General features: G+C 42.2%; 5 protein-coding genes across 6 annotated transcripts in view; 3 read left to right on the forward strand and 2 right to left on the reverse strand.

The window, feature by feature from the left end:
- Nucleotides 1-28,750: 28,750 nt before the first annotated feature.
- zic2a (zic family member 2 (odd-paired homolog, Drosophila), a) lies at nt 28,751-32,108 on the reverse strand (the record flags this gene model as incomplete). The annotated part of the gene is made up of 4 exons (XM_083997235.1): nt 28,751-28,945; nt 29,152-29,315; nt 30,607-31,586; nt 31,933-32,108. 4 exons carry the CDS (start codon nt 32,106-32,108, stop codon nt 28,751-28,753), a joined length of 1,515 nt encoding a protein of 504 aa, XP_083853361.1.
- A 4,909-nt stretch (nt 32,109-37,017) lies between these two features.
- zic5 (zic family member 5 (odd-paired homolog, Drosophila)) lies at nt 37,018-40,126 on the forward strand (the record flags this gene model as incomplete). Its single annotated transcript, XM_083996162.1, has 2 exons — nt 37,018-38,092; nt 39,678-40,126. Exons 1-2 carry the CDS (start codon nt 37,048-37,050, stop codon nt 40,124-40,126), a joined length of 1,494 nt encoding a protein of 497 aa, XP_083852288.1. The 5' UTR covers nt 37,018-37,047.
- A 14,650-nt stretch (nt 40,127-54,776) lies between these two features.
- On the reverse strand, nt 54,777-115,309 carry clybl (citrate lyase beta like; the record flags this gene model as incomplete). Its single annotated transcript, XM_083996674.1, has 8 exons — nt 54,777-56,846; nt 58,217-58,341; nt 62,169-62,336; nt 62,843-62,936; nt 64,456-64,557; nt 69,177-69,365; nt 80,953-81,166; nt 115,266-115,309. 8 exons carry the CDS (start codon nt 115,307-115,309, stop codon nt 56,751-56,753), a joined length of 1,032 nt encoding a protein of 343 aa, XP_083852800.1. The 3' UTR covers nt 54,777-56,750.
- A 10,771-nt stretch (nt 115,310-126,080) lies between these two features.
- Nucleotides 126,081-131,953, forward strand: LOC311005148 (G-protein coupled receptor 183; the record flags this gene model as incomplete). The annotated part of the gene is given in 5 exon segments (XM_083997492.1): nt 126,081-126,144; nt 130,581-130,582; nt 130,585-130,942; nt 131,182-131,696; nt 131,789-131,953. Coding segments are annotated over 5 exon segments (1,104 nt in total).
- An 8,837-nt stretch (nt 131,954-140,790) lies between these two features.
- The window catches only part of gpr183a (G protein-coupled receptor 183a), a 6,203-nt gene continuing 2,814 nt past the window's right edge, over nt 140,791-144,179 (forward strand). Inside the window, exon 1 of one of the 2 annotated variants that reach the window (XM_083996302.1) lies at nt 140,791-140,831. The gene's annotated coding sequence lies outside the window, so the exon portion shown is untranslated. Of the gene's footprint in view, nt 140,832-142,307; nt 142,472-144,179 lie in introns of those variants that run through there. The other variant, XM_083996301.1, reaches the window with a different exon arrangement.

Below are 144,179 nucleotides of genomic sequence, written 5' to 3' on the forward strand. Positions count from 1 at the left end.
TCTCCCCTTCCCCTCACCTTTTCTGATGCCGCCCCCCTCTTTTCACTTCGACCCCACAACCCTAAATCCCCCTAGCACACGGCGACATGGCAGACAGGCCGCCACGCAGACAGGTGACCGTAAACAATTAATCAACATGGTGACACCTCTACATCTGCCAGGCCCAACATGGGGAGGGGAGCTGTCAGCTACCAAAACAAAGCAGCCCTCAACACACACACACTCAAACACACACACACACAATCACGGTGAGTGGCTGAGTAGCTCATAAAGAGTGTCACTCACACAATGTAGGAGCTTGTAGATATAAAATATTTACCCAAGACACTGGAGAGGCAGAGACAGCTTTAAACAAGTCATTTCTTTTATCGCCTCAGTTTCATGGCCATGTTGTCGGAAAATGTGCAGTTGGGAAAATGCTTGTGTTAAGCCACATGAGTGATTTCAGATCATTTTCCATTTACATCATTACACACATTTTCCATCCAGAGCAATCAAAGTCAGCAGAATCTTAAATAATTAAAATGAAAAAGAAAACCATATAATTGCAGGTGCAATGCACCCTTTGCCTTTTTATCCCAAAAAGTACTGATTTGGTTTTCAAAACATAAAAAATAAATAAATAAAAGAAACCGCATACATACGTAAGATGGTTCAACGCAAGGCAATTTAATTTGTATAGCCAATTTTTTACAAACAGTTTGTCTCAAAGGGCTTTACATATAACATCCTCTGCCCTTAGACCCTCACATTGACTGAGGAAAAACTCCCAGGAAAACCCTAGGGAAAAAACTGGAGAAACCTCAGAGTGAGCAGTATGGTTCATTTTAGTTTGTTGGAGCTAAAGGAGCTAGGCTAATTGTAAGTTTTGCAATTACAGCATTAAAATTAACAACTGCTTACATAACAGACAGATCAGAAGACAAGAGAAGAAATGTTGCTGTTTCTGTGTCAAACTACTCCCTGTAGGCTAGCCTACTCACCAAAAGCTTTTTCCAGCAATTACAAGCAACCCTCGTGTTACTTTTATTTCCATCACCACTTTTCTTTGGCCAAACTTAGCATGCTAACCAGCTAGCTTGTTTGTTTCTTATTAAAAGTAGCCTAACTGTGGGGTCCAGAAGCTCCATTATGTGTCAATACTAACATTTGATATGTAGCCTAGTAGGCTATTAGCAAATATATCCTACAGCTCCTTTGAATTTAATTTTCCTAATTGTAAGATAGGCTAAAGTGTCCTCACTGATAGCCTATTTGTGTTTTCTGCAAGTGACTTTAAGATTAAATCTAGATCTTAATTGATAAATTGTGAACTGTCTTGGGGCAAACATTTAATGGCATCATCAGCTTCAATCCTACACCCACTAAACAATTCCAAATTGTGTGAAAAAACATAAAATTGCATTTTTTTTCTTAGAAACTTTGCATCTTAATATTCCAGCCTCCTAGATCTGGCTTATCTGTGACAATGTTTCAATGAACCATCAGCATTAAAAAAAAAAAAAATGAATTCACTTTTTGTGAGAGTTTGAAAAGCCCAATTTTAGCAGCTCATGAGAAAATGCTTTCAGTTTTTAATTGATCCAACGGGTGGATGTGTCTGTTATCTCCTACAATTGCTTCTCAGTGTCGAGGATGTTTTTCTTGCTATGCCACCATTGTTTTAATCCACCCCCCACCTCCCCACCTCCCCACCCCCCATGCCCTGAAATCATCCTGCAGGCCAGGGAACAGAGCTGAGTGGCATATTCATATGAATGAGTGGAGCAAACAGGTGATGAATGTCAGAGCCGCTGGTGGCCTATTGTCACCAGGGACAAGGACAATATGAGGGGGAGATGGAGAGGTCAACACTGGGATGTGTGCTGCTAAAGTTTAAGCCATATGACTTGTGCCATCCATCAGCATTAGCACATTAAAATAGGGCAACAGCTCCCCAGGCTATGATGAATTCACTTATGTGCACATGTGCAAAACAGCTTTTTTACATTGACTTCTAAGACAGAACAACCCTGTAATGTAATTGTACAATACTTGTAGACCAAATGTGTATTGATGCCATTTCTGAGCAAAAGTTGGTGATATTTTTGTGAAATGTATTATTTTAGTTGGATGTTGTTTACATGAAGATGGAGCAGGGAAGAGTGTGCCTGTGCACAAACACTCCTGGGGATTCTAATAACAATGCTGCAGTCCTGGGGAGCCACAGAGCTGCTAGAGCTGTCAGGCCTTTTGTTTCAAGGGGCCACTCATTACATTACAATCCCAAAGATAAGGTTCCTTCAGGGGGTACAGAGAGCCATGAAGGAAGTGGGATTGTTCCTCACTCCATGCACACCTCTGTGTTTTCACAAACCTACTACACACTCTTCAGAGATGAACAGAGTTTTTAAAAAGGATTAATGCTTACAATAAGAAGATGTAGACAAATGGCAGTGCTCACCTGGTGTGGGGTGGAAGGGAGGAGAAAAGAAGAGGAGGAGAAGAGAAAGAGGGGGGGAAAAGTTGGGTTTAGATTAACCCTGGCATTTCCATAAAGGTAATCATTAAGCTACCAGTAGGAAACTTGTGGGATGAAGGCTGAAAGCAAAACACAAAGCTGTTATTTTATTTTGTTTGCTCTTTACAGAATGGCCATCAGTTTGAGGGGGAGGTGAAATGTACAGTGGGGGAGATGTTTACGATGGTTTTGGCTTTTTGGGGGGCTTGTTTGGTGTTCAGGTTTGACTGCTTCTCACACATCAAATTGAAGTAAAGTGTAACATGTGAATGTTGTGACAAATGAGACGCACATGACAGAGAGCAGAAGTAGGTGCGAATTGGGAAGTGTAAGGAAGGCATCCCTGGGGAAAGTGTGTGAGAGTGTATATATAAACACACACACACTCTCACACACAGACACTCACATATATAAGTCTCTATGCGACTCTCAGAATACATTCACTTTACGATCCGCCGTGGACACAATGGTACATAAAGTACATGAAAGGTTATCAGTGGCAGGTACCTCAGCTGTCAGAAGGGAAAAGCTAATGATTTTACCATGATATTAATGAATGGAAGGTGTCCTAGATAGATTTATGTTTTAATTTGTTTTTCAGCAAATAGATATGTTCAGTGGTATCATTTTTCAATTCAAGATGAGTTGATAGCTTCTCTGGTATTTTCATGTATTCATAAATGGTTTTCATGCCTTACTATCCCCTGAGTTTTCCTCTTTTTAAAAAAAAACTACCACCGCTACCTTTGCTTTTCGCAACTGTTTCCAAATTACTCTCTTTCTTTCCCCTTTCACCAAATTCAGTGGGCTTGTTCTGGGAATTTCAACATTATATTTTTTGTTGTTTGCCAATTTTACACTGCAAGTCAATCATTCTGGTAAACCAGTCACAGCGGTAAATGAGACCTGACTGTCCATGCACTGGAAAATTCTCTAGTAATGATTGATGCATGTTTTAAAGTGTTATATTGTATTTTTGTGTATTGTTTTTAATATATTTCATTCATAGGTTATGTATTTTCAAAATTTGGTTAGGCTGACTCAAAGTGATAGTTACAGGGTCATCAGAAAGGCCTAGAGCCACTGGAACCATCAAGTACACGTGGCGGCTGCCAAAAGTTTTGGTTTTCATTTTGCTGCACATTAACAGGTAAGAGCAGACACACTGCCTGCGTGACATGCATTTTACAGACAATGGCTGCTTCGCATGATCTATAAATTTAATTTCTTGCATATTTTTCACATATGCATTTCATGTTTCCAGGTAAAAGTAAATATACAATGGGGAAAATAAATATTTGATCCCCTTGATATGATGATATTACTTCTGGATGTTTTGTTGATATTCTGCCTCTCTCCGTTAAAATGAACTTACGATAAAACTATAGGCCGTCCATTTCTTTGTGGGGGAGCAAACTTACAAAATCAATCACCCCTGTACGTGCATCTCTGTAGTAGTTAAGCATCGTCAGCCGCTAGCATCAAAACTTGCACTATACAAACAGTATGTTTCATAAGTGTGCATTTGCATTGGAGTAAAGCAGTTCAGTGATTGAGAAAAAGGAAATGGCTATTTGTCAGTAAAATGTGGTAGTTCATATATTTGAAACAAAGCATGCACGACGTTTGAACAGCTTTTTCCAGAAAGCTCAGTGGTTTCTATACCGGTCGCTTCTGAGAGGGTGCTGGTTCAAATCTACTGCAGGTAAGACGTAATATATATTTTTTATCTTTTTTTTTGTAATCTAGGAAGCCACTAGAGTCCATCTAGGGAGCTGCAGGTCATGTGAATTCTATTTTTTCTAGGACACACTTATCTGTTACATCATAGTCGGCACCTATGCACACAGAAATATAATGAAGCTCAAGTTTAGCCTTGTACCGCCACACATCTTTACTCAACCTGTGCAAAAGGAATGATCACACCACGAGTGCAAACCGGTCTTGTGAAGTTATTTATCTGTTTGAACTAAACTGAGGTGCAGGGAAATGAATAAAACCAAAAAAACAAATCTGCATTTAAAACAACTGTGGTCATTAAGAGGTCCGGTCTGTAATGAAAGAGGTTGAAGAAACTAGCGTGGTGATCCCACTCCCTCAGAGAAACCTGACTACACTTTCATCACCTCGCTGTGCCTTTCTCTCTCTGGTCTTTTAATGTCACAAAAATGCTAGCAAGACCATATTTTAAGCAAAGATTAAAAGATGAACATGGATTTTAGAAATGTTTGATATCAGGTCTAGTCGGTTTTGCATCTGCTTGGGGCTCAGTATGTGAACTCTCTCTCTTAGCGGGGATAAAACTGTGCATACATATATTCAATGTTAAAAATATGAATAAAAACATAAAAAGGTTTTTTTTTCACAAGTATATTGGTAATTTCATTATTCTGGGATATATAATGATCCCTCGAATACTCATACTACAGCTTTTATTGCTTTGTTTTTCACATGCTCCATTCACTCCTACTAAAGCATTTGCCCACGGGAAAATGTTCTGACTCTATACGCAAATGTACAGTACATGGTTAAATTTGCCTCTTTCTGTCGGTCGTCACTCTCGAATTTTGTATGTCAAAAAAAAGTGCATGTTATTCAGTGATAAATGTGTGGGCCTGCCACTTTTTTCTGCACCTCAGCTCTACTTGTACGATCATATAAGTTGTCAAATTGCCCATACAAAAATAATTGGTCCTCCTCCATGTACAATGACCCTTGTGTTTTGTGCATGTGCGTGGGCAAGCACACACGTGAATGCATGTATGTGTGCAAATCAAGTTTTCACCCTGACAATCACAGCTTTAATTAAATTAAAGCAAAGGTGTTAAAGCTGTTGATTGTCAGTCTGAGCGGGCGAGGAGCACATAATACAATGCATATCAATGCAGCCATGAGTGACTGCAGTCCCCCAGGTGTCAGCCAAATGAGTGTGAATATTCAGCTTTTTCCCCTCCACTTAACTCTCATTTCACTCTGATGACATTTTATTAGCCTTCCCTTGGCAGTGCTGGCGGGTAAGCGATCCACGCAAAAACAGATTATTTGTACTGTTCATTCTATTCAAATACAAAAAGATGCAAATACAGAACAAAACCAACAAACTTAAAAAAAAAAATTTTAAAAAGGAAAAGAAACTGCTCTGGCTCATTTGGGTTTTCACTTTTTTGTGACAGTTAAAATCACATACAGTAGATGTAGTTGTAAATAACATGGATCTATTCTAATCAGCATAATTGTAGGGCTAAAATGAAGACATCCATGATGTGAGGAGATGAACTCTCCTCCCACCTCCTCCCGTCCATTATTTTTTTCCATGTCCGACCAGATCTGAATTCGCTCCTGATGGCCACTCCCCCCCTCAGTCGAACTATTCTTTCCTCTGAGCTGCATATCGATTCAAATGAAAACAAGTTGCCAATCCAAATAAACACCATGTCAAGGAGTCATCCAAGCAGACAGAAATATCTGCCCAGCATGATACCATAGGGCGGAAAAACCACAGGGGGACTGGTGCTCCTGACCTCACAGGGGGTCCACAGAGGCTTGAGAGGAGTAGCCTATGTGTGCGTGTGTGTGTGGACGTATTCGTACACTCATATGTGCATGGGTGCACATATGAGTGGCTAATCATGTGTGGGCGTGTGACTCTATTCAAGACATTTATCTGGTCAATAAGTGTGACCGCTGCCATTGCAGCCCCTGTATACTGTACTGCAAGCAAATCTGAAAATGCTCTAATAGAAGTAGAAATGACCATCTACCAACATCTATTTATAATATAACCTAATGTGATGATTTCTCTGTTGTTATGACATTGTGTTTAAAGCAGATTTATTAGCATGCACCAGTCAAAAGATCTAGTATTTTAGTATTTCGTTTCGAAAGTACTTAAAATCAACCTCCTAGAAATGACATATAGACAACTGATTTGCTTTGCCATTTACTCTTTTGGCCCAGATTATGTTCAGAGATAAAGTTCTTCTACCTTAGAGCTGTCATATTAATGTATTGTAATGGCATGCTGTTCGGTTTGCACTTTGTTTAGGGATTGGTAAAGGTCACGAGTCATGCCACAAAAGTGTCTTCAACCAAGACAATCTGTTGCCAGTGAACATTTGCTGGTATGTAGCTTTAGTTCAGTTTGTGAATTGGCAGATTTTATATTTGTAACATGCAACAGAGAAGTGTCACACAAGCAGCTTCTCAGAAAACATATTTGCATTCTTTGTTGCAGATCAGTAGCACAGAGTTGTGAGCTTTGGAAACTGCTTGTGTAACAAAATAATCCAAGCTCAAAAGGTCTGCTGAGCTCTCTGGAGCTTTGAGGTGAGATTATTATGTTACATGAGACGACTGTTATTTCTGTTCTACACTGAAGGCAAGGTGTAGGGCAAGATGCAAGCATTCATCGCTAACAAGTCATTTCAGGGACTTTGCAGCAGGCTGAGGGAACCCCCTCGGTGCATTGTAAAATAAAATTCAAAATGTCTTAGCATGCCTCAAAGTGGACCATCCTTGAAGGCAACAATTTGAATCCAACAGCAGCCGCTTCCTGTGCTCCCCACTTCAGTAATGATGATTTGGGGTTAGCGCACAAGGAAGCTCCCTTAAGGAACCTAGGGAACTTGTGACCTCTACTTGTGTCCTGATGTGGTCCCCCCCGGGCCCCGTGGAGCAGAAGGACCACAATAATCGGTTGGACCCCACTGAGTGTGAGCATAGCCACAGTGCACCAGGGTCAGGAAGAAGGACAGGCAGACCTAGCAGTCCACAGGGCAAAGGGGAATGTGCGGGGGGTGAGTGCCAAGGCCCTCATGGTGTTTTTAAGGTCATGCTAATTGCCACGGATGTACAGCATGCCTTCAGTTAGCCCTGACTCTGCTGAGGAGGAGGGGGCGGAGGATCGGGGGTTGAGAAGGTGGTGGTACAGGTGTGGACCTTTAATTAAATACCACTGCAAAGGTTAATGCATAGAACCGGGAACTCCAGCCACCGTTAAGTGGAGGACATTTAAACACAGCCGAGAATATGCCCCACACTGTGAAAGTGTGTGTGTGTGTGTGTGCATGAGGATATGAGTGAAATCAGAGATGGAAGAGAAGGTGAAAATTAAAAAAAAGTTCAAAGTTGAGTCGCTGATATAGCAAAATAATGGAAAAGTCGACAAATTACACGGAAATAGAATTCATTCAATCTATTAGGAGCTGAAGAGAAGATCCGGTGCAGGTGAAATTAATAGGACTGCAGCACGCATGCTCTCAGCAGCATCATCAACTAATTTCATCCCCTGTAAAGTGTGAACTCTGGCATCTGTAAGATTTTCACAAATATATTAGAAGCTATATTAAGAGGTATTGTCGCTCCATTAATATCCTTAAACACTTTGTGCGTGTGTGGGTGCATGCGTGTGTGTGTGTGTGTGACCCTTGATAATTAGTACCATCTGCCATATTGGAACACCTCTGGATAGACAGGTTATCTTCACACAAGCAAGACGGACAATCTGACGCGACTTTTCCTGCTACTGACGAACACAAGAGCGATGAGAATGAGAGGAATAAATGAGAGAGGAGGCGAGGAAGAGGTTGACTTAATTATTTTTCATACCTGCTCTTTGAATTCAAATTCTACGGTGCTTTATTGGCATGACAGTGCGAGATAAAAAAACAGCATTGCCAAAGCAGAAAAATAGAATTTCTAGTTTATTAAATGAAAAAAATGCAACATTAAGCACAAGAACACTGCATATACTCATTAATTACATATTTTGAGTATATTTCAGTGCCTGTGTTGCTCCTCACTGTCCCACAAGTTTCATCATTAGCTAGAAATTTGAGAATATAGAACTTGTGTTTCATTGAATGATTTATATTGTGGGAGAGAGTGCATCTGTCTCAGTCACCTGTGTTGAACAGTGCCCACATCTTTCGTTTGGTTTACCACGATTTTTTGTGATTTTGTGATTTTGCAGTTTGTGGTCACCGAGCCTCCAGGATCTGACTCGAGCTGGGTTTTCTGCAGAAGGGTTTACACTGCAGTTTTGCTCAGGATAGAGGCAATTTTTGGTCTGTGCATGTTTCCATTGAATCATGTGTAATGAATAAAACTGGGATTCTTATTTTTCCCCGCACAATATTGTTCCAATTAAACGTGCTAACAGATTTCTATCAGTCTGGAACTAGCTCCCTGGGGTACGATAGGACAGGTGGCGCAACTTGGATGCGAAAAAAGTGTTTCCATTTCCCGCTTTTTGCGCAATATTACTTCTCTTGCAAGCATATAGTTCTGACTGCTTTCAAATTTCTACTTGTTTTTAGGTTCAAATTGCACATTAACCAGGTTAATGGAAACACGTCTTCTGACAGTTCAGAGATATTCTGCCAATTCTTCGTCTCTGTTTAGAGGTAGATAACATCCTAATCTATTTCCTGGGCTTTTAGTTTCTTCTCTCCAGTGTTTACGTTGTGCTGTAATGTGGTTAACTCTGATTTGTGTTTGGACAGCAGTGTTGTTGTGAGACTGATCAGTGTGTTAGTCTCATCACCACCTGGCATAGGGGACTTTTCCTGGGTTGAGCTCTTTGGGTTTGATGGGCTGTGGAATGGAGGTTTTCTGGGGGATTTAAGGTGAGGGGAAAAAAGTGAGCGCTCTCTTGAATGTTACTTGTTTTCTCCATTTTCTCCTAAAGCATGTTGTCATTACATGCATGGCAAAGACGCACGCAAATACACACTCTGTAAGAGGTTCACAGCTGTGTGTGGTGCCCACCGAAATTAAAATTAGTCAAAAAAAGAAAAAGAATGTCAGACCCCCATTACAATTTTGGCTCCAAATCAGCAGCAGAATTAAGAAGAGTCGCTCGTACACAAACGCAGCCACACACATAACTTGCTCCTCAGAGTCGCCACCAGGAAACTGCAGACTGGAAAAAAAGAGCTTAGGGACCGTTGCAGCGAAGCAAAGATATACACAAAGCCAAAGAATACACACAGCCCAAATCCACCAATTCAAATATGTCCTCCTCAGAGAGAGAGAGAGAGAGAGAGAGAGAGCACTCTTTTTGATCTCACATCTCAAATTAGACAAAACACACACATCTTATTGTCTTGATATAACGGCTTTGCATGAAAAAGCCCAAACAAAAAACACTGTCCTTGCAAGAATTCCACGTGCAGCACTCGTCGCGGTTTGCGGAGCAGTGTCGAATCTCTGCAGTGCATAAGCCACAGTGCATGATGAACTGTGATGAGGCCGTGGAGAGCGGCCAACCGGTGGTTTTGGTTACTCCAAACTACCCAAACATGCCATTAGGCTTTCACTCAAAGCACTAATTGGGTATTCATGTGGCGTTTTGTTTGTTTATCACCATGTTACCACTGCAAGTCTTGGTTCAACACATCTCATTTTCATCCTCGACATGAAAGCCAGAGACAGTGGAATTTTTGCACTGTATTTCAGCCACGGAGCATAATCTCAGTTAACACAAGCCGGTCTCAGTTCGTTTTTTTTTTTTTTTTGCTTTGAATTACCACCCGCAGTGGTTTTGTTGTCCCCCCACTCCCTCCCCTCCTCTCCAACACCATCCCCCCTCTATGTTTTGTTAAATAATTTATTCTGCCTTTAAAATTCACTCAGAATATATACCTTTTTGCATGCAGAGGAGAGAGAGGGTGGGTGGGAAGGAGATGGCGAATGTGTGCTGGTGTGGTGAGAAGGTGGCAGTGGTGATGTGGTCACAGGATTGCAGCAGGGTTTTTAAAAAAATGAATGGAGAGACATGGATTACAATCTGCGTAGATTCTCTTGAGTCATCACTGTTGATAGCTCATTTTAAACCACAGTCATATTGTATCTTCCCTTTACACTGCCATGATGTCGGTCGCTCTCTCTCTCTCTCTCTCTATTACCTTCTATCCACTCTCAAGAAAAACCTTGCCCACTTTTCTTCCAACAGGAGAGTGCAGCTATATCACCGTGACCACTGATCGCGGATCAAGACTTTTTTTTTTTGAAAGCTTCCTTATTCTCGGTTTCAGTGTTGACAGTCCATATCCCATATTGCACATCTCCTTCCCCTTCACTTCTATCAGTCTCCTTCTCTCTCCCCACTGTTCCCTTTCTGCCACAGCCATGTTTCTTGACTGTTTCCAGGGTTTTGAGTTTGGGGTATGTCTAAGCCGCTGCCCGGCTGAGAGCTGAATCTGGCCTCTTTCAGACTCACAGCTTGTGCTCGCCTCTATACTCCTCCTCCACCTCCTCCTTCGCCTCCTCCTCCTCCCGTCGCCTCCTACTCCTCCTCAGCTTCCATGTTGTGGCAGCCACAAGAGGCTTTTGGGAGCGGGCCAATCCGAGCAACCATTGCCGCCATTTTCCCCTCCAACTACTGAACATAATGTCCATCGCACACCATGCACTTCTCAAATAAGGACTTCCAATGCTATTTTAAAAATTGATAGCTCTTGTTTTGAGCTTTGAGGGCTAAACCTGCAGCTGTTGCAAACATGAGACGGCACAGGGTAAAATAAAAGCTCTACTGTTATGATGACAAGTGCTTTTTTTCCCATGTATTTCAGTGAGTCTGTATTATTTTTGCTTTAACAGATATCAGTCTGTTATCAATGTAACAGAAATGTTATTCTATCTGTGTTATCTTCAAGAGACCCACAGGAAAGTTAATCTCATCTCTGCTTGAGTGATATTCTGGTAATAGATCTTTTCCTTGGAGAGGATGAACCAGTATTCTATTGATCCCTGCCAAAAAAGCTTGTTGACAATACGCAGACAAGCCCCTCTCAGACATTTGTGGTAATCTGATCAGTTTAGCAAGTGTTTATCTGACATGAATGCCGTCAGACAAACATAACTTATTGTCATTTAGTACTTGTGCTCTGTCAGCTGTTCTGTCTCTGAGAAGTCGTGTTTCTATACAACAAAACAGCGACAGAGAAAATATCTTGCTGGAGAAATAACCGTTGGCTTGGGTGGAGGGTGGATGTACAGAGTGCACGACCAGAGAACAGGGCTCTGGTCGTGGTTAGACAATAAATTATTTTGGTTAGGTTGGTTTGGAAAATACTGTGGTTTGGGTTAAAGCAACATGTTGTGGCTGACGCTCTGTCCACACTATTACATTTTCATTTGATTCACACCTAAAAATGCATACATTCATGAGCAATCATATACACTGGGTATGCATAAGCCAGTGGAGAGGAAGCAGACTGTCTACTCTGCAGTTGATCAGTTGTAAAAAATTATATAAACAAAGAAAAGCAAAGACAGCTGCAGTGTTAAAATACATTATTTAACTGCACAAAACAACAAGCTCCACCAACTTATGTAGCAAACTTATGTAGCAAGGAGTCACTGTGAATTCCCTATATTTATAAAAGAGCATAATATACCTTTTCCTAAGTGCCGAGTGCCTAAACATGACCACAAAACAGCATTTTGTCACCATAAATGGACATCATGCCACAAGTTTTGATCATTGGTGCAAACTGAACTGATGCAGTCTCATTTCTTAAACAACCAGGTCGGAAGACACATCCTATAGTCATGGAAAAGATGTTAAACTGTTTCAGAAGGGTCAAATTATTGGCATGCATCAAGCAAATTAAACATCTATGACTCTATAAGACAAAAATTATTTAGTAAAGTAGATCCAAATAATGAATTTGTGTGGTTGGACGATGCTGAGAAGCTAAAACTTCTTTTTTATTTGAATATTTTTGCATTTTCTTTATTTCTTGAAAAGGCTTGGGCAATGAGACGAAGAGCGATATATTGTTGAGTACTGAAAGTTATCTTAAATTGTTTATTTATGTCACACCTGTGTGACAGGTAACACCAACAGGAAGGACTGTCTAGTTTTTGTTTTTTTGTATTTGTTATTGTGTCTTGTAATCCCATATGGGATGGGCCACAGTGGTGGCATGACACGAAAATAAAACATTCATTCATTCATTCATTCATTCATTCATTCATTCATTCATTCTAAGGAGATTGCTGAGACTATGAAACCGCCCAACGCATTATTAAAAACTGGAGGGATAGTCGGGAACCATCATCTCCAAGGAAGAAATGTGGTCCAATGTGACCACAGAGTCCAGACCTTAACCCCATTGAGAATCTTTGAAAAATGAATGCAACTCTGGACGGAAATAAATGTTGTGACATTGCAGAAGCTTATCGAAGCAATGCCACAGTGAATACGTGCCGTAATCAAAGCTAAAGGCGGTCCAACGAAATATTAGAGTGTGTGACTTTTTTTTTGGATGGGCAGTGTATTTGTGACTTTGGCCAAATTAGTAAATTAACATTTTCTTATTATGCAAACAGATCACATAATCCAGTCTGAGTGAGAATTTGTGCAGAATTAAATTATTGCTGCAGTGTAGTCGTCTAGAATGTGCAGCGTTTCAGGAGACTGGTTTGCCGTCAGATATTAGAAAACATGCGGCAGAACTCATCCTCTAATGAGAATGATGAAATTGATGCAAAGGTATATGATCAGATTCACAATGAGGAGAGGGGGCGAACCTCCTTAAACCTCACAACGGCCACAAATTAGGTCTTTGACGACAAAAAGAAGTTAGAAAAATAAACTTGTAAAAGCAGAGAACAGTCTTCCTCCTTGCCATCATAACATTTTTAACCCCCTGCTGTTCCCTCTCTCTGCTCCCTGCTTCCTCTCGTGCACGAGGTGCCAAAACTTGCTCAAGCACACAGCTCTCTCCATAAATGTGCTGTCATGTCTGAATGAAGCCAAAGGAACGTTAATGTAGAAGTCACCTGTGTCGGAATGACAAAAGGCCTTCACTTCAACAGATGGATGCCAGCAATGTGAGAGTGTGAGGAGGACTCAGCTGACATTTGATGCGCTACTTGGCAGGAAGTAGGAAGTTTCACTCGCAGCTCAAGATCTGAGCTCCTGAACAGAAAAAGAACAGCTTTTTGAGTGAAAACCAAAAGATCTCTTGAATTCACTCATTTTCACTTCATTTAGCCACCCTTGCCTCACATTCTGGTTGCTGCTAGCTATTTGAAAAAATGAGTTTCCAGATTTATGTTGGATTTACAAGGGGAAAAAAATCATTCTGGAATTTAATTTGGTTTAAGCACATGCACGTGTGAAGTGAATTGAACAGCGGGACCACACAGATGTGCAACACAGTCAAGAGAGGGAAGAGGGGGAGGACGATGACTGTATGATCTCACATATGTCACAAAAGATGCTAACGTGAAAAAAAAATCTCGTCTCTGATAAGTGTGAAAGCAATGTGTTTTTTACTACATCTAGAAAGAACTAGGGGAGCCTTTTAATGGTTACACACTCATCTCCTCTCCACACTTATCTCAACTGCTGTTTCCTCCCAATTAACAGAGTTTGTGGAGCAGAGGAGGCCTCTTGCCATTTACACCACACATGGATCAGCTCCGACAAACTCAGCTGCCTCTCCTTGTAGTCACACAAAGTTCCCCCAGCAAGTATACATATCCAGTGCACCAGAGTGTGTCCATTGGTCATCTTAGCTCCTCCTGGCTGCTGATATTGTTTATACATGCAGATTGAAGAAGCAACATTCAGATGCTGCTCTGTGCTGGCACCCTGGGCAGATTCGTATAATTAAATGAATTGACTCAAAGGGATGTGATGAATATCCCAACACAGTGTCAGGTCAGGCTTGCTCACAAATTAAAGCCAGGGGCCAAAGAAGGTAAACATGAATTTATCTGAAGTAGAAAAGCAGAGGAATGCATTCAGGACCCAGTCTACGTTTCATTAATGATATTTATTCTTGCATGCTATGGAATAACTTGACTCGGTTTGTCTCTGTCAGAAAACAACTTGCCTCCCGTGTCTTTGTTCCAATTTCAGCTCTGAAATATGCATCTGTTATGTTTCACAGTGTTGTTTTTTTTACGGAAAATATCATTTTCAGAGTCATTTACACCTGAATTTATTTATTGTTTTTTTTTTTTTTTTCAACCCCAATATGTATGAAACATGTAACCGTGATCCTACGTGCCTTTCGCACATGGTGAGAAAACATATAGGCTGCGCGAACAAACATAAACACTGCAGTTGTAATTCACAAAACAAGCAGCACCTGCATGCATCCTCTCTGCCGCATATGCACACAAACACAAACAAATATACCTGAGGAGCATGTGGTGGTAAAACTGGTAGCTAATTAAGTGACAGACAACAACACACGGGGGAGGCATATTCTGGGAATCCTAGCATCAACTCCATCAGAGCAGCAGCAGCAGCATGGAGTGTAGATAGGAGCCTCATAAGCCACTTGTTGTAATGTCGAGTTGTCTTGTGCTACAGCAGCTTCCCCTTAAACTCCAATAACAAAGTTATTTCTCACCATGAAGTCTCAACAGCTCTGTCTCCTATAAATCGTGTTTATATACTTATTAATTTGCAAAGGCAAGGCAGAAGAGTTTCACCTTGATTACATTTAACTTTAATGGAACTAATGGTTTATATTCACCAAGTATAATTATAGGTAGCCTATCAGTAGCATGGTCAGACCGTTTCTTCCAGCAGATAGGCTACATTGCCACCATAAAGTAACTGGGGCAACAGTTTTGTTGTGTGAATGTATTTTGTAGGAGGCAGAGTTGGACCGAGCATCGTCCGCCGTCCAGGCTCACTGAGGATTTTCTCTGGCACAGTAGCATGTTGTGCTAAATGCTAAAATTAGCATACTTGCAACGCTATTGCTACCATGCTGAGGTTTAGTGGGCATCTTACTTGTTTTTTTTGTTTTTGTTTTTTTTCAAAATCATGCTAGCATGCGAAATAATTATCACTCGTCACAAAGTAGAGCTAGGACTGATAAGGAGAGGAAACTTTGACAAATCGAGAGAGGACATAAACATGTGTCAGGTAGATACAGATGGTTCACTAAATTAACCAAACATTTGGGTTCATCTTCTGGAGAGCATGATTGTTAAACAAGAGAGCCTTTTACTTTGGACAACAGTAGGCTATTGGACAGAGCTATCTACGGACTAATACCACCATATGATATTTAGGCGTACATCTAATTGCTATTATACAACTCTACAGTGCCTGCAAGCATAATGCATTACTGACCAAACAATACAAAACAAACTCCTCACTGACTCTCATTAATTGAACACAGAAAAGTAGGCTACAGTTAAGTGGGATGAAAAAAGAAACAAAAAGCTAAGTCCAATGTGACGTATCACAAACTAGTTTGCTTACTTCTTCTCTTCCCTTCTGAATAAGTTCCCAGATTCAATTCAGTATAATTAATTCACTACATTAAATCAAATGTGGTCAAGTCGATACAAAGGGGTTTGCATGAGAAATGTGATTAGCTTGCAGATGACACCTCGATTCCTGACACCATGCCAACTACACACTTGAGCCTCACAGTAGCCGTGGTTGAATAAAATGACCCGACGCTGCAGTGTGTTCTGGAGTCTGATTGATAATGACCCCTTCTGTGAGGGTAAACTGCTGCTCCATCTGTGGCTGGGAACAAAAGCCGAGCAGCCCACCACCATCCTCTAAAACTTTGTGCTCTACCACAAAAATAAATTTGCATTGTGGGCTCAATGATTGGCCGTGTATTGTCATGTAAATACTCTTTTACATACACATGAATCCAAATCCAACAACAGGTAAATTGTCCAATTCCACTGCTCCTCCAGTTTTGCATAGCTTGTTATTTAGAAAGCATCTACATTAGAAATGCTTTGACGTGTTCAGGTTACGAACCACTTGAAGTACTTCTAGGTTACTGTCTATTGTTCAAGCCATGCGATTCCCTATATTCAGCCTGGCCCTGTAGTTCAGTGGAGAGGTGTAGAAATGCAACTAGCGATTGCGCATCTCCATCCTAGACTTGTGAACCCCCATACTGTAAGTGTCCCATTAACAGTTCCTCTAGGAGATGGGCGAGATTGACTCTCAAAAGCTTTTCCTTTTGTGTTTCTAATGTGTGCCGCTATTGTTAACTTAGCTAGAAGGTAGCAAGGCAATCAAAACAATCAGCCATTCACATGAAATTAGGAAGTGGAGGGGGAAAAAAGCCTCGATAAAGGAAGCAAATGCATCATGCTCGTCACAATAACAAAAAAAAAAGAGGGAAAAAAACCCCAGAAAAATTCAATCAGGCATGGTATGAAAAATAATGAAACCGTTTTAAGCATGCACAGGTCTGACCAGAAGGTTGTTGTTTATAACGTTAAACTGAAGAGGCTTGGAACAACTCTATTGTGCGTTAGGCATGCCTCTTATTGGTGAACAGAATCCCTGCATGTCAAGCAGAGGTGGGGCACTGTCCCTAGAGTCCACTATCACAGCAGGTTAACCTGGCACTGCTTTTCTAAGGACTGATTGCCAGGCCCCCCGCAGCTCGAGGTAAACCGACAATTTTCCATCAGCAGGGAACGTGGCTTTATTAGTAAAAGTGGAGGGGGGTTGTGGGAGGTAAGAGAAAAAAAAAGTGAAATCAAGTTTACAGTGTATTTGCAGTTGTTACGTAGGAGGGCAATAAAGTATGGTAGCAGACCTCAATCCTGAAATTGATTTTTATATCATGATGTGTGGTTAACTAATTTCAGATTACAACCGACGAAGATTGAATTTTATGCAACCTTTAAATAAGAGAATGAAGCATAAATAACAATATGGCTCCCAACCCAAAAACTAAAACACAGATTTCATGGAGACATTTTTAACAAATCTGAGCTCTGGGGCCTCATCCACAGGAGGGAAACAGTCTGTATCTAAGGACTTAGTTTAATGTGACGCAGCATCTCATCATGCACAGACTTTCTGACAGGGAGGAAAACATTCACCTGGATAAAAAAGAAAAAAAAAACTGCAGCCCTTATCAGAGATGAGACAGACTCTGTGAACAGCAAATCAATACCATCCCCAGGCTGTGAATTTAAGAAGGGCCAAAACTCCACCGAAGATATTATATTTCTAAACAAAACTCTAGTAAATCTACAAACAAACACAGATTGTGCTGCTATCTGGGTAAGGAGGGGGGGGAAAGGAACAACTTAGAGGGCAAACAAGCAGAGCCTTATGGTTTTCAAGGTCTCCATTTGTTTTTCCATGTTCTACTGTCAGGTGCGGAGAGAGGAGAGAGCAGTGGAGAGAATGGCGAGCCATAGAGGGTTAAAAGGCCGTGGCTGGGATTATAGCACAAGTAAGGACCCCATACTGTGGCTTGACATGCCTACCAGCTTACAGTGCATTTTTCTCTGACAATGCAGGGTCACACACGGTCAGAAAGCATGAAATGTTTTCACACACATGTTGAAAGACAAGTGAAATGCTCAATGTTAAAGAGCCTCCTTCCCCAAAGGTTATATCTGATAGTAATATGCCTCTTTTTTTGAATAACAAAGTCATGTTACAAAGTCAAAATCAAAATTGTGGTAAAGGCATTTTTTATTCCTTCCACGCTTGTGACGTCTGACCCGAAAGGACACTGCAACATGCTCATCTATTAGCTGGGAAGTTATGAGTTCAGCGTGCATGACATACAAGACAAGTGTGAAAGAGTCCCACTAACCCACTCCTCAGTGCCTTTAAAATGATTCTACAAGAAAAACTATATGTACAAAGACCATGACTGTCTCTTCCCTGCTAATGAGAGGCCACTGTGCGTGAGGACATAGTGAGGGCCGGGTGGTAGTTACTGATCAGCATGGGAGCTAGCTAATCCTGCCACTGATGAACTCATCTGTCTGTCTGTCCACTCCACCCTCAGACATGTGCTAACATGCCATAATCGTCATAATTCTACTCCTGCCCTGGGCTCTGCCACCTCAGTCACCTGATTAGGGCCTAAGTCCCAAAGGTATCAGTGGTGGAGCTTTAATAGTAATTCCACTCTTAGCTTCACACCACCTCTGTCTATATAGCTTTTCCATTAAGTATGTCATATCTTAGGCTGTGCGTACGGCACGGGGATGGGGAGAGGGGCTGTTATTGTGACAGATACTCTTTGTGCATCTGACAAAAACAAGGATGCTTCTCCATGTGTCATCTGCAGCGCTCCCTGATGCAGCATACGACTGTCTTTTATCAACAGCCAGCAATGACACTTTCCAAATATTTAACACTTGGGGGAATTTCTCATTCAGTGTGAGTGTATTTAAACAGCAATCTGTTTACCCTAAAGAAAAAAAAAAGACCCATCCTCCAAAATCTCGTTGTTGTTGTTTTTTTTTTTTCCACCAGCCGTGAAAATATCAGTCATGAATACCACTCTTTTCATGTAATTCCCCATCTTCCTGCTTCACTGTACGCTGCTGTCAACAGTGTGTCTGATTTATGTCTCAAGTGTTGGTGGGACAGGGGCTCCCGCACGGCACTCCTGGACCAGGAAGAGGGGGAGTTCCAGTGGGGCAGGCGAAGCCTCACTTCCCCCCCCCTCTCCGGCTCTGGAGATGCGAGGTGGGGAGTAAACCTAACCAACACTACAGAAACAGGGGCGCTGCACACCCATCAACGCCTCCTTTGCAGGTGAGTGGAGAAAAACAGGAGATGGGAGGGGATGTCAGTCCGCAGCAGAGCAACCGCAAAGAGCCGCGCGTGAGGCACTTTTTGGAGTCATGTTTATATTCATGTTCTGCAAGACAAATATGGATCCTTCAAAAATATATGCACCAACCTGACACTGAGAAGAGTAGAAGCACACTGACAAACGCGTGGCACCCTGACACTCTTTACACTTCTTATCACTCGTGCACACACATGCAGACAAACACAACACACACCACAATCCATCATTATGATGCCACTCGTGTTTTTTGGCCTATACTCTCTGGCCTTTCTCCTACAACAAATTACTAACTTAGAAAACTAAACTGAAGAGAACTTCTACGATGAATCAAACTGAAGTTACTTGTTTACACCTGCCTCCTAACAACTAAAGAAGCATTTTCTTGAGGAAAATGTAAGAACCTGACAACTTTTATCAACATATATATAGTGACTTTGTTTTTCCCTGGGGCCCAAAGGAGGTTAGGTTTTACATTTCAGAGCCAAATGGCAGGGATTACATGTGTGGGCTGGGGGTGTAAGAAAAGCAACAGCTTTGCATAAGAATATGCAATCAGCTGCAGGAGAAGAGAAATGCAACAAAGCAAAACACTAGGATTCACATTTGAAATGCAACCTGCTGCACTTTTTTTGTGAATTGCATATAACTAAATGAAAGAACAATAACCCCCCTCCTACAAACTACAACCTTTAATGCAGTGTGGAGCATTAGACAGTGGAAAACACTGCCACAATCTGTTATATTGCCTGCGAATGAATCAATGGCATCAATGAGAAATACACAAAAAAACACCCCGAATCTAACAGGACTGGAGTGGACCGAGCATTGACATGTCAAGTGCTAACTGACTGCCTGTCAATACACTCACTGACCAGAAAGGTCTCTTACTGTCAAGGGACTGCAAGGAATAAGGCAGAGATGGGAGAGGGAAAAAAATGGAGGTGAAAGTCAATCAAATTAGCTCCTTCCAGCCCACTAAACTCAAGAAGTGGAGGTAAGCAACCAGAGCCTCTTCTGAGAGAACTGACAATGTCTGTGGGGTGCAATCTGAGCAGCACCCCCGCAGAGAGAGGCCAGCACTGATAAACCTCCGAGAAAAGCCTGAAAATATCAAAAGAAAAAAGTGGAAATACAATCAATAGCCCATATTCAGTACAGTGACCAAATGCTGGTTTTGATTGAAATGCTGGAAGAAAAAACTAAAATAAAGTGCGGATTTGCATGTGACAAAGCCAACACCAGTGTGTTATTTGTTTGTCTCCTCTGGTGAATGGAACCCTCTGGAGAGAAGCAGACAGTGAAAATGCTGTTAAGATCAGAGTGATAATGACTTACTGAATAAGAGTCTGCATCACGGGGACTGCAACTGGTTTGATCCCTGTCCTCTTTCATTTCTGTCTCATTAGATAAACCTGTGGAAGTCAGACAGCCTTTTACCACCGATGTGTTTTAAGACATTAAACATGCAACACAGTCATGTCACAACACATCAGAAATTAAATCATCTCAAAGTGGAGGGGAATTTACTGGAGGGAAAAAAAAACTCTCTATCTTCCTTTAGATTAAGCCGGTGTCAAGGGTTGTCTTGTAAGATTTGAAAAAAAAAAAAATTAAATACATTTTTCTTTTTTAGAAAAGTAACTGAAAAGAAGAGCAGGTGACAGATGGGAGGCTAGTGCGTATGTGTTAGTGTGTGTGTGTGTGTGTGTGTGTGGGGGGGGGGGGGGGGGTGTATGCAGAGGGCATATTCAGCTCATTCCCGTGTCATGTCAGATAAATCTGTTTGAATATGAGCTGTGACTTTTGTTTTCTGATCACTCCTGAATTGACTGTGAGTGACAGCAGAAGAGAGGGGGGAGAGGAGGGGAGGGGGATGGGGAGGGAGGAGGGAGGGGGAGGAGGGGGCATGAACACTCGGTTAACTGGCATCAATTGTTTTCCAAAAAAGAAAAAAAAGAAAAAATTACAGTCATTCAAAAACTTTTCTGATCTGTCACCACGCATGTTCAGACAGAGATCAAGCTCGGAGCTCAGAGATGATTGGTAACGACTTCCTGATTACGTTTCCACGTCTTTATACCTTCTTTTTTAGCAGTGACCTTTTCAGTTTGTTGTCATTGTCGGTGGGAAGTGAATCAAATGAGCTGTGCAACTCGGATAATCACAAAAATCACAAATGTCCTCATTTGATGTGGCTACCTGTCTGTTTTGATAAAGACTTTCAGAGTAACATCTCACAGATGATGTGGTTTGGTTTTTCACTGTGATCAGTGCAGTTTCACACAGCACAGAACAAACCAGTTTTGGTGTCACATTCATGTCTCTTACATTTATTTTTGTCTTTTCTTGCTTTTAAACCTAAAGTTAAAAAAATATATTAATGAAAGTTCCATGTCTATTTTTCTGATGGTGGTATTTCTAATTGTCCTGGAGCAATGGATTTGTAATTCAGTTTTCAGTTATTTCCAATATAAACTATATTAGTTTGGTCCATGTTGTTGAACTTGACTATGAGCTGGACCTGACATTGACTTTGTTTCAGCCTCATCTGAGGTGATCTTAATGACGGAGAACGTGCCACAGAGTTTTCCATCATGAGCGTAAAATATGAAAAGCAAAATGGCCACAAGGTATGTTCCATTACTTGCCAGCATTCCCATAAAACAGAAAACACACACTCACTCACTCTCTCTCTCTCTCTCTCTCACACACACCACCCAGTCACCTTTCTACACAGTGTCCCCCAGGGCACAGCTCTGGTCTGTTTGAAGATCAAAGGAGCTGCGGTAAAACAGCATGTTTACAGGTGTTGGGAAATTGAAAATTTCCTTGGCTGAGTGTGGTTTTGAATGGAAAAGGAAGTGTATGATGGTGTGTGTGTGTGTGTGTGTGTGTGTGTGTGTGTGTGTGTGTGTGTGTGTGTGTGTGTGTGTGTGTGTGTGTGTGTGTGTGTGTGTGTGTGTGTGTGTGTGTGTGTGTGTGTGTGTGTGAGGGGGGAGTTACGACAGTATACACATTCCACATACAGTATGCATAAACCAAAAGAAAGTATTATAATTACAATAAGAAGGGGAAATATACACATATATAAGGGGGGTGAAGGGGGGTGGATGGATGAGTGATATTAGCCGGTGTGTGCCTGGTTGGTTTTGTATAGAAAATTGGCCTTTGATGGTACAGATGCTCCTGTCTTGAAGAGCTTTGGCTGCAGCAGAAAAAAGTTACCTGAAAAATGCTTCCTATTAACTGCACATTACCCATTGTGGCAAATAAACAGAATTGGCAAGGTGTTGTGTAGGAGCCATATTGAGAACCTCCCTGCAAAAGCAACAGCAGGGGAGGATGCTGAGTTTGTGAGGGATTAGTTGAATTCTAACACTTTTTGGAGGGAGACCACAACAATAAGAACACCTCAGTCAAGCTCAAGTATGTCATTTACTCTGCACCTCTCCACTTTGTGTTTCTCTGTGTGCATGAGAGGACCAGTCATGCCAAGCTTTCTGCATGAAAGGGAGAGTGTTTAGCTTTTGAGGCTATTTGTGCTTCTGACTCTGTAGTGTTTGTGTCCGATGGGAGGTGCCTGCGCCAGCTTCCTTAAAGGAGAAGGGGGTTTTGTTTGTTTCTCCGCCGTGCCAGGAGAAGTGACAGCCATTCCGGCTCTTTCACAGAAACACATTCATCTGTGTGAGAAAAGGCGGCCGCTGAACTCAGATGAAAGGGCCATGGGGGCTGCGTTGCACAGGAAAAGGCAGACTGTACATCTACTTCAGTACAAACACAACATAAGCCATGTCACAGACAGACAGACCGACAGACAGACGGACAGAGGGGGGGTGATTCTGAGAAAGATGAAGACAAAAAGAAATAAAGACAGAAAGAAAGAAGAAAGAAATAAAGACAGATATAAAGAAGAAAGAAAGAAAGAAAGAAAGAAAGAAAGAAAGAAAGAAGGAAAGAAAGAAAGAAAGAAAGAAAGAAAGAAAGAAAGAAAGAAAGAAAGAAAGAAAGAAAGAAATTCATATAAAGATATAAATGAAACATTTTCATTAGTTAATAATGTGTTGATATACAGTATGTTAAAGTTAGCATCAATATGGGCCACAGTGATCTCTGTACTGGACTCACAGTCAAGGGCCTGTCCCAAAAGCCTCCATGAATATTACAACACCATAATAAACAACTGACATAATCATTATATTCAAATCTGTTTGTCGATCAAGTTTCATTCACATCAGGCCTCAAAAACCTACATGTCCTTTAAGATCTGTGCAACTTGAATATATTAAATTGCATTTAGCCTGTTATGGTTTAATTATTTGTTTTTGTTCCATTTTGAATATTGAATCAATAATTTAATGAAATGTTTGGAGAGATCTGGTGGTGGGGTGAGGAGGGGGCGAGGTGGGTGTGGGTGGGTGTAGTTTGGGGGGTGAGACAGGCCCCGCTGTTTGAAGTGGTGACACCAGCCTGACTATAAATAACACAGGGCCGGCGAGCGGACACGTTCATTTCATTAGAGCAGTTGAAATTCAATTAGAGGATATTGCGTTTGTTTTAAAAGTTTTCTCTCCAAACAGTCCCGCCGATAAACTCTGAGTGCAGTCTGTGTTATTTCTACTGAGGAGGAGGCCGGAGTGGGGAGTCTCGCGTGGACAAACGAAACTGTTTTTTTTTTGTTTTTTTTAAGAAGAAAAAAAAGACACGAAATTACACGGAACTGTGGGTGTGGACTCTCTAAACCCTAAATAAAAATAAAAGATATTGATACTTATTTTATTATGAAATACACAGGCCTACAAACAGCTGTGATGCAATATATAACATCTATAACACGAGACATAAGCTATTTTACATTAAAACAACAAATAAGCGTATTTAGAAGAAAAAGGCAAGAGTTTATGAACATTGTTTTACAAAATATTTATTCCATACTTATTTATTTTAGTTAATAAGTTTAAATTTAGTAAAGAAAAAAAATTGTTTAGACTTTTACAAACTTGTGCTTTTACTTATAAAGACGGGGGATAATGCTCATAACCACAGGGAGTTACAGTTGTGATGCATTAGAAATAGTTATTTATTGATTGATTGGTTTATTGATTCAAAATTAATTATTCAAGTGAGTAGCAGCAAGTTATTCATTTATTTACAGTAGTCTTGTTTCAGGCGCTCTAACTTCAAATGCCGGAAATCATTATAATGTGCCTTATGACGCTTGAAATCTTTAGTGGAGTCAGTTGTCTGAGTAATCAGAAAAGTTCAAACGAGGCTTTCGTAGCAAATGTTTCTCAATTAACCTTAACTTTAATACATATGGAGGGAAAAAACAATTATGTTATTTAATATGATGGATTCTAAATGAGTCAGAGCAGTAATGGAGGCTCCACAGCTGCTGCTGCTGCTTTGTTTATAGTTTTATTTGTGCAGCGCTTGAGGCAGAGAGAGGGATATTTATTTATGCAAAAATACACAATTTATTTCAATAACACACTAATATAGATTTTTCTTTCTTTTCTTTTTTTTTCTTCTTGGTTACGAGGAGAAAGAAACCAGAAGTTAACTGTGCACAATTTGTGTGCGTGTGTGTGTGTGTGTGTATGTATGTAGCCTGTGTGTGTGTGTGTGTGTGTGTGTGTGTGTGTGTGTGTGTATGTGAGAGAGAGAGAGAGAGAGAGAGAGAGAGAGAGAGAGAGAGAGAGAGAGAGAGAGAGAGAGAGAGAGAGAGAGAGAGAGATGAAGCAGCAGCAGATGAGTCCACCTGAATTGATTGACAGCTCTAATGTGTTGTCGTGGTTTCGCATCAACAAGTGGAGCCGAGGACCCGCAAAAAAAAAAGAAAAGAAAAAAAGAAAGAGAAAAAAAAGCCACCTAGGCGCGCGCGCTGTAGGGCATCACTTGAACGCACCGACTTGATTTCACTCCCTGGAGGCCTCAACTATTACCGCGTCCTCGCTGCAGCCCTGTCTCCCGCACTCTCACTGCAGCTTCCAGCTTCACCCCAATTAACACAGAGACCATTAGAGCTCGCACGGTGAGGCGCAGACTGCAGCGAGGCACCCTTTACACTATGTTGTCCCAAATATCGACGCGCTGCCCCTGTCAACTGCTGTTGGTCATAAATGTGTCCCCAAATACGGCCTATGGCAGACCACCCTCATCTGTCTCTCTCTCTCACTGTATCTCTGTGTGTGTCTCTCTCTCACACACACTCACACAAACGGGGGCGTAACATTAATCATCCTATAGTAGTAAATAACGTTTCTGACACAAAGTGGGTGATTCAATAAGTAAATATTTGTCACTGGTGTAATTTGCTCCCACTCCGCTACATGAACACACACACCACGTCTTATAATAATAACAATAAAAATATGTTTTGAGAGGAATCCCTGTACGCAGTGAATCCAGGTTTTAAAAAATCTTTCATTTTAATGTAAAAGAAAAAAAAAGCGGAAAAAAGCGACATATTCCCTGATGGTTTCCACTTTGAAAGTGAATTGAATCCAGCGGCTGAGAGGAAGAGGTGTCAGATAAGGAGAGACAACGGCCTGGCTGTTCAGAGACGAGGTTTTAACTCCATATGCACCAATCGTGCGTTGTTGTGTTGTTCATTATGCATCCAGTTATTAATGTTGTTGTTATTACTATTATCATTATCATTCAAATAAAATGTGGATATGCAGCTTTTACGCATGGGTCGCTCTGATTGCGCAAAGTTCCTCCTGAACTTTCTAGTTCAACTAGAAAAATCTCACACACAAAAAAAACAGCAGAGCAGGTGGAGCTGTGTTTTCTTACAGTGGAGTTGTATCTGTACAGTGTAGTCAACAATAGTACAAGGAGGAGGAGAAGAAGAGGAAGGGGGAAAAACGCTTCCTCCTCCGCGGATCAATATCAGCGCAGCAGGAGTCGAACAGGAACCGGCATCGACACACTGTGCGGAGTTGACCTTTCCCACTCCCCACAGGTCATACCTTCCTCCGCCGGAGAGGTCACCGGGCCAGGCCGCTGAAGGGGCCGTAAGGAGGTGATTTCAAGTGCTAAATAAGCTGCATATAAACCAATAATTCTCCCATGGTCCTCTGGCACAGAGATACCCCGGCTTCAGTTAATGCACTTTTCTCTTTTGCCTAAAAAAAAAAAAGAGTTTACCCTTTTTTGATTGTCTGATAATGAAGTGTACCATGGGAAACTAAAACATACTTATCCCAGGTATTTATCAAGGAAGAAAACATCATTTTTAGTAGGTTCTAAGTGATTTTAATTGATCCCACTGCCTGCTTGTAATCAGCATCACTTCCCCGGAGATCCCAGCACCTTCTCTTTTATTTACTACACCAGTGTGTGAGCAGCTCGTATAACAGGAGACAGCAGCAGCTCAGACACGCAAACAGACACGCCAACAGACAGACTGACTGACAGAAGAGTGCCACTTGCTGCTGCTGCAGCTGCAGCGGAGAGCCGGCCTGCAGCGATATCCACCATCACTAACAAGTCCCACTACGTGTTGTGCTGTTTCTCAACATCCATGAAGCATGACTCATATAACAATAATGACAGCAAGTTATTCACACAGAAGCACGCGCTCTTAGCAGAGACCAGAGGCTCCCCAAAAAACAACAGCACACAAGCAGCTGATAAACACTTTACTTCTTTTTTTTCCTCCACCCCTTTGTCTTATTTAATACATCTTAAAGGCTATAGCGTTAATTCAGGCCACACTCGGACTGTGGTGTTTCTTCTTCAAAGAGCCTCAGATCTGTATAAGGCGCTATAAAAGTTCACTAACAGTCATGTGTGCATTATCTCCAGTCAGAGCACTGCAATAACGGCAAATTAAAAACAAACACATCCGAAGAAACGTTTCTTCGTCGTTTTCTCCCAGTTCCAAACCATAAACAGACCAAATGAATCAACAGGACCCACGGGAAACAAACGGCCACCTCCTATACGAACAGGTCAGGCCTCCAACTATAGAGCACGGACAAGAGAGACAGAGAGAGAGAGAGGGGGGGGTCTGAGCACAAGTCAAGTTCAAGTTCACCACGGCTGCATTCACTCCTGTGCAGTAAAGTGTGCAGCCGGAGTGGAGGAGGAGAGGGTAGAGTGGAGGGTGGTAGTGGTGGTGGGGGAGGGTTGAATTTACGGGCTGTTTTCAAATAAACTCAGTAACTCAGCTGGGAAATTATAAAGTGACCAGATAAGATTTATGGAAGAGAAGAGCCATGGCAGCACGGGCAGAGTGCTGAGTGTGAAAGAATGAAAATAAAGCCTATACTCTCAAGGAGTTTTATTCATTTAAATTCAAATAACAAAAGTAATAAATGAATAAAACTCAAAAGCAGATCACGCCTAATTATTATGAAGTCAATTCCTCCTCCTGCTTGAGTTTCAATAAACTTCTAAATGCCCACACACACATACACTCTAACACACTCCAACACACACATACACACACAGCTCAAATAAATTCCCAAATCTCTTGTTTATTTGCAGCACTACAGCAGCCACACTGTGGAGGGGCCTGGAAGCATGCTCTGCAAAGCCTGGGCTAAATAAAAAAACACCACAATGTTCTCAAAGCCTAAATATAATAATTAAGCGCTTAAAGATTTAACCACGAGGAGTTAGAAAGTTTTTTGGTTTCTTCCTAAGAATGTGAGATTAATTTTACAACAGGCTACACCTCCCAAAACAAATCTCAACTCACTAAACTGCAGGGGCGGGCAACACAATTATATATTTTTTTTCCTTTTCAAAAAAAATAAGGGATGAAAAAGCAAAGAAATACTTAGCACTTGCAACACCTTTTATTATATTTGTATGCAGTAAAATTCTTATCACAATAAGGAAGAAAACACCTCTTAAAACTTTGAACAAAAGCACATAACGAAACAACTGCCCATGTTAAGCTCGTAATTGTACATATTTATAGTAAAGAAACATTCTTTATAAATACTGTTTCATCTGTAGCAAGTAAATACCATAATTTAATTACAAATGGATAAATATGGCAGTTGATATTTACAAAAAAAAGGATGGGGAGGGGAGGGAGGGGAGGGGGGTTGTAGTTACAGAAAAAATCGAACGGCACAACGTTTATTTTCCTCACAATCTTTCCAGATAGTATTTCACAATTCAAAACTTGCAAAGCACAAAACATCACAAGTTAAGCCCAGCAAACTAAAATATACATTCACAAGCATAATATTGTGGTCTGTTTGGAGTTAAATGTTAACTTTGGCACTCTTTCCAGTTTATAGGTGTTTAGTATAGTACAATCAATTTGCCTTAAGATCACAATATTCAACATTATAGTACAATTTTATCGTAATATGTGCACTAAAAGTCCAGTTAGAGAAATAGCTACCATTGAAGGAACATCTATACACCAAAGACTGACAAGCTATCACAACCAATGGGAAAGTGGGCTTTTAGTAATTATTTACAATATGAAATACACCTCGACTATGATACATATTTTCCTCTGTTGGTAATCCTCATCTTCCCTGGTGAACCAAAAAATAACAAAATAGAAAATAAACAAATGTTTGTGTGCCTCTCGTGTGCACGTGTCCCACAAAAAAAAGGAGAAAAAAAAGGAAAGGAAAATCTCCTGCTGGATGTTGTTCCAGTGCTGTGAAGTGAGTGTGTGTTGCTTCATTTTTCGTCTTAAGTCCTACACATACCATTCACTGAAATTGGAGGATAGGCCACTGTGGCTGGTGGTGTTGTGGACGGCTGAGGCTGGGGACATAGTGGTGTTGCTTTGGGTCTCGGTGGTGGGAGACACCAGGCCTGGAGGTGTGGAAGATTCATACCCAGAGCTGGCTGCTGGTGATGAGTCTGATGCTGGTGGGGACGCTTCGTGGACCTGGGGTTGGGAGAAATTCACAAAACAAAAAAATTAGGTATTTAAAATCTGACACACACTGCATAAACAGGCATAAATAAAACGTTTGTGTGAAATTAAACATTTAAAAACCACACAACAAGTCTACTAACATGTGTGTTTCATATATGCAGGCCTGGTTTAGACATAGAGCATTCAGCACACATTTCCTGGCTGGAGGTATTTACCTTCATGTGTTTTCTTAGGGAGCTGGGATGTGTGTAGGACTTGTCACACATTTTGCAGAGATAAGGCTTGTCCGACGTGTGAACGTGCATGTGTTTCTTTCGGTCGCTGCTGTTTGCAAACCTTCTGTCGCAGCCTTCAAACTCACACTGGAAGGGCTTCTCTCCTACAGGAAATAAAAAATAAAAACAACAGGAAGAAAACAGTCAGGTATTTGACTAGGAGACGCCTCGGGCAGAATGTGTTAACAACAAGGAGCTGAAAGGCTAAAAAAAAAAATACGAATAGCAAAAGTTGAGTGTAGGAAGAAAAAAAATAAATCACAGCAATTACAATTTTACTACAACTTTCTAAAACTGTAGCTGTTGTGAAAGTTGGAGCGCATTTCTTTTCTTTTCTTTTTTTTTAAATGCATGGAGGGAATTCCTACATCTTATTTAGCCTAAATAATGCGCATAGTGATTTGGAGAGGGGGGTGGGTGGGAGAGAATAGGGGAGGGGGGGTGGGTGTGATGGTGGTGGACAAGGCCGTCCTCGGTAGGCCCTATACAGAAGGCGTACCATTTGCTGGGAGACAATAAAAATCTAATTAGCACCTGACCAATTCCGTGGCGCGGCACCATCATGTATCCCCCAAGAATATAGGTCCAAATGTGAAAGGCTGGTAATGGCCCTGTCTAGCACCTTATAGCTGCTGTCACAGGGACGCAGCACTAAACAAAAGGCGCATAAACACTACTACTATCACTACTACTATTACTACTACTATAGCTTCTGCTGCTGCTGCTGGGAGCTGTGCTGGATACACACACACACACACACACGGGCTATAATACAGAAAGAAATCCACACACACTTATATTACCATCTCGTGCCAAAGTCATTAAAAAATCTATGTGATGTGTCAGCTATCCCGAAGCAAGCGACATTAAAACCAACTGAGGCTGATTTACTACCATTGCAGCTCCACGGTGCATGCACGCAACGCGCTCTCACACTCCCCTTTGACCCATTTTAAAGTTTGCCCCCCACCACCCCCCACCTCTCCCCAACAATAAAACATCTTACACACGTTGTTAATGCGTTTGGAGGAAGAAAAAAAAAGAAAGATAATGTTTTACATGAGAAGAGCTGTTAAAAAAAATCTGAGCTGCCGTGCAGCCGTCTAAGTGCAGAAGATGAACCGTTCCACTATCCCAAACTAATTTACTCTCCTCTGGATGTGCTCCTAAATCTACTCAATCTGTTTTGACTTTCTTACTATCTACTTTAGCTGCCTAAAATAGCCGCTTGATAATCAGATCTCCGTTTGTGTTTGTCCAGGCAGGAGAGGCACAAATAAAAAATGCACATGCACGCTACAGTAAAAGCAATAACAGTGTCCTTGCTATTTGTATTGAATAAATAATAATAAAGACAATAAAAAAATAAAGCTTTCACAGCGTTGTGATAATTACCTGTATGTGTTCTCTTGTGTATCTTCAAGTTTTCCGACCGTGCGAAGACCTTTCCACAGCCGGGGAACGGGCATGGAAAAGGCTTCTCCCCGGTGTGAACCCGAATGTGGTTAACCAGTTTGTATTTCGCCTTGAACGGTTTGCTCTCCCGGGCGCAGTCCTCCCAGAAGCAGACGTGGTTGGTCTGCTCTGGTCCACCGACATGCTCCACCGAGACGTGCGTGACCAACTCGTGCATGGTGCTAAAAGTTTTGTTGCAAGACTTCTTTGGGTTGCTGAGCTGCTCGGGGTCGATCCACTTGCAGATGAGCTCCTGCTTGATGCACTGCTGCCTCATGTAGCGGAAAAAGGCACCGGGGTGGTGATGGGCTGCCATGTTCATCCCCATGTTCATATTCATGGAGCCGTACTGGTTGTGGAGCTGCGCCGCCGAGTAGGGGTCGGTCCTCGGGCTGGAAACCTGGTGGTACTGGTCGGAGCGTCCGAAAACTTCTCCCGGTAGTCCGAGCCTCATTTGCCCGTTCAGGACATTCGGGGATCCGTGGGACCCATGCTGGTCGTGGATCCCGGGGAATAAAATGTGGCCTTGTGTGTCTGAGTGGGAGTGATGAAGGGATCCCGCCGTGGGGCCAAAAATAGTATGTTGGCTGCTCGCCGGAGAGGATTCTCCGAAGCCACGACTACGAAAGAGAAAGTCCCTGGTGGAGTTGAAAGGAGAGCTTGCATACGACGTGACATGAGCGGCGTGAGCCCCCAGAGCCGCAGCGGGGTAGCCCGGCGCCTGGGTGGTGAAGGCAGAGCTCTGTCCCGGGGAGAGATCATGGTTCAGCTTAAACGCACCCATGTGTGCGGAGTCTACAAAGCTATTTTGTGCCAAACTCAAGTCTCTCTCCTGCATCTCGCTCGCTGAGTGATGCCTGGCAAATGAGCCCACTCCCAGTCCGGGGAACTGGTGACCGGCATCCAGTAACATTATTACAGAAAGCAAAAAATCTTTTCGTTGAAATCAGCGCAGGGCTCGTATAGGCTACAGCGAATAAGTTAAAGAAAGAAAGAAAAAAAATCAAATGTTGATGCTGATGCGCAACGATTCAACTTCCAACCTTGGAAACACCATATCAGGTGTGGTTCAAAAACGCTGCTCCGATCATGAGGAAGGAAAAAAAAATCAGCTTGGCTTAGCGAAGACTGGGTTTTTACTTCTAGTTAAGTTGTGACTGAAAAATCCAAATGTAACGAAGTGAAGAGTTTCCTCGTGTCCTCTCCTCTGGACCGCGACTGGTTGCGTTAAAAAATTGCACTCGAAGAATTAAATAATTATCTTACTAGGTGTCCTCTGCGCACACAGAGCGAGAGTAGTCGGAGCATCTCAAAAAATCGCTGTTCCGATTGGGTATGTATTTATTTCTGTGGGCTCGCCTGTGTTTATCGCGGAGGGTCCCTGTTTCTCCGTGGACTGGCTCTACCTCCTCTTCCGCCCCCTTTAACTGGAGCCCGTTCATTCATTCCTCGCAGCCTCATTGGCCACTGCGCCTCATCAATCCCAGGTGCCCCTCCAATGGCAGGTAGCGCTTTGGCGACTTAATAGCGCAACGCCATTTTCCACAAATAATTACCGCCTACTTTTAGGAGAACATTTGGAGGAGGAGGAGGAGGAGGAGGTGGTGGAGGAAGAGGAGGGGAGGGTGTGCAGGCGAAAAGGAGCACGACAAGAGAGAGGAGCGAACATGTTTCTGTTGTTTATGTTCTGCTGATGCCAAGTTGTGGCACGAAGAGAGGAAAGAAATATGACATTTGATGATATATAATAATAAAGTAGGAATATTTACGCAAGTAGGGAAATTGTGTTTGTAGCTTAAGGAACTGTTGTGTTATACACTTGATTTAAATATAACACAACAGCTTCAGGTATTTTACACTTGTAAACCAAAAGTTGCATCATGTTTTTACTATATTATAACCTGTAGCCGTGATAATAAATATAATAGTTAGTAACAACGAGCTATCAGCTATAATGACACTGCACTAACGCAAAATGTTTAGTGCGCATGTCAGCATAACTGCATAACCGCAGGAGATATGTCAAATTATATAAAGGCGTCTGTTTTCTCTTATTGAGTCCAATACACGACCAGGATGTTCAGTTATTTTATCTACTTTCAGAGTGTAACCACTGAGGGCGACGTGAAGCACTGTGGGTAAAAGCGTAGAGGAATAGTTTTCAGTTTTAATGTAATAATCCTAAATAGTGTTGTTCTTTTATTTATCATTTGTTTTTGAATAATGAGCTGAAACGTCTATGTTAAATTTGAGCATAAATTGTAATAAATTGCTCCATTAGTAGATCTCAAGTGACGACAGACCATAATAGTCTATGTCTGAATGAAGATGTAGTCAAATCTGACAAAACTCTTGAGCCACTTCATTATTCACAACTAAAAAAAAAAAAAAAAGCACGTGTCTCTCTCTCTCTATGTGTGTGTGTGTGTGTGTGTGTGTGTGTGTGTGTGTGTGTGTGTGTGTGTGTGTGTGTGTGTGTGTGTGTGTGTCTCCATATGGAGTCCAGTGGTTTCTCACTGGCTGTAGAACCACAACTGGGCCTTTAGCGGCGAGGCTCGCTCCAGTGGCTCACACTGGCAGCCACCAGTGGTTGTTGGTTCTCTTTAATGGTTCCATATGTTGCTGGTTCTGCTTCCTCGGTGGTTCTCACATCCACCGCACCAATTAAATGACATGTTATGGCGGTGAACTGCCGCTCAGATCCGAGTAAATCATTAGTGACCCGTAAGGTCGAGCCTCCACTGAACTCCCAATAATAAAGTTTGAGCAATAAAAGTCATGTCTTCAGTCAGATATTGAGTTAGAGCGGTATGCTGCTCTATATGCTTTGTTACTATCCCCCAGAGGAAACAATAGGTTGCGCCCATATAATCTTATAACATTTTCTTCATGGGATTTCCTCTTTGGTTCCCACACAGGCACAAACAAATAAGAGGGAAGTCATTTTCTTTTTAAAAAACACACGGATTCGCTTCATTTTCTGGCAACTTTCCATCACAAGCAGGCACTGAATCTGCGTTCAAATGGAAGGGGGGACTATTTATACATTGAGGCCATATAAACCACAGCTGCTCATTCAAGTACAAGTCAAAGGAAGTTTACTTACATTTTCACCAAATGGAGATCCCAGCAGCTCTCCCCGCTCTGCGCCTCTGCCAGCTCTCCGCTGCTCCGGACTGTAAACGACACATACCGTTGAAGGCGCAGGGAAACGTTTTAAAAACTTTTTTTCTTCTTCTTCCTTTTTTTAATAGTGTGTCTCTTAGCTCGGATTGGGACAGGCTGAGCGTTGTGTGCCATTCTTCCAAGTCTATTTCGACCCGCACCACAGGAAACGCAGGAGCTGATCCAAGTTCAAAGTCACGTCTGCCGACCCCTATAAGAAGTTCTTTATTTCTCTCTGGAAAAAAAACACAAAACCTTCCCCAGATAGGGAAAAAAGCGATAGAGAATTAAAAAGGAAAAAAAAAATCAATCGGGTAGAGGCACATGGCTGCGGGTTTCCCCTCTGTGTGCTGAAGAAAAGGGGGTCTAGCCTATTGAAAATCCCCCAAAGATCAGTATTTCAACAGGTTTTAGGAGCAGCAGACATGGCTTATAAACATGTAAAATATAAATCATATAAAATATTACTCAGGGTGTGATCTCTGTGTGTGGGGGGGCCTGACAGGTTGATTTACGCAGCACAGATTATCAATAAAGTCAATGGTGTTGATCACATAAAGGCGCCTGCATGGCCTGTCACTGTGTGTTCCTATGGGGGCCACGGGCATATTTCTCCACTCTGTTATCTGTCAATATCAATATGTTGACACACTGGAAGGTTTACTTGTGTGGCTGCCGTGACCTTGTGTTTCATGGGTGTTTGACATCTGACCCGTTAAGACCACATATGTTGCCCCCTTGACTCCTTTTGGTAAAATAACCCTGTTTATGACAAAGCGTCTTTGTTTTAGAGAGGGAGAGAGGGAGAAAGAGAGAGAGAGAGGAAAAGAGAGAAAGAGGGAGAGGTAGGAGTAAGACGTCCCCCTCTTTCGTCTGAGGCATCATCAGCTTTAGGTTATTTGGAAACCTATAAGTCAGTAGTTGGAGTTTCTGTTTATTGCATTATTTGTAATATTTTTTTTAAAGGGTTTTAGGTTATAAGGTTTGTGACATTAAAAACTAGTGGGGGAAAAAGTTATTATTAGATATATTAATTTGTGTTAATTCTGTGGGTGTTTTGATCAGGTCACTTTTCATTCAGTGTGAATGAAATCAGAGGTCCTTCAATAAATTATAAACAATTCACCCACTGCTCCTCTGAGGTTTGGGGAGTTTCCAGAAGCTGCTCTGCACCAGCGCATATTTTATTTTGAAAAATAAAAAATAAAAAAATCACAGACACAACAGGATACTCATTGGATTATGAGTCTTTTGTAATGACTTTAATTTCAAATTCAGTTAAAAACACAAATGTCACATAAATGTGCCATTTGAGCAAAAAAAGTTGTTAATAACCCATAAACTGAGAAATAATCTCAACACTTGTAAAGAAAGAATTGAAACAATGGGGTTTGGATGGAAATTGACATTTTTTCTTTTGATTTTTTTTTTTTTAACAATGGGAATATGATTTGAAAAGTTTTGACATAAAACGTCTTTGCCTCAGTTTCTTCTCAGCAAGTTCATAAATCACTTTAACTACGTGCAACAGGCACAGGACATGTAACCACTCCAGATAAGATGGACTTCAAATATTACTGTTTCTACTGTGTTGTACACTTTTTGTGTTGTCTTATATTTGAAGTTTAATTATTTTCTTTACTCCAGCTCCTTCAGGTTAGAAAATCTTCGCACGTGAAGATGAGGTGTTGGTTTGCAGTTTGAGCTCAGCTATCACAGATCGATAGGAAAGGTGTCTCTGAATGAAGACATATCAATGACAGATCCACGTCCTGCTGTCAACAGGGACCATTCAAACGGCGTGACCCCGTCATATGACGTGGGCTTAAATGGAGTTTAACAAGTGTGTGTATGTGTGTGTGCCAGCCTCACTGCACAGATCATAGAAAATGATTATTAATGTTTAGTGAATTTCCTGGGGAAAAAATATCATAAATCCACGACACCTTAAGAGGAGCTGCTAAGAAATCCACTTAAATAAAATACACATGACGCTGTAATACTGTTGTCTTGGTTCACTGTTGAGCGTTTATGGCTCTAGCAATGGTTTGTCTTGTGTTGTAATGTGTGTGAGCCAAGGCTTCAATTATTTTAATGGGAATTTTTTATTGAGGAATTATGAAAAATGTCTAAACAAATAAAAATTTAAGACACGTTTTATTGGTTTTCCCATCTTGAGCATTATGATTCGGAATGACAGCCTACAATACCCCAAAACCCCACTGAGAGCTTCTTTAACTGCAGTGGTGATATGAGCATATTTAAACCAGCATATGGAGAGTATGGATCATATGATAACCGCTCTGGGGAGAATTTGTTTAAATGAAAAACATCTGAAAAACTGAAAAGAAGATGCAAAATTTGTCCTTGAGTGTTTTTATTCAATTCTTCTTATGCGTTTTTTTCTGTATTTCTTTTTTTTTCTTCAGGAAAACACTATGTTTAATTTAGTAATACACTGCTTCACAGGTGCGCACTTGTTATTTTACATTTTCCTGTCAGATCATGTTGTGTCTCGTGTTGTCCACATGCGTCCACGCGTTAACTACAAAATGTCCAAAATAGCAAATAAATTAACTTTTGAGTCGACGTCTTTCCCCCACGTCCACACATGGCCCACATGTTTTACACACATCCGTGCACCTACGCCGCGCTTCATTCTCTGTCCCTCTCCTTCCTCTCCCTCCTCTCTTTCTCTCTCTTTTTTTCCCCCTTTGGTGGCGTCAAATCAACACTGAGACACTTGGACAAAGCAGAAGCAGAGATGACCGAGCGTGCGCCCGTCTGATAGAGCTGACATTTCGGTCATCCACACGCACCAGCAGCGGTAAACAGAAAGCCGCACAAACAGAACTGCCGGTAACTCTGTGAGTACAACTTTTTGGAGTCAACAGCGATAAAGAGAGTGAGGGGGCGGAACCCTGCTGAGCCCCTGCGCTGAACGACAGCCAATCGCTTCGTTCTCCTAACTGCCAGTCACCGAAATCCGTCCAATACCCGCAGTGCCATTTCTAAACTGTATTCCCCACTGTGTCCTCCAACTGTTGTATGTTCTGCCAATCGCTTGAGGACAGAGTGGGAAAAGGAGCAAGCAGAGTTAGAAGCCGGACAAAAGAACTTATAGACCCCTTATATACATATTTTCCTAATGTTTTAGAGAGCGTGGTGTGGTGAAAAACAATTGCGGTGAGTGCGGATGGACTTGTCAGTGTAGTTATGGAACCCCCTTTAAGCAAGAGGAATCCAGCGATAAGATTAGCGGATTTGGCAGCGACTCAACCCCTTCCTCATCAGAATATGACAGGCTTCCCGGGGCTAGGGGGGCATCACCCTCTCTCCCACCATGCCCACCTCCACCCTGGGGAGCTGGGCAACGACCCCGGAGTGGCACTCACTCCATTTGGACCAGAGCACATGGCACAGACAAATGCTCTCAAACTTAGCCCATCTCAGCACATTCAGAGCCATCCCGAAGCCCAGACCGCGGCATCTTTCACTTCTGCTCAGACCACAGTTGGTTTCCCCGTGGCTCACCCCCACTCAGGCTACTCAAGCAGCAGGGACTTCATCCTCAGGAGAGAACTCTCAGCCTCTGCTATGCATGCACTTGGCGACCAGCATAGTTCCGCCTCCTCCCCTCATCACCATGGCATGTTCATCTCCCCAACAGGTGCTTATGGGCACACGGAAAGTGGGGCCCATTCACTTTTTACTGGACTTCACGACCAGGCGTCCCCAGGTGCCCACCACCACCATGCCCTCAACGGGCAGATGCGCCTGGGTATACCGGGGGACATCTACGGCAGGCCAGAGCACTTCGGGCACAGGCCAGAGCACTATGGACCCTCTTCTCTCCACAGCTACAACTCCATGAACCTCAATGTGAACATCGCTTCTGCTCCTCATGGAGCGGCGGGGGCGTTTTTAAGATACATGCGGCAGCCCATAAAGCAAGAGCTAATCTGCAAATGGATTGACCAGGAGCAAAGTCAGAAGAAGCCCTGCTCTAAAACTTACAGCACCATGCACGAACTGGTCAACCACGTCACGGTGGAGCATGTCGGGGGACCGGAGCAGAGCTCCCACGTCTGTTATTGGGAAGAATGTCCACGGGAAGGAAAGGCTTTCAAAGCGAAGTACAAACTGATCAATCACATCCGAGTTCATACGGGAGAAAAGCCCTTCCCGTGTCCTTTCCCAGGTTGTGGAAAAGTGTTCGCTCGATCGGAGAATTTAAAGATTCACAAGAGGACTCACACAGGTCAGTGCTTGTATAATTGTGTAAAACTTGCATTCTGAGAGAAAGAAAATGTTACTTGATCGCAGGGCATTACAGTCGATCCGAGGCGACCTCGTTTTACCACTCACGTCCTTAAAAAAGGATGGACAGTGGTGCGATCGTGCGTAATTGTGCGCAAAAGCGAGCAAAACGCTGTTTTATTCGGTGACGCATTGGCACAGCGAGTAAAACGTGTTTCATTTCCTTTCTTAAAAATAAACTTTTTTTCTTACTCGCCGAGACGCCTGCAGTAGGCGTGAGAGGATTAGGGCATATGATTTGTAAAACGTGCTTACGTACATGCAGGGCAGCGCTAGAACACGCGTAAATGTAATTATCTGCAGGCGTATAGGACGTCCACGCAAAATCTCGCTTTATTCATCGAGATGTCCGCGCACATGGCTCGTCAGATCTTTACATACGTCGGGTTTAGTGCGTCTGGGCACTGGTTTACTAAGAGCGTGGGCTACAGGCTGCAACCCCCCCGTGCACTATCAGAGGAGACTTGTAATCCATCCGGGTATAGCGTGCAACCAAAACAACTGCGTCCTGGTCAAATGTTGGACAGAGTTGCAGAGTATAGTGAGTCAGACAGTGAGAAGACTAACTTAACAATAGGTTAAAATTCCCCAGATGGGTTTACCCTGAGAGAGGTTTTTTGTTGTTATCATCCTGACTGATGGTCCTGTTTTGGCTAAATAAATAAAAAAAATTGACCAGTTCTGGACTTGTGCCACCAGTGTAGACAGACAGGTAGATGCAGTAGATGGATGGATGGATAGATAGAAAGGCCTCTACACCTCAGTGAATGACGTGAAATCCCGAGGGAAATCAATAAGTCATCTACCAAAAACACAAGTCATCAGAAAAGCACTTATTGTTTATGATTTTTTGAAAACGTGCACACTCCAGTTCAATCCAACATTTTATATGCGTGAGCCATATGCAGGCTATAAATCTGAGAAAAACATGTTTTTCAATGAACTGTGTGTGTGTGTGTGTGTGTGTGTGTGTGTGTGTGTGTGTGTGTGTGTGTGTGTGTGTGTGTGTGTGTGTGTGTTAAGTTATAGCAAGAGTCCACCACAGTACATAAACGGCTCCTGGTGGTCTCTCCTGAGTACCCCCCTCCCTTGCCTCTCCCTCTCTCTCTTCTCTGTCTGTCTCTCCCCCTCTCTCTCTCCACACACACACAAACATACATGTAACCAGAAGGCCTAGAGGCATGTTACACGTGTTCACGCAGGAAAATGCTTTGGACAAGTGGGTGTGGAGCACTGGGCTCTGCTCTGTGGCAGCTACATGTTTAGTGAATAAGCTGAGGAAGGTGCACAGAGCAGCTAATGAGGAACCGGCCTCATGTTGTATTGTACTGAAGGTTGGTATGAGCTGTGGGTCAGGAAGTTACATGAGGTGACTGCAAGGAGGCAGATGGGGAGAATTGATTCTTGTTTCTGATCACGTGATGTATGTGTGTGTATGTGTGTTATAGTTTCTTTAATGCAGTGACATCACCGCAAGTGACACTGACTGACTCCATCTCTTCCTCTCTTGTCTTTTACAACAACAGGAGAAAAACCCTTCAAGTGCGAGTTCGACGGCTGCGACAGAAAATTCGCCAACAGCAGCGACCGGAAGAAGCACTCCCACGTCCACACCAGCGACAAGCCTTACTACTGCAAAGTCCGCGGCTGTGACAAATCCTACACGCACCCGAGCTCGCTGCGGAAGCACATGAAAGTGCACTGCAAGTCCCCGCCGCCCCCTTCCACCACCAACGTCACCTACATATCCCCCACAAACCCTCTCGGAGACCCCCTCTCGCCCGGCTCCGAGGCGGCGCACAGGAACCGCTCCGCCGCGAACCTCTCCCCTCAGGTCACCAACCTCAACGAGTGGTACGTGTGCCAGGGGAGCGGCGGACCCAACCACCTCCACACCCCCTCCAGCGACGTGCCAACGTCTGAGTCGGACGATGAGGACTCTTTCAGAAATTCAGACCCGAGGACAATGCTCTGATGCCCCCCTCTCCTCTCCTCCTCCACCAACCACATACCCCCCCCCATATACTACACTCCGTTTACGACCACGTGACTGTCACAAACTTGTCATCTCCAGTTGACCCATTAAAAAAAGTGTGTAGATCCATGCCGGCCCGTGCGCCAGGGATATTGATCAGTATAGTTCCACTGTAGTGTTATCAAACGACTGTGCTAAACGCAGCTAATACGCATTTACTGTGGATGCAACGGAGGCCAAATTACACGAGGGAGAAATGCCTCTGATGTGACCCCTGACCTATGTGGAGAAATCTTAACTCATAAACATTTAAAGTGACATTAGAACTGAAATTAAGAGGTTCAAAAAAAAATCCAATTTGAAAAGACATGTTTTTCCAAAAAGTGAGCCCATTTCTAATTGTATTGTTATTATTTTGTACAAAAAGCAATATGCAAGGGTTTAATCTGCTGCATGTCTAAAGACTCAACTGGTGTTCTGAGGTGACATCTTTCATGTGACCTCCCATCATTCCCTTGCAGTTTAATAACTGGGCTGCTATCAATCACTGTCAAATTCCCAGACATTTAAGGAAAAATGAATGGTACTGCTTTTAACACCACAAATCAAATGGCAATACAGTTAATGGACAGAATCTAGTGGCTCCAGCTGAGGCTTTATTCCCCCTCCTTTTTTTTTTTTTTTTTTTTTAATTAATTTCATATCATGTAATTGCTCTAAGATGTGGTACAAACTTTGCTCAGCCATTAAGGAAAAGAAGAAAAAAAAAAAACGGAGGCAAACATCTGGGTGTCCTAAGGGTTCTCATTTACCTTTTCAGATTTATACAATACATGTGTTTGGATGGAATTTTGTAATATTTAAGAACTATTTAAGACTATATTTTATGAACAATACACAAGTGTTATGCTCGTTAAAGAGTACGAGTAAGTCCCATGAGACCCTAAATGTCTACACTGACAGGCTTTGACCCTGTAGGATTTGTATATATGTAACTGTACTGATGCTTGTGAATGTTGTGTAGTTTTAATTACGAAAAAAAAAATGTCGTTTTGTACATTGTAATTTATTTGCTGGTATCAATGTTGTACTGGAATTACAGAAACACCAAAGAATAATAATATCAGTTTTGGTGATGCGTAGGACCCTGCTGATGTTTTTCTTTTTGTTTATTTGTTTCCAAACTTTTTGTTTTGTTTTTTAAATTTCAGAATATTTTTTTTAATTGTGTTCTGTAAAAGACGAAAACATTTACTTGAATAGGCTGTGTATTGTGAAAAGTCCCTTTCTTGCATGCCTTTTGTAGTGATCTGTCTTTTCTCTTTGAGGTGCATGGTGCCGTTGGACATGATGGATAAAAAATAAGAAAAGAAAATATGAATCAGCAATGATTGTGCAGACCCTTGATGTTCAAAATTAAATTTACAATATAATTTTATTTTTTATTACTATGTTTTTGCTAAAACTTACCAGGACATAACAAGTGTCAGTTTGTTATAATGTATGAGTGAATTTGATTAATAAGGGTTTTTGGACAACAGGAAATTTACAATATAAGGGTGGACTGTTCATAGAGGCCTATATTAATTCAGCTGGTGACTTTTTGAGATTACTACTTTTTTGTAAACTGTAAATCTTAGGAAGCTGTACCTTTCTTGTCAAATGACAATTTTTTTTAATGTGAACTGTAAATAAGAGTCAACAAAACATCAATGTCAGTGTCACTTCAAATGAAATAAGAAAAAAAAAGTAGAAGCAGCTCTGTTCACTTCTTATCCCTGACATTTTATAGAAAAAAAAATAGCCAGTGTTATCTCAGAGACGGACCTGACGGGCCAAGGATAGAAGCTTGGTATAAACTAATCACTGAGCTAATGGGAAAACTTATAGCCCCCTGATGGCGCTACCACTGAAAGGCGCGACAGCACAAAGCAGCCGAGGCATGAATCATTCATGGGAAAAATAAAAGATAAAAAGATATCACACAATAAGCAAAGCCTTGTATAGAGTGTATAAAACAAGTTCCCCCTCTTATTTCCACCATTAAAACGCACAAGCTCACTTTCAAAGACTTGCCTGTCCGGTCTATAGAATTAAAATTGACCAACGCGAGTCCTACACCACTTCAAAGGCTGCAGGCTCCTGCGAGGAAGGCTGGCCGCTTTGACACTCTTCATGGTGCGTTAGGATTTCTATGGCAATTGGGCAGTGAGACGCTCACATCTGAATATGTCTACTTGGGAAAAACACACACACAGAGAGACACATAAGCTACACACACTAAACAGCCACTTACATGTGTTATAATAAAGGCACAGGATGCACCCTCTCCAGAAAAAACCTGTGTTACCACAAAAGCATCGCTTGGCAGGTAGATGACACACGAGCTCCAGAGGAGAGCCCGGCTACATTTGGCTGGTGCAAGAAAAACAAACAACAAACAAAACAAAACACATTATTATTCTGAGCTTCCACGCTGCATCTATTAGGACCCACTTGACTCAGGTCAAACTGGAGGAAGCTGGGACCGTGGCCATGGAAAAAAAAAGAAAGAAAAAAAAGTGCACACATACACACTCCTCAGAAGTGGAGTGCGAACAATCTCAAATATGAGGCTGATTTTCACAAGAAGCACTTTGCAGCAGCGCGAAGAGGCTTCAATGAAAGACAACAAATACAGGGGCCTTCATCAATTTTACAGCTGCCCTCTGAGGATGTCTTACAGCAAAAAAGAAACACTCAATCTGCTGCTTCATTCAAAGTCCGTGGGCCTCCCCTCGTTTTGTGCGTGGACTTTTATATAGGCAGCGAGGGCCTGAAGAGGAGCCTGCTCTTGTGTTGTGTAAAAGCTCCCTGTTTGGAAACAAGTGCTCAATGAATGTTGCAAAATAAACACGACGAAAAATAACCAGAGACAGTTCCTTCGACATTAAAGAGGAGGGGGACTTAATAAAAAGGAGTGAAGCAGTCACCCTTCAGTGAGAAACGCTTTGAAGTAGAACTTATTATCTGAGAAATAGTTTTTGGTTGTCCTAACGACGCTGCTGAATGGGAAAGGCACTCCTTTGTCAGCGATTTGTTCTCCTTTAGTGGGATGCCCGTGGAAATCACTTACATGGGCCACCTTAACATACTGCCTGCAAATCAGTAACTGGCAGAGTCAGACATGCAGACGCCACTTTGGAGAGGACAAAGCAAAAAGTCGCAGTGAAAACGCCGCAGCCTCTCAATTGCGGCCTTTAAAGGGGTTGAATGATAATTTCTCAGACGAGCGTAGAGCCAAAACAAATGCTGTCTTGTCAGACTTTACAAGCATTATCCATCTCCTGAATGCTGCTGGCACAATGCGCACGAAAAGTGGGCTTGTGAAGTGATCATCTTTTTTTTTTTGGTAACAAAAGTTAAAGAGTCTCTGTGTTTAAAAAAAAAAAAGAGGAGGAAGAAGAAAAGAAAAAGGAAAACGCACGTCATTTGATCCAAGCACCTGCGCATGGACACGGCAGTGCGCTTGGCTCACCTTGACAGCAACAGAAAAGTGGTCAATTATTGGAAAGGGGGAAAGGGGGGGAAATAAGATGGGAGGATGAGGAGGAGTGTGGGGTGTTTATTGATTTTTTTTTATTATTATTATTATTTATTTATTTTTTTACATATGATTTAACTAAAGTTTGAATAATTGTGAACGACAAAACAGGTGTGGAGAAGGGACACAAGTCTGGACATCAAATATAGCAGAACAGCAGCACCTTGTGACAGCTTTACACTCCTAAATCTTACAAATCAAACTTCTCCTGATCGTAAATGTGACAAGTGAAGAGAAGGAGTTGACTCAGAGACTGAAGGGAATACTGCTGGAGTGTGACTAAATTCACCTTTGGCATATTTAATCTAATTTACTCAAGTTACATCACAATATGAGTCCAGAGGAGGCCTTTCTTTAAAAGGGAGAACATTTCCCTTACAGCTTATAGTGTTGCCTTTACACGTCATCAGGAAATTCCAGTTAAGATTTTACTGCTGCTTTTTACTTTACCCCTTTTATAAAAAGAAGTTAAAAGTTAAGAAAACAAGAGTTTAATGATAGTATAGGTGTCAAAGTTTTCTATGAAGCCAAACAGTGACGAAGTGTGACGTTTCTACATAATCAAGTCATAGATTTATATATTTAATGCCCAATCTCTTAAATCAAAGTTCGTCTTTGCCACAGACTCAAACACCTGTTTGTCTACTACAAAGCCTACACTTTTTCCCTCCAGTGTTCAGACTATTTTTCTTTCAAACACACCGCCACGTATTTGCCGTCCAGGCACTCTGCCAGCTCTTTCTAACCTGGCTACAATCTAAAGTTTCATGATCAAGTCAGAAAACAACACGGTTCCTGTTGCTGTTGCACCTCTCCCGGTTAACTCGACACTCTCTGCCTTCAGAGCAGTTTTTTTCCCTTCTCTTTTCCACCCCTCTTTCTTCCAGTGGGAGCAAAGCGCACACACTCAGCCCTGCTCTCTGCTCTGCTCCGCGAACAGCCAGTATAGACTGTAAAGTACATGTACTCCAGCCTGCAGGGGACAATTCAGCACTAAAAGTTAAAAAGGAGCGACTCTAAACTTGTGTATTTTTTCCCAGGAGGTGAAGACTCCCTCCTCCTCCCCTCCCCCTGGTTCGTGGACTGTGGAAGCTGAAAGGAGGGGAACTGGAAATTCTTTGTCCGGTTTTACTACTCGGGCTGTCGGACGTGTGCAGGGGGAACATCGCTCCTCTCCAGCCCAACTTCAGCAGCTGTGGTTTCACCTATTAGCCCCGGTGTCTTTCCCAGAGGAGTGCGGGAGTTAAACATCTGACAATGCGCGCGCCGGGGGGTCACTCGACTGACCTGTACTTGGTTTTAGTTTCATAGGAGCTTCATTAAATCAATTACCCAGTGAGCACATCAGGATTTTTGTATTTTTTCTTTTTTAATAACTCAAATGTGTGTGTTTTTTGTCCTCCTTCTCTCGCGCGTTCTTGCAACATTTACTGGAAGTGGTGTCTTGCAGGTTCAGGCGCTTCTGCAATTAAATGTAATCATAACCTGCATAGCTCTGCAGTGTGTTGTGGAGTGGAGGAATATGCTTTATTCTAGCTCTGAAATATCTCTGAACTTTCCAGTCCCAGCAGCTATGTAGCAGTTTCTCCTTGTCCCCTTGTTAGAAATTCCTAAAAGTGTTGCTTTCATTTAATTGATAAAGTTTAATGACAAAAAAATGATATGTGTGTTGCACAGGAGTTAAGGCATGACTAAAATATTGTTAAAAAATATACAAAAAACACAGCTGCGGATTGGCCTCTAAATTTGTGTTTTTAATGTAAAATGTAAATGAACAGAAAAGAGCTTCATGAAAAACATGGAACATGGCAATAACAGGTGTTAACATGTAGGCAAAGTGTGTACAGAACAGCTCTAGAATATTTAATATAGAATATATAATAAAATCTGATACTTTTTCAATCAAATGTAATCTGTTATTCTGACTTAGTTTTTTAATAGAAATGGATTTCTTTTGGTTCTCTCTCTGAAAATAAGCACTTTATCTTGTCCTATAATGAGCTGATAATCTGTGACAGTGTTTGGATTGAACTGTAAAGTGTTTCGAGAACGTGTTTATGGCGACTTTGCACTTTTGCACAATAAATTGAATTGGCATGACAGGTTAGCAAGTCATAATTATAAAATAAAAACATACCATTCTGGGGATCGGGTTACTTCACGTGTATCGCAGCTACTTTACAGTCATGCACTGCTACTCAGAAGAGGCATGATACATCACTCAGAAACTGACATAATATCTGGTGGCTCAGTAACATCTGTGGGGGTAGAGACTTGGTGCCGGTCCAAAGCCCCATCCCAGGACTGGGAGCCACTCCAAGGCAGTAGGTGAGGAGAGCAAGGTCGTCCACGGACAACCGCATGAGCCAGGCCCTGCTACCTGGCCCTTATATAGCCCACCAGCCAGAAAGTAGAAACTAAAGTGCAGATAAGCGTGAGCACGCTGCCCCAGTAGTCTCTTACTGAATGACAGGGCTTTCCTAAAAGCCTCTAAATGCAGGATGTAGGCTTCAGCGTACTTGGAAACTAGGGGCAGAGCGGGTGGAGGGAAATGGTGAACTATATACTCCATCAAAGAGAACCAGATGGACTTTGTAGTGTAGGATATTTTGATTTGTGCCCAGGGATGCTACTGCTCACAAGGTACTTTCGACTGAATCAAAGAAACAGTTTCATCTCTGGCACATGAAGAACGTCCTGTTTGACTCTAAATGTTTCAGTTAGTTTAGAAGAGGCTTTTTTTTTTTTTTTTTTTTTTTTTACAGCTGTGGGAAGAGATCCAAAATCTGAGCTGTATTTGTGCCATAGCAAGCAGACATATCAGCTCCATGATATAGTCTACTTTTCATGTTATTATTGCAAATATATTGATACTTATATCTAAAGAAATCAACACTGATCTGATATTGTTGTCCCACTTTAGTTTATATTATAACTTTCACCAATATAATCCCAGGTGATTCAATTTAAATCCCATGTATGCACTTCCTTCTCAACCCAACATATCTTAAGAACCTATCTATGATTGATCACAAATGATTTCAAAAGCATAGTGCCAGTCCACCGTTTTTAATCCACCCCCACTCTGCGTCTCCTTTCTCACAATAACTCTCTCCATTGTGGCCAAGAGATTGGAATCAGTGCCAGATTTTGTGCAGAACTATCGCGTCCACAACATCAGAGGGCTGACCCCGAACGCATCTGGTTTTATTGTGGAAAAGGTCAGTATTTAGTGAGTGGGGGGAAATCATTCTATCACAGCTGGGGAGAGAGGATGGGGTGGCGTTTTTGGGAAAGAAAGGGTTATGTCCAGGTAAAGAGAGAGGGAAGATGGGCGGAGTGGACTCGAGAATCAGTCTTGGTCATAAAAGACGAGACAAGAGGCCATCTGTGCCAACAGCAGATAAGACTCCTGCTCCTTCTCCGCCAACACCTGAATGTCTTGACATAGTGGAGCCACTGTACGTTCATCACGGGCAAACTGGTGAAGTTGGTTACCAATCATCCCCAGCTTTCAGTCTCCCTGTAGGAGCTCTAATCCAATGTGATAAACCAGTGCACCAGCAGTAAAGCATCCACTGTGGAGGCACCACTGCCTCCTCAACCATGCAGAGCCAAGACCTCCCTCTGACTTCATGGAGGTGCCTGCGTGGATCCTGGACATCACAGGCCTCTCACACCCATTCTCTTTAACAGACTTGGGTTTGGCCACGACAGATATGGTGCTGAACGAGCAGAAGAAAATGTGGTGTCTTGATGCTTCCAACTGACCCGGGATAAGCCAGAAAGGAAATATGGCTGGATAGGCAATGAGATTGAGATATGGGGTCTCCATCTGACCGGTGGCTTCAAAGAGATGTGGTTTTGGTCTGCTGAGGCCCCAAGATGAGGCTTAAGACATAAATGATTGAATACCAAGATGACCTATGGTATTAATGGTGTCCAGGACGCACCTCTCCATCCACTTTTCCATTTCTTACTTTGCTTCGTGCGGCAGCGGAGTCATTTGGCCTCGAGTGGTGTTGATAAAACAATGTTCAAGAAACAGAAATGTTGATGCAAAACATGTTGAATCGAAGAAATCACAATCTGAGCTGCAGAATGATCAAAGCCAGGCTCTGTTTTTTTTTTTTTTTTCCTAACTTGCTGTGAAGATACTGATGACAGCCATAATGTGTCTGCTTGTCCCTCAGGACACTTAGCTCTGGACTGTCCCAATCACAAGACTAATTGTATAATTAGGCCAGCTCCGTTGGGGACGGGCACCTTTTAGCCCTTTGCAGACATTTGCCATGGTAAATGACAGTATATCTCACAAACCATCAAAGCTTATCCATCTTAGTGACACTAAACCTTGAGAGATGGCGATATTTTATTAACATGACTGATAGTTCAGCAGAAATGCAAAATACAGGCTACGGCTCTCAAGAGAGGGGTATTTATCACATAATGTGTGGTAATTACAAATGTCCAGCGTTTTACATAAGCTGCTCCGCTTGGTTTCAACAGCGTTACTTATTTTGGGTTAGGTGTGGGAGTCTGTAATTTTACATTTTTATAGCAGGTGGTTTGGAATATAAACTCTTTTCCATCTGGCTGGCGAGAGGACCAGGCAGCAGATTAAGTATTCATCACTTCAGTGGGAGGCTGCAGCAGTTGTGGTGCCTTTCTATCAGAAGTGAATTGGTCCTGAGGAGAACTGCGAGGGCCCAACCTCCGGAACAGACATGGAGACTGCTTATTTCCCTACCACAGCCCCCTCCTTAGATTTTCAGCATCGCCATGCACATCATTATCGTTGTCAAAAAAGTTGTGCGCGCATTATGAACTGTTGGTTGATGGGGGTGGTGGTGGTGTTGATGCAGGGGGGTATGGCAAGCGCTGCCCCGAGGCAGGGGGAGAGAGAGTTGAGGGGGTTAGCAGCGAGAGAGAGAGAGAGAGAGAGAGAGAGAGAGAGAGAGAGAGAGAGAGAGAGAGAGAGAGAGAGAGAGAGAGAGATGGGGGGCTGGGGGGACGCGCAGGTGTCTGTGCCTCAATTTTGACCGGCCGTGGCGAGGTTAGGACACTTCTCCATCCAGGAGGGCCCCCATAGGTGCCCTCATTACGCAGGCCCCTGTAGCACCGAGCCGCGCGCGCATGGAGAGGAGAGGTGCGACTCCTCGCGCTCAAAGTGAACCTCTCCCACCTGGCCTCTGTCTGTCTGTCACAGCTCCTATAGGGAAGACTCCTAAATATGAATTATAATAAGCATAATAATAACAACCCCGTGGTTAGTGGAATACTGAGTGGGTGTCGGTAATGGCGCATTATTATTAGAGCCAGTTAAGGCGAGTATACACGTGACAGGTCACAGGAACTGAGTCATCACTTTAAAAGTAATACATTAAGTTTGTTTTGTTTTTTTCTTGTCTCAATAGTCACAGAATCAGCTCCAATGAGAGTTTAAAAACCGCCACATTTCGCTCTCCATAATCCTCTCACATCACCTCTCTCCGCGGTGGTTATGATGCACGCGCTGCAGCAGAGGAGCCTATGTTAAAGTTTCACCCAAAAACTTCCACGCTGCACACTGTGACCGAGATTCAAAGGGCAAGTGGTGCTTCATTAACCGTATCCCCATTTACCTCAGATCCCCCCTGAGTCTCAGAGAGAGCGGATTAATGTCAATTACCTGTCATTTCGCAACACCTACAATATGTTACGTCGGCTCGGCATTAAAGGAACACGTGGCAATTATTTTATTTATTTATTTATGTATCAATCCATAAAGACTTTTAATCGCAACGAGAGTATATTTAAAGAGAATAATGATGTCAATTTAATTCTTTGCCTACTTATTTTGAAGGTTGTTAATTTTTTTTAGATGTTTCTGCTCTAATGACAGTTTGACGTCACAAAAATGAAAGGGACTGACAGTGTTTATGTACCGAATGTGTAGTAGGGGGTGGGGGGTTAGGGAGGATGGGGAAAACTGAGCACCGGATGTTATCTGTCATTATTTATAAAAGGCGCAGGCCCTAATCTGCTTACACCATTGAAACAAACGACTAATTAGCCACACTTTGAAGCTCCAAAATTTGTGTATAATTGTTTCCCCAAATCCCATTTAGCAAGCTGCTTGGATTACAACATAGTCTGAACTATTCAACACACAGAAAAAAAAAATAATGAACAGACCCCTGGATGTCATTTGTTTATGTTGACTTCCTTCTGACACCAAATAATAACTGTCGGCAGCTCAGTTAAGGTGATTCCTCTTTAAAAAGACCTTAAATGAATGGGCTTTGATACACATGATGACCGCACTAAGAAAAAAAAAAGCCACAGCAACCGGACAAAGAAAACAGCATCCAGCTCGAGGACCAATGAGGGGTTTCTTTCACTTTTCAATCACTTTTAGTCGTGCCCGGGATTAAGAGAGGGCTCTTGACTCTCTCTTTCACACAAAACCAAGAGTGCTTGTCAGCAACTTGAAGGAAAAAAGAGGAGAATAATACGTGAGTCCAGGGTTATCGTGTTTAATTGGATTAGATGGTGTCATGTTGGAAGTCCGGACAAACAAGAGATAGACGGCGGGGATAAATGCGCCCTGATCCAACTCCAAATATCTCAGAAAACTAATAAATGTAAAGATTTTAAAAGTGTTTTATAAAGCTTTTTAACCCTCCCTTTTCTCCCACCTATCTGAATCATAGAAACAGGATAGTTCATATGTCCCTAACATGAAAATAAATAAATAAATAAAATACTGAAGTGAATCTGAGGTTGAACTCTGTGTCTCTTTAGAGGTTTGTATTGTTGGGCTTGTGTTGTTGGCTGTGCGCTGCGCTCATCTGTGCGTCAAGCAGCGGCAGCAATAACAAGGTGCGCGCAGCTGTGTGTGCAGGTGCGCGGCCTCCACCTGCTCAACGGCACAGAGAGAAGGAGAGGGAGAGGGAGGGGGAGAGAAAGAGAGAGAGGGGGAAGGAGGGGAGGCCGGGGCCAGATCAAAAGCTTTAGTTTTCGATTGTGCGGTGAATGAAATGGGGAAATTATCGCCGAAGTCACATCGGTGTGTGGTTCACATTCATCAGCCTCACTGTGAGTGGAACAAAAAAAAAAAGAAAGAAAGAAAAAGCAGAAGCGGGTTGACACCAACTTTTAGACATGTTCAGGACCAAAACGGATGCAGGTGTAAAGTTGAAGAGGAACCACGTGCAGTTTTAATAGTATTTAGATTTAAGTTTTATTTCTTTTTGCACTGTGACGCACTCTGTTCACGCGCTATTAAAAAAAATAAAAAAGTTGGGAAACGCTCCAACAGAGTTATCTGGTGTTTGACACGATTCAAAAGTGTCTACAAGGTGCAAATACAAAGGAAGAATAAATATTAAATGCAGCAGGACAAACATTTTCTAATATTTACAACCTTCCTCAGTCGAACATTTGTTCACCTGCATTAAATTTTGTTTGCAGCATCTTCATTTGGGTTTGGATTTAGATTTCACCGTCCAATCAGCTGCTTGCCCGGAGGCAGGTGTGAGATTTGTGCATCGCCTGCTTGGCCCTAAGACCTGTTCACTTTACGAGGTGCTGCTCCTTCTCGTTTCTGCCTCAAACTGTCTGTGAGAGCCGCGTAAACTTTCTACCCGCCCGTCGTCTCGTCTGGTGCGTTCAGGGACAACGACGGGACAGATGAACAAACAAGACTGGAGCCTCTCGGTCTCTCATATAGGTTCAACTCCGGCGTTTCAATTGAAATGGGACGACACCGAATATGTGAGTTCATTAAGTCCAGGAAATAAAATAATAAACTTCGGCTGCAGTGAAGCTGAAAAGCAGAAAAAGGAGGAACTTTTTTCTTTCTTTTTTTTCTTCTTTTTTTTAAGAAAAGAGTCAAGTCTGACGACAGATGGACACTTGAGGTACAAGAAAGAAAGAAAAAAAGTTGCACAGACTTTTTGTCGCTGTGTAACGAGTCTCATTACCATGCCACCACCACCACCCCCTCCACCTCCTCCCACCTTCTTCTCGACACCCTTTCCTCACTCCTGCCAACAGCAGACAAAGCGGGCGGGTTTTTTTTTCTTCTTTTTTTTTTAGTGGTCTCCGTCGGGGCCGGTGAGCCTTTGATCTGGGCCCCGTTAAGGAGAAGGGAGTCTGGGGGGAGAGAGAGTCAGGCCGAGAGGAGGGCTGTGGAGGAAGGTAAAGTCACCTCAAAATATTCTAGCTACTTTTACCCCCAGACAGACAACATGCGGTACAAGTTCTTAGTTTGCAAACAGGACAACGACCCAACACCTTCACAAGGCGACACGTTGCAAGACTTAAAAAAGAAGATGTCTATTTTATCATCAGGCTGCATCATGCTCCCTTCATCCACAGTAGATCCGCCAGGTAAACACACCCAGACAGTCTGGACCTCCAAGAGCTGAACTCTGCAAGAGAGCTTTCAAACACACAGGCTTCAACATCCTCGGCACAGGGACGGAGGAGGAGGGGAGGTTCAAAAATGAAAACCCAAGGTATAGGCGCCCCCCACCCCTCGCCCGCCCATCACCCTTCAGGACAGGCAGGCCTGTGGCAGGTGGGCTGCTGCTGCTGCCACAGCACCATCATATCTGTATGATAGGTCCAGAATGAAATATTGTGCAAATCTTCAGCAGGAGGGGGAGAAAAATGTAGGAAATATATTTTGGTCAGAAAAAAATGTTATTATTCAGCTCTACATCATGATCACAGGCCGACATAGGTGCGTTTGGACGTGCTGCATCAAAAAGACTCGTGAATAAAAGTGAGGAAAGGGGTAATAAAAAAATAAAAAATAAAAAAGTTGTGGGTTTAACATCTCTGATCCTGATCCACTCCATGCAGCTCTGTCCCCTCGGACTGACGGAGACACTCAGACAAAAGGTCTCCTCAAATGAAGTTAGTAATGGTCCACATGTGCCAGATCACTCATGCAGCACAGACAGGCCGCGGTGAATTTTATATCATGCAAACGACGTGAATTAGAAAAAAAAAGAAAGAAAGAAAAAGAAAAAAGGAGGGAGGCTGGACACGCGGCTGTCATCAGTGGATGAATACAAAGGTTTCCAGAGGGGAAAATATCAAACACATATTCCTCTGACATGCAGGATAAAATAGCTGGTAGGTAATAACTGGGAACGCTAGCCTGTCAACGCACAAGAGAAATAAAAGTAAAAAGGTAAAAAAAAAAAAAAATTCCTGTGTATTTTTCCTTTATTAATTTCACAGTGAATTCCTCATTCATGTCCCAGCCACAATATGGCTCATTTTACTCTCAAATTACATTAAAAAAAGGAAAAAGAAGAAGAAGGTGCAATCATTTTTTCTCCCCTCTATCTGAATTATTTTACATTTATTTTAAAAATCTGAACCGACAGGCTGCTTATCTAGGAAGAAAGCAAAAGATCCCTTTTCTTTATCTTTTTAAAGTGTTTTTTCTTCTTCATATTATTATTATTATTACGGTTGCAATAACTGATGAAGAAGAAAACATTTTTGTTTTGTGCCTGAGGGCCATGACATGCTGAAATTTAACAACTGATTATTATGGTTCTGTCACCATTTTCTCAGCAGATGGAAACCACTCTGAAAATGTTCTGATTTATTTAAAACATCGTTCCTAAATATTGAAACAGAGTTAATTAGTGTAAACTAAATGTTTTATGTTGATCAGCTCTGCACACACATTTGTGTTTCAAGACTTTTTTTTTTGCTAATGGCTCTGCACTTCTCAAACTGTGCTGCAGCTCCAATAACGAGGTATATTATTGCTTTAGAATAATCTTTTGCTGCAATTAGTTTGTCATATATTGTCATTAGAAGTCTATTAAAACATCAAGTCATTATTTGGGAATCCCCGGGCAGGGAATTAGAATAAAACCATCTTTGCCACACGGGTCCCATTTAGATTAATGGAAAAATATGTAAAACATTTCGTTTTAATTTTCCTCTGACAGTGTTTTGCATACATGCATTTTCTCCGCCTGCCGCTGTCCCTCATAATTTATGAAAGCAATCTCGACCAGCACATTACCGGGCTATGAAGTACTGCTCGCAGCCTAATTGATTCCCGTCACAATTTTGTGAGGTTATAATCGTGTTAATTGTAATTTACTCTCTGAGGGAATACCGGAGAGATGTGTTTAAATAAAACCGCCGCGCGGACTCTTGAAGATTGTATCAGTTCCACACATAATAGAAATGTCATGTAGAATTACACAGCGGTGGCAGACAGGGATGCATTCCCCTAATCTACACAGATGTCACTGGAATCATGTACTTTATTATCATTATCACAGTTATTATTATAACTATTGTTATTGTTATCATTATGATTGTTATTATTCCCCAATTGTTTTCTGAATTGCAGATGTGTCAAGGTGCAACGAACGAAGAGTAAAATGAGCTCTGAAGACCAGAGGACAGAGTTGGCTTCACCTTTATCCAGAGAGGGGGAGGGGTTAAAAAGGCGTGGATGGAGGTGGAAATCAAATAAGTGCAAGATTATTGGGTGGAACGAGAGAGAGAGAAAAAAAGATGTTAGCAGCGTATGTGGCATATAAACACTGAGAGGATGTAGTGTTTTGTTCAAAACGTGGACAGGCCAAATTATTTTTTTTCTCCTAATCATAAGAAGAGTTTTTTTTTTTCATATGCATGATGCCCCGAGCTGCTCCCTCTGCTTTGAGATCTCCCTGTGTGTGGGTGTGTGTCTGTTTGTGGTGGTGGGGGCACCTGTTGGTGCAGAGCAGCTTAGGAAAGCCAGTCCCATCAGACTGGCCTCCTACAGTCACCTGCTATGGACGTTCACAACCACGTGAATGTCAATGAGTCTCTGCAGCCTCTCTTCACTGAGCTCTGACTCTTTATTATGTCATTTATATTTGAGGGGTTAGAACTTTAAAATCTAAAAAATGACTCCTTATTGTTATTAGTATTAGTATTGGTATCAGCATTAGTTATGGTATTAGTATTAAATATTGACATTCTTTAAAAAATTAAAAGACAGGAGCAGTTTTGCTTTAATTTGAAATGATTTCCCATTATAAACAGCTCAAATCCACATTTAATTATTTGATTGACAGAACGTGTTGTTCATGAAAGAATTACAGTTGCAAAAACAAATTATTTAAATTTCAAAAAGTCACAGTAAAGTTCAACCTGCACAGTTTCCTTTAATGGTAAAGCAAACCAAAACAGCATATATTATGATTTCAGTAATCAGCACGCACAACTCACAGTCTACAAATTTTTATAACCGGCAAGCAGTCGAGGCAATTCTTTTAAATATTTTACCACTGAAGTCATCCGAGTTCATGATACGGCATCGACCCTGCAGACCGTCAGAGAGCGGCTCTGCCCAGATAACCGTCTGTGGTTTCATTTAATTAAAGTCATCCATGACAGCAGTTTTATCCACTGACCTCGGGGTGTAATAGTAGTTTTGGGTGGAAAAACAAACAAACAAGCCAAATTTAAATTCACAACAGAAAGAGAAAAAAAAACAGTGAGCCAGGGGTGAGAGGAACATGTGGCCAAATGCCAAAGAGACGGCTTACTGTTCGAGTCTTTGGCCCGGCGCAGGAGTGGTTTTCGATCTTTTTGTCTGGCCTGGCCTGGCACAGACCACAGTCCTGCCCCAGACACAATAGATCATACAGTAGGTGAGAGAGGGAAAGAGGGAGCGAGAGAGAGAGAGAGAGAGAGGGAGAGAGATGAGTGGATGAGGTGGGTAGGGGAGAGGTATGGTGCCTTTCATTACCATGGTCACCAATGGCACTATTAACCATTCAACACCCCCCCAATTATCCCCCCATCCACAGTCAGAGAGACAAAGGCTCGGTCCTGGTCTGCTGGAGCAACATGGCCTCTAATCTGTCTCACTCCGACATCACACCCACTTCACTGTCTCTGGAAGTCAGATGTGCACAGGCGCTCCACAGAGCCCCATTGTTAACTTTCATTTGTGACAGTACAACAAACTACTTTACTGAACCCGCTCGGGAGGTCGTTTCCTATGAATGCTGCCGTTTATCAATGCTGATAAAATGAAGCCAGAGACAAGTAGAAACAACAGCTTGAAAACCAGAGTTAAAGTGGTCGCTGTAAATGAGAGATCAGGTGGTAAATCCTGCTGCAGCACATGTACGTGTGTGTGTGTGTGTGTGTGTGTGTGTGTGTGTGTGTGTGTGTGTGTGTGTGTGTGTGTGTGTGTGTGTGTATGCTGTGTTTATTTTACGTACAGGTCATGGTGCGTCCAGCGCCACACGCCTTCTCCATCAAGACCACAGGCTCACAGCAGAGTGAGATGCATGTCTTTACTAAGGAGACGGACACAAAAAAACGCTAAATTGTGAGTTTACGCACTTCCATCTGTGGGTTTTTGTTTTTTTTGTGTGTGTTTTTTTCTCCACTGAGAGGGACTTTGATGTTTGTGAGTCAGGCCCTGGGCAGGGGGCTGAGGCCTGACTGGAAGACTGGGGGCTGCAGTGAATGGAGCCACAACAGTGGCTTGTTGTGTTTGTTTACCCTTTCGCCCAGCTGCCTGGACCGTGGAGATGCAAGAGCATTCATCACCACCTAGGAGAGATGGGAGGCATGGGCTAACACACACACACACACACACACACACACACACACTCAGTCACACACACATACAGGAGGAGTGACATGATGGCGCACACACACTGCAGAGATTGCCAAGAAAGTGTCCACCCAGGGCAATAATCCTCCACACACTCGGTTTCCGAAGGTTTGCTGTTGTTCCTCACTATGTGCAGAGTTTGTTTTGTTGAACGCATCCTGGGGCACAGTGACAGTAAAACCTCACTGCCACTGCCAGGACATATTCATTTAATGAACGGATTTCGACAACGATTAAAAACTTAAATTAAAAACCAAACATTTCCACTGTTCTCTCGCGTCTGGACACAATTCCTTAAATTCTACTCTGTGTCATGAGAACCTGCAGGATTTCTGTTTTTCCCCTTTTGTCCCCCGTAGTTCCTCCTGTTTTCCTCTCCGGATTCTTCCTCATTTCTCTGGCACAGCGGACGAGAGCGTGATGATGTTCTGCGCCTGCTTCAGCGAGGGCATGTCAATCATGCTGCCGCGGAAGGTGAATGCACCCTGAACAGAGAGAGAGAGAGAGAGAGAGGAACATTAGACCAGACGTTCACACTAAAGGCACTTTGACTTTTTTGCAGATACAGTTTGTTAATTACTGTGTGACAACCATAACATACCACCTCATTAGGGAATCCATAGCACATGGGATGTAGCATAAAATGTGTTAATTTCTGACTTTTAATGTTGCTTTTTAATCAGTCACACTATATGAAGCCAATCTGTTACTGACAGCAGACAGGATACTGTAGAAGTAAAAGATACTAAATAGAGAACATGTTTGAATTATAACATCTTGTGGAATAAAACACCACCTTGAGATGCCAGGTAAAGAGTTGTTTAACAGTGCTACAACTCTATTTCTTTTGAAAAAAATAAAAATAAAAATCACCAAAACGTCAAGTCAAAAATATTGTCAGTGTCTGGAGGTGAGAATTATGAAAAGCAAACACCTGTCGTGTTTTAAGACAAAGAGACTGACCCTGTATACTGTTCAAACCATTACACATACACAAACATAGAAAGACACACACACACACGCACACACACACCATGGCAGAGGGATGGGTAGGATATGAATCCCTCGGGCGATGCTTAGTCGGAGCAGCCCTGGCAGGGAGAGAGGTGTGGGCAGATTGTGTATTACCTCAGCAGATAGCCCACAGAGCTCAACACACAGGATCCAACCATGCACTAAATTAGGAACAATAATATTGTACACTTAATTTGCCCAACCCCCCAACCCACCCCCCCATCCCAAACACACACACACACACACACACACACACTCACGTCCTATGATGTCTCTGAGAGTCACCCAGGGGTGTACAGTATGTATTCTTTGGAACTACAGAGGTGTGTGAGAGGATACACAAAGGAACAGTCTGAGTCTCAGAGCGGAGAAAGACCGCTGTCATCTCCACACACACACACACTCACACACACACACACAGTTCTGCATACAAAATAAATCCAGTGGACTATTCAGGCTCTCCCCCTCCTGAAATTTGTGACAAAAGAGAAATATTTTGTGAAGTCAACAACGTGAGTCTAACAGACTTCAATGAATGAATGTCACATTAAAAAAAAGATGTTGGAGCCTCAGTAAAATGACAAGAAACCTCCAGTAAGTAACTGCTAAAAGACATTTTGATCTTTGCATACAAAATTAAATTTAAGCCAAATAATAAAATCCCCTTTAAAGTTATACAGTTATATCCTTTTTTGTCTTGTGGTATGTTCAGGAATTCTCTCAACAACAAGAAAATTTGGTTATTTCAGAACAAAATTTTATTGTGAGTGAGAAACTAAAATCCATTTTTAAATTGTAAAATAATTTTACTTTTGGTAGAAAAGTATTAGTTAGTTATTACCTTGCCCTCCTTCTGGTGTTGGTCAAAAGCAGCAATCAGCTCTTTGGCCCACTGGACCCTCTCCTGACTGGGGGAGAACTCCTCCTGCACAGCCTGAATCTGCCCTGGATGGATCACCTGTTTACCTACACACACACACACACACACACACACACACATTTAAATTTACAAAATTTAAATTTTTACTCGTTGACAGAGTTATTTATTGACCTTCCTTATTAAAACTGTTCTGCACAGAACTGGATGGAAAAAAATAAAAAGTCTGAGCTTTGCAAGACAGACTGCTGCTGCTGCTGCTGCTGCTGCTGTGAGAGAGACGATGACAACAACACACAGAGAAATGAAACAGGAGTAACAGGAAATGCACCATGTGTGTGTTGTATATACATGTGTCAGTATGTTCAGAGCCACTGACGTGAGTCACAGGAACATTGTGACATCATGAAGGAGATCGAGTGTCTCCTCTCTCCTTGCAGCGCTGCTGTCACTGAGGGCTCTGAGACGCTTAGTTACACTTCTATGTGTGACAGAAGTGTACACACACACCCACACCCACACACACACACAAGCTGCCAAGTGTATCACTTTTAAATTGGCAAGGGGAACACACAAAGCTAGACACCAGTAATTCAAGTAATATTGATAAATACACAATGAACAATCTGAACATATTACATTCAAATATCATCACCTTTTTTCTATAAACACATTTCTATATTGGTGCTGTATGTATATAGTACACAGGTGTATTTATGCAGTTGCACACCTTTCGTCAGACAGTTTCAGACATGACATCTTGTATCCAATTGAAACAGAAGCCCAACATGGACTTAAGGCTCTGGTACAATCCCCCCCAACCCCAACCCCCCCAATCCCTCTCAGTTAAATGTGGGCGAACGCCACAGACATAATCCCGTGTACATTTGCAGATCAAACTTGTAGTGATAAGTTAAGGTTATGAAACGTCTGGTGAGAACGACGGCTCAGCAGCAGCCAGCAGGAACTCGACACTTTAGGGCTTAGCTCTGTCGCCGACAACAAATCCTTCAAGGTGGCTGAGCAGGCGGGCTGCACGGGCAAAAAGAAGAAGAAGGGGGAAAAAAATTGGAGGAGAGGAGGAGAGGCAAGGAGGGGAGAGGAGGAGAAGAGGAGAGGAGGCGAGACAGGAAGGAAAGGGAGGAGGAGGAGAGAATCCACTCCCTTCATCCAGCTACGCTCACCCCAGTTAACCTCCGAAAAACACACACCACAGTTACACAATCAACACACTGTAGTTAAGTGCTCCAGCAATTACTGTCAAGAGAACATAATTCATAAACGGCAATTTATAATAAATAGATACCTTTAAGGGATGCGAGCACACTACGAAATATGTTCAAGAGCCGGTGTGTGTCTACGTGTGTGTGTGTCTGTCATTACGAATGCATGATTGCTGATGCGCGTTTGTTTGTGTGAAGCAGACGGACTGCAACTGCACATTTTCTGTTGGACAAACAGCCTGAGGACTCCCCAGGGCCACACTGAAGATGAGTGTGAGAGTGTGTGTATGCATGCATGTGTACAGTCTTGGACAAATGTGTATGTTTTGTGTATGTGTTGCTTCTGTATTTAAATTCCAAAAGGATTTTGTTATTCCTACTTTTTACGAATTCTGTTTCAACGCAACAACCTCAGTGTGTGTTTGTGCATTTCTAGTGTATGTGTATCTGTGAATACTGAGGCAAGAGGAGTGTGTATTCCCTCCTCTGCCACCTGTTTTACTTCTGGGCTAAAGACAGGAGCATGTTTCTACACTGACACTAGCAGGCTTAAATATACTGTAAGGGGGTCTCTTTGTGTGTGTGTGTGTGTGTGTGTGTGTGTGTCAGTGTAGGACAACAGGAGAATGACAGAGCGAAGAAACAAACAGGGTGATTCAGGTGCCCTCCAGTTACAACCCATTGGTTCCCTTAAAATGCATCATTCATGCCCTCCAGCCAATCCCGGCCTGCCATGTGGTGCTGGCATCTCATTGGAGGATTGCTATTTAGCAAAGTGCTCTCAGGCGAATGATGGGCAGGGTCCCGGGGATGGAAGTGAAACACGGTCCCTGAAAGCAGAGAATTTTGTGGAACCGTTTTGATATTTTTGGTGGGAGGCAAACAAATCTACTGGGATCGTTAGGTCAAACACACACACACACACACACAGTCGACAGTTGACAAAACGAGCTGCCTATGAAGTGAAGATGCTGCTCTATTAAATCCCTTAATTAATTACAGTGCCCCTCAACAGATCTGATGTCAGTGTTTTGCAGGATTTTGCCTTCACACCGTCCCGTTGGCCAGGTGCTTGTGTTTCACCAGTGCGTTCTGCGCTCGGTGCTAATGGGTGCTGTATGCGGCTTAGGTAGTGCCAAGGTCAATTACTGCACAGGTAGAAGCTTTTGGCTGCACCTTATTATTGCTTAAGCACACTCGGGCCAGTAATAGCTCCTAAGATTATACTGCACAGAGTGCCCATGGCTTGTAAGCCACTAATCCAGTGATTTGAATGGTGCTTTCCATATCAAATCTAACCCATTTATTTCATCAAACGGCTGCTTCCCTTCATTAGCTTTTACCACATGTAAACATCGCTGTGTGCTCTCTTTGATCAACTTCTATTTGCACAAGTACGAGCAAAACAAAACACTGCATTTAAAATATTTGCATACATTTTTTTTTTAGAAACCCCCCCTGTGCCGAACATATCAAGCAAACTTGCCACGCTTTTATTTGGTTAAAAAAAAAATACCGTTATAGAACTGCAAAAGGACAAACATAGAGCTGAGTAAATACTGACGTAAACACACACACACAAGCCTGCAACACCAGAGAATAGAGGTGGCAAATGGGGTCATCTGGAAAATCAGAGAGAGTCACCTACAAGATGTTTGGATGATGTGAAGTGCAGGTAACACGTGTGTCTGGGCCGCTGCAGCATGGAGAGTGTGCTCAGGGATTTTAGGCTTTTGAGCCAAGTGTTTGTTTTCTCCATTTCTTTCTGTTGTGAGAGCTGACGAACGCCTGACGCTGTTGTGTTCTCCATTGATAAAAAAAAAAAGAAAAAGAAAAAAAAGCATCTTATTTTGAAATTATCAATTGTCAATGGGTGAAAATACGCAGAGCAAATGCACTGCCTCTTCTCCAATGGAGGACTGAGTCAAATGTCCACTTTGGGAAAGGCTGTCCTGCCTTCTGTGGTCTGTTCATGCAGCTGGTGGGGCGCGCGCACACACACACACACACATTCTGAAAGCGTTGCCTGGCTACAGACACACACAGCGCGCTGTTAAAGTAGATGCTACCACACTTTGCTAATAACTCCCTTTAATCATACTTGCACACGCTTACGCATTTGCATATGAGCAGGTATGAACACACACCAGAGTGCAGACATACAGACACAAAACCGCTCATGGCAGGCACAGCAGAAATGTCAGACAAGCATTTAAGCACTGCTGTGTTCACAATTCACTTCAGCAGCACTGAAAGTGCTCAAAAAAAAAAAAAAAAAAAAAAGAAGACAAAGACAAGCAGCCACAGGCACAATGGTCATTTTAAAGTCAGCTCGTCAATACAATAGGCAGTAAAAGTGCATAAATTTCAAATTAAAAGCCAGGATATGTTCCACACTCGACCAGTTTTTCGAAGCAACATTTTAAAATTTGTCAGCCAGCTCATTTTCTATTCTCATCTGAAGCAAACTGACACAGTGTCACAGAGGGGAACGAGGAGTGAAAAGTGTCAGATTGTGGGAAAGAAAGTTGAGGGAAGGAGTCACTGTGCCGCATTTACAACACAGACTGACAGACTGGAAAACAAATAAGGCAACAGCAAAGGAGAGTGATGTGGAGCAGCAGCTGCAGAAATCAGAGGACAGACATGTTCAGATCAGGCACGTTCCAGGTGCAGACAGTGAGGAAATTCACCTGTGAAGCCCATGAGAGCTCCCTCTCTGGCCTGCCGCCTCAGCCCCTCCACGTCTTTGTAGTCGATGTAGACCAGGTCGATAGCCTGCAGCCCGAACGCTTTGGTGGTCACGACCACCTTCTGCCTGGCGTAAAGAAGCTCCCTGGCATCCTTAGTCCGCGTGGCACCTGAGGAGAAAAAAAAAAGAAAAAAAGATGCCGTTACACACAGCATGTACGCGATGTTGCACATCAGTCATGACCTCGCCTGATGTTCAAAGAAGTAAGGTGAGGAATTACACTGACGTACATTACATCAGCCTCTCTTGTTCTCACGATAAAGTCAGTTTTGACATTTGGATATCTCCTTCTTACATCAGAGACTTTGTAAACCTTTTCTATGTCATTGCCAGGGAAAACACCTGATGGTTGCCTCTGATATGTGCTGATAAAGAAAGAAGAAAAGGAAGTGGTTCTTCAAGTCCATCTTATCTATTATGTCTGTATGAACAGCACGCCTACCGTAATTTTGCATTATGTCTCACATATATCTACAAATAAAAATACTTAATTTGTAACCACTTTACCTGCAGTCCTATAATCTTTTGGCTATGAACTGTTTGGATTTTACTAGTCAGTATAAACTGTTGGTCTAGGCCAAAGAGAGGACGTTAAACAGAAGGTGGAACAGGTACCTATGCTGGCACAGAAGTCATCAGAGCCAAACACCACACCGTCATGGTGAAGACCGGCCTTGGGAGCGAGTCGACGGATTTCCTCGCATACCGCCTGGAGAGAAGAGACGTACATTAGCATAATACAGACTGACGAAAGTGACACGGACGCAAAGAGGGAGAGAAATGTTGGGACATCTTGGCACACGTACTGCTGAGTAAATCTAATTATACTATGGTGGTTCAAACAAACCTGGGCTTCCTTTGTAGGCAGAAAAAGCATCGTGAACAGACGTGATCACACTAAATTCTCTCTAACAAACATGCCAATAAATCCACGTCCATCACACACTAACCTCACTCCAGCTTCATTTACATGAAGAGTCATATGAATGTACCAGACCGCTGAAGCTACCACCAGCAGGCAGATAGATACATGATGGACACATGAAAGCAAAGTAAAACACCCAAGACACGTTGTTATGAAGGGCTGGTATCGAACCTCCGTAATTTTTGAATAACACAGCAGTAAAGTTTTTACCTGTCAAGTGCAGGAAGCTGCTTAAGTCATACTTATAGCTTTGTTTGCTCATTTGACAATCACATATCACCTGATTTAAATGTTATTTTGGCCCATATGAGATGTGTTGTTATTATTATTACAGACTGTAAACAGAATTAAATTACACATCATTTTGCTGTGATCATTTTGTTCATGGTTTTAAAAAGAGACATCGATATCGTGCATGTAGAGAAAAATGCCAAACGACAACAAGCCCTTCTGCTGAGGTAAGCTACTAGTCCCAATTACTATCCAGTCAGGAATGCAAAAAAAAAAAAAAAAAATTAAATTAAATAAAAATAATAAATCTGGAATGTGATTGTCTGTGGTGAAGAGTGTGAGACAATAAGAACACGTCTCCTGCTTTTGTTGGCCTCCAAATTAATTTCACCACTAGCTGTGCCAGAGCGATTTTTTTTTTTCATGCTTGTAACCTGGGGTTCAGTCTGGGCAAAGATACAGTGTGTTCTCAAGAAAAGCACACAGAGGCAGCCCCCTGTCATCAAAACACACAGGCACAAACACACACACACACACGCACATACACGCGTGCGCACTCAACGACCACAAACACAGACGCAGAATTAGAGTGGGGGAACTAAAAGACGAATCAAAAGAAGGAAGGACAGCTTGTTTCTCCCCAAATGCCCAAAACCATGCCCTTTTCCCCATGTAGCTGAAGGTCGTGCTGCACTATAACAGCAACTGCTTTGATGCTTGCCAAAATATCATTAAGAACTTTTCCACTATGATGATATTAAAACAGTTCTAATTAAAAAATGTCAGCGTGTCTGGAAAGGGATAGAGAGAGAGGCACACACACACACACACACACACACACACACACACAGAGACACAGACAGACAGACACAGAGAAAAAGGAAACAAAAAAAATAAAAGAGGCTCAAAAGGCTCATTTTGAGAGACTGTCCGAAGGCTTTGAATCCCTTTCATTTTGGACACGTGGAGTGCTCGGCTTCGCTGATGGAGTCTTTAATCTAAAGTGAACAATGGAGAAAACAGCAAAATGTCTTACGCAGGCAGTTTTTTGGGGGGTTTGTTTGTAATTTACCTTAAAATTGAGCAGGCCCACAGCGGTTTCCACAAAGGTGACCAGGCGAATGGGTTCTGTCAGTGCCCGTCCTTTCAAGTTGTGCTGAAACCTGTCAACAAACTTAACACACAAGGACAATCTCGCGCGCAGCTCATTAACAACACCCACTGATTCTGTGAATAGGAAACAATAAAAGCCCCAAAATAACCACAATGAATTAATTTGTTCTTACTACTTTGTGCAATCACAGTTCATTAGATGTCTGTGCGTTGCTGGGGCACATATATTCTCTGTGGCGTTTGGCTGTATAATAAAAACAGCTTTTCCGGCTTAGGATCAGCTTGAATCCCGTTTGATAATGGTCTTGAAGAAAACACAGTGATTTGGAGGATTGTATTTCTGTACAAGTTCCTGCATTTCTTTTTGTGCTAAAGTGTCAGTGCTGCCCTCGGTGGCTTAAATCAACATTATTATAGTTATATGAAGGAGAAAAAAGGGGAAACTCACACTGAGATACTGAGCTATTTTGTCAAAGTGAATTTAAAAACTTGAGGGAAAAAAATGTTGAGCAGTAATGATGGTAAACGATATGACACGTTTTTCAAAATCCACTGTGGGGTAGGGACAGACCGAGGAGGAGGGGGGGCAAAAAAAGGATCTTATTGTTCAAAAAAACTCACTTTTGATATGAATCTTGACACCTTTATTACCTACACTGTTCCCACTGCACTCCTTATTCAGAGACACAGCTATGAGGGTTCAAATAGCAGGAAAAGCGAGCACAGGAGAGCAGCAACAAAAGCCGGTGAAATGAAATATTTTACATTATCACCAGGGTTCCCCCACCATCGTCTGAAGTCTTCTGCTCTACCTTCCGTCTGAGGCTCTGCGCAGCTACAGCGAGAGCTCCCCCGAGAGAGAGCGCACACATGTAAATGCACGAGCACATGCATACACACACACACACACACACACGGCAAACCGAAGAAGAAACAAAAAACGCAAAAAAAAAAAGGAAGAAGAAACAAGATTTGGGATGTCTGTGAGAGTGTTTTACTCCAACATTATTCTGTTTTGTGCGCGCGCCCCCCCACTCCTCCCCTCTTCCTCCATGGTAGGGAACAAGGAGACTGGAGCAACAATCAGAGTGTGATGTGACACTTTGCTGAGGCCTTTATTCTGCATGACTCCTGCTAATATGCAAGCTCACCTAAGTAGGGCTTTAAAACCAAGTTTAATTCTTTGAAGACCAAAGCATTCCAATTTTTTCCAACAGACCAGTTCACAGCTAGCCCTGGACTGCCAGTGGGGTAGCCCAAATTCCTAAATCTATCATCTGGAAACACACAAAAGCCCCCTTCGTTAGATATTTCCTTTCAAAGCCAGTCCAAAAAAAAAAAAAAAAAAAAAAACAAGAAAGAAAAAAAAGAGGAGTTAAAAAAAGCTCAGAGTAGAAATGTCTAACTCCATGTCCCCCCTTCCTCTCCTTTCTCTCACTCCCTCTTTGACACACCAGGAAAAAGACAGATATAAATAACCTCAGGTACAGCACTGCTATTTTTCTAAATGAAGAGCAAAATAACCCCTGTGCTCGCACTCACCACTCTTGTTCTCGAAACTGAAAGAGTGGGCCTCCATTGAAGGATTTCAAAAAATAGGGGCAATTTTAATCATCTCTCCATTCAATCTCAGTTGGATAAATCATATCTGAGAGATTTGCATAAATACAAACCATCAAAGACTTTTCATCTTCAAAGAGGTTTTCAAGACCCAATAGGCTTTGTACTGTAATCATCTGAGGTCACAACCCTGTGGGAGCAAGGCTGCTATGGCAACATAAAAACTAACGCTGGGGGCTTAGCATAATACTACCCCCCCCCCCCCCCCCCCCCTTTTCTCCCCTCCTTCGCAAACACAGGAAAGGGTGGTGTGGTGTGGTGTGGTGTGGTGGTGGTGGGGTGTCCGAGAAGGAGTGTGAAAAGAGGGTGAAGATAAACCTATTTCTGTGACAGAGGAAACTAGGTGTATATGGGACGTTGCGGGGGGAAACCTAGCTGATGTTACACACAGAGATTACCACCACTACACTGAGCCACGCAAACCCTAACAGGGCCGCGGCGAGCCCAGCCGACTGTTTAGATTCCGCTGAAGGAAAACAAACGACGGCTCAATGCAGCACCACCGGCTAAAAAGCCTCCGAGGCTCTTTGATTACATGTTTCTGTCCTTCTGCTGTATTCTCCTCTTCGGCTATTATACACTTTGAGGGCCTGATTTACACTGCATAAGAGCTGCTATAGTCCTCGGCCATTGTTCTTCTGGCGCATACAGCACCCATTAGCTGTCAATGGCTCCCAAAACTAGGACCCTTTAAAGATGTTATTCACTACTGAATTGAAAAAGAGAAAAGGAAAAGAAAAAAGAAGAAATAACACCTCTTCTTGCCATTCAGAGCCACGCTACAAACAAGCCCTCTGTCAATTTCACCACCCAATCATGAAAAGAGAAGGAGGGAGAGATGGAGCTGGAGAAAGGAGGCTATAGTGGGACAAGTTTCAATTAATTTTCTTCAAAAGGGGGCCAGATTAAATGTTTCCGGCCTGCTGAAGTGTTCATTTCACAGAGGGGAAGCGGAGAAAGGGATGAGGGGAGGGGACAGGAGGAGGAGTAGAGGAGGAGGAGCAGGACAGGGTGCGATTCTTTTGGTCCCAGTGCACACCAAATAGTGTGGTGGGCAAAGAATGCACATGGCTCCGAATCTGTGTGAGAATTGTCCTCAGACAAAGGAGGGAGTTACGCCTGTTATAGCCCAATAAGGCCTGTCAGTCACACAAGGGCTGGGGGAGAAGGGAAAGGCAGAGCTAAAGATTTCCACACAAAGGGAAACAAGCAAGTCCATCTTTTAGCAACAAATCAGTCTGGAGGCTCCTGTGCTAATATCAATAAAAAAAAAAAAAGAGTAGAAAAATAAACAAGTGAGGGATTTACTGCGCGGCCTTACAAGAGCGGAAAAAAATCAAACACATGCTTACAACACTGGCAACATGAATATAAACACACAGAACACAAAGATGCAATTAAACGGGCAAACACGAAAGAATCAAGGTCCGGACGTCCAGAAACTTGACTTTGTTTCAGGAGCACGCATGCACCTGCTGAAGTAGAAACACACACACACACTTCCAAAAAACATGCTGTAAACCCAACGCCAAAACAGTTTTACAGCGCACTTAAGAGGGGAAACATGCCAACTGGAAGGTTTGACTTGAAGAAACTTAACATTTTAAGTGTTTCTTTGCCACAAGGCGCTGGCACTAGAGGACGGGGTTGGGGGGTGGGGGTCCAGCTAAGCAATTATCCTCATTTTCAAGCTCTCAACATGTTCACTGTGACGTCCAGCATAGTAATAACAATAATCATAATTATATAAGTGTGATATTTAAAAAAATTAATAAAAAACAAAAACAAATTAATAATGCAGATCTTAAGTGCCATGTTTTAAGTGAGGGGAAAGCAGCACAAGGAGAAAAGGCTGAGCCCAAGGAGAGAATTAGTGAACACCTGTCAGCAATTACACAAGGAAGAAAGAAAGGGCAGCAGGAAATAGACGTGTTCTAATTAAAACCACTAGTTAAAAACTTCCTGCTCCTGCCCAGGACCATGTCTGAGTGGATATTATGTGGATATATTTTATGATACGCACATAAATGTATGTACATGTGGGAGACTGTATGTGTCCTCATGTGGACAAGACACCCCTCCATCACCACCGATTGCCTCTGTCTTTCTCTGTGACCTCTAAAAAAAAAAAAAAAAAAAAATCTTAATTTCTACTCTCCCTTAATCAGCAACAACTGTATTCACGCACACTCAATAGTAAAGCAGGCTGACAGCAACCTGGTTCCTCGCGGTGAGCGAACCATATGGAGCTGATCGGAAAGGAGCGCATTAATGATGTCACTGTCTCCTGACCTTTCGGGACCTGACATCCGTACAGCGCCCCTTTATAGAAAGCCAGAGGGATGGCCAAGCCCAGACAAACACCTCTTAACTAGGGGAGCAGGCGCAAGTTACTATGGACAAATTGCAAATGGTAGTTTATAAGAAAACAAAAGGGGAGGAATATTAGACACGCAGCAAGAGTGCTAAATCAGTTTGTGTCGTGATACGTCTGTGTGGTCTTTCTCTTACACATGACCTCTTGATCTTGTAAAACAAGCGGACAGTTGAAAAACATCTTTAGAATAATGAAGAATGGATTTTTATTAATTAAATTCGCCTGTCTGGGCTGAGTACTTTTAACAGTGATTCAATTAATTCATAGCCACAACATGACACTGTTCAAGACAGTCTCCAGTAAGTTCAGCAGTGGCAAAAGGCACCTTTGTGTTGTTACAGAAAGCTATCGGGCTTCTGAAGCTAATCCGAAGAAATGTCATCCGCTTCTTGAGCCGCAGCCAAGAAAAACACTCGGTCTGTCCCTGAGTCCTGCCTCGGGGATCGATTCCCACTTTTACTGGGAAATGTATGGAAAAGTTTGTTATGATTGCTTTGAAGATTTCCGTGGGTTTCCCATTACTGTATAAGAGCAGCACTGTGTTTTCTTAAAAGACACCCAGAAGCGAAAGAGAGAAAAGTCTTGCTGTGTATTTTTAGTCTAATGTAGTTATTTTCATGTATGTTTTTTTAAATGTTTTGTGTTATTTTTTCTCATTCTGCGTACCAAGAATTGTACCTTACCCACTGCACCTCCTCCGTGTCTTCCACTTTGGGTAACATCATGGCAGGAGGGAGAACCTCAGCCTGCAGGATGACCTGCAGGTCAGCTTCAGCTAAGCCACTGGACACCGAGTTCACCCTCACACACTTCTCTGTCCTGCCCAGATCCAGTTCTGCAAGCATCCTGGGAATGGTCTCTCTGGCTTCACTCTGCAGCACAGAAACATCACATAGACAGAAATGATTATTGAATGCAACAAATTCAGTCTGAAATAACTAATAAGTGCAGTTTTGTTCAGTGTAAGGCCATGTAACAACTGCAGGAATAATAAACCACAAAAATGTATTAATAATGACAAAAACTCAATCTCAACTCAATCAAGAGAGATTGTGTGCATTTACAAAAAATACATGAATACAAATCAATACCACCAAACAATAATAATTCAAGAAGAATGCAATTTCCGTCAAGGAATTGTCCCTACATTAGTAATATTGTCCATTAAGCATGATCATAAAAATAAACACATCATTACAGACACAAACTCTACATAATAAATGTGGGAAATTGACAAAACATACATCAATCTGGAATAAATTACATCAGGATGTAACACGAGCTTATTAAAAAAAAAAGGCACAGTAATCACACGTCTGCACTTTCCCTTGACAGGCAGCTCATCTATACACAGTATATCACAAATCAACCAAACAGAGGCTGCACCCTCAACCTTGTTCTCTCAACGAAGGCATTGTATGAGGCGAGCATGAAGAGAGATGAGGAGGATGAAAAAAAAAAGAGGAGAAAAAAAAAATCAAAGAGAAGCCCACAGTCCCAACTTCTATCAGTAACACAGTAGCACACGCCGCTTTATTCAAACCAGATGCTGGGCTACAGGAATGGAAAGAAAGAGGGATAGAATGGGAAGAGAAGTCTAGCTAGTGAGAGGAGAGAGGCTCTCTGGAAGAAATGTGGTCCGAGTTAAGCAGCATGAGGAAATGGTAGCTTAGGAGTTGTCAGGTCAGATCAGAGGCTGGAGCCTTTGAGTGCTTGTATGTGTGTTCGGAGATGCTCAGATTGAGATGTTTTTCCCTCCTGATGCCATTTATGTTACTGAAAAAATCCCCTTATAAATATGAATACTCCTACAATAATGGCAGATGAGGTTTTCTAGATGTGTATTCACAAATTAAAATGTAGTTATTTAAAATATGGCACCAGTGAATTGTGTCAAATGTGAGCATCATGCTTGATGAGAAATTACAAATACACTGCATTTGCTACCAAACTAACTGATCACTGTAGTAGTGCTTGTGTGTGGGAAACAGAAACCCACAGACAGATACAACATGTAGAGCCCATAGATCACAATCTCTTGTAAAAACTCAAAGTGGACTACAGTCGACCTAGGTTCAGTTCTATTAGATCTTATGGGGACCCCTCAAGGGTCACGGGACAGCTTCTGAGACAAAACAGCCCCTGCTCTGATCTCCTGGAATGCAGAACTGTACTTGATATTATGAACACCCCTTCAGTATCAATAAAATATGGTATCAAAGTACATATCAAAGATTTGCTCGGATTTAATAGGGGTCACGGGCGGGCTGGGCTGCTGTGTGTCATCTGCGTCTCCCCCGTTCCCTCATTGAATGCGACGCGAGGGATTGTCGCACCGTATGATGAGTGCACTGTGATCCTTGACTCTTACTCAGGTTTTGCTGGAACCTCTCTCTTACCGTGGCTCTCATAAGCCCAGATAGACCCGTAACTGTATCGTGGTAACTTGAAACGGATGGAGCGATTTACGCAGCCATAATTCACTATTCATAAACCTGCTACTTGGTGGATAAAATTCGGGCCCCCGTCAACTCTGCAGTTCATGGTTACTGGAGAAAATTGATATGTGAGGAGCCGCTGGCTGCTTCATGTGCCAGGGAGTCACACTGATCCCTGACCAAACTAAATAAATAGTGATCCAAGTGATCAAAAAGCATGGTTTATAACATTTGCAGATCAAATAGACTGGAGAGAGTCGAGTCTCCAGCTCAAGCATCTGCCTGACATATAGGCGAGCCTGCATGTATAAAATTCTTTTAATGTGACCACAAACCGCTCATTGCAAGGATTGTCTCCTTTTGCGACAGCGTTTCTGAAAACATGACACCAGGTACGGCTGAGGAGAGATAGCCAGGTCACTGTGCACTATCCTTTCTTTTATCTCTCCTTCTCTCTAAAGTGAGAGAGAGATTATTCTGCCAGACACCTTGACCCCTATGGGCTCCGCTACTCCAAGCTTGAATAAAGCCCTTTGAAAAGGAGATATTTTACATTAATGGACAGCCATCCAACAAGTTGCTTCAAAGCTCCCTCCCCAATCACCTGGTGTCCCACGGAGAGCGTGCCCTAACGTCAGCTCCATCTCCTCTTTGATTCCCTCCATCATCCTCATCATTAGAGGCTGACACACGGGCGGGCGGGCGGGCGAGCAGTCGGCCGAGTGGGCAGGGCCCGTCGAACGCATATATGCACACATGAAGCTTTTCAAGTGCAGAAAGCCTGACCTTCCAGGAGAGCGAGGGCAGCTCCTTAACACACAGCCTGAGTCTTGACGCTCAGGATCCTACCGAGTGCTGTGTATATGTGACCCAGCATGGCTGCTGCCTTGTAGACACCACATCAGACCGGAGCATCCAAACTGATGTGTGTACAGGCCACAGCGGGACCACCTTCCTCTCCAGCATCAGATCATGGACGTCCAGCTTGGCCGCCACGCCGCTTTAAACAAGCAACGTCAAACATCGCCTCTGGACAGACTGTGGGTGTAGACTCGCACTCCATGTCCCTTCATTCAATTTGAATTAGATCTCAGTACAGTGGTAGTTGTTATGTACTGTATATGCAGGGTAGAAATTGGGGTACAAAACAAAAAAAAAACCATGCATGACATAGCATTTTTAGGGAGACCATAAAACAACCTGGGTTGTTTGTTTTTTTCTAGTAAAATAATGATTGTACATAAATCAATAGTCTAGGAACTGGAAGCATAAATTAAGATAATTTACAAGATTAATAAGTCATTGTCATTCAGTATTTCTGCTGCTGACAGCTGTGGGTCTAGATTCTCAAAAAACAACTTGTATGTAGCGTACATCACGTATTCCATCGCTGACATACAGCCTCCAACCCGTGGTATGCTGTACCTTTTATTCTGAATATGTATAGATGTATACATGTGTGTGTGCGGTTTACAGGAAAAAGAGTGGGAGATCATGAGTCACAATGAACACACTTGTTTTCCCCCTCATTTTTTTTTTTTTTTTTACCTTTTGAGAGCTGGCGTTTTGCACCCTGCTGTGCGACTTGCGATGCCATTTAAAATGAGCTGCAGACTATTGCAGGTGATGGCTGCCTGCCTGAAGTGCGACTGTGTATGCATTTGTTCATCTGCCTTTGTCAGTATGTGTGTGTGTCGGTGTGTGTGTGTGTGTGTCTGTGTGGTAGCAAGCTTCAAGTTATCGTGGATGGGTTTTGACAAGTGACGTGCTGCACTCCAGAAAGCTGGAGTGAGATGACTGACTAATTCAGGCTAGGTTGATAACTGAGATGTAGCAGAAAGAGATTCAGGCGTTCGCTCTGTCAGCTGGAAACACACTGTGTTATCTGCTATCCTGTCAGGGCAGACAACAAGATATAACTAGCAGGACAGAGAAGCAGGGATTTGTAAATCATTGAAACCTGCTTGTCATAGTTGGTCAAAACTGACAGACTGAGCTGGAAAAACAGCTAGTTATTACACAGTACTTATACACTTTAATTAGCCATGAAAAGATCTCATTAGAGCGGTTTAGTTACACTTCATCATCACAAGCTGCATGGCAATGTTTTCAGGGAATAAATTCCCAAGGCTTTGTATCCATTTTGGAGAGAAAATGGAAGCGCTAAGTCTTACTGTTCCCGTCTGGACTCACTAAAGGAAGACTAACTACAATTATTTTTGTGTTTCTGCATTGGTTTTGTTACTTTTGTTAATTTTTTAGCTAAAATTTAAGCATGTTCTTTTATTATTAAGCTATGTATGTAAGTGACTTACATTAGGTTTTGAAGACTGTTGCTGGTAGTGAGAGGTGATGCAGTCCTAGCTTTGGTTGAAATTAATGTTCATCTGAGTTTATATGCATTAGATGAGAAAAAAAACTTCTGTGTCTTTACATTTAAATGTAATTGTACACAACATGCATGATCATATCATTGAAATACCATTCAACAGATTTGAGAGCAGTAATGTGGCTAGGCCAACCATATGGCAGAGGCGGCTGATGCATCATAAAACTGTTTGTATTTCGAAAATGTTAATGCAGCACAAACAACCATTTAAAATGTGCTAAGACATAAGACGCAGTCTCATGTAACCTAATAATCTGTTACATTGCTCTGGAGGCAGAGCAAATGAAAGTAAAGCCGTAATGTGGGAATAAAAAAAAAAGTCTGGGCAGATGCTTGTGAGGATGGATATCTTTCCCAGTTGCCTGGAACTGACTCATCCTGGAGTCACAATCGGTTCATGCGGCCAAGGTGCTAATAAGGTGAAGAAAGTGTGAAAACAAAATAAACAAAAGTCGCACCATTTCACAAAGGCCTGTGCAATGAATGTTGTTGAGGACTTTAAAACTGTTTTATTGCCTTTCTTCTTCTTTTTTTTTAACTTGATCTTAATGTTTTGATATGATTAACAAAACCAGACTTAATTTTTCTCTTCTCCTCCATATATTGTGTTAGTAACAGAAATGAATTTGAAAGTGGTTTCAGATAGCTGGTTGGGGTTTGGTGACCTTAATTTTCTGTCTATCTATGCATACATTTCTTGCTAAGTAAGAGATATAGTGTTGCCCCCATACAACCACATCTGCTCCATTCCTCTCCTCCTCCTCCTCCCTTTCTTTCATGTTTTCCTCTCCTCGTCACCTTCTCCATCATCACTCCTCCTACTAGGGTTACTCTCCAAGTGTTGGGTGTGTTGCGCAGCCCACGTAGCAGCACGGAGCGGTGCGGACTGTGGCCCTGCCAGTGAAAACACAAGGGTGTAACAGGATAATGAGAGAGGGAGAGAGAGGACCTTTCTGTTCTCTATGTCTCAGCACTTTCTGATCCCTCGCTCGGCCTCAATCCTCACCCCTCGCCCACAGTATCTGGGGCTGCTGCAGGAGTGCACGTTTCAAAAGACAATCGAAAGACCTGAGAAAGACGAAATATAATCTGCGAAATCTACGACCTGTATTGACAAAAAGACACACATGAGAAACCTTTTTTTTTTTTTTTTAAACTCACAGTCCTTTAAATGCCTCCTGTCTTTAAAAACCAGACAAGACCTCCTCCCTGCTTAAGCAATGAATGCTAATCACTGCACTGTCAACACTCTCCTCTGCACCCTGACCTCACGTTCGCCTCCAGCACCCTCCCCAAAGGACTCAAATGATACCCGACACATGACACTTAAAGCAACATTATGCAACTATTTCACCTTAAAATCACAGCTTCAAAATCATTTGGATGGTACACCGACTTCCCACGGCGTGTCCTAAATCCCTGTTCTTTTGCACTTAACTTGGGTTGAGCAGATAATATCTCCCGTGAGAATTGTGTAACTCTTTGCAGCACAATGTCACACTCCACCAACTCAAGTGTGGGACTTCAACCAGCTATAAAAAGACAAATGTGAAAGAGACTGGCACTCACAAAAATCTAGATGCTAGGAGCTAATGTTTTCATTCAGATTAGCTTGATGCTGATTTAAAAAGGGGAACTATGCAAGTCCGGTCGCTTTTAGCCCTCCTCCCTCCCCCACCTGGCCATGTGCATTTGTTTTCAACGAAGGCAGCGAGAAGGCAATCCATGGAGCAGTGGTTATATAACATATATACGTTTTACATTGAGTATATTTGTGTAGTCTTATCTGTCATAAACAAGAGATTACAGATTATGGGGCGTGCTTGTGTTGTGGTGGCACCGAGACGAGAGCTGGGACAACAGGTTGGAGGCGCTGATCTTGCAAGGTTGGTTTTCGGCCAAGAGACGCTAATGGAGAGGCAGAGAGCCTCCATTCTCCCCATAGCAAGTCAACCATCACAATTACTCCGAAGATCTTTAATACATTAATATTTTAAATTTAATAAAAAGGTAAAAAATCTTGCATATTTCCTTTTTTACATGAACGCATGGTGTGATGGCGGGTTTTGTGCCGAGATTATGATTTTTCAGTTGTTGTCCTTGCAATCAATACGCTTTTATTTTCTGTACATGTTAGCTTCTGGAGGTATTCTACTTCCAGTATCGGATTCAGCTTAACAAGAGCCAGCGACCTCTATTTTCCACCTGTGGCTGCAGTGGCCATTGCTGCCACTGCTAAGAAAAAAAAGTTTACACAGCTTTGCTTTAACGCACACACACACACACACACACACACTCACATCTACTGTGACAGACAGTAGAGTTTGGAATGGAAGGTCTTTCTGATCTGGCTGGAACGGGGTCTATTTTCTGGCTGAGCAGCTCACATCCCACTTGTGAGTCTTGGCAGCCTGACTGGGAGTTTCTCTCAGGTCTCCTGGGTCCTCTGAGGTGTTGAGCACAAAAGTAAATGGAATACACACACATACACACACGTACGCACACCCAGTCACTTGTATATGCAGCGATGTAAATACACACACACACGCACTCATACGGACACACACTACATATGAATGTTCAGTATTCATAATTCAAGTGGCTAACATTATTTCCCAGGAGTTCATTCTGTCAAGAGTTTAGTCATTTGAATCCACTTAAATGGAGATCAGCTCTTTTCAGTGTCCTCTGGCATAACACAGTGAGCACTGAACTGAGGTCATGTATCAGTTGACAGTTGGCTGCATAATTTATGTTAAGTTGAAAATCTCTGGTGTCAGACACAGTTCATGCATAGACCATGGCCCACGTATTGACTGTGCTACATCTGAATAAAAGGAAATGGACTGTAATAATGTCATCCACTCTGGTTGCATTGAAGAGCAGCTGAGTGAAGAACAGAGGGGTGAATCTCTGGACCAGTGGTTGATGGTGTTACTGAGGGAGGGACAAAACAAAGAGCGTAGAAGAGAATAAAATAAGAAAAAAAGGAAGAAAAATATCAATGAACAAAACAAAAAAACAACAACAAAAAAAACACCCGGATGCCTTTTTGGGAGAAGAACTAAAAAAAAAGTTTTCTATAGTGAGATGAGATCAGCTAAAATGGACAGATGTGAATTTTATGCATCATCAGCATTTCTTGTATTAGTTACAGTTACTGTAAAACAACAAGAGATGCTACCAATACCTTCCATCCCAGTGCAAAATACCTGTTAGACATATACTACTACTACTACTACTACTACTACTACTACATGATTTCTGTGAGTTTTATCTAAAGTCTGTCTGTCAGCTTCCTTTGCTGCATTTTTCAGGCTGAAGTTTATGTTACCAGATTTGACATGTAAGATGTTGATAGTTATCGGTGCTTTTGGAGTCTAATATGTTCATTAGCGTCTGTGACACACACTACTTGTGTTGCAGGTACCAGCTGTATTTGTATTTATTTGTTTATTTAGATGGGACAGTGCACATTGATGAACATACAAGTATGTAAATATGCCGGATTGTAGCAAAAATGCTAAATTCCATCCGTAGTCCCATTTACATAAAGACAGTTTAAAACAACACAACAATACATATAATAGAAAAGAAAGAAAGAACAAACAGTGGGGAAGAGGAAGAAGAACACTAGAGTAGAGTATAACTATTAATTACTGTTAATTATTGCAGCACATAAAAATGAGTGAAATCTCTTCAGACCTTATTTCTATGACTTTTCTAAAACAAATTTGAATGAGTTCTAAAAAGAATATCAAATTTGTGCAGTAATGACTGTTTTGTTATGTTGATCAATATCAACAGTCAACAGAGGTTATTTGTGTTGGTTTACATTGTTTATAACTCGTGAATTCATTTATATTGTGCTACCAAATGGCCCTGGTTGTGTAACGTGACGACCCAGGATGCTGGTGTGTCATACTTGAGTGATGTACAGTTTGCGGTCAACTGTGACACGTTGTGTATGTGCTTGCATGCTTGTGTGTGTGTATATATGTGTGTGTGTGAGCCTGTGTGTGTACGTGTGCAGACTTAAAAAGTGTGTGCGTGTGTGTGTATGTGCAAGTTTGTGTTCTGCATGTCTTGTGTGCTTGTGTGCATTTGCAGGCGCGTGCTGGTGTGCGAGAGGTGCTCCCCGTCGTGTCGGCCGCGCCACCATGCCATCTGGAGAGGAAATCGAGTGTGAAGTACAGTATAGTTTGGGACCAAGCTCCGTGGCAGTGGCTCAGCAGTTAGTTCATTAGTTCCAAACTTCCAGGGATTAGGAGAGAATCTCTACGGCAGGGAGGCGGGGGGGAGTCAGGGAGGATGGAGGGACCCATGTGGGGAAGAGAGAGGGAGAGACAGAAACACCAGGAGGAATACTGGACCATAGGGCACTAAGAGGCAGGGAGAGAACATGAGAGAGAGAGATAAACAATCTTAACCCCGAGGACCCTGGAGAGGGGAGACGAGAGAGGGAGAGAGGGACAATGAAAGAACAAGACGGTAAGGGAGAGAGGAGGAGAGAGGACAGGTGTAGCCGTCAGTTCCGCTCCGGGGTTTCAACCTGCCCTCCCTCTTCCTCCACCCCACTGATCATACAGATATGATGATATGTGTAAGAGTGTTAGAGCAGTCAGCCTTGTCTTCCCTCCCCTCTCTCCTCCTCATTCTCTCCCCTCTGGGTCCGTGGTGACAGTTAGCAAGCTCTGGGAGGCTTCTACCCTTTACTCCCTTTCTCATCTCCCTGTCTCTTAAGCAGCCAGCATCACTGCCAAGATGGAGCGCAGACATTTTTTTGGAGTCAAAGCGGCAGGCAATTAAAGCGGGCACTCCCGGATTTCAATTTCCAAGAGGAGGGGGTGGACTGACCTTCGTCGCGTACCTTTTTTGTCATGAATATCCTTCCCTGTTTTAAGGTGAAGGTGAAAAATAATGAAAAGAATACATTAATGAACGCATAACAGGAGGGTGGTTTTGGGCAGTGGCCCTATTTAAGGCCCATCCATGCGTACCCACTAACTAAGCTCATGTATTCACCTAACCTATTGTTGCCTTCGCCACAACAGTAGCGGAGGATGGCATTTAAAGAGAGCTCAGTCTCTGCTCTGCTCCCGTTCTCTCACCAAAGAAAGCACCAGACATGCATTAAGACTCCATTGTTGAAGGTCTGGCATCCCTTGGCAAACACACGGTGCCGACTGTGCGGTTGTCATGGTGAATATAATCACAGCTACAGTACACACTGTAGAAAATGTTACGATTTAACATTGTGGTGTTTTGCTCAACGAGTTTCATACCTCCCTTAAAAATGTCTTCATTTGGCCCATTTAATAATATTTTTGCTTGAATTAACATAGAAATAAAATTGGATTTGCTGTTAAGACATGTTGTTGACATGATGTTCCGAATCTGGCATAATAGAGGGTAAGTTAGTTGTAATGTAATTTAAAGCTTAAAAATCGTGAAAGTGGGGGCACCGTTTAGCTCAGTGGGTGCCCCATATGCAGAGGCTATGGTCCTCGCTGCAGCCGGCTCCGGATCGAAACCCCACTTGGGTGACCCTTTGCTGCATGTCATGCCCCCTCTCTCTGTCTCCCCATTTCCCATCACTCTTGACTATACTATAAAACTAAAAGAGGCAAAAAGTCCCCCCTCCAAAAAATTTTTAAAAAATTTTAAAATAGCGTGAAACATAAGAAATTTCACCGCATTTGTCAACAGCTCTATTAATTAAAATAGAAGTTTCGTCAGGCTTGGGTGAGATTGACAACACAAATATAGAGCTGTTATATTTCTAGATGAGCCTTTACACCTCGTTCATCAGGATATTAAATGTCAGATGTGTATTTCCTCAACAATGATAAATCATGTGCAGCAGCTATTAATACACATTTCAATTCCTGCACCTCATATTTTGTATCTCCAACAGGAACACAATAAAACACACATTGCAAAATTCTCAATATTCTGCCAATACAGCTTTCAAGTAAATAATGCCAAATGCAATTTGGCTGTAGTGCCTGAGGGAGGGGGGGGGGGGGGGTCACAAATCCTTAGTAAATATCCCTTGTGTATCTAATGAATAAGAAACAAAATGAATAATGCAACAATTATTGTGCCAAATTGATTTCAAAACTTGGCAATTAGTATCCAAAACAAATGTCTTAGTGGTACAAGCAACCTACACACACACACACACACACACACACATACACACACATTGAGGCACACACCAGAAACACTGTTTTACCAACAGGAAAAAAAATAATCTTAAGGGAAGGTATAACTACACAACAACCCCCATGGATTTCCAATTGCCACATGGAGGAAGAAGCTGAGAGTGTGGGAAGCGAAGAAAGGATGCCAGTAGGAAAGGTGCATTTTGTTATTGAGTAAATAACTAATTTCTATATTACACAGTATGACCTAGCAAACACATAATGGGTTACAGGATTTTTTTTTCTCACTCTGTCAGACTCTATGGTGGCAATGAATGGCTGAAATCAGTTCTGTTGTCATGTTTTATACAATGTAGTACAAATGTAGCTGGCTCAGTCAAGAAGGAATTATTAATTATTATAATTATTTTAACGCAGGAAACTGAGCCATTTCCTCATATTTAGTGGCGGTATTACAGCGGTTCACTCAGAATGCTACAGTGCTAGCATGGAGAGAAGTAGCAAACCAGCTGAGAGAAACTGGGCTTCCCTGTAACTAATGTAATTTTACCCCTTTATCTTTAATAGCACATGGCTGGATACTATGCTCTACAGGAACAACCTGCCAGTGCTAATGAAGAAAAGAAATCATACTGTATTCAAAATTCTTTTTCTTTTTTCCCAAACTCAAAGTTGAAAATAATTTTTTGACTTCGGTGTGAAATGAGTGGGCTGGTGAATGAAATAAGTGGATTGAAGCAGGAAACTTTAGTTGAAATGAGACAGAGACATAAACCTGTCACATGCTGAGAGCTCAAGAGTCCGACGTCTGAATTCTCCTCAAGCCTGAATGGCTGCTTCAGTGCTGCATTCCTCTCCACATTTCCCCCTCTCTCTCTCTTAAAAAAAAAAACTAATAAAGACAAGAAGCTCCGACATCCACCAGTCTCCATCGCGGGGTCACAGTTTTTTAGCCTGTCAGTCACACAGGGCATCATCTTATTGTCTTTGTCTGCTACAGGAACGGCCTCCAGCCATATCAATCATCTTTATTATCATGACTTAAAAACCTTTGTTAGTTAACTTTTTACCCAGGCCCCTTCTTTATCCCATTCTCCAATCACAATTTCATGGGCAGTTCAGGAGGGCCAATGGGGAGGTCGAGTGGGCGGGAGGAGAATGCTTTTAACCTGCTGCATCTGGTGCTTTCCCGCTGCTCACCCAGTGGGACGTGGTCACCTTGTTTTAAAGGACTCTGATAGGGGGGGAACCACTGCCTTTATACCACCATAATGGGGTGAAATGTGCTTGTTTTAAACATGTCACTTAGGTAGTTTCCTTTCAGTGATTAAGACCTAGCACCTGTCTGGAGGAGGAGGGAGCTGGAATTAAAATCATTCTGGATCAAACAGCTGTGCGTGTGTGTGTTCTTCCTTCCTGGCACTCTGTTTCATTCATGTGTGTCAGTGTGTGTGTGTCTCTGTACCTTTTTGCTGAGGGCTACGCCGTCCTCGCAGTCCAAGACGGCGCAGTCGACATCCAGCGAGGCCAGTTTCCTCAATTTTCGCTCATCATTGCCAGGGCAATAGAGAACCGCCCTGCGGGGGACGTAGCGCAGCGAGGAGCCTGCGGAGTGGTGGTGAGGACGCCATGCTTCAGCGTGTAACCGCCAGGCTGTGGGCAGGAGCCAGCCGCTCTCCCTTTCAACACAAACATATACATACATAAGCACACACACAGACATGTATTCATGTACACAACACTCAGGCAAGGGGGCACAATGAATGCACAAGCATATGTCTCTGGTGCATATGACACATGAACAGTATCAACAGTAAGGGCAAAGAATAATTAAAGGTTGTTGCTGCATTTATCTTAAAAAATAATATATACAGTGTTTATATATCACGCATGAAGATCCAGGAGGAGGAGGCCACATCCTCCAGACTATAGTGAAAGTCTGGAAACGTTTCATTTTGAGAGTTCTGTTTGCCCTTCAGCTGCTCATTGAAGTGGATGAGAGACGCTGACCTGTGCTTTGGCGCTCTTTGGTGAGAACAAACTCACCCAAACACTGAGCCACTCATATGCTAATGCTGCCACACTGCTGAATATCCAGGCAGGACAGAGAGTGAATGAGTAGGAGTAGCAGCAGTGGTTGGAGCTGAGTCATGGAAAATTTTAAGTTTGGAGAAAGAAAACAACAACAACAACAGTCTTTTCCAAAGCTCATAGTCCGTACTTTAGTCCTTGCTATGAAAACTATTGATGAAATCTGACTAAATTGAAGGGTTCTGCTCTTTTAGTCAAATAAATAACCACATGGAAAAACATGCATGATAAATGCAGAAACTTTAAGATGTAATTGTGATTTAAAATGTTATTCACAAAATGCACAATTGTAAAATGAATGAAGATGACTAAAATGGTAATACAATTATCTAAGACTGCCATCAGATTCTGAAATAAAATGAATGCTGGAATATTTCACTAAAAAGGGAAAATTATGGCTTCATCTACTAAGGCCTTCACTTTTTTGCATTTAAAAGTGTGTTAAAACAATTCTTACCCAGTAAAACCCCCCACACTATAACTTAAGAGAAAGTACATTATGTATTTCTCCATTGTTGTGTACGTCTTCTCTTTTCTCTAGATGATGCTCCAGCATTGCAAATACCACACCACAAATCTGGTTCTGGTGGCGTTTCTTTTTTCACATTTACTTGTTATCACACTACGAAGTATTTCACTGACTAATACTTGCTCATCATCACATCCAAAGGTCATAAGACACGCAGCAGTCTCGGCCTGTGTACCGCCCAGTACATGCGGCATGCGCATACACCCACTCGACTGTGTGCACCACCAATAATCACAATCACTGCACGCACATCTTAATTGTTTGCCTCAGTCAATCTGGCTTCTGAAACAATTGGTCCAAATGAATAGCTACTGTAAATGTTTAGGATCAGATATGTGAAATTACAGTGGGAAACAGCATCTCCCACCGCTAACTCTCGCTGGGCATCAGAAGCCCTCGGAGGGACCGTACTGCAAAGAGAAAGAGAGGAAGAGGGGGGTATTCCTCCTATTAAAGAAGGGGGGTGATTAGCTCCTTTTTACAGAGAAAAAGACAAGAAAAGAGAATAAAGTCACTTCAATAGCCACTTAATCCTGTCAACTACGCTTCCACATGCCCTCAAGTGCCAATAAGGCCTAATCTAAACTGAGGTGTAGTGGTTGGAGCAGGCAGTTCAAACTAATTCAAGTTGTTTCCAGCTTCCAGGTACCCAGAGCCTATTAGAGATGGGGGGACAGTCATCACAAAAGGCTTGTGGAGACAACATGGTAATGGTCGGAGGAAGGACTATGGCACACCACCATGCTACCAGCAAATACGTAGATTTTAGGAGCAAAAAGCTACAGGAGATGGAAAAATGGTAAACAGAAAAAGAGGAAAATAGTGGGTAAGGGGACGGAAGTCAGTGCCGAGTGGTAGGGGGGGCAAGAGGGGGGGGGGGGTTGTTGAGAATCTAAATGAAAATCAGTCTATTCTGTGCATATACGGCTCAGGGGGGGAAATGTTACAAGGCCACTTTAAGTGCCCACTTAAAAGACAAATAAAGCATAATATAACCGAAGTACAAAAAGATGGAGGCTGTAATTTAAGAGTAGCTTCCATTATAAAAGGAGAAAGGGTGGAGAGGAAGTGAAGATGCCTCGATGATGGTTGGAGACGGTACATGAGAAGCAGAGGTCAGAAACAGAGGCCAACATCAGCATCTCTATCCCTCCCATCTTAAACACAACAAGACTGCCGAGATAAAACTGAGCCTCTCAATTCTACTGACTGTAACATCAATCATGATGTATCAGAGAGCAGGATTTGTCACTACATGGACGGCTACTGGTAAATCTTGATTCAATCAAGGCGATGTTGGACTAATCTACATAATGGAAAAGATGACACACCACCTAAGACTACAGGAAGCTCAGCTCGAAAGAAAAACGGATGAAATGGACAAAATTCAAGACCACAGGAAAGACTTGACTGAGTAGAAGAAAACAGGATAATGGACAGGTTGTTAAGAATGTAACTCCCACATGTTTGTATTTGTTCTTGTATTTATTTGTCTAAATGTTGGTTTTATATACTTTTATGAAGGAAAAACTCTCAATAAAAACTAAAGCAACAAAAAAGATGATGTTGAGCTGAAGAACCAGAATTTTGGCTGGAACTTAACAGCTGTTTTCATTATCATAATCTCACAGTTATTACACTGCTGATTATCCTCTCAATTAAATCAATCATTGTTTGGCCAATGGGGGAAACTAGTGAAACCCCCCTGCATACTAGTTTCCTCACAATAAAAAGGTGACACTGTTTGAAATGTATGGATATTCTGTTCACAGCACTTTGACACTACACACACTGACGAAGACTGATTGTCGAAACTGGTCTGTGGTAGTTGCCTGTACCAGTGAGGCAATAAAGACATCAGAAAGACACTGAGTGTTGCTGGCTTTTTGTTCTTTTTAAACTGTTTACTAGCCGAGCACCTCCTGACTGCTTCTTTTTCTTTTTGAGTGTGCGCTCTCTTCCTTTTTTGGATATTCTGTTCACTCTGATAAAAAAAAGCATTAGCTTTATCTCTTGAGAAATGACTTTAAAGGGACAATGAGGAGTTTTGGAAAGCGAAGTGTTTTCATACATTCCTCAAGAATGAAAGTCAGAGGTTCGAAGACGATCAGATACCGTCGTAGTTCCGACCATAAACGGCGATTCGGCGGCGTTATTCTCATGACCCGCCAAGCAGCGTCCGCGAAACACAAAGTAAGGAAACGCTGGTCGGCTCGTCCAGCATTTCCACCATTAATTAAAATAACAAAATAACGATAGAGACAAAACAATATATTTATTGAAAATGGAGCCATTAACAAGTGTGGGTAGCGTAGATTCATCCACATTAACGTGCAACTTTTTTATAACCAAATAGAAACTCCTCGTTGTCCCTTTAATGATTAACCAGTTATCAATACAGATGCAGAATATGTCGTTCGGTGAGGCAATTATTCGGCTTATCGTTTCACTTTTGCTTCACGTAAAAGTGTGTTATGTTACACTTGCCACACCAGTAGACATTTTACATTCACTTTTGCAATGTCTTCGGTAATATGCTGCTGCTTACATTACTAGGTTGCAAAAAGCTAAAAAAAAACAAAAACGTAAAAACATTCAATATTTCACCACCGTGAGTTCTTTGTGATTATTGGAAAGAACTAAAGAAGTCATTTTAACAGTGGAAAGTCGCATTTAGTTTATTTTCAACTGTGTTTGGTTAATGGATCAAGAGACATTTTTCTTGTACCTCATTCAAAATCATAATCTGCTAAAACAATTTTTTATATTCATTTACTTTTCATTGGATTAATCTGGCTCTGGTTTTAGTCTAACAAATTATACATAAAAAAGGCAGACCTGGTGGCTATATAAAAAATATAATTAATTTTCCCATAAAACCCCCAAAGGAGCTGCTCGTACGGTCAAGTAACCATTAACATCACAATCCAGTGGGGATCTATAGGGATCGTCGTCACATACACACATCACTTCCATGCACTCCATCCAATCTGGAAATTTTTATTTACACCATTCGACATCTGGTTGACATTTTCCCATTATTAAATCACTATATACGCTTGTGTTCTATACGTTTAACAGTCCGCAAAGCGCCATATGCACCTATGTTACCAATTTCTTTTCCTCTTCTCTCTCCTTATTTCTTTCTTTTCTGTTTTTTACATGAAAGGTTATGATAACACGGGGTTGTGTGGCTATATTAGCAGCTGTAAAGTGGTGGGTGCTGGCCACAGTGACAACATTTACTGGTCTGAGATCAGAGGTAAGTGTGTGTTAGTGGGTTTATATGGTGCTGGATGGGACTGGTTCTCATTAGCTGGGAGGCAGCAGCAGCAGACCCAGGCCTAGTGGCACTGAGGAGGGGGGTGGGGGTGATGAGGGAGGCTGGAATGTGGTGAGAGGGTGGTGAGCTCCGTGTTACACTAGACATGGGCCTTACTGAGTCATGCATATTCAGTTTTCCAGACCCAACAGTACAGTGTGTGTCATATCTGGACCTGCTGTCCAACGAGTAATTAATGTGAACATCCAAAAAGAACATTGTTCTGCAGCAGCAGCAGCCGTCGCTCCACGCTGGCCGAGCAGAGTTTCTTTACATGCAGATTTGCATCCGTCTCTTCCCCGACACCAGAGAGCGTCTTGGACAAAGCAGTTCACAGGTATAGAAGTATCAACTGATCTTCAATTCAGCAGAATAGCCCTGTGATGATCTGACACCCACCGTCAGAGTCTCTGTAGTGCCTAACTACAATAAATCTGCCTTGAACCGCGTATCCTTGAACTCCACATCTTATCTTCGCCACTCTCAGACAACTATGTGACTGATGTACACTTTTGCCACGTTCAGCTCCTGTTTCCGCTAAGTTTCATCTCCTTATCTGTGAAATCCCCCTTCATGCAATTCAGACAGGGTCACCGATATTTCTCGAGTTAACAGGTCGCTGAGAAATGACGGATTACGGGAGGAACAGACGCACACCAAACTTTGGTGCTGCTTCAGATTACGCTTCTTTTGTGAGCTTTTTTCCTAGAAAACAGCAAGTAGCTCCATGATAAATTTGCACATGTATGAATGAGATCATCCAGATTTGTCATTAAAATGTTCCTGCGGCTGAATGACCATATTAAAAATGTAGTTTTATGCTCTTGCCTGACAAATGCTTCACTACTGCATCTGTAGTTTTGGCATCATGTACGGTCACTAGTGTCCCTGCGGGCTGGACACTTGTATGTGAATGACTCCATAATTAAACTAGCTAACAAACTAACTAAAATGCCAAACACTAGACGTCATGGCTGCGGCATAAAACATATTAAACCGTGGTCCATATTTCACTTGACATGAGGTGACCGATTGTGGCCTGGCACAAGATACTGTATTACAAACAGCCGTAGTAATTGCTTCATTATCATGACGTGATGATTACCATTTCCTGTAACTCTGCTGGCCTCCACCTGGCAGCATAATAGCCTAATTCAGGTGGTAATATTCATCCTACCACATGAATTACAGCAGATAACAAGTGGCCCACTTGAAAACAGGCCCCGACGATAGCCTCCCTCTAAATATGTAGATTTCCACAATTATCTCCAGTGTGGCGGCGCCGGCAGAAGCTGTGTCTAAAATGCACAAAATTAAAGATCTGTGTTTCTACCCCATGATAATCAGCGACTTCTTAATATGCAAACTACATTCTGAGGTCTGCGGTGCTTAAGATTCCTGATTAAATTTGGTGGAAATAAAGATGAATAAAGAGTAGGGAGGAAATCGATATTGCTGAAGCGCTGACGGGCCCTTTGTGTGGAGAAAGCTGTCTGCAGGTGGGAAATAAAATGGTCAAAAAGTCATCAATATTTACCTAGCCTCATGTCCACCTGCCTGTCTGACAGTTTTTTTTTTTGGTTTGTTTTTGAGAATGAAAAAGAGAGCTGAAGCATTCTCCGCACGCAGTCTTCCTCACAGCGTGATGCTGTATCTGTATGTTTTTTTTTCACACTGCCTCAGGTCTGAGGACACAATTGGACGGCATAGAAATGCTGAAAAATTAAGCAGAGACACCCAAGACAGGGAAAGGAAGGAATCAAACACTTTTCCTCGACTTCTTCTCTTTCTCCTGCCCCCCTGCTTTCCCTGCTTGCCCTCCAGCAAATTGAAGCCTGGGATGAGCAATCCACTCCTCTCCAGATTAGATCGAGGGGGGGCTGCAGAGTTAACGGTGGGTTGGCCTCTCTTTGACTAGGAGGAGCAGGACAAACAATAGCACACTGGACCTGTTAACATTTTGTTGATGATAACTGTACTAACTGTAAAAAAACAAAAAACAACTGAGAATGAAGACCAGACTCAAATTTGCCCCTGAGCAGTTAACAAAGCAGCAGCAGCCCGTCACCATTAGAGGCAACATGTGCTGTTCACGTGTCCCTTTGTCATCATAAAGGTGTAACACACCGCCCCTACATGCAGAGGAGATCATAATTTATCCCTCTAAGTCTCCACCCATTTAACTAAAGTTCAGCATTTCACGTTTGGCACGGAGGTTGGAGCATGAATGTTTTTTACTTCCTCAGATTATTTCGCCCACTGGCCTCATGTCTTCCTTTTCCTGGCTATAAAAAGCTAATTCCAGGGACAGTGTTTCTCACCATCAACAAAACCCCTTACTCATCCATCCCATCCACGCCTTCTCCCCCTTTCCTGTCTCATTAGTTTGGGTTTTATGCCTTAATCTACACAATGAGGATGAAGTCATGGCGGTTATCTTCAGCAGCCAATGTCTGTCTACCTGTAATCCTCCTCAAAGTCCCCGGCTTTCTCCCAGCTCACAAATCGGCACACAATGCCTTTATGCAAGGCCTTTGCCGTAATGCCCAGAGACGACTGCAGACCGACCGACCCCCCCTCCTTTCCTCCCCCCCTCCATCCCTCATCCCTCCACATAAAACTAGTTAAATCCCACTCCTCCTTAGAAGGACCGAGATGTCTTCATCTAGGTCTCAGGACAGGGAAATGTCAAAGTGTAAAAGACATAAGGGCTTTTTTTTCCTGCAGGCGTCACTAGCAGGTCTTGATGACTGACAGTTGTCACTCCCTCTCTCTCTGTCTGTCTGTCTGTCACGGAAGAAAACCTGATAAATCCCTAAGTCAGTTGTGACCACTGAGTAGCTGGTACAGAAACGAAAAAAATAATCTGAAATAAATACATTTAATATAAATGCAGTTCCAATTACCGGTAGATGTTTGCAGATAATAAACTTTACATGACAGTTCAAAGGGGAGAAAAAAATCAATGAATTTATCTTTAAAAGTTAATTGAGAGGGGAACTTAAAAAGGTCAAACAAGTCACTCCATTGGAGGAGGGCATAAGGGGGTTAGCTTTTAACTTAGCATTTTTATTGACTCTGGCAAAACAAAATGAGCGGGCTCTGTAGGATTGTGCACTCTGCATTGGCCATTCAGGCCTTCAGAGCCCCATTGTAGTACTTTGAAGAGAATGAAAGGAAACCCCACTGGTGGAAATGCAGTGGAACAGCCCCACAACAGGCCACAACTGTTCCCTTATGCATGAAAGGCAGGGACATAAAAGACAAGATGGACTTCTGAGGTAGGGCCAAAAACAAAGGCAACAAAAGTGCTGATCACGAGGGGATGACACGACTCGTCTCGGCAGAAGGAGCAGGGAGAAAAGGGCCAGGGGACAATAGCACTCCCGGCCAAATGACATGTTGAAGAATTGAAAAATCCACACAAGAAGTGTCTTCTCAATTCACTAAACCCACAAGAGCTGGGTGACTGTCGGCTGGACCCTGGTCAGCGCGAGGGGGGCGGACAATAACAGCCCACAGCTTTTCTCCCTCTAACTTTCTTTCCCAAATCTTTTCCCTGTTTTGGCAAACAACTTGGCAAAGGGCAGAGACGGACTGGGGTGACGGCTTTAGTCTGCACACACCAAACCGAAACCAAACCAAACCTAATCAAAGCATGGTGGGTTCCGCTCCCGCAGCTTCCGTTTTGATCTGTTGGCTGTCTGTGTGTCTGATCTGTTTCTGTTTGTGCCCTACACACAATTATGCTACTGCATAACCTCCATGGAAACAGTCGGACGAACAAAAACATGTTTGCTCTCATTCAAAAAGCATCCTTCCTTTTTAGCCGCACAGCGTAATGGCTGCTGATATTTCAGCCAGTGTCTCAGAAGTCACACTAAATAGCACTGCGTTAATAAGAACGCTTCCTGCCGCTTTCTCTCCCCGTTGGCTTCTGGGCTGAGAGCAACTGTGTGCTTCTGATTTCCCGTTGTGGGGAAATAAGTATGACGAAGCGCATACACCGCATGTTTCTGTACGCAATACCTTAAATCGATGGTTAGTCTTAATATAAAATCTATTCATAGATGTTCCATGCACTCTGGAGAGGAATCTGTGTGAAACGACGGCAATTTAAGGAACCAGCTATATTTTGCTTACATTAATAAATCGCTTTTCACACAAATCTCATGCACTGTATGGAGAAAGATTTTTTTTTTTGTGAATGATGAACCTACAGACACCTTTAATGTAAGAGCTGGGAGTCATTGTTCACCCACATGCTGAACTGTGGCGCTCCACAGGTAAAGGTCCTCCTCCTCCGATAGCCTGAGGCCTATATCCCACAATTCTTCACACATACCCACGGGCCCTTTCACTGGCCATCACCCTGTCTGATTAATGGATCGATGTGGTAATTGATTAGTGAAGAGGAGGTGGGAATAAGAACATAGGTCAAACGTCAATAATGTCCCCCTGACAAAAGGTGGAAGACGTAAAATGTACCAGTGATAGCCTGCAGCCAGACCTCTACCCATCAAAGCCCTGGCAGGACTAACATAAAGGCCCCGGCCCATTCTCCGGTCTGCCCTGCCCTCCCTCCCCAGCGCTCCTTTTCTCTTGGTAATGCTGTCTGTTAAAGTGACAGGAACCATTCTGGGGGCTGCTTGTCAGCTCACCTTCATAAAACAAGCCGTAAAGCAGCAAATAACAGGCTTATATGGCTTCATTATACCAGCTATGCAGGATCACAGCCCTGGGCTGAGGGGTGAGTTGGAGGGAGAGAGGGGCAGGGGGGCCGTGCTGGTAGCGGAGAGGCGGGGAGAAAGTTGGCAGGACGGCCTGGTTCTCGTGGAGGTTTGTTGTCCCAGCGGCTGTCACCATGTCCATGTTTGCTCAGGATAGAGGACCACTTGACCTCCTTCAACCCTGTATTCCCCCGAAATCCCAAACAGGACAAAACAAAGAGGTTGGACTCACTTTTGGAGACACTGTGACAGTTCAGTCTAATGAGGAATTTCTTAACCATTTAACTGACCTCACACTCGTTTGTGATGATTTTGAATCTGTGCCCTGCTACACTTAAAATACAACGCCAGAGTTAAAAGATTCATTTTGAGCTTTCTGACAAATATCATCCATAACCAAGAACAAAAACCATGATGGTGTATCCGAGCAGTTAAAAAATGAGGAGAGCAGGGCCAGATGGGGCATGCATCTGCGACAGTAAACCTTTGGCCGTGGCAGGGCCGGACGTGAGAAAGATTCTCATTTATTTCATGCAAATATCTTTGGGTCGTTTCACAACCTGACAGTGGGGTTGCAAGGTGGTCATTATCTCAGGTTGTGTCTCCCAAACATTTCCCCACGCTGTTTTTCCAGAGTCAGCCGCGGGAGCCTGGCAAAGGAGTCGGCACTCGGAGAAGCAACAGAAACAGAAGCAGCAGCAGCAACAGAAGCGAATGTGAGCACTTGTGTGCTTACTGGTCCGTGGCACAAATAAGGCAAAGCCCCGGCCGTACAACACAACTTGTGGCATTTCCCTGCACACACACACACACACACACACACACACTTCCTCGCTTCAAATGGAAATTTAGCCCTTTCCCGGGGTTAACACATCTTCAAAAGTTGTTTTAAAAGAGCAACATGTACCATAGAGAATCATCTGGTGTGCTGCATATATGATGCATACTTATTATCCTACATATGAAATGACAAGGGCTCCCATTAAGGTTCAAAGCCTCAACAGGAACTATAAATAGGCTGTTGATATTAGCAAGTCAAATACGCAGCATAAAGCTTCCACAACATCTGGTAGCCAAGCTTACACTATGTGCACCAAAGTAACTGTCCCTTTATGTGCTTATCTGTTATGTGCCCGGTCCCAGTCGTGTTGAGATCAGTCACTTATCTCTTTAGCAAGGCTGCGAGGCAGCGGTACAAGCGCCATCACTGTGATCATTGTATAGTTAATTGTCACCTCCATCAACATTAGCACTCTCTAACATGCTTAACAGAGGGGGCAAAGAAAGGGGGAGCTGACTGCACGCTCTATTCTGAGACTGACACTTGTTCTCTGAGGGGCGGTTTTCGGTGTCAGGATTACAGTGCATGGGAGAAAGGAGGCGGAGGAGAGGAGGGGAGCCTTCTCCACAACTCATGTCACCGGGGTCTGTCTGTCTGTAACGGCAGCAGAGGGAGGAAGAGAGGAGGAGAGACAGGGAGCCGGGGAGGATTGATGGGTGTTTACTTTTGAGCAGTCTCTCAACCAATGACAGAGCAAAGAGACCAGCATGGACTGGGACTATCTTCCCTTGACAGTCTGTCATGGGATAACTAATTAACCCCCCACCTATTACGGCTGGTGATACAAACTCTGACCATATAGCCCCATGCCTTATATATAGGCCTTGTGGGATATAAACACCACATCAAAAACACACAGGAGGTTGGGAAGGACTCAGCGTACAGACAGTAACACACACACACACAGCTTGCGCGTGCACACGCTTGGCAGAAGGCCAGATGGATTCAAATGTGTCACCATCGAACCATATGGATACACACATCCGAGCCTAATCTGACAAACACTGCAGCACACACATGCATATTCTGGCCTGCACACGGACACACATATCCGGACTGTAAAAACAGCATTGCCATCTTGAGCCCCCTGGATCACTGGGGCCATCTGACACTGTGGAGCGCTGAATGCATTAAGACTGGCAAGGTGGCTGCACTTTCCATCTCAGCTAGCACAGTTACATAACCCTCCATGATATGAATGCATTAACAGTATTAGTTCTGCAGGTGAGAACACTCCTCTCTGCTGACGAACGATAACCGCCACACATTTACATACATGCGGGGAATCATGTTGCTGGCTGCAAGATGTCAAACCTACTTCCATTAAGTTAATTATCTGAGGTAAAACAACTGCTGATGCACCTGCAAAGATGACTGTAAACAAACAATTAACACTTCCACTCAATTTGGAGTCCAAGCGGAGGAGATGATGTCGAGTTGATTCCACAAGTGTCAAGGAATCTCTCATGGGAATAAAAAGGAGAATGGAAAGAGGACAATAATAAAAGAGGGAGCCGAGATAGGATAAAACATTAGTTAAGTTTGAGGTGGAAAAAGCAAACACAAACAAGAACTGGAAAGGCGTGGTTGTACGGGCACTGGGCACAAAATGCAGAAAAAAAGTGTCATAACATCCACTACATGGGACAATCTGTGCCTGGACACGGATATGACTGGAACAGTACATCAGTCAGTAGATCAGATTATTAGGATATTTGGCCTACGATGTGATATGTACTACGTCTGGTCTCTCGCCCCCACCGACCCCACCCACGCGGGCCCAAACACAAACACGCCCCCGTACCCCTCCTCGGACGGCAGGGGAAAAAAAAAAAAAAAGTCTGACAGATGGGTGTACTGGAAAGATCCACTCAGGAGACCAAAACATACTAAGGCACTGTCTGTCCAACATTTGGATTTGGAGGAAAAACTACAACAAGAGGAAAACAGGACAGAGAAAAAAGGGACATCTGTGGCATTTGTCTTATTTCCTCTCTTGTGGGACATGATGTGTCATGAGTGAGCACAGAGTCTTTTGGATCATATTCCTTTTAATTAATGGACTTCCCCACCCCCTTACCCCAACACACACCCACAAATACACACACACACACACACACACCATTCACACCCCTGCTCACAGGTCTTCATCCCTTCCCTGCAAGTTGCCTGTGCCCCCAAGTGGCCAAACATGATAACTGCATCTATTTTACAAATGAATCTGTTTAAAACTTGTGAAACAGCCCAGGCTGCTTCAGGAGGCAGAGCCACTGAGAATTCAAATTTCTGAAAAATTTACTTTCAAGCTTAAGCCTCTAACACCCCTGTAGCATTATTATATTTAGCAAGCGCTGACAACAAAAAAAGATCCTCCTGTGACCCGTTCACATTCACAAAACAAACTTAACTATACTTTTTTTTAAATGACTGCAAGTAGGGCTGAATGGAGATTTCTCTCAAAAGAAGTGAGGATTACTCTTCTTTCATGGTCGAGTGCTCCAGATCAACGCGGCCTCTTCACAATGTGAGTGAATAGAGGTGCTCCTGAATGCGTAAAAATCAACTCTGTCAATTTTAGTGAGTTACAATATGGCAGAATTATATATAGGACATTCCCCTCGATATAAAATCTGAAATTTTCCTCTTTTTTGTCAATTCTCGGTGGCAAATAAATGCCACATAAACAAATCATGATTACTACCACAGTCCGATTTCGATTGGGGTATAACAAGACGTATAGAGAAATCACCATTCATGTACGTCATCACTGAACAGTAAGAGTTATTAAGGAGGAATTTTAAATAATAAAGCTGATGCTCCCTATAGGGTTTAAATGACAGACGCTTCATTCTCCTAACCAACGGGGATGCCTTTTGCCCTCGACTTCTGCCCAGCCCCAAGCCTTTAATTAAGACTGGCTTAGACCCGATTGATCCTGACGCACCAGGAAGTTTCTTGAATATGTGACCATGGAAGTATTATATAGGCCACAACCCCCCCACCCCCCCACAGCAGCCTACAGCGCCTACCCACACCCCACATGAAAAGGACTGTAAGCTGAAAGCCCTTAGTTGGTTACCAGACTGAGGTATGCCTACACATTCTCCATTAACCCTTCACTACTATAATCTCATCTACAGTCAATCAGATTTTTTTCTTAATTATTACACACATAGTGGCAAAGACGCAATTCCTGCACTGTGTGTTTGGACTTGCCACCGAATAGCCTGACAGTTTATCCATTATCAAGTCATTCTAAAATCGTATCTGTATCTAAGTTTCAGACCTCATCAAACTTGGCTATGGCTCTGTTATGTCGATTATGATGGGGGGGGGGGGATACAGCAAGTCGTCTCCACAACAACACACCACATCATTAAAGCAACAACACATTTCCTGTAGCAAAAAGCAGTGATGCAAATAGGAAGCTGGGACTGTCAGATTGTTGGAGCTCTGTGTGCTGCGGGTGTTGTGCACCACATGGAGAGAATTCTTGTACTGGCTTTCACCACAACACAGCCACTGATGAGTCAGTGAGCCCCATGAAAGTGCAAGAGCTTCACAAACACCGTCCTCGCATCACTGTGTCCAGGACTCCCTTGGACCAGAACTGTTTGATATTGTTCATACAATGTTACAAATACAGGACAGAAAGAAAAAAATATGTGGGACTTATTTGTTTAGTAGCTGGGGGGGGGGGGGGGGGGGGAGTTGGGATAACACCTTATTGTAAGGTGGAAAAAAACAAAAAACGATTTGTCTGTTTACCAGCACCTGACTCTTTGTCAACAACTTATTTTATTAAACTGCCAAAATGCCAAGTGAATGCAAATTCTGGACAAGCCAGCCTGTCTCCTCACAGTATGACAGAGGTTCCACATGACAACCTGAGGGGGCTTGGCAGGTCCGAGGGGAGGGGTGAGGTGATGCACTTGAGAGGAGAGGGGTTTACAGTTAAAGATCTGCTGCAACCAGCCAAGCTGTTATACCTTTAGGTTTGGAGTCTGGACACAATAAAAAGCCTACACTTGTCCAATCTAATGCAAGCAAATACAACAGCTTTTCAGTAATTACTCCATTGGGAGAATATCAAATATTTGGAAATCTACCAAAACCACACAGTGTTGTGGTAGAAACAGACCTGGATCAGCTAATGTGTCCCGACCCATTCACATCAATAGAGAACATGCTTCCTGGGAAAAATAACATTGATGTCAATGGGTCTGTGACCCCTTCTCCAAATCTGGGCCCACTGAAGCTCTGAGTTACTTCAGTCAATGGTACAAACCATAAAATTACTGTAATAACACTATTACAATGTGACATTAGCTTTAAAATTGTTCTTTTTATCCCAACATTATTGGATTGTATTGAAATTATGGCACCAGTGACCACGAGGGTTGAATTCCTGTTCGACAGCTCCAAAAAAGAGCTGACAAATGTTGGTCTAATGGTGAAATCCCTAAGCTCCAACGGCTGATAGCAAACCCTAATGATGGCGTGTTAGTAGATGAAACATCCAGAAACATAAACACGGCCGCATGGTGGAAAGTGACAGGCAAAGAGCAGGACCCTCACCTTGGCCTGTATTGGGTGTGGTGGAGGTGGTGGTGGGCAATAAACAGTGCCCCTTCCTTCCCTTTCTGGGAGGATCATGGAAACTAAGCTCAGCGTCACATTTTCTACTTGCCTGGCACCGACTCATTTCAGAACAAGCTTGAAATAATGTATTTAAAAAACATTGATCAACATCTACTCGGCTGTCAATCAAGAGGGTTAAAGAAACAACTAACTACAACATATTACTTAGTTGTGCTACAGCAGATGTGCACCAGTCAAGTTTCACTTAAAACCAGATTGATGGGCTCAGGGTGAACCTGTAGAGTAATTGCCAACTAATTTTTGTATTCCAATCTGACCTCTTTGTGAATTTGACCGTAATCTGTGGCTGAAAGCGCTGAGACTAACTGCTGGTGCTCACCAGTATGTTGTTATTGTAACCTTGTAAGTACCACATCTTACCATCCTATTTACCCTTTTAAGCCACAGCAGCACCTTTCACTTTGTGAAGGATGTAAAGCGTGAAAGCCACAATATAATTGTGGCTTTCCATCTGTGCCCTGGTAAAACATATTATCAATTGAAAATATCATATATGTTATTTTATTTCCACACTCCACTCAGATCTGTGAAAAACCTGAATGTGGTTCTGCACAGTCTACAGGATTATTGGGCTAATGTAGAATTACTTGGAAAAAACGTGGTAGGAGCGCACACCAGAATTGAAGAGGAGCTGACAGCCGGACCAAAAACAGTGAAAGGAGAAAAAAGCAGTCGCTCGACTCTAATGTAGAATTACAACATCTAGTTACCATAAACATACGGCAAGTTATTAAAAGCTATTTTCATCCCTTTAAGCCATACAAACAAGGATTTAAGTGTAAATCTTGAGCTAATGCACTTTTAATAATGTGCCTGAGATAAAGAAAAAAAATAAGCACCAGATCATCCACCAAAGCATTAGCTAACTCTACAATATAAAAGAAACATTGCAAAATCCTGGTGTTTTTCAGACTCATTTTCACAACTGTGGCCTTTTGAGTCTAATAGATCAGTTTCACATTTTTGACCTCGGTTGTTGAGATTCGGGAAACGCGACTCAGGCGAAACATCACATATCAAGATAGAACACCACTTGTCTTCTAGAATGTTCAATATACAGATATTGCGTCAAATGCATGTTTCTGAGATCAGCCCCCGTAACTAACTGCATGTGTACTTCCTGGAAAACCACCAAGCTAGTTGTTTAGTTATTATTCCTTAATTATGGTAAAACATACAAAAACCTTAACTAGTGAGTATAAGGACCACAGGATGAATGTGCAAAAATAGTGATAACTGCGACAAAAGATGAGGCTGAGGGGCCCCAAGTATGTATGCTGACTCAAATGTGAGTTGAAAGGGGGGTTCACTCAACAATCATAGGCAAAGGGCATTGAGCTGACAACAACACTGGCACTGACATTATTCTGAGTGGCCATGAAACGCAACAAAAACGCAACATCAAGGTCAAAAAATCCAGAGTACAGTCACACTGACCCGTTTCTGAAATGCAGATAGCGACAGCAGGCATCGGGTGCAGGAAGTCATTAAGATGATTCCATTTGGAGTTAGTAAAAAGGTTTCCTGAGCAGAATGCAGAATGGGTGTTGGCATATTGTTAGTGGAAACGCCTGCTGATTGACACAGGGCATTGACGGTTGACATGCTGCAGACTGTTTTGACTGGAGTGCAGCCTAATGACCAAAGTGTTTTTGAAATGTTATGATATGGAAATGTTTATTAATCCACACCAAAAAAAAAAAAAAGCTGTCGTTTTAGAAATACTAATGCCTCAGACACCAAATGAGGAGGAGATTCTGAGTCATGTGGTAAAGATACCCACAAATGTTTTGAGTTGAAATGTGGATCTCTTACATCTCAAAAACTTGGAGCTCAGAGAAGTAAAAGAAATCCGGCCGAGTTTTCCCTTCACTTTAGCACCTGGCTGCTGGCTTTGTCCCTCTGTAGAGGGCCTGTAGTAAAGCTGGACTTCAAAAGAGCCTTATCGCCGTCACGTTTTCTCAGAAGAGAACACAGTAATGGAGACCGGATGCACAGGCTTACACTAGGTTAGGCTAACACAAGCAGAGGAGTGAAGAAATGCTTTGAATGCAGCCTTGTAAAGGGAAGAGCTCCCGTTTAGGCCTCCTGACCTTCCCACTCCACTTCCTTCCCGAGAACTAAAGGAATGCTGCGTCAGGTTTTATAAATTAGTAGGGACGTGCATTTTAGCTTTCCTCTCTACAGTGAGATTTTCAGGAGTCTTTTTTTTATTGTTTTTTCCCCAGTGATGTGAACACATGCAAACAAGTCAGAATCAAATGAATGGAATTAAGAGAAGCCACAGCTGTAATCTCTGACATAGTATGTTTAACTCAATGCTAATTTTGTTATTTCTGCTTTTTCTACATTGAATTCTACATTGAATTCTAACGCTCTCTAGAGCTGCAGCAATTAGTCAATTGACAAAAAGTTGAATCTGCAACCGCTCATATGTATTTTATAGTTCAATAAAAGTGTTGTAAACTACAGTATGATGGTGACGTCTTCTGAAATGTGAGACTTTGACTTTTTTGTATAGTAACTTGAATATTTCAGCTTTCAACTTATATTTTCAAATGCGATAGTCGGTACAGAGCAAGGAGATGATGCTCTGGAGACTTGTTATGTTCTTAGAAACGGTCACATAAATAAACCTGAACTTGAAACTAGAGTGTTCTCTGAGGTAACACTGCCAAGCAAAGCATTAAAAGTGCAGTGTGGCCACTTATGACTGATGATTTTGTTCATGTTAAGACCTTTTGTCTTGTTTGCAAATAATCACAAGTATCACAAGGCAGCCAGGTACACATTGTGCTCTGAACTCTGTTTACATCTTACACATTATGGAATAAAAACACAAAGAGAAAACATAAAATTAAAATGTATTCATGTATTTTATTCCTTCCTCTACATGTCTTGTACAGCTCTCATCCCTCCTTTGCTATGGCTAACTCAGCCTAACACAAGGTCCCAACTTTGACTGTGGCTTCATCCTGTATTTTCCAATTATCACCTTTTAAAGGCCAGCTGGGTGCATTCCAAACCATCAGGGGGCAATTCCATTTGCATTGCTCTGAGACAAAGTCATGCCCAAGTACTTTCATGCTAAAGTTCATAGCAGACAAGTCTAAAAGGACACTATAGCTTTAGCTAAAAAGTCACAACCGTAGAGTACATTCAGCTAGATGAAAAACACCAAACTAAGGGTTAGGGTCTTTTCCTCCCCTTTGTAAATCGAATGATTTAAATTCCTTGTAGAAACAGAAAAAGAACTTGAAAATTAGAGATTTGAGAAAAGTTGTTGCAGAACTTTTCCCCCGGCTTTAAGGTAACAAGTTTGCTTAACAGGACACGGCGAGCAGTTTGTGCCAGACTTTCTCATTTAAGACTGATCGATGTGACGATCCTTTGAGTGCTCGGCTCTGTTTACAGTTTCAGCTAATTAATGCTGATTTTATTCTTCTTCTTTTTCATTAACTTGGTTTTTAAGCAGCTCCAGGAATATTTTACATCTAGTTTATTTAGGTCAATTTCGTTTGCCCATTGAAATTCCACACAATCAAAGGGCACTGAAATGACCATTGCGTGTGTATGTGTGTGTTGTTTGGAGGGACGGGAGGAGGGAGGGAGGGGGGGGGAGTAACTGTTCCATTTACTTTGCACATTAATGAGCGCTGCCTTCTCTGCCTGCCTTTAGGCTCTCTTTCTTAATGCTGGAGCTGTTCACTAGTGTAAACCTGTGTTTGATTTCTCCTCTCCTCTCCCTCTCGGACTGCATATAGCAGCATTTAGCTGTGAATTAATTTTCATGTTTGGATATACCCTGCTGAGGTGTGATGCCGGTGGTGCATAATCAAAATCTGCAACACTACATATGGGTAGATAGGCCTTGTGGGTATTTTCACAGTGCAGATCTGTAGCTGGGTGGGGGGAAATTAAAAGCAGAGAGAGAGAGAGAGAGAGAAAGAGGGGTCAACGGCCAACAGAGGAAACAGAAGTCAGTGACAGGACAAAGGGGCATTTACCACAAAAGAATAAATCTGTTGTCTTATCGAGGAGTATGGAGAAGAGGATACCTTTTTATGCAGCGTGTTGTGCAGTGTGTGAGATAATGTGCATGTCTGTGGCTATGGGACAAGACACGCACCCACAGCCACAGCTCAAACACCAGCAGCCCTTAACATGGTGTGTCTAATGCTCCTATTTAGTGTTTGGGGTGCAACGGCGCGTGGCCTGAGGTTTTTGGGAGGGGAGCGTGGATAGCACCTAGCCTGACAGCTGTGCCCCAAACCGGAGACAAAAGCCTGAGGAAGTACCGCATCATCGAAGACGGGACTAAAAGGCACGGCAGTTTTGCTTGTGGTCTGGCCTCTACTGCTCTCCGATTCAATGCACGGTTCTACTTTTCATGGTTAATGTGGCCCAATAGCAAACGCCGCCTTGAAAAAAGAAAGGAAAAAAAGCAAAGAAACGTGAGCTTAAACTGGGAAGAACATCTTTAAACAAATTCTACTATAAAAAGGTCCGAGGCATCACGTGGCGCATTCGGATCAAACGCAGAAACATAAACTACTAATTCATAACAGTCTTTATTTCAAACAAACACAAACAGAGAGAACATAGGCCACCTTTTGTGCAGCAGCCTTTTCAATGGAGTTTATTTGTAATCCTTTGATAGGTGGGAGTCTCTTTGTCAATCGGTGTACATCAAAGATAAGCTAACTTACCACGCTGCTTGTGCTTGTGTTTTTGTGTGTGAGGGAGTGTGTGTGCCTGTGTGTGTGCATAAGTGTGTCTGTGTGTGTCTGTGTGTATTCTTGGCTTTAACAGCACAGCAAGACATGTTTTTAATCTATTGATTTAATAAGCTTAGGTAGCATGCTGTTGGCTAAACAAACGTACGAGTTGTGGGCATATAGGTGACACATCTTCAGTCTAAAAACCTGATGTGTTTGATGAATAGCTAATGGAATTTACATGACAGAGGGAAGCCTACCTTTCTGCTAAGAACACAGATTGTACTACAGCTGATGCATTTTCATGAACACAGATTCTTTGACTAATAATTTCCTTAATAATTTCTTAGTTGTTTAATCAGTGCATGGACACACACTGGGACAAACATCTGGTGCATACAGGAATGAGAATACACAGCAAGTGACCAAAAAAAAATCTTAAGTCGGGAAGGAACAAGTTAAAATTCAAATTAAATCCAGCAAGTATTTAGCACCCAGGGTCAATTTTCATCTTTATTACCATATGCCGAATTGCCTCCATTCATAGACGCAAAAGAGATAATAATTACTTGTTTGTTGCCACATCAGCCATTAGGTGATAATTAGGCCAAGGTGAGAATTTTAACTGTTTTAAATGGATTCTTTGATCTCAACGCATATTCCCAGTGAGATTAAAAGCCAAACAAACCACTGTAAAACTGGATGTCATTTTTTTTAATATGTAGTTCTTCCCCTGATGGTTGAGTCTTAGACAGAGCAATGGTGAATTGTAAGAGGTGATAAATGTCCTTTTATGTTTCATGACTGTGCTGGTTTTAGTGTGAATAGATACTGACTGTGTGTGCTTTACTTGGAGCTGCGCACAGCTGATGAAACATAAGTAAATGTGAACTGCTGATCAAGAGGTGCTCACAAAAGGGTGGTGCAGCCATTCCTGGCATCCATATCAATGACTAGCCTTGTTATAAAATGGAAAACCAAATATTTAGAATTACATTTGACAGCAAAATAGGAAAACTATCCATCCCTCGCATAATGGAACTTCCCTTATTACACCCCTGTGTCCTCACATTCACACAGGCACAGACGTCAGGGGATTGAAGTGGCTCAAAAATATCCACTGGTTTAAATTAGACCTGTGTGTGTATGTGTGTGTGTGTGTGTAGTGCTTGGATGGTGGGTTGGACAGGAGGACTGGGCAGGTTTCTGACCTCCCATGGGCGCAGCAGACAGAGTGCAGCAGTGTCAGCTCACTAAAACAACAGCAATGTGCGTAACAGTGGGTATTTCACAAAAGAGAACCACAAACAAGCTTTTCTTTTTTTTAAATACAACCTGCTAACACTAACATGAACTAAACCCAACCATGTTGATTATAAGTATTAATTTGGGTGTAAAATTTGAATTTCTAGGTCAGCAACCAGACTTAACTTTATCCACAATTCTGAAACCCACTGAGAGCAGAAAAAAATCCTGCAAGGAGCGGTTTCAGTGTGGGCGTGTTCACTTTGAGTGACAGGACAGGTCCATTAGTCTGAAGGCTGAGAAGATGCCAACAATGAGCTTCATCCTATCAGACTATAATTGGTTGTTTGTTCCTACATGTGTTAAGACTCGCAGGATACGGCAACTTTACCAGACCCTTTGTCATCATGGTTACAATAATAAAACATGCTTTGTGTACCGGAAATACATTGTCATGGCTACAATAATAAACACATTGTTAAGCATTTGGTTCAGTTAGGTTTAAAGGGATAGTTCAAAATTTTGGCAAATTGGCCCATTGCCATAATCCCTATATTTTTGATGAGTTTGATGAGGGAAACCATGAAATCCCATGTAGCCCTGAGCCTTCCGGCTCGGCTCTGCCGTTCTAAAAATAGCTTGCATCGACAATTAAAGGAAACAAACCTCCTAAAACTATAGGGATTATTTCAATTTGTCAATTTGCTAAAATGTTGAACTATCCCTTTAAGGAAAGATGTTCCCTATTTGCACATCAGAAACGCCGAATATACACACTGTGTCACCTAACTTCCATCGCTTTCTCTCATGAGTACATAATTTTGCCACAAGAGGTCGCCAATAACCATTGTGTAAGTCTTATCGCAATAAGCCGTTAACATACAACCTTAGTGGCGTTAGCAGAAAGTTATGACTAACAGCTATAATGGTTATTATGTAACTGTCTGTTGACCTCAAAACTTCAAATTCACAGCTGCTTTGTCAACAAAACCAAATTCCCTGGAATAAATCAAACGTTTGAGAAGGAGGAGCTGAATATTCAGTTGTGACTTGAGCACAATGTAAAAACGTAGATAGGGATGGTCTTGCACAGGGACAAGTGATATAACCACCACCTGCCTGGTTAAAGCTTGTTCTCAGCAATTACATGGCACCAGTGAAAAGGTGAGGGGGGAAAAAAAGTCGGGTAGAAGTTTTCATAGACTGCTGAAGAGAAGATATGCATCATGCAGCGAGGCTCTCTAAGGGACTGTGTAACATTAAAAATCCAAGCGCACTATTATCTGAACGAAACGTAAGAAAATCTAAATATTTTATCAGATCCGTTCACAGGCAACAAGAGGTATCTCTCCTGTATCTTTCTCACCGCTTCCCTTTGCCTCTCCCTCAGCAACAGGAGGAGGATGAGAGCTGTGTAAATAAAGTTTGTTGTTGGTGTTAAATGACAGTGCTCATTTACATTACATTAGGAAAAATAAACAACAAATGACTGCTGACACCTAACACAGCTGACACATTGTAAACCCGGTCTTCATTCCATTCCCCGTTTTGATCCAGGACGCTGGTACATACAGTCGTTACAAAGAGTCTTGGCATGTTGAAAAAGAGCAGACTCTCCTATAGTGAGAGTGGCCGGGTCCTTAGAGGGCATTAGTACAGGCTTTATCTTGTTGTGCCAGACAGTTCAGTAGTAAACACCCTGGCAAAGGGCCTCGTAGTAAACTCTGATGGAGCTGCACTACAGAGCCCGAGTGTTGTAGCCATCCTGGCATGGAGATATGGGTCATTCTGGGCTGTCCTCTCGCTCACCCCGGCACCAGAGCCCAAACCCTGATGAGATTAGCTGGCCAGCCAGGCGCTCAGTGGTGGTAAAACACAAACACCACTGATTACGTGAACATTAAAGTCAGATCCCCTCACACTTCAGCTCGGATCCCCTTGTGCAGGGTCACGATCGGGTTAGTGTAATGACTGCGTCGCCGTCCCCCGCCACCCCCCGCACTATATACGGCAGGACTACCTCCGTCTTGGCACACGGCGTGGACCCTGACAGATAGTAAACAAACACATAATTATCCTGCGATTAGAGCTGACGTCACCCGAGACGCGTGCTCAGACTTTCAGTGCGTTAAGAAGGCGACGGCGACAGAGGTGGCTCCCTGAGAATCCTCCAAACTGCTTTAAACTGAGAAACTGTGTTTGCGTGGGACCTTCTTCTGTTCATACTGCAATGGAAATATGACAGGAAACGGGCTGATCCTTCCAGTGACTGTAGCTTTTGGGTGGTAGGTCAGTGAATTCAGAGCCTTGGCCACTGCTATTCTGTGTTAAATCGCTGCTAGAAATGGGATTAGGCAGGTTGGAATGCCAGGGTAATCACTCATTCAGCAGCAGCCAGAAGAAAAGGCCTCCTTAAGGAGAAGGGGTGGGTTTTATATAGCTATGAGCTTTGATTACTGCTCCGTCTTAAAACCGCATCCGATGAGTAAAGACATGCACTGGTCCTCCCCCACATTTACTGGGTGAGTCGCCCTCCTGGGTTCCTGTAAATAAGTGATGTCACAGCGCTTAATGATGCCCAGACTAGACTCAGCGAGGTCCTGAAAACAACATAGTACCAGCTTCATCACCACTGCGAGCACGCTGCCTAACCGTCATGTCAACAAAGAATTAGTTTTGCGCATTTCATCCCATTTCTCTGTGGGATTGCCAATGATGCAGTTGAAGTACAGAGTGGCGAACAAGATCAAGGGTGTTCTCTCTTATTCTATGAAGCCAGTAAAGTTCACCCTTGGGGGGGAAAAGAAAACAATGTCCTTATCAGTGGATCGACTGCTCTGTCGCTAATGAAGATGTTCAGATGGAGAGCACAAAGATAGAGCAAAAGACACTTTCCCTGGGCTTACTCCTGTTCCCCTCTGACGCAGACTGGTAGTGACAGTTGTTTCCAGTTGCTACATATAAAGGGCCCATCATAAAGCCTGGCTAGAGGAAACAGGATAAGCGCTTGAGCCAAGGCAGTAAAAAGCTCTCTGGGAACTTGAAAGCCACACAAATGAAGTCTGCATCTGCCATCTGGAAACAATAAACAAACAAAACCCAGCAGCCAAACAAACACCACGAAAGGCAGAAGGGGGGAGAGACAGAGAGAGAGAGCGAGAGAGAAAGACAGAGAGGCCGACAGACAGACAGACAGAGAGAAAGAGAGAGAGAGATGGAAACAGTGATTGAGAGTGTGAGTGAGTGATAGGGAGAGGAGGGTGTCAATGTTACAAACGTGTGCAGCATGCATCATTAGCAGACACTGATGGGAAGACAGACACAGAGACAACCCTTTGTATAAAATCTCCTTTGATGCTGGGGAGATGGCCCTGCTGTTTGAATGTGTGTGGTACCACTGAAACCTGGTTCTAATGAAGTGTAGTGCTAACAGGAGGCCGCCTGTCTGCAACTTGTGCCAGTGATGTGATGAGAAGTTATAAGCCACTTCCAAATATGGCAAGATACCAAACGCAACCAGCCAACTCTTCCCTGCAAGCCAAGATAAATCGGAAAATTTGATTTGTCTTTATTTTTAGAATTTCAGAGAGAAGTCGCATCACAGTTGTCCTGTTTTTTCGGCGGAGCGCTCGGTGCGTTACTAATCATCGAGCTGTCCAATATGGACCGGCCGGTGAGAAGTTTTCGTACTGTGCAGAGGCTGCAAAATACTGGAGATCAGAGGAGGAATATAAAGACAAGATCAATTACACTACAGAAACTACTGAAGGGCTGAACACATGCACACAGTAAGGATCCTCCGGCTCCTTTACATCACTGCCACCATCATATTTGCATTGCAAGAGCCCAGTTGCTTTTTTTGTTTTACACTGATTTCTACAGCAGACAGGAGTGTACAGGAGTGTACATATCATTGTAAGTAAACTTGTTATGCTGACATGACCCTTAAATGCTTATACTACTACTTAGAATAGCACTATATATACACACACACACTAACTTTTTAAAGACAAGATGTCTCTCTAAGCAGTATCACTTTATTATGCAATCTCATTTGATATTGTGAACTGGCTTCTCTGCAGAGTGACTCCGCGACAGTGTGCAACTATTTAAAAAAAGAGAGAGAGAGGGGAAAAAAGAGAAAAAGACTAAGCTTCAGCTGGTACAAGAACAAGCATCCCAAGTTACTCTCAGAGCAAAGGCCTCATCTCCAGGTGCATTATCAACACTGACCCCGAGGGGTTAAACCAAGAACTGCAGCCACGTGGCCACAACATTGACTCATGGGACAGTCCCACCTATAGGTTTTTTATATGGTTAAGGAGCAAGAACTCAGAAACTCTGTCACACTCCCACTCCCTGACAAAATGTACCTCACTCACCCCTAACCATAGACTTAACCATCACAACTAAAGGCCTAACCCGACCCCAACTCTAACCAGAAACCTTAAAAACCTGAGTCTGAACCCTTAAACAATCCTTTTCTTTAGTGAGAACTGTCCCCTCTTGCCCAAAATGTTGTATATCCATAACTCCGACTGGTCCTCACAAAGATAGAAGTGAGCATGCGCAAAACACACACACAGACGCACACAAACACACACGCACACACCCCTGCTGCGCCTGGTTAACAAACACTCCGCTATAAAAGCAGGCCTCTTACTCATTAGGATGCTGTGTATCAGACAGGAAATGCTGGGTAAATTACACCTCATCGCCCTGAAACTAGCTGACCATCACCATGGCAATGAGCCAACCTCAGTGCCGTGAGAAGACCGAAAGCACCAACGTGGCAGAGGGAAAGCAACCGGGACAACGCGCAGTTTCCCCCCCTAATAACTGATGAAAATGTAATCCTACAGGTTCCGGGGGGGGGTAAAGTGAACTTAAATCTTTATCTAGTTAAACAGCCAAAAAGAAGTTCCTTCTGGCTTTTTGACAGAAGTGGGGACTACAAACCTGGAAGCAATATCCTGCCCACACACGCAACTCTCGACTGCTACCTCATTAATACTACATGCTGCAGACCAACACACTATTTATTAGGAATTGTTTCTTATACCTACAGTAAGTGCTCCAATATAGTTCAATAAATGGATCAACAAAGGTTTTAACCTGTCAAGACAACCAATAGAGTATTGGGTGGTCCCTCTGGGGAGGTCCCAGCGTAATATTTTAAAACTATTTGAATTGCTGGCAAAACAGATCATGATCATCTTATGTAAAAAAAAAAAAAAGATGCTTTGGCAACCACGCTGCACAAACCAATGATGACCATGATAAGAGTGATTTACACGCTTTGTGTAAAAAGAAGTGTAACCAAACACTTGTATTTCAAATTTTTTGGACACCGAGCATCGGTCTTAAAAAGGATCATTTCATCACAACACTTGTATTGGCTTAGATCGGTTTAAAAAAAAAAAAAAAAGAGGTAACACAAGTTCCCGATTTGTGTTATCATTACAAACAGAGGATATTTCCCCAGCTTCTCATTCAATCCGACCACCACGCTCAAGCTCTAAACCACATAAACCACCCGTTAGCCAAGTCCACCCCACGTTTCTAGAACAAAATTCTTTTGTTGCATTGTTCACACATTCCTCCCGGGCCGTGTTTATACAGATGCGATTCCATGTGCGCGCTGGGGTTTAAGAAGTCCTGCTCCCCAATCCCGAAGATGTGCTGTTGATCAAAGGCTTCAGTGCTGGAGCAGGGGACACTTGTTTTGGTTGTTTTTTTTCCCCTTCCTCTTCTATGGGGATACAGAGTAACAGATCCATCTGTTGGCCGTATGGATCCACCTTGGTCAGCGCTGGGACAAGTGTAGGCCTCTCTTCCCTGCCACCACACACACACACACACACACACTCCCCCCACCGACCACGTTTACTCAGCTGGCCTCCACGCCAGTTACCAGAGTTTTGTTTTCACACAGCAACATGTGTTAACTTAATGCTCTGTAACAGATTTCAAAGGCAAGATTAGCTGGGTCAACAACAGGTAATAGAGCGATTTATTGATTCATTGGCTCAAAAGAGGCAACATGCAGAAAAAAAGAAATAAAAAACATTAAAAAGTACCTCAGTAGGTAGTGGAAAACAGATCCACAGACAATCATGGATGTCGCGGTGTAGCTTACGTGAATCCCATCATGTATAGTATTTCACATTCAGCTTGACCCTGATCCTCCTTTTAAAATGTGAGACGAGATATTTCACACAGTATAGGCCTAAACAAAAACCTTCGTGCCGTGAGGTCATGGCCGAGACCGTCTTCAGTAAAACATTAGATAAATCATTAAATGCTTAGCCATAAAGCTCAGGGTGTGGGGTTACTTGACCAACCTGCTCACCCTCCTGTAGCCACAGAATTTGGTTACACAGTCCCCATGGTTGTTTTCTTGCTTGATTGGATTATGGCCACACACCTAAAGCTCGGCTTCCACCAACCAATCAATGAGGAAATGAGGTGTCAGCACATTGGTGTTTATTCAACACTCATTTATTTTTCTTCCAGAAGCCAAACCCGGCTCGACCGCAGAAGACACCAGATGAGTGAAGGGATTTTCTTTAAAAGAGACTGCTAATTTCTAATAGCATTACTGAAAGGAAGTGTGTGTCATACAAGAGCTAATTATGTTTTGACAAATAATCTGCTCAGTTTTATTTCATTTCCTCCAATCGCATTACAACTGGTATTATAGGAGAGTTTTCAATTCCAAATTTACTTATAAAAAGACCAATGCTTTCAACATTTCACTTTACAACAAATCATTTATAATATTATAACCATGCATTAACATCCAGTCTTGTCTTGGCTCTGATCTCTTTTACAACTGAGAAGACGGAGCTTTTAAACTTCAGGCTGTGCATCCATATGACCAAGCTAAAAGGAACTAGTAATGGGAAGACACCAGGAAGTCAGTAATGCTTCCAGTCAGCATGAAGTGCCATCAAAATAAAATCTGCACAGTAGCTGCTGCTTTAAAACAACTGGAGCAATTGAAAATTCCCCTGGCAATTTATGCCAAATGCCACTTTATAAACATTTTAGCTTGACTGCCAAGTGTCTGCACTGCTTTATGCCCCTTCTCTTAATTGAAAACGTTATAGGGGTGCATTACACTTGGGGGTTTTATAAGCTGTGCTATAAAGCCCTAGCAGGCCCTGAGAGAGGAAACTGCCCATTAACTTATAAGGTCCAGGCCTTGGCTCTCTTAATTGACAACCTCTAGGCTACTTTCATCACTTGTCGACTTCATAGCAGCAGTCAATGCTTCCTCCAGGATGCTGTTGCATCTTTGACACGAGGGTGTTTGTGACAAAGAGCAGTCTGCCGCCAATGCCAGGGCGAGGGCTCTAGGCTGTCCATAAAACAAGCACACACATTCCTCCCCTAGTTCCAGCCATCTGAGAAGGCTGCATTTAACCATGTAGGTACTGCTGCTCAGTGAGACCAGCCCAAATTAAATATGAACATTATTGTAATTGGAGATTTTTTTTTTTTTTTTTTTTTAATATGCCAAAGCTGCAAACCAGTCTCTGCATCATAAATTGTAACCATTTGTAAAACCCAAAATATTGGAGCTTTTATTTTGTTAAAAATTTTTTTTTTTTTTTTAAAAACACTGCAAAATATTGCTAGAAAAGAAGGCAAATGAAAAGACGGGTTGCTGAAAATTAGAAAAATATCTTACTTCCAATCAATTCAGGCCGTCACCACGAGCACAGACACACACTCACACACTAGCGTGACAGTCACTTCACACTCTAATTTGGCAGGATCGTCAGCTTCATGCCTCTGGAAATTCATGGACCTCGAATTAGAGCCACATGTCACATTGTTGTTGACCAGTTCAGACACATTACTCGAACACTCAACTCAGTTACATTCTTTGTAACTAAAACTTTGTCCCACACACAAAAAAACAAAATTCCCGACCAGCCACTGTCAGTCCAACAATCACTGACTGACATTATACTGTAATTGCATAGGTCAGTGTGCTGCATGCACAGGGCACAAGGGAGTCCCAACATCCCATATGCCATTTTCAACAGATTCAATCATGGAAGAGCTACTGTAGATGTGGGTAAAGAAACCAAAATTTGCTTTTTTAAGTGGACACAAACAGCAAGCCAACAGGCCCTAAATGAAGCAATCTGCTGTCTTTACATACGGCCAGTCCCAAACAGCAAAAATTCTAGTGTTACCAATTTCCAGTAGTGTTTGTAAATGCACCATCCTGCTCAGAGTGCCACACTGTCTCAGAGAGCAGTGCCAAACCTCCAATAGCTGACACATCCACCCAATCATCCAATGCTATTTTGGACTGTATGAAGTTTCCAATTGTACTTCTTGTCGTACCAAAATGTATAAAGGTAGAGCAAAATGAAACAGTTAAGCATTTGTCACTAACTTTCATGACCTAAATTTCCAGAAATGTTATGTTTATTTATTTGATATGGACATCACAAATACATTAAGACTGTTCCAGTGGACAGACCAGATGCTTTGCTTGAGTGTGTTAGCACAAGTGCTAATTTTCAACACCAGTCCATAGGCACACCAGTCCATAAGCTGCCCATAAGATTATTATGCGTGTACGTTTTTATATCTCGGTATTCCTAAAAGGGGAACTCCAGTGATTCATTGGTTCAATTAGATGAAGTTGAAGGACTTGAAACAGATTTAAAAACGAATAGTCAAAATCAAAGCATCAAAGGCTATATCCTGACATTTAGTCCTTCATATGAGTCAATCTTCTCCGACCGATTAAGTACACTGCTGACCTTTGCTTCTAGTTACAGGCATGACTCATGTCACGGACCTGTGTTTGTTTCAGTAGTTGAGTCACTTTAATGCTACCATTAGTTCAAATCTCACATGTAAGCAATACATTTAACCTTCATCATAATAATCATTCAAACAAGGGTTTGATCAACTGTTAGATAAACAAAAAGTCAGCTGGGGCCTGAAGTTATATAAACATTAGATACTGTTGAAAATAAGAAGAAAAAAAATGAGAGCACAATGTTCCAACTTTTAAATGGTTGAAAATGTGTGGGTGTGAAGAGGTGATCTCTGGTGGAACAACAAAAGCAAGAAAACTTGTAGCTGCACTGAATGGTCACCATGACAGACTGCCACACTCCTGAAATATAAATATATCAAAATGAAAACAATAAATATCACATGAATGTGTATATCTGGAACAAACTCCCAGAAACCTGCAGGTCTGCCAGAACCCTCAGTGCCTTTAAATCAACATTGAAGACTTTCATGTTTGCCGACGCCTTTCATTAACTGCACTGTAACATTATTCTGTCATTTTATATCTTTTTTACTATGTTTTAGTTGTTCTGTCTCCCTTTCTGTTTTACTTCTTTTTATATCTGTTTTAATTCTTTCTCTTGTCTGATTTTAAATACTAATGTTTGCTTTTTACGTTCTTATTATGCTAATATGTAAAGCCTTGAGTTGTCTTGTTGCGGAAATGTGCTATACAAATTGCCTTGCCTTGCCTTGCCTTGCCTTGCCTTGCCTTGCCTTGCCTTGCCTTGCCTTGCCTTGCCTTGCCTTGCCTTGCCTTGCCTATAGAACATGTTAATCTGAGGATACCAGTCAATATAGGAGACTGAGGCCTTTGGAGTTAAAATAAACCCAATAGACTACAACATCAAAAACCTCAAACCCCAAAGTGACCAAGAAGCGCCTCTCTCAATCACTTAAAAACTGAAAATTATAACTTAAACAAGTGCAAGAGTCACAACAAAGAACAAAATCCAGACACTCAAAACTGATGACATTGCTTGTAATAAGTGAAATGTTACCATAAGGTGTCGCCAGCATCTTCAGTAACATCTCAATCATACAGTCAGAACAGAAAGTTGTGCCTTCCTGGACTTCTGGCTTAACAGTGCAAGTTGCCAGGCAACCGAAAGAGGTTGGTACAGCTGCTGATGCTCTGCACAAGTACCGAGCGGATGGAGAGGAAACCACAAACTGCCATTAGGCTTGGGCGTAACCTCCTTTTTCATGACCTCTTTCAAGTAACTGTCACACCTATGACACTTTGGTGAACTAATAGGTCTAATGCCTACTACCTGGAATAGATAGGCCTATAGGCTGAATACTGAGAATGCAGCTAATGCAAAATAAAAATAAAAAGGAGGTATTAACCTGTGCAATCCAGTCAAAGGGTAAAGGTTTCTCCTATAGCCTATAACATATAGATGCAGCAGATGTAATCATCCAGGCTTTCTGTCAAGAAGACAGGAAGCCTATATTTGCTTACTCAGGCTTTACTTGGCAGTGTTTTGGGAGAGCTAATCTCCACTGTGCTGATTATTCAATCAGATGTTGCACATGAAGCACAGATGTAAAGGCAATTTGTGAGCCACCAAAGACAAGCACTTCAGCCAGCATGTTTTTGTCTTAAACTGACGTGACTGTTTCTATTTTGTGCATTCAGCATTTTGCAACAACAAAAAAAACACAGTACACACATTAAACAAATATACATATGCATATTAATGTAAAACATTTGTTTCTGGCATTTATAAAGGTGATATATTTCTCATCTGTCTGGTGTGGTGTTTCAGACTTAAAGCAGAAGTGAGTGATCCGGTCGTTTTCGCTAATGCTGCGTTCCAGGCAGGCTTTTGAAATCGTAAATTACAGCTTCAAGTCACAACTTACGACTTTGTAGCGTTCCAGGCAACCCACTCGTGTTTTTCCGACCTGTTTTACCGGTGAAAGTCACTATAACGGCCACTCGTAACTTCTGACCCGTGAACTCGTACTAGATCGAACTGGTACCACTTCACGGTCGGAAAAATACGAGTTTCCTTGAACGCACCATAACAGTCCTCGTCGCTACGTCACCACATTCACGGCGTTCCTTGGCTGCACACCATAGACTGTAAAAAGAATGGACGTAGCGTCCGTGACGTCACCCATTGGTTTTGGGGAGTCTGTTTTGTGCCGCTACTACGGGGGTTAGAACCGCGCCATGTTGGATTCTACTTGCCATATTTGGAGCGGTGCGGCCGTTGGCCGGCCGAGAGCCCGCCCACTGGCCTCGTAGCAGCGGTCGCCGGACCTGTCACTCAACGGTTCTGCGCCCTGATTGGCCAGAACTTTAACCCTAATAATAGTAAAACGGTAGAGTTTTAAAAAAATTCACCCCCCTCAGAGTGTGTGCGGGGGTAGAAACTATCGATTGAGACCAAAAAAATAAAATGTACCAGGCTGTAAATATGTTTTTTTAAGCTGTAAAATCGGCTATTTTAACATGGGGCTCGATTGGAGTTGCTCCCTTCTGGAGCCAGCCCCCAGCGACAGCCGAGGGGATTGCAGCTTTTTGAATGCGGAAGTGAGCTTCACTTCTCAGACCGACAACTGCCCCCTTGCTGCACACACAGCCCTGCATGCCGTTCTCTCTCCTCATTGGATAAAAACTGTAGGATAGGCTACGATAAATGTTTTCTCTTCGGCTCAGAGCAGAGCAGAGGGACTGAGAGACCCGTGTTTCAGTCCAAACACTCTATGTAAGTGATTGCTGTCGGAAGATATAACTATTTAAGACTTATATTAACACAAATATATCACTCACTTCTGCTTTAACTAGGTAGAGCAGGGTGATTTGAGTTTATCTATGAGCGCCTCCTCTGAGGGTTTAGGTTTCTGATTGACACACAATCAGACCTACCACAGGTGTGTAGTCTAGGTTTTGTAGCTAGGTAAAAGTCATAAAAGTGATAAAAGTGAGCACTGAAATGGAATGAACAAATGGTCAAATTCAGACTATGAAGTTTGGGTATTTCAGGAGAAGCAAACTTAAACAGCCACTAACACCACAATCCTTAGAAAGACAGTGCAATAACATATTGGCTGACTGACATCCAGCCCCGTTTTTCTAGTGTGTAGTTTGCTAGCTTAGCAGTGTAAATGATAGCTCTTCGTTGTGTTGCTAATAAAGTTGAATAAAATAAAATAAAAACTGATGGACTGTGCTGGAGCAGAGCCATAGAGTTATAGGAATCGCTCTGTGCTGGAGGCATGGCTGAGGGGGGTAACTGTGTAGTAACTGGGTCAATACAAAATCACATAATTCCTAAGGGCTAATTTAAAGACACAGTTTCTGAATACAGGTGTGTGTGTGTTTCTCAGTGGAAGGTAGGCTATATAAATCTCATTTCAGAGGTGTATAGTAACGAAGTAGATGTACTTCGTTACACTACTTAAGTAGTTTTTTTGAGGATTTGTACTTTACTGGAGTTCTTTTTTTAATCAGGACTTTTACTTTTACTTCACTACATTTAAAAGTTAAAAAATATACTTTTACTCCGTTACATTTACGTTCGCCACCTCGTTACTCGTTACAAATTAAAATATAAATATTATTACCTATAGGCTATATGACAAAATAATCGCCTGCGTGCAAATATGCGCCTGTGCTCTAAAAGCCGTCGGGGGTCCGACCTCATTCAGTAAACGCCTGTTCAATTAAATGCCCGGGCGATTACTAGGCTAGTATTTGAATCTGCGATAGTGAAGCATTCACACAGTCTCTGTCACTACGACCCGCAGCAGCTGCTGCTGCTGCTGCGGAGAGCTGTGGCCGCAGACGGCTCCAAAGATCCTATATGCGTAACAGGATCGATCACTCTCATGCACCGATTGATAAGTTTCGTTTTTACCGCGCACCACTGCGTGCCTGTTGCAAATACAGGCCTGGTTCTTATAAACACCGGGCTCCAAGGTGATTGAGCATATTAAAACGCCCGGGCCACTAATGATCATATACGGTACAGACACAGACAGACGCTTGCTTTATAGTTTTGTTCTCAGGCAGTCACCAGACCCTTGATTCACTCACTCTACATGTTTGCTCAGGTGTTTTTTGGTTTTATCATTCCACATCTATTCACCTGAAAGTGAAATAAAACAACACACGAGCAAAATAAGTGGTTGTTTTGCTTCTTTTTATGCAAAATACTTTGTACTTGTACTTGTACTTTTGATACTTGAGTATATTTTTTCACAAGATACTTTTGATACTTAAGTACATTTAATGTGAGCTACTTTAAGACTTTTACTCAAGTAATTTTCTTATGGGTGACTTTTACTTTTACCAAAGTCGTTTTTTGTTATGGTAATTCTACTTTTACTTAGTTATTTTTTTCTAGTACTTTATACACCTCTGTCTCATTTTCTATAATATGAAACCTTAAGCTACTACAAGTGGCTCAGTATGGAGGTGGAAATTGTCTGTTTTGTCTTACAAACTGAAATTCAATTCAACTCGAAATTTATTTCCAAAAAGCACCATCGTGTATCTTAAATGTAGGGGATGTATTATGATGTAGAAAGCAGAATTAAAGTCAAACCTTGTTCAGAGACACTACAGTTCTCTGTGTGTGTTTATCCCCACAACATTTACAGGGTTGCTAAACTCCCTCAACAACAACTAGCAAACAAGTAGCGTGAATCCCTTCACGTTTCACGAACAAGTCGCATTTGACCGACAGCTGCGAGTGATACACGAGGAGAAATTTCCCCAGCCGAGTTTCCCCCCAACAACAGTCAGACCACATTTCGAGAAGGAGACATATTAAAAACAAAACAAAGTGACTCACTGTGGGAGAAGTCGTTTCACCGCTCTGGTTATGTGCGCCGCCATGTTTCCTTCGATGACGCGCCGAAAAGAGCGAGCGGTGATTGGCTGTGTAAATGGGTTCCTGTTGCAGTCCGAGTGCTGTGATTGGCCACAGCGCAGACGGGGGGCGGGTTCTGCGAGGCCTGCGCGCACATGGGAAGGTAAACAGAGAAGAGGCAGTGGGGCGGTGCTGTTGTGAGGAGAGGAGAGGAGAGGAGGGGCAGCAGAGGGAGAAGGCGACTGTGAGGAAGAAATTACCCACATATTCATGATACAGTTTGTCGTAAATGATTATGTCAAAGAAGTAAAATAAATTACTTAATAGAAATGAATACAATTGGTAAACAATGATTAATCAGGATTATTATGTGTGATATATTATTGATTGTCACAGATGGCCTCGGCCTACAATGACTCTGGTGTCCTTCTGCTCTACCAGACAGAAGGAGCAGAGACAGGCTGAGGCTTGCAAGGGAGAAAAACGGCAGGAATAAAAGGAAAGAGAGAAGAGAGATCTGAGCACAAGGCACGTCACCCCGGGAGTTCTCTCTCACAGCAGTGGTGAATTACTACCACTACCATCAGCCAGGTCCAAGTGTGGTGCACAAATGACACGCAATATTTGCCATGATTAAGTCAGCAGGGGATTTGCTCCAAATGTCAGAACTCAGAACAGCCATTGGCCTGTGGGTGTATTTAAATGTTGAATGTGCTGCTGGACTTACTGTATTCTGTCGTGGTTGCGGAGCCAAATGAATTAGGTGGCAGACCTTGAGTAAAAGAAGAAAAAAAGAAAAGAGGAAAAGTGTTAAATCCATGATGACCATTTCTTGGTCTTGCTTTATTGAGAAGTTTTCTGCCCTGACATCACTTTTCATATCAAAGAAAAACTGTAATTTCCCCCATTTCTGCATAGGCCATAAAGTGTGCATTCATGGCTGAGTGAATTCAATTAAATAATACGGTGTTTCCCTCCCAAAGGCTCACAGGATAGATTTACGGGATCGTAATATCTTTGACAAAATAGTAGGGGAAAACATGGTTCTTGTACACAAATTACTGCTATTAAAATTTGATATTTGTCTGGTGTTTGTGGTTATTTTAAATTACTGCTAAATGGGCCCTAAAAATGATTGATTTTAAGCTCTCCACGTAGGAAACATCAGTCTATGGTTGAACTGCCCACAGTTCATAGACATATGCTACCTAACAACGGGTCATGTGTGGACAATGCTTCATTTTTAAGGGTCACAGACCAAAGATGTTGCACCACTAATATGATTATTTGCTATTATTTACTATCCAGTTATTTTTTTCTTTATATTCCCAACAGATACTATTCACTCCTCCCAAATGTTTAAAACATATTTCATCACAAATAACAGTGACTTGTGATCCTCCTTGCTCACAACATCTGAAATGACCTATGCAGATAGGTCACTCTTATTTCTTTTAGACAATAAATCACAAATACATCTCATTATGCTCCTCTGGTGATCTCTCTATCTCTCTGATCAGGTAAGAAATCTTGGACTTTTTCCAATATAGATTTTCCTCCTAAACAAAGAGGGCTTATGTGCACATCCATTTCTACATGGGATAAAAAAAAAATGCAATGGAGTTGGAAAATTCCATCCATGGGTTACTTGGAAACTACTTCTTTCCCTCCCCCTTCCGTTCATCGAACACAATTGTTGTCTACTAATCCAGTTTTGATAGCATTTGGCACACTTTCTTTGGATCACAGCAAGATGCTCAACTTCCATTCTGGTCTCCCCTAGGAACCTCTGAGCCCAAGAAAGCAGCCGACACCAGGTCGCGCCAGAGCAGGGGGGTTCTCTGTGTCCTCATAAAGCACAGAAAATTATTTTTTGATTCAAGTCGCCCCTCGCCCCTTGCCACATGCACACACACACAAACATACACACACACACACACACACACACACACACACACACACACACACACACACACACACAAGATCATCAGTCTGGCAGCTAATTCCAGATATATGCTGAATATGTGTTTATTCTTGTCAATCTGTTATGTTGTTAAATATTGCAGTCACCTAATGACCCCCCTGTAAGGCAATAGAATATAAAATATTATGTCAAAGGCAAAAAGCTTTTGCCTTTGTCCCCCCTCTGTACACCCTGATCCAAATGGACAATGCATCACTAGGCCTTGATGCCTCAGAAGTCTGGGTTCATTAAAATCTTGAACGAGTGCCAAAGCTGTAGTCATAGATAAAAGGAATATGAAAGGATAACGAAATTTATGGATGGCAAGTCACCACCTCACCCTGGCATTTATAATAAACAAATGGTTTCTGTTTCCAATTTAAATTTCTCATTATACTGTGACTTTTGGAAAATGTGTTTTGATTTACCAACATTTTATCTGAAAAACTGTATAATTGATTAGATTTACATGGCTCTGATTTTAATGCTGATCGCCTGCCTTCCTCAACAGCCCCCACTACCCCCAGCCCAACACTCACCAAAAAAGAATGATCTGAACAGCTCCTGAGGCACATTAACATCATATAAAACAAACCTACATATCAAACAGTTTTTTTCTGATAAAATAATTGGCTTTAACCAGCATAGAATCCAATTCATCCCTTTGAAAGAAACTTCTGTGAGGGCACCAAAAAAAAAAAAAAAAAAGAGAGAGAGAATGGTGAGATAGACTTCACAGCCCGAGTGAGATGGACATCAATGCAGTGTGCCGGCAATGGCTATATTAACCCATGGCTAAATCCCATCACACAAATGTCAGTGTATCCGTTATGAAACCATGACATTTAGATCCAAGGTCTCCATTGTGGTTTTAGAGGGAGCTGATGTTTGTCCATTCTTTGCATCCCTCAGACCTGCTCACACAGCCAACTGTACTCTCAGCACTAAAAGGTTAAAGAGCAGAAGAGTTTATCTATCTAATTTTATTGCATAACGCATTATGTGGTGTATATAAATATATATATTAATGAAAGCACATTTTTAATTTTCCTTCTTGAATATTGTTACATAATATTTGAAAAAAATAAAAATGACTTCTATAATCCATATAAAATATGGCAAAAGCATGTCCACAAATAATAAAGACTTGTTAAGACTGGTTAATACCAATAACACGATTTGGCAAAAAGCAATGGGTATTCTGAAATCTTTATTTAATAATTTGGGATTAATTATTTAAATCTTTTTTTTTTTGTTAAAATAGTTAAAGATTATGTATGTATGAATACACATATCTTAAAAAATATTACATACAGCTGTTGATATATAGCTATTATTTTGTTAAAGTCGTTAAAAGCCTCCCACCCATTTTATAACAGTATGTGCTCGGCAGCTGCTATTACCTCCAGTGTGATGATGTTGAGACCTGACAACATTTGACTAACTCCTTACCCTGTATTTCCTCCCCTAACATCATCACTATCACCACAACACACCAGGACAGGCCCAATCTGACACATCACGACCACTCTCGAGTCATGTGTAATGAAGAGCAAAAGCCACATTCAAGAACAGGACAATGTGTCATAAAGCCCTCATGTTAAGAGCGCAACACCTATAAGTCACTTGGCTGAGGATCACGAGATGTTTAATTATTGCCTCCTTACATTAGCTTGGATCCCCCCCCTCCCTCGGGCACCAGTTTGGGGGTATACGGTTGTGGGGTGGTGGGGAAGAGAGGGGGGCGAGACTGGTGGAGATGTGGTGAAGAGGAATGAAAAAACCCTTCATTACCAGATCTCTCTCTCTCTCTCTCTTTCTCTCTATCGCTCTTTCTCCTACCAATGGCAGTCCAGATCAGGAATTACAAATGATATCATGACAATTTTTCACGCTCTTCAAACCAGTGATGTTTTACCGACTCATTTGCTATGATACCTTGTTACGGATCCAGCTGTGAATCAGGGACGTGTCATGGGGCTAGAAGCCCACCTCCTGCTGAGCTTGGCCAATGACCTGGAAGGCAATAGGGGATGCCAGTGCCTGCAGCATGTGCTGCACTGACAAAGCAGCAGGGCACCGTCAAAAACCCTCTCATACAAACTTTGCAGATCACTCCGTTTTTAACAGATGAGTAAGCACTGGTGCTGACTTTTTTTTTCTCTGCCCTTACACAAGGTTTATGGATTTCTCTTCGCGAGTCTGTGGCTCTGGTTGACGCGTAGCAAAAACCCTTGCCCACAAGGGGAATAGTGCAGTGGTGGATGTGGGGTAGAAGGATGTAGATCGCATGTGGCAGGGTCACTGCGCAGGTTAAGCAACAATTCAGTTGAGTGCCTGTAAAGGAAGTGGAGTATGGTTGGAAAAGACCAGCACACCAGCTAGAGAGGCCACACAATCCAGATTAAACTTTGGCCTTGGAACAGAAATTACAACATCCCCTCAACCGGCTCTGCCGTGTCTGTTTACAGACTTTAATATGGGCACTTTTTAAGAAAACACTCCTTAGAGATATTTCCTCAAAAACACACCAGTCCCAGACAATAAGGTGTAATCCACTGAGACAAAGTAGCAACTTAATCCATTCATTAATTTTTGCATTCTTCAACAGGAATTCAATGAGGTTAAGGTTGTTTGGGTTTCCAGATGAGAGCCCTCACGCAATCCCAGGCCCCGATGACTTCTGCATTACTAGAATGATGCGGCCGGGACTGATGGAGCTGAGAGTGTCAGGAGACATTAGCCTTTACAGGCCAAAGCTGGTGGACAAAAAATGACTGTGCCCCCTGACCCAACCCACCGTCAAGTTACTGACCCAGCAATCATGAGAGAAACAGAGAGAGAGGGAGAGAGAAAGAGAGAGGGAGAGGGAGAGAGGAGGGAGGACAGGGGCGATACTTACAAAATAAGGTATTATGTAAAAAAAAAATTGAAAATTAAAGATGAATATGTATTTACAGTGTGAGGGAACAAGACAAATATTGAGCCTCTGACTTTTCTGCATGTTACCCAAATCACAGGAAATGGTTTTAAGGGCTTTTTTTTCCCGTTCGGTTCACTCTGATTCCCCCTTTCTCACTTCATTTAACTGAATTAATGAGCAGGTCCAGCCAGACTTCAGAATATTAACATCTTGGGCATCTGTTATTTTGTTGAGTGATTGAGCCTCTGTCATTTAGTCATTGTGAATGGATGCCTTTTTTCTTTTCTTTTCTTTTCTTTTTATAACAAATAATTTGTTTATTTGGGTTGCATTTAAATGGAGACAAAACATGAGCTGCAGGAAAGTTGCAGGACGCAAAAGTGCAAAGACTCCAGCATGGGGTGTTTTGTCGGATGCAACTTTATGAATGAATGTCCCCCCATAGTACTCGCAGCACACTGACGCGGAACAAACTCAGTGGGGATGGTGGCCTCGTAACGCGACACTGGCAGATCGAGAAACACCTACATCAGAGAGGACCTAAAGCTGTGTACACACGGTTCACCTCAGGACAGATCTGCTTACAGCACAATGTCAATGTTGGACTCCCTCTGTGCACTCTGTTGAATGCACCTCTGTGATGGTACAGTAAACAGTGTTCTCATGGCTTGCTGTGGGCTATATCATACAGGATACAGTATTGTGGTAGTAAATCCAGCGTTTTCATTTAACGCCGAAACTCAGCGGCGAGAGTAGCATAGCTACGCCGGCTTATTTCCATATGCTGTACATCCCATCTGATTTATGAAATGATATGAATTCATTCATTATTCATATTGGTTGCGAGGTTATTACCATTTTCCCATCAGGCTTGCCACTGACACTATAAACATTATGAAATCACAGTTCGCCCAAGGCATTGCTGCCGCTGTGAAAAGTGGTCACAATTGACTAGTTAGCACGGGCACGCAGTACACTGGAGACAAGCACTAAATGCCATACAAGTGACCCGTGAATTTTTAATACAAGCAAAGTGGTGACAATAAGACAAGTGACGAGGGGGAAAAAAAACGACCGTAGAACTGAATATTACCGAGGCATGCCCTGTTTTAAAACTTGAGGTTATCACTCAGCTTTAAGCGGCACAGGAGCTGCAGCGATTTCCCGCCACGTCCCTCAGTCTCAACGCCGTCCAAGTCCAAAGCGCGCTGTTGTCCCACCAGGACCCAACGTGCAATCAGCAGGGCCCCATTTGTCGATGTCCCACTTTGATTATAAAGCTAAATTCTTTTTGCAGTGAATAAGAATTTCACACCACAGCAGACTTAGTTGTAAGCTAATTTGTCACAGGCTTATCAAGGCCTATTCATCACTGATCTAGTAATTACCAGAATGAGCTACAGGATAACCCCCCTTTGTCGCCCTCTTTCTCCCCCCAGCGATGGTCAGCCTGTAAAACCAGGATGTGTTGGCACCTTTATGATATAAATACTCACACACCCTGGGCATAAGAAAGCTGTCAACAGAACATTTGTTTTCCATTTTTCACCACCCAAAGCACTTCAAGCTGAGGAGGAAAAAAGGAGACAAGGCGTTAAAAATGTTCCGCAACACTAACTATTTTGCCCCTTGGTGAATTTTGGTGCTTAAACAGATGGGGCTTGAATCAGTTCCCTTTTATTTAGTGCGAGAGGAACGTCCGTACTTCCGTTCAACGAGCGTTCACGTCCACACATGCTTGGTTGCGGTTGGCACACGCAGATTTAAAAGGAACAAACAGTGCATTCACATACGCTTGATTGTGGATGCGTGCTGACACATCTATCTACACACACACACACACACGAAGCAGCTGCTATCACTGCTCTCTCTTAATGCCCATTCATCACTATACTTGAACAACACAAGTGCATGTCAAGTGAACTGAAAGACAAGGGATGTCAGAGGTGCGTGATTTGACCCACGCATGGAAGTAAGCTGTTATGAGCCCCCCGTCCACCGTACCGTAAATAGATCAAAGCACATCTGTTTCTGTGTCCAGCAGCCACACATCTATAATTGCAAACTGGCCTTAATGGCTTAGAGCGACCCATCAGATGCTAAACTGTTTGGACACAGGAGATGCTAAAGCATATGAACGGAGTGCTACCATCAATAATCACTGGACAGGGAATTCTCTGGAGCCACAGTGGCGGCTGTCTGGTCTCTAGTGGACTGAAATAGATATCACAACTTCAGCCCAGGGAGGGAGGTCCTGAGGGGCCAGAGCTGACCACACAGCTGGGATTGAGGAGCAAGGGGTTGACCAGTGGTCAGAGGCAAGGGATACCACTGGGGGTCGAAGATAGGTGTGTGTGGGGGAGTTGGTTAAGTATCCAGTGGGATGTTATGGCTGAAGATTGTGCAAAAAAAAAAAGTGTTTATCAGTGTAGCAGAGTGCCGAACTAAAGGAACTTGTTTTTAGGAAACAGAGAGAAGCCCAGGACAGTTAATAGTTTCAAATGAGGTCTGGGAGAGTCCGAGCTGGTCTTGGCTGAATGGAGTAAGCACTGAGTGACGAGAGAAGCCTCAAGTTGGCCAGTTGTCACAGTGTGACACTGATTCGGCCTAATGAGCGTAGTGCTGTCACCACACATCTGCCTCTCATTCACTTGTAGAATCTGGCAGACTCAGAACCTGCTGGAGTCACTGCTAGATGCTGGAACTGGAGACGCTGCCACCTCACTGCAGCAGCCCTGGCTGCCAGAGTACGAGGGACCCAGCAAAACTAACTTATTCATCAAAGCGTAGAGACAAACGGAACAACAAAGACACACACACATGTCTTGTCACGCACCTATGATAAAGAGTGAAAACGATGCTGAGGGAAAAAAAAGTTTGAATTACTTTTTTTTTTTTTATCATATCTTAACTTGGTAACAACATTTCTATAACATTTTGCTTGTATTTACCTGCATTTGTTTGTAACTGCAAATATATCACATTATTTCTTCCACACAATACATATTTCTTGTAATTTCGTTATCTTTTCAACTCAGTCATTAAACCTAATTTGCTGATGAGTGGGACTGCTGCATGTCACAGTTACATGATGTGTAAGTTCTAACTCAAATGACAGCTCTTGCATTGGTTTATAATAACAAATGCCACATTGTTTTTGACTCACTCGATGTAATTCAATAGATGAAATGTTACAGTAATGACACTGGAGTGTATGTGGTGGATATTAGCCTTGCCGCTGATCAGAAGAGACAAGAAGACATTGAGAAAGACTGTATGTCCTTTAAGGTGATAATGATGATTAGGTCGTGGTGTCTCTGATCTGCAGAGGACAGCAGTCCTCCCATCTGTCCTGACTCTGAGGGCGTCTCTGCAGACGGAGCAGCTACACATAAATTCCTCATGGGCACCCTCCTGGAAAATAGCACAAAGGTTTACTAAACATCAATGTGGCGGTGGCACCAATTATTGTTAATATACATCAAATAGCCTCAGCCGAGTCCAAGAAACAGACTGATCACTCCAATGACGGCAACTGTCAGTCTACTCCCCAATGAAGAGAGCTGTTGAAATAATTAGTCCATGCCCTGTGAATAAAACAATAATGCAACAGCAGAGATGACATTCAAAATATGCACATCGCCTCAGATGACCTGAAAACCTGCCACGCCGTCGACCGTGGACACATCTTCAAACGCAGCCCAAGCCACTGGCCACAGATGAATACCGGCTTTGTTTAAGTATAGTATGTACATATTGGGGGTATAACATCAGTGGAGAGGAACAGTGACCAAACACAGCAGTTTGCTAGGATGTCTTTTGTTTAACCTTATGTTCACGAGTTCTGATCTTTACGCACCGTGGTCACGAAGCAACGTGTTAGGGATCTGCTGCTGTTTCAGCTTCAGAGGATTTGAAAACAGAGTGAAACACCTGCCTTATTTATTTTCTTTAAAGCTTAACACGCACTGCCGCGGACAGAATACAGTTTACTGTATGTACAGTGAAGGAATAACATCAGAAAAAAAGATATAGATGATAAAAAAAGAAGAAGAAATAAAAGCCACTGCTGGACTAAGACATAACAGAGGTCAAAGGTCAGAGCTCAGAGCTTTTTTTGTTTTTGTGGATTCTGAAAATGAGAGCTGAAAAGACAGGGGAAAAAAAGAAACACACAAAACCACACTACAAAAGGACAGTTGTCTGAGCGTACTATTCATTCATTTTAAAGTTCCTGAACAAGTCACACTAACAGCCCCAGGGGTGCTGTACTGACCTCTGACCTCTGATTCACCTACAGAGGGGGTTGGAGTTAGGCTGACAGGAGGATCAATAATTTGTCACTTTATCTTTTTTTTCAATAACAAAGCAATCTGGAGCTGATGCGAGCGAGTCATCTGCATGTGTCTGCTGTGTGTGTGTTTTGCTCTGGCTGCGATCACGACTATCAGGGGTTTGTTTGTGCTGAGCACAGTTTCAGCCCCCTTTTCATTATTCAGTATTTAACCGCTCAAAAAGCAGCGCTGAATATGCACGGCTTCATATTGGTTCATTTGTTCAGTAAATGAGCTGCATGCATGTAGGATCATGAGTGTTTTGTTTTGCAATATGAAGAATCTAAGCTGCTGTATCTCTGTGGATGTTAATCAGACAATAAATGTGCAAAGTCAATGTGTGTGCATCGTATACATGCAATGTATGTATACATACAATGGTAGTGTTGTAGAGAGAGTGTATATATAGAGTGCACTGTCTGTAATTGTTCTAGTCAAGTCTGATATTTTTCGAATATTAGCTTTAAAAAATGTCTGATTTAAAAGTTACACTCATTAGTTGTTGACTTAAAGCAAAGCCATGAATTAATCATTTTCCATTTTGCACATTTTCAATATACACCCACTCATAATTCCTTCAGAAGCAAAAGCCAATTCATTTTTTTATTTACACACAGAGTGACATGATTTGTAAAAACAGCACTAAAGACTTCAGGAAATAACTTTTCAAAACCGATTGTTCTTTAAAGCTATTTTAATCATCAGATGACAGCAACACTGTGTTTTGCTTTTTGCTAGGGGTGTATAAGCTTAAATGCTTTCCAATAAGAATTGGTGTGTTCATTGTCAAAGTTGCAACAAAGCTTTTTTTTCAGTCCCGAAGTGTTTGATATAATGCCCCCCCAAAAAACCCTGGAGCAACGTCTGAGGCAGCCTATTAAAAATGATGCCTCTGGCACCGACGATCAGACCACTAAAAGTCACTGAACTCAATCACTTTTCAAGTTGCAGCAGTGGAGAAAAGCACTGAATCCCTCACTGGTCACAGGCCAATGAGAGCGCGCACGTGTGTGTGTGTGTGCTCTGGTGAGGAGGTGTGTATGTGTGTGTGGCGAGCCCATTACACCAATGAGTTTATGTACCATGAGAGTTTCGAAGAGAAGGATGGCATTCACAACATGGTGATGGGTGTGAAGTCACAGACAGTTCAAAGGGACACCAGGCCCAGAGAGCTGGTGTGTGTTTTTCACAACCAGCGACACTACACATGGCAGATTAGGAAAGATGCAATATGAAAGGAGTGGGAGCGTAGATGCCATCCACAAACACCTGTGACAGCATATAGAGACAGTTCCTGTGACAGCCTCAGTCAGTCAGTCAGTGACTTCCCCTCTTCATCTCATTGCCCTCTTTTGATACTTTCACATATATCAAATGAGGCGTGCAGGGAGGAGCAACGCACTTGCCTTGGTGGAGCGACGGGTTTAAAGGTGTTAGTTGCAAAACAACAAGTAGCTCATCAGTAGTAAAGGTGACAAGCGTGAAGCAAAGTGTGAACGGAGAGTCTTCACGCGAGCGTGGTGGAGCGAGGGACAGGCCCTGAGCAGGGCAGGGCAGCGGCTGATGCATGGTGGGAGATGGTGATGATGAGAACAGACACGAGCCACATGAGGCCCCCTGACAATGCAGGAGTCCCCTGCGGTATGTCCAGCAGTATACTTATGCACAAACACACACACACACACACAGATGCACAAATGCACACGTGCACACAAGCACGCAATTTTAACACTACTAGACTTACTTTGTAAAAAAAAAAAAAAAAAAAAAAGGAAAATGCCAAAAGTATACCACAGAAATGTAAAAATTGAAAGAAAAAAATGATTAAATCCTGAAACAATTTTGAATTTTGCTCTCTGCTTTAAACAGTGCCAGATTATTTTCTCTGATTTGTAATGATTGCACACCCTCTAGTGGTGACATGTTTAATAGCTGGTAACTCCATAAAGGATGTACAGTATGAACTGTATGAATGGATGGATGCCACTGCAACTATATACATATGTACTTTGTATTTTGTTTGGGTTTGTTTGATTTGTCTTTTTTTGGTCTTTCTATGTGTATAAATATCAGTATTACTAAAAAGGCCTCTTCCATCTGTGCACACCACCATCAGCGCTCATATTTAGCTGCTGAACGGATCGACAGCAACACGACAAAGCTGGCTTGAAAAACGAGACTTAAATTTAAACTGTGTGGGGGAAGTTTCATACGCAATTCATTTTGGCAGCGAAAAACATCCCAAATTTGGTTAGGCACCATTTGTGGAACCATGCTGGCTATTCCACACATGTAGACACCAGAAGTCGTTCCCAGTTTGCCTCACCAACACACCACTGGTCCCCCTCCACCATGAGGGTGCCTTTAAAACGATATGCCTTCTGGGGTGTTCTTTTATGGGCTGTAGTTTCACCATTGACGATTGTATAATTCTCTTCAAATCAGTTTGTTCACCCCCTCCTCCACCCCCTTCCTACCCTCCCTTCTTTTTTTCAGCCCACCCCTGACTTAACAACCAGAAAAAGGTCACATTTCTGAGAAGTGACTTCCATGCATGTTCCATGCTGGGTCGTCACTTTCAATTTCCTAAGACCTTTCATGTCACACACCCATCAACCCAGAAAACTACAAACACACTACTACACACTACCACGTGCGCCGCTCTAACTTTTTCATGGCACTGGTGTGGTATAAGAATTAGCATGCTGTAAAAAATTAATAATAGAATTTTTAGCAACTGATTTGAATTTGATTAAGACAGAAGGCACAGAATCATACAGATCCAAAATAAAGCCGATGTTTTATTTTTGAGGTCAACAGGAAGGTGAGAGTCAATGATGTAGCTGTTTCATAAATTCTGATATTCACTGTTAAAGTCACTTACATATGTGTGGACACTGCTAAAGCAGATTTAGGGGAGTAAGCGGAGGTCATGCATGAGCAGAAGTGATCATCTCCTTCTTTCCATGTCCTCTCGTGCTCCTGCAGTACTTAACACCGAGAGACCCTCAGGGCACCCCGGCGAGCGCTCAACAAACGACTGTCTTTTCCTTTCCCAGCGCAGCGTTCAGATGGTACGAGATGTTTAACTCTGTGCGCAGAATTAATGGAGCATGAAATGTAGGCCTGAAGTGCAGCAGGCTCCGAACCTGCAGGTGACATTGTCTACATGAAGCCCTTATTGTGACCTAAGCGAGCTGTATTATAACCGCATTTGACTGGTGACAATTAGTGACCTTTTGCCTATCCAGCAGCCATCCATTTCAATTACACCAACCTGGAAGCCTTTGGTGGGCAATCAAGATGAGATACTGTAGCCACTGTGCTTCTACTGTACTTCTACTGTCGGCCTGGTAACAAAGCTGAACCGCTTATCTTGTATTAATTTCATGTGATTCTGCATAGCACTGGAAGATGTGTTGTATAAAATTCATATTTTGATAAGATTTTATTTGATCATTTTATGTATTGTCTTTTTCTTTGTCCATAGCTGGTAACAGATCAGTTGTGAGAATGGCAATGCTTTAGATTATAGATCAAACAACGTATTAGCACAGTACTCAATGGGTATACCGAGGTAAATTGTGGACAAAAATGAGGGTTAACTGTGGATTTAACGATACATTATACTGCAAATATTTAATGATCTACTTAGGAACCTCATGGAGTGTAGTTATTATTAAAGGGAAACAAGGTAGGAAACTTTGAGAAAAGCCAACAGCTAATTTGATATGGCACTGAAATTAGTTTAAAAACATGGAGTACTTCACTATAGTGTTGTTTCTGGGGAACTCACAAACCTTTAGCTTATACAGAGAGGAAGTATGTGGTTGTAATTCTAGCTTTAGAATAGGTGCATGTTTAAAATGAGAATAAAACAATGGGTGACAGTTGTGCAGTTCTGGGATCAAATGTCAGATTGATTTGATGATGTCACCAAGGGGAACCAGTATGGGATGGGATGGTATCTTACCAAAAACGAATCTGCTTTTTTAAACATTATTATTTTAGTTTAGTTTTTTGTTTTTTGTGACAGACGTCACACTGCAAATAAGATGTAGCTGTTCAAGGTTTTCAGAGCTGGAGTGCGTACTAATGTATATCAGTGTGTTGTTGAGTGACAGTTCCCTTATGATGAGTTACATATTATGAAAGCGTCTGGTCAGCATGTGCATGTCATTAAACATGTTCTGGGTAAGGAAGTCTCCCCAAAGCATCTTTGTCATTGCTTTTCTGTTCTTGATCTGACCACTCAGTGTCCAGTTTGTACTTTATTGTCACCGTGGGATTTTATTCGCAGAGATCTTCAGGTTGTAATCTGATGCATTTTGCAACATGCAAACCAAATGGAGTGTGTTTTGTTTGCTGCTGCACGCGTTGCTTGGAGCAGAGGTATATGTCGCCACATTGTTACCACCGTGACTATTCTCAGAATCTAACACCATGTGCCTTTTTCAGTTGAGATTGTACATGTTTTTTAATCTTTTTCAGTGGTTGAGTTATATGTAGATGTGACATTCTTCAAACTGTTAGTGATTCATCCACACATCACAGCATTTTGACAGTTTTTTTTCACAGGCACCAGAAATGTTTCAGCTTCCTCCTATATCTTCCATCAGCTCCACCTCAGGTCTGCCTGCTTTCACCTCAGCTATACAGAGCACAAGCTTGAGAAACCTCAGACACAGGAACATAATATAAAGCCTCACAGTCTATCACTTTATCTAACCTTTATAAAAAAAAAAAGCATGCTGCACGCACTGCAAGCACTGGTGCAAATAACCTGAATAACCTGTACACACATCTACTGTGTTATTAACCTGAAGCCACTGTAATAACATGTTACAGACATGTAATGTCACATGCACGTCATGCATTTAACATCTATAGGTAGACAGTTGTTGGACATAATCATGAATCTGTGTGTGGAGGTCAGAAAACACACTTGAATGGATGCAGAAAAGAAACACACACAGACAAAAGAGACACAAAGAGGTCAGAAGCTCTATTCAGAGGGAAGATGTGGTGTATAATTGTCCAGCGTAAGAAAAAAAAGACATTGTAATGGGTGTGTACATGTGAGCCACTTGTGCTTATAATATATCATCACATCACATGTGACAGTGGTCCAAATGGAACAGTAAAAATCTGTAATAACATAAGGCACAAAGGCCTCTATACACTGTTGGATTTTAGATATTAGAGACACTTTTGTCCATCAACTTCACGTACACATGCATTTAACATGAATGGGTAGACATCAGATCAGCAGATTATCTTGGATCTGTGTGTGGAAGACAGAAAACACACTGGAATTGATAAAGAAAAGAAACATTAACACAAGGCGCACACACAAACACAGAGAAAGAGGTCAGAAGGTCTGTTCATTTATCAAGATGGGGTTTCTGCTAAAAGCTGTGGGTATAATTGTCTAGTGTACTCAAAAGACACTTGTGCTTATTATATGTTGTCAACAACAGCATCACATTTGATAGTACAGTTGTTCAAATGGAAAATTAAATATCTGCACCATGCACCTATTATTAAAAAAATCACATTAATAATCAGTTTGTATGGGTTTGTTGTAGTGGATATTTTAATATGATTTATAGGAGCTTCATACTAGTGATTGTCAGGCTTTTTATAAGGATTAAATGCATGAACAAAATGCAGATGTGAAAGAATAGATGGGGGGGGGGGGGGGGGGGGGGCTGTGCATCTCACGTGTTTTAACGCTGCCAGTCAACAAGACCTTCTGGGGCCCTGGGGTTTAAGTGTGCCAAACATGATGTCAAGAGGGAGAGGTGGGATTTGAACACTTCCTTCAACTTTTTCATTGTGATTTCAACAAAACGCAGCTCAGTTTACAACCACAGTCAGGAGACTCAGCATCACTACTAGTGAATTAACTTGGCTTTTGTGTCTCATTGTGTAAGTACTCTATACTCTTCATGGTGATCTTTATTTATGACTCACAGGAAGGGATTGTCCCCCCGCTTGTGCACACTTCTATGCTGCATGTGAATGATTTATAATTCACAGTGTGACCTTTTTTTTTCTTTTTTTCTTTCCATCAGAATGACAGGTGGGATGGCTGGTGATAACATCACCGTGGACTCATCTGAAAACTCTCCAAACCAGAGCAGCTGCGACGTGTTTGTGTACCAGAGAGCTGCAGTGGTCCTTTTCCCTATTTTCTACTCTGTGGTTTTCATAATCAGTGCGTGCGGCAACAGCTTGGTTCTCTATGTGATCTGCCAGAGGAAGCAGAAGTTCAACTCCACCTCCATCTATCTGGTCAACCTCGCGCTCTCCGACACCCTCTTCACACTGACTTTGCCGGGAAGAATTATCTACTACATCCGTCACTTTGATTGGCCGTTTGGTGACCTTCTCTGCAGACTGACCACGCTGCTCTTCTTTGCAAACACATACGCAGGTAACACCACTGTTTCTGTTGCCAACACGTCACCATATATCTTAGTGTGACTCACTCTTTGGCTACCCACTTTTATTTTTCCACTTTGAGCGATGCATGTGATAGGTGTCCATATTTGCATAGGTCAAGATAAGAGAGTGGGGGTATGGGATGGTGGATACATCTTCTGCCTGCATTTATTTTGGTAATCTGTTCTGTATGGCCTATGCATAAACTGTGTAACTGCATGTTTCCACCAGGTATTGGGTTCATGACCTGCATCAGCCTGGACAGATATCTGGCCATGGTGCATCCCCACCAGCTGCAGTGTTTACGGAGCGTCAGGGTTGTTCGTCGGGTCTGCTGCCTGGTCTGGGCTCTGGTATCCGTGCAGATAGCGCCCCTGCTGTTCCGCAGCATGCTGCACGAGCGGCAGGACAGACGAACCTGCATGGAGTACTTCAACTTCGAGGGCTCCCTCTTCACCCCGTATCTCCTCCTCCTGGCTTGTGTCATCTCCTTCTGCGGCCCGCTCATCGTCATCGTGGGCTGCTACGCCAAGATCAACCTGAAGCTGCGAGCCACCGCCAAGCAGAACTCTGTGACGGGCCGGTCCAGGAGGAACCACCGGGCCAACACCATCATCCTCCTCATCCTCCTCACCTTTATCGTATGCTTCAGCCCTTACCACCTCAACGTCATGCAGTTCATGTCCAGAAAGATAAACCACCAGCCCGCCTGTGAGGAACTGAGGTCATTCAAGATGTCTTTACAGGTAGGAGATGTTTCAGTTAGTCTTTAAATGTAATTTTAAACTTTCCACATCAGTTTCCCTCTTCACACTTCACACACCCACTCTCTCTATAGATTACAGTTTCACTAATGAACTTCAACTGCTGCTTGGACCCAGTCATCTACTTCTTTGCCATCAAGACCTACAAGAAGCGGGTGATGAGCCTCTTTAAGGACTATCTCTACACTTCCGGTGCCTCCTCCAAAGTGACAGCTGAGAACAGCAGCAGCAACACCTGAGACAAACCACAGCTGAGTTTACAAGAGATATGTTACCAACCATTGTCACAGAATAGTTTGCTCTGGAAAAAACGTCCAAAAAGAGCCCGTTTCAGTTTCTTATTTCAATGTTTTCTTAAGAAATGACTGGCAGGTCTTTCATTACCACAGTTGTGTATGTACATATGTAGGAGAAATTCAAATTTGTGCTCCTCCAGTTCTCAAAAGTACCATCTGCTTGTTTAAGTCTTGTTTGTATAATACATATTGCTCCTTACTTTGTTTTTCTTTCAACATGATGATGCTTCTTTTTTAATATTATTCTTGTTTCCTTTCTTGTTAATATCCGAGTGCCAGGGTTGTTTGTGCAGTAACAGAGGTGTTACAGTATATAGCAGAGTCAGACATTATTGTTTTTCAGTATTTAAATGGACTTGCACTTCTATAGCGCTTTCCTTGTCTCTTGTCTTGGACCACCATACAGCGCTAGGCACAGCGCAGGGACTAACCATTCGAACACATTCATACACCCAATGGACGCATTGGGGGGCAAGTGGGGTTCAGTGTCTTGACATGTTGACTTGAGGAGCCTGTCTATCACCGCCTGTCTTTGTTGCCTTGCCTGTATGCCTGTATGTCTGAATAGCTGTATGTTAACCCTGCCTGTCTCTGTTTCTGTCCTGCTATATGTCTGTATAGCTGTGCTTATATGCTATCATCCCTTTAACCAGCCCTCTTTCTTTCACAGCCCCCTTCCCCTCTCCTTCAAGACGCTTGTGCTTTTTGTCAGGCCATCACTGTAAATAAGAACTTGTAAATGATCTGCCTGGTTAAATAAAGGTAAAATAAAAATCGAACCACCGACCTTCTGGTTAGTGGATGACCTGATGACCTCCTGAGCCACAGCCGCCCCTATTTGTGTGACAGGAGTGTGTTTGTTTAGTTGCATGTTTGAGTGTGCGTGTGTGCGAAAGGTTAAAGGAAGTGTCTTAGCCATAAGCTAAGCTTGTTTGTTTTTTTCTCACTCTCTGTGTGAAAATGTTGTGGTTATTAATGCAGTGGCAACAACAGCAACTTTCACTTCCTTCAAGTAGAATAACACATGTGTATCAAGTCCTGAGGCAAAAAATTTGAGTCTAGCAAAATTGTGTATAAATGTAATTGATTTGTTACTGGAAACATGAACTATTATTATAAAAATCTGCTGTGCCCTCCTGCTGTCAAATACATTATTCCTCTGAACGCAGGAGGATTTCATATTTTTGATTTTGCAAGAACTATGGGTATGCCAGTACGAGGACGTGCCACGCATCGCTCCCTCTCATACCCACATCTGTCTTGTGTGTGGGAGTACAGAGATAAAGTACCAGCACCACTTCCTCACCCACCTTTCCTGCTCCCCCTCACAGGCCTCATTCCTCCTGGGTCCTACATCTTGTGGTGGAGCTGCTGTATGTGTGTGTGCGTGCGAGTGAGTGTGTGTGTGTGTCTCACTCGAGCAGGTGCAGGTTGTCTGTTTATAGTGCAGAGTCCCATATTTAAATTTAACCTTTATCATTTCCTGGGTTTTTGGAAAAGCTGCCCTGTGATCTGACATCGAAAGAAATAAGCAAAAATAGCATTATAAAGAAGTATTAAACTGATTTGAATATTCACTGGTGTGTGGTGATATTCATTCACTTGTCAGGACTCAGAATGCGCACAAACACAAATAAATACAATAAATTACATGAATTATTAATTTAGGGGCCTTGGGAGTCAGTAAATAATATTGGATGTAATTCACCTAGTAGTCCTGTCACTAATATTACATAATCGCCTGATTGCAATTATTTGAGCTGACTGCAATCATTTTGGGTAAACGTTTCCATTTGTTTGTATAAAAACAGCTGCAAGAAACTAACAGAAATGTCATATTTTTACTGTGTCCTCGTCTTTTTCCACCGTTTGAGGTTTGACTAGTCCTCTAAATCAGTGTTTCTCAACCTTTGGGTCAGGACCCCATGTGGGGTCACCTGGAATTCAAATGGGGTCCCCTGAAATGTCCAGTAGCTAATTGATAAAAACAATAAATTACTGATAAAAATATTGTTTTAATTTATTATTATTCTTTTTAAAATTATGATTAAAAACACTATACACAATCTTAAACAACTGTTTTCTATAGTTTAACTTTCTTGAATATAAATCGATCATCTTGATTGATGGCCGCGATCACATGGGGTCGCCAAAAATTTGTGATGTCCAAATGGGGTCACGAGCCAGAAAAGGTTAGGAACCACTGCTCTAAATGACATCACCCGTCCCCCTCTTCGTCTGCTATGGTTTAATGACACTTGAGTGGAGCACCACAAACTGTTTATCTGGAGGCGTTTTATTTCTAACATTTGAGCATTTTGTCTATTGACATAGCATCATGGATTTAGTTGCAAAGCCAACAAATGGCTCTTCCTCTTCTTCCTCATAAGGTGTGTGTGTATTATTAAACTATGTTTAGGCTTATACTACAGTCAATAATGGCATAAAATAATCAGAAAAAGACTATTAAATCGTTAATCGCAAATATTTGTATGGCAATTGTATGGCAATTAATTTAAAAAAAAATTAATCATCAACTAAAAGTTCATGATTGTGACAGCCCTATCACCTACTACTACTAAAATCTGCCTGAGCTGTGAAGGTGGTGGTGTGGTATAAGGGTTAATATTAAGTGCTCTATAAGGACGCTGCAGTGATCTCATCTGGATGACAGAAATGCAGTAATGGGGGTGTCAACATCTGGCAGAGGGGAAAATGCCAATGTGTAGGCTAAATGTCTCTTTAATTTGGGTATTTCCATTAAATGCTTGATTATACTGTACTTCCACTATTTTCTACTCATTTGTTTGACTGACATTTGTCTGATCACTGGTTCCTGAAAATGCAAGTTGCACTTTTAGAAGATGAACAATGTGACTGCATGGTATTAGCTGTGTGGGTGAAGCTCAATGAGCCTTAAAAACACTGACACACACTCACCTGGCAGTTTATTACAGAGGTATTACAGTACCTAGTTGATACTGATACACTATTAAAACAGTCGTGCAACAAAAGGCTCAATTGTTTGAGGGAGGAACTGATTCAACTGTATGATCATTTTGTGATGTTATTGAACTGTGGCAGTGTACGCTGTATTTTTTACATATCTAATGACTAACATGTGAACAGGCAGCAATTGCTTTACACATCAAACCTCAGGCTCTTTAGCTGCTGAGATTTTCCACTATATTCACCTCTAACCTAGTGTGTTGTTTTCAGCAGGTTGGGGAGCATACAGGGCTTTTTCCTTTGTGAAAACAGCTGAATTGTGGCTGAAAACAACACTGGTGACAGTAGTGAGAGTGAGTCAACACAGTACCATCGTACACAGGCTTACTGTAAAACTGAAAGAAGTGAACAAGAAGCTAAAAAAGGCCAGAGTAATGATTCTCTGTGGATTGGTCACTATGAACAAAGTAAAATGAATATAAAAAGACTGAATGGAGCAGAACGCTACAATGGTACAGTGGTTATCAAGAAAGTTTCTTAAGATCAGGTTGATTGGTAGCTCTGAATAAACGTTCATGTGATGATCATGTCTTAGACCTGCAGCTAAATTTTACTACTATAAAAGTAAAAAAAAAAAAAAAAAAGACATATTATGAACGCAGCCCTAGATGTGATCTTGTTTAGTGTTGTGGACTGTAGGAGTTATAAACACAGCTGATGCTTAGTGGTCTTTGAAAATAATGTGAGCATGTTTGGTTTATTATAATGTCACTATCACATTGATACAGACATTAAAGCAGAAGTAAGCGATCCGGTCGTTTTGGCCAACTTCCTGTCAGCCGATGGAGTTAGCAGTCCCCACCCTTGTCCCTACGTCACCACATTCACGCGCATCCCTTGGCTGCACACACGGAGAGGACCGCCCCTTTATGCCATTCTCTCTCCTCATTGGATAAAGGTTGTAGGATACAAGGAAAGTTTTCTCCTCGGCTTACAGCAGAGCAGAGTGACTGACAGACCCGTGTTTCAGACCAAACACTCTATATAAGTGATTGCTGTCGGAAGATATAACTATTTAAGACAATATTAACACAAACATTCCGCTTACTTCTGCCTTAATGTTAGCTTAGCCTTAGTCTTTAGCTGGGTCCGTCACTTTTTTGTGTCCCCAGAAACATTTGATGTGTTATCAAAATGAATCTGAATTAGCATCTTTGCACATGTTTTCTCTTAAGTTGAAGTATGTTGTGCCCTCAGGTCCACCGTACTGAACACTTTCAATACCTGAACAAAATTTGCCATGACTGTGATTTTTGCAGAGTCGCCAACATCCTGCATTAGAAAGGTTAGATACTGAAAAATGATATGTTGAAAGTTAATCTCATCTATGTGGGAAATTGCACTTTCCATTTCACATTGAAAACGGTGCAAAAACAATGCTGATCTCAAGCGCAATTGGTTTAATCAATCCATGTTCAATCAAAGAGACACCCACAAACCATTGAAACCAATCAAGTTTCCTTTAAATCGAACATATCAAAGTTCTCGCGAAAAACAAGATAACACTGTGTACAGAGTCTGTTGTCTGTGCTCAGTGCCCTTTCGATAGGAGTTGACTTTTTTTAATCGATGACGCACAATCACAAGATTTTGTTTGGACTGCCACATTTCCACTTCCTCCTCACCATCAATAAATAACAGTGTCATCATTTCACACCTTCTCCTTCTGTCACCCACTAAGCCCCTTTTTCACGCTGACACATTACATGGCAAACCCCAGTTCTGCTTTTTTTTCCTGTGCTGCCCCTCATGTCATTAATGTTTACCTTCATAATCGTCCTAATTACGTACGTAGCAATGTAAATGAGAGGTACCTTTTAAAAGCAAAACAAACTTAAATTGTCAGATCAACCTCCAGTCAGGCCCTGAATGTTGCCTGTGCTTTACACTTTAAAATGTAAATCTGATTTAAGTTTATTCTACATAGGTGTTGTTGTTGTTTTATTTTTTTGTATTTTTCAGTGCATTTACATCAAAACATCTACACATGTAAATTTGCCATCAGGATATCGTATTATCGAAATATTCTGAGTAGCGTCAGATTTATTCAGTTACGACTGTCAACACTTTTAACGCGGTGTCAACAATTTTTGTGAAATTACTGATAAACTTCAGTGCTTACACAAGCAATAAGGACACATGTGGTTGTAGCTAATCACCTAAAACATGACATGCTTCAACTATGTGGTTATAATGCACACTGATAACATTTATCTGGTTGTTTGCCATTTTAATTCTCAACAGGAAACAGGATGTTTGCCCACAGAATTATCCCCACAGAATTACTGATTGACAGCAACAATTACATATCTGTCAGGAGATGTTTCTGTTTGCTCTGTTCAGGAGAAGTTGTTCAGATGGTGTAATATCATCACATCAGTAGGTTTCCAATCTGGGTTAATAAGCTTCATCAGATTCAAACTTCTTCTTCTTTTAAGAAATATATATACTTATGTAACATTTATGTTGACTTGTGGGGAAAAAAATTCACCCCAATTTATGTTTTTCGTGCTACTTCCTCTTGTTTAAACCTTTTGTAAACCTCAACCTCACCTGCTGGTTGATGGGACAGGAAACTCAACCTCAGCATCACAATCAAACATGCTACAGGATGAGGCTGCATGGTGCTAGACTCTGTTTTCCCTATTGTCAACAGTTCTTGTCAGCACTACATTGGTTCACTTATTTAACAGTATAAGCTGAAAAATGTAAGAGCAGAGAGATGTCCAGCTTTAAATCCAGGAAAGGGTTTCCTGCTGCAGGTTTGGAGGAATTATGTAAAAAAAAAAAAAAAAAAAAAAAGATTATTACAATGACAGCCTCTAAGAATAAAACTGTAGATAATGTAGTACTGCATATCTTTTTAGGTGGGGTGGTTCATAGTAAGATGTAGCATAATTGCAGATTGGGATGTTTATATTCAAATAAAAGACCATATTTGTTTGGTTATCTTCTTTGTGTTCTTTGTACTTTCCGTTGCCATTGGATTCGGACTAGTTTCTAAAGACAGAACCATTGGAAATGCATGTATTGCAAGATGGTATGAATTGACAGATGTACAAATGTAGTTTCTGTTTGTGGCTTTTGGTTTGGTTTTGGTATACTGTATACTAGTACTTTCAGTTAACCAAACTAACCAATGCGCTGTGTCAGGTTAACTACTGTGTGCAGTTTTAAGCACACAACTAAAACCGCTACATACAACGAACTGCTTTCTTTTTCATGTGGTCTAACAATTATAATCTTTTAAATACTGTAGATTTTAGATGATGAACATGGACTATCAAGCTACAGCATCTGTTTCAGGGCTGCAGTCATAATGTAGTTGGGCAACAGGGACAAAACCTCTTTTCAGACTTTGCTGTCGTCTGCAGCCATGTTGAATTTACTCAGAGGAGAATTTGCCTCTGAAAAAGTAGTTAAGACATTGTTGCCATCCTGTGACTTCCTGGGTTACAACATAGCACAACACTGTGTACTGTAAACAAGTTCTAAATGCAAATCTTTGACCTATTTTTTCTGCTTTACTCCGCAGTGAGATACTGTATCTGAACCTCAGCAGCTGCAGTACTCTGCTCTCACCAGGAGAGAGAACTGTTCCTCTGAGAAGAAGCGCTCCTCAATGCTCTGCACACAGGAAAATAATCAGAATTGTCCCAGTGTGATATTTTAAATGCTGTCCAATGTCCATATCTGCCTCCAAATTGTTGTAGGGGCTTGTTATTTGAAATTCTAATATAATTTTGATGACCAAATTCAGTTTTGAACACATTTTTTAAAAGTGTGTTTCAGCAGCAATGAGTGGAATAATGACAACAACATTCATTACAACACATCCTCTGTTGTAATTGGAGCCCATTTCCACTGATCCACAGTAAAAAAGAACAAAAAGGTCAAATTGCATAAACTCTGAGATATCAACAGTGCAGCTGCAAAGTTGGATTGTGATAGTTTTACTTTGTTCAGAGCACATCGACTAAGTGGACCCTCATACTGACTAACCCTAACCCTCTACTACTGTAACAACAGCCCACAGCACATGGTCTAAAGAACGTGGCACACATGTCTCAAGACAGCAACGTGCCAACAATGTGCCTTACCACACCTCATTCTAAGACCAGTATGCTCATGGGCGCTAAGATGAGCACAAGTGTATGTACTATTTAAAAACGTGGGCTGTGGGGACGATGGTAAAATAGCAAATGCATTATTGGTCTGGCGCAGTACCAGTGCTTAAATGTGAATGCACTATGTGAGAACCACTATTGTATAAAGTGTTTGTTTTGTTTTTACTGTACTCGAATCATTTGCTGAAATATAACACCCACATGTTTACACATCAGCAGCAGTGTCTCTGATTCTCCGCTGACAGAAGTGTCACACGGTAACACCCTTGCAACTTTGACAAATCTCAATGTTGACATTAACTTTACTTTTTTTCTTTTTTTTTATGTTCTAGAGTGCAGAGCCAGCACATCATGTGTCATTGTCTACAGTATGCTTTTATTGGACTGTATGTTACAAAACGCAACTTTTGCCCTATGCTTCTGCTTTTGAGACTGACAGTGAAAATTGGAGTAAAATACAAACAGAAAATATCATAAAACAGTTATTTTACATAATTTTATGGCTGTAAAAATCTAGAAGCACTCTAGTCACTGTATTAAAGAAGCAATGATAAACATTTGTGCGACAGAAGAAAAAAATGTTGCACTCCAGAAAACACAAAATGAGTCTGTTGTCTTCTGAGTCATATTACTATTCTACACTCAAATGTTATCAATACAGTCAAGTGTTTTAAAATTCCACAGTCAGATGTAATTTTTGTTACTCAACCTATCTTTTTTTTCTAAAGAAGCAGAACAACCACAGAAGTTTCCTGTACCACTGTTGCAATCTTATCTCGACTGTGTACCGAAAAACAGTGATGACACCTGCTATCACACTATTAGACGCACCCGCACGTAGACAGCACTATTTTGTACCATTTTTGGGCAAGCGGAAAAAAAAACAAAAAAAAAAAACGTTTTCGATTTCTTTCTTTTTTTACTTGAAAAGGTCAAATTATATTTATATCCCACATTTACACATTGGTACCTCAAAGCAAAGATTCACTGCATGCAACCCCCACACAGTGTTCAGACTGAAAGTCCTGACAACAGCTGAGAAACCATATCAGAGAGACTTGGAAATGCACAGATGGAAAAAAAACACCAAACTAAACAAAAACAGAATACACAAGCAAAGCAACACATCTCTTCAACTCTTCATCCACCTCTTGTATAAACCCCCTGGCCAGCAGCATGATGATGAGAGCATCAGTTACAGGCTACACCAGTGCCATAAGATACGTCAACGGGCAACAGCTAAAGAGGATTTCCTCTTGAAGTTTCTTTTTGTCGATGTCCTTATGCACAGGATGTATATGAACCACTGATGAGTATCAAATTCTCTGCAGCAGTGCTCCTATCTCACAGTCCAAATCCACAGTCGTAAGTTCATGTTAAAGTTTTATATTTATCATTATTATTATGTTATTATTGTTTGACATCTCTGTTTGAAAATATCCAAATATCAGGAGGAGGAGAGTGTGAGGACATTACAAGTTTCATTTTCTTTGGTATTCAGCTCCATTGTCCTCTATGAATAGCCATGGCAGAATACCATGCCTGTTGTCTGTCAGCGATGGGTGTGATCTGGTCGTCTGAAGCCCAGTGAGTCAGACCCACAAGGCCAGGCCATGAGGAAGTTACTCTGCTTCCTCTGCTTGTTTTGAACAAAGGAAGGTGGTGGTCAATACTGTTTAACACTTGTGAGTACATTTTATTTGTTATTTGCAACATTGAACATATGGGCGCATGCTTTACATTCCTCACAGTCCGATGTCTCTTGCACCTGTTGCATTGTCTTGATTTCAGCCTGGGAGTCAATATTGAGCATGTTCATTCATCAAGATAAATGTACAGGTGCTTGACCGCCATGTGCCACGATGCAATTTTTTTTCACAGTGCATATTCAGAGGGCTGAAGATGTTTTTTTAAATGCAGAGCGGTAACCATGTACCCAAAAAAGGGCGGGAGTGATTAGAACGTGTGAAACCCACAGGAAAACAGTCAGTGTACATAACTACTGTGTGTGTGTGTGTGTGTAGACATGTGTGAGGCAATACTGTGAAAAAATGTTGCTGACTTTTGGCTGCACTATTATCTTTTTTGCGTTTCTCTGAATCGATATGATAACGAGAGGGTGACATGTTTGTTTTTTTTGCGATCGTATTCTCTCTGGTTTCTTTTTTCTTGACCACATTTTACATCTCCACTCGTCTCTGATCTCACCTCCAAAGCATCATTTATGTTTTTACCCTGTGCCTCTGCTCTTACTCAAAAAAACGTTCGCGTGCCGAGGGCTTTTAACTACGAGACCCTCTCACCACAGAAAGTAACTGTGGATTTTTGGGGCAGGAAAGTTATATGACAGATACCTACAATCACCTCTCTGATACATGAGTGGGATGCATGACGCTTCAAAGCACCTGATCACAGGAGAAATCTTTGTTTGGATCGAAATTATTCAGAACTGTAGCTCTAGGTTTTTTTTTTTTTTTTTTATAAAAGTCATTCTGTGCCATACACAGCAAAACAAAAGGTGCTTCTTCACAGTGGAGGGGAGTTCCTCATTTTGCTGTCAATCATCTGATTCTTCTCAAAGGGAGATTTCAGAGACGGGAAAATCATGAAAATTTTGAAGTCGGGATCATTTGAGAGAATTGTGACACTATTTTTAAGCAGAGAAAAAAAAGAAAAGAAAAAAAAAGAAGTATTGGTAAAACTGGTTAGCTACTAGTCAAAGGTATCGGCTGCAGCCACATCCTCTCATGAGCACATGGCACAGCGTGCTGTATGAAACTTAGATTTTCTTTTCCTGAGATATGTCACAGATGTCTCAACCCTCCCCCCTCCTCCAGATGTTGATCAATCACTAAACCCAAACGAACTATTACATACATCACACACACATCAGTTTGGCGTCACATGACGTCTTTGCTTCTTTCTTTTTTTTTCCTCTCTGTCTCGTCCACTTTTTTGGCTGCAATCAGTTGAGTGTTTCAAAACTGTGTGCGGGGAGGCGAGAGTTTGAAAAGGTTTAGCAAAAAAGTAAGAGAGGCAGAGAGACACAAACACATGCTGAGAGTGTGTGTGTGTCAAAGAGAGAGAGAGAGAGAGAGCGAGAGAGAGAGAGACAACTACAACAGGATATTTTGTCACCATGGTTACTGGCAGTCGATACTGATCTTGAGTTCTGTATGTCATGCTGTTCTCTCTCAGCCCAGCGTGGTTGTAGTGCTGTCAGGACAGCTCCTGTAACTGAGATAAACTTTGCACAAGAAGTTTCATCTGCTCTGGATTAATGTGGCTTCAGTAAATCTAAGAAGAAACATATTCCACCTGTGAGGTAAGACCTTCAAGTATAGTAGGCTATACACTGTATACTGGATAATACATACGGTAGACTCAGGCGTGGATGTGTGTTTTGCATTTTAACATGTACTGAATTTGCGATATAGAAAAATGTGCTTTATTTTTGAGTGACAGACTAAAAATTGTATAATTATTTTTAATCTTTTGAATGGCAAATCCTTTACAGTAGTTTAAAGATGGTGATAACTGGATTACATAATGATGTTGGCAGATTATTGGGGAAGATTCTCAGCTACCAATAGCCTATACAAATATATCAAAATATTAAGAAAGCAATCATAGTTTTGGAAAATCACTTTGATACCTGTTTGTGTCCCATTGGAAAAGTATGTTTTAGATTAATAAGAAAGGGCGTTTTGGAAAGTAGTGTTGTTGTTGCGCATGTATGTGACCCAAATACCCCCTCACTTGTGCCAATCGGGCCAGGAAATGTGTTTCTCCACTGCACAAGGAGATGGCCACAGCGGGACCACGCGTATAATTTCAGCTCAAACAATATGACTTTCCTACTGTTAAGGCAGTGGACCCTGGGGAGGCAGACTTCCTCATTACAAGGCTGTGTGTCTCAACACCACGTTGTTTTGCAGTCTAAGTGTGAGAGTGTTGCAGCTGTGCTCAGAATCACGGTAAAGCTGGTATTGTTCACATACTTCCTTCATGTCACTTTTAGGTACAAACATAATTTAAGAAAAAAAACTTCCATGTCCTGTGAGTCAGATACTGTATGTACACCAGTGGGTGAGGGCTCTTAATACTGTAGTAAATTTATCTTTATCACCATCTTAGTCAAGTTGGAAATTTGCACTCACAATGATCACTTTTATGAGTTACGTCTCCATGGTGTTGTGTCTTTGTGTGTCAAAGTCCAGAGCAAAACAAGAAGTAAATTTGCGTTGCCCAATGGTGAGTAGTAGAAAAGTTTAGGTGCTTTACAGCTTCAGATGCTTTTCACTTTCACATTTTGTTTTGTTTGCGGTAGCCTAGTGGTGGTGGAGATGGAGGTGGTGGTGGGGTGGTTAGCCCTGTATGAAGGCTCTAGGATCCTCAGGTCTGTCTTTGTGGTCTCTGTGTGTGGAGTTTGTTTGTTCTCCATGTGCCAGCGTGGGTTGTCTCTGAGTTCTCCAACTTCCTCCCACAGTCCAAAGACACGGACACTAGGTTGATTGGTAGCTCTATACATAGGTCACATAGATGTGAATGTGACACCTGTTGTGTCTACACATACAGGTCCTGGTTGGTGAAAGCGCAAACATGTGGACTTTCAGCCCTGCTGTGCTCATGAACAACCACACGGGGGCACCAAACACCACAAAAACAACTTTGGGCTGTGTCACACTACTTGTCTGAGAAAGTCCACTTAAAGATACCATGAGGAGTTTGCTTTTGGTTATAAAATTGTCTCATATTAATGTGGATGAATCTACATTACCCCCACTTGTTAATGGGTCCATTTTTGAGAAATATATTGTTTTGTCTTTATAGTTACTTGATATTATTATTCAGTGGTCGACTCGCTTAACATTTCCTAGTTTCCCTAACGCTGCCCGGCGGGTCATGGGAATAACGCCACTGGGCAGCGACTTTCGTTCTTGACTAATGAAACCATTCTTGGTAAATGCTCTCACTTTCCAAGAATTTCACCGTGCGCACGGAGGCTCATGGGAAATGTAGTGTGAAAACAC

Source organism: Trachurus trachurus (genome assembly GCF_905171665.1).
Source record: "Trachurus trachurus genome assembly, chromosome: 21".
Classification (NCBI taxonomy): domain Eukaryota; kingdom Metazoa; phylum Chordata; class Actinopteri; order Carangiformes; family Carangidae; genus Trachurus; species Trachurus trachurus.